At 44.5% G+C, this 140,321-nt stretch overlaps 12 protein-coding genes across 23 annotated transcripts in view; 5 read left to right on the top strand and 7 right to left on the bottom strand.

Moving 5' to 3' along the window:
* LOC121542930 (voltage-dependent calcium channel gamma-4 subunit-like) overlaps positions 1-2,631 on the top strand; it is a 37,982-nt gene extending 35,351 nt beyond the window's left edge. For both annotated transcript variants that reach the window (XM_045226679.1, XM_045226678.1), the window contains exons 5-6: positions 769-909; positions 1,619-2,631. In XM_045226679.1, the coding sequence (XP_045082614.1) occupies positions 769-909; positions 1,619-2,442 (965 nt within the window). In that variant the 3' untranslated portion in view covers positions 2,443-2,631. The remainder of the gene's footprint in view (positions 1-768; positions 910-1,618) is intronic.
* Positions 2,632-12,342: 9,711 nt separating this feature from the next.
* Positions 12,343-28,255, bottom strand: LOC121542932 (voltage-dependent calcium channel gamma-6 subunit-like). The gene is made up of 5 exons (XM_041852560.1): positions 28,171-28,255; positions 24,219-24,955; positions 14,638-14,712; positions 14,211-14,348; positions 12,343-13,976 (listed from the first exon to the last, which is right to left on the bottom strand). The coding sequence occupies exons 2-5, from the start codon at positions 24,583-24,585 to the stop codon at positions 13,753-13,755; spliced, it is 804 nt and encodes a 267-aa protein (XP_041708494.1). The 5' UTR covers positions 24,586-24,955; positions 28,171-28,255; the 3' UTR covers positions 12,343-13,752.
* Positions 28,256-34,023: 5,768 nt separating this feature from the next.
* On the bottom strand, positions 34,024-40,687 carry LOC121542933 (splicing factor U2AF 65 kDa subunit-like). 2 transcript variants are annotated; one of them, XM_041852561.2, is made up of 13 exons: positions 40,132-40,687; positions 39,672-39,725; positions 39,340-39,481; positions 38,617-38,655; positions 37,989-38,098; positions 37,651-37,802; positions 37,208-37,324; positions 36,898-37,036; positions 36,624-36,703; positions 36,126-36,266; positions 35,532-35,618; positions 34,547-34,798; positions 34,024-34,431 (listed from the first exon to the last, which is right to left on the bottom strand). In XM_041852561.2, the coding sequence occupies exons 1-13, from the start codon at positions 40,178-40,180 to the stop codon at positions 34,297-34,299; spliced, it is 1,497 nt and encodes a 498-aa protein (XP_041708495.1). In that variant the 5' UTR covers positions 40,181-40,687; the 3' UTR covers positions 34,024-34,296. The 2 variants fall into 2 exon arrangements, with proteins under 2 accessions (XP_041708495.1, XP_041708496.1); XM_041852562.2 differs by lacking the exon at positions 39,672-39,725.
* Positions 40,688-41,001: 314 nt separating this feature from the next.
* On the bottom strand, positions 41,002-47,901 carry LOC121542934 (coiled-coil domain-containing protein 106). Of its 4 annotated transcripts, none has more exons than XM_041852566.1 (9): positions 47,866-47,901; positions 46,770-46,849; positions 46,530-46,628; positions 46,115-46,345; positions 45,218-45,274; positions 44,812-45,054; positions 43,484-43,654; positions 43,055-43,358; positions 41,002-42,213 (listed from the first exon to the last, which is right to left on the bottom strand). In XM_041852566.1, exons 2-9 carry the CDS (start codon positions 46,837-46,839, stop codon positions 42,156-42,158), a joined length of 1,233 nt encoding a protein of 410 aa, XP_041708500.1. In that variant the 5' UTR covers positions 46,840-46,849; positions 47,866-47,901; the 3' UTR covers positions 41,002-42,155. The 4 variants fall into 4 exon arrangements, with proteins under 4 accessions (XP_041708500.1, XP_041708499.1, XP_041708498.1 ...); XM_041852565.1 differs by lacking the exon at positions 47,866-47,901 and adding an exon at positions 47,496-47,563; XM_041852564.2 differs by lacking the exon at positions 47,866-47,901 and adding an exon at positions 47,394-47,559.
* Positions 47,902-48,390: 489 nt separating this feature from the next.
* On the top strand, positions 48,391-50,430 carry LOC121542384 (transmembrane protein 238-like). Its single transcript, XM_041851789.1, has 2 exons — positions 48,391-48,500; positions 49,275-50,430. The coding sequence occupies exon 2, from the start codon at positions 49,285-49,287 to the stop codon at positions 49,609-49,611; it is 327 nt and encodes a 108-aa protein (XP_041707723.1). The 5' UTR covers positions 48,391-48,500; positions 49,275-49,284; the 3' UTR covers positions 49,612-50,430.
* A 787-nt stretch (positions 50,431-51,217) lies between these two features.
* On the bottom strand, positions 51,218-65,742 carry LOC121542935 (C-Jun-amino-terminal kinase-interacting protein 4-like). 2 transcript variants are annotated; one of them, XM_041852568.2, is made up of 28 exons: positions 65,647-65,742; positions 64,167-64,552; positions 63,812-64,006; positions 63,515-63,635; positions 62,983-63,053; positions 62,734-62,801; positions 62,491-62,560; positions 62,241-62,410; positions 61,704-61,981; positions 61,305-61,362; positions 60,891-61,043; positions 60,734-60,773; positions 60,485-60,612; positions 60,314-60,367; positions 59,731-59,943; positions 59,455-59,590; positions 57,800-57,886; positions 57,643-57,690; positions 56,946-57,087; positions 56,695-56,737; positions 56,512-56,592; positions 56,301-56,368; positions 55,406-55,554; positions 55,145-55,316; positions 53,229-53,342; positions 53,017-53,115; positions 51,914-52,018; positions 51,218-51,754 (listed from the first exon to the last, which is right to left on the bottom strand). In XM_041852568.2, the coding sequence occupies exons 2-28, from the start codon at positions 64,263-64,265 to the stop codon at positions 51,645-51,647; spliced, it is 3,072 nt and encodes a 1,023-aa protein (XP_041708502.1). In that variant the 5' UTR covers positions 64,266-64,552; positions 65,647-65,742; the 3' UTR covers positions 51,218-51,644. The 2 variants fall into 2 exon arrangements, with proteins under 2 accessions (XP_041708502.1, XP_041708503.1); XM_041852569.2 differs by having other exon boundaries at positions 59,803-59,943.
* Positions 65,743-84,480: 18,738 nt separating this feature from the next.
* On the top strand, positions 84,481-91,860 carry LOC121542936 (recoverin-like). Its single transcript, XM_041852570.1, has 4 exons — positions 84,481-84,542; positions 84,709-85,245; positions 89,648-89,759; positions 91,383-91,860. The coding sequence occupies exons 2-4, from the start codon at positions 84,865-84,867 to the stop codon at positions 91,469-91,471; spliced, it is 582 nt and encodes a 193-aa protein (XP_041708504.1). The 5' UTR covers positions 84,481-84,542; positions 84,709-84,864; the 3' UTR covers positions 91,472-91,860.
* Positions 91,861-97,441: 5,581 nt separating this feature from the next.
* LOC121542939 (germ cell-specific gene 1-like protein) lies at positions 97,442-101,950 on the bottom strand. Its single transcript, XM_041852580.2, has 6 exons — positions 101,436-101,950; positions 99,499-99,681; positions 99,367-99,414; positions 98,836-98,988; positions 98,496-98,607; positions 97,442-98,392 (listed from the first exon to the last, which is right to left on the bottom strand). Exons 1-6 carry the CDS (start codon positions 101,629-101,631, stop codon positions 98,014-98,016), a joined length of 1,071 nt encoding a protein of 356 aa, XP_041708514.1. The 5' UTR covers positions 101,632-101,950; the 3' UTR covers positions 97,442-98,013.
* A 2,624-nt stretch (positions 101,951-104,574) lies between these two features.
* On the bottom strand, positions 104,575-107,934 carry LOC121542941 (ubiquitin-like protein ATG12). The gene is made up of 4 exons (XM_041852582.2): positions 107,789-107,934; positions 107,046-107,182; positions 105,565-105,627; positions 104,575-104,795 (listed from the first exon to the last, which is right to left on the bottom strand). The coding sequence occupies exons 1-4, from the start codon at positions 107,889-107,891 to the stop codon at positions 104,736-104,738; spliced, it is 363 nt and encodes a 120-aa protein (XP_041708516.1). The 5' UTR covers positions 107,892-107,934; the 3' UTR covers positions 104,575-104,735.
* Positions 107,935-108,025: 91 nt separating this feature from the next.
* Positions 108,026-110,183, top strand: LOC121542940 (isochorismatase domain-containing protein 2). The gene is made up of 7 exons (XM_041852581.2): positions 108,026-108,110; positions 108,290-108,385; positions 108,819-108,943; positions 109,115-109,327; positions 109,507-109,577; positions 109,707-109,824; positions 110,022-110,183. Coding segments are annotated over exons 2-7 (594 nt in total). The 5' UTR covers positions 108,026-108,110; positions 108,290-108,384; the 3' UTR covers positions 110,088-110,183.
* A 2,846-nt stretch (positions 110,184-113,029) lies between these two features.
* Positions 113,030-115,366, top strand: LOC121556490 (forkhead box protein J3-like). Its single transcript, XM_045226485.1, has 5 exons — positions 113,030-113,240; positions 113,417-113,557; positions 113,725-113,826; positions 113,965-114,312; positions 114,848-115,366. The coding sequence occupies exons 2-5, from the start codon at positions 113,437-113,439 to the stop codon at positions 114,949-114,951; spliced, it is 675 nt and encodes a 224-aa protein (XP_045082420.1). The 5' UTR covers positions 113,030-113,240; positions 113,417-113,436; the 3' UTR covers positions 114,952-115,366.
* A 65-nt stretch (positions 115,367-115,431) lies between these two features.
* On the bottom strand, positions 115,432-130,031 carry LOC121556493 (epsin-1-like). Of its 6 annotated transcripts, none has more exons than XM_045226481.1 (13): positions 129,960-130,004; positions 127,657-127,778; positions 126,903-127,005; positions 125,953-126,111; positions 123,615-123,743; positions 123,111-123,231; positions 122,693-122,853; positions 120,837-120,908; positions 119,446-119,529; positions 118,609-118,903; positions 117,905-118,063; positions 117,481-117,714; positions 115,432-117,349 (listed from the first exon to the last, which is right to left on the bottom strand). In XM_045226481.1, the coding sequence occupies exons 3-13, from the start codon at positions 126,969-126,971 to the stop codon at positions 116,892-116,894; spliced, it is 1,941 nt and encodes a 646-aa protein (XP_045082416.1). In that variant the 5' UTR covers positions 126,972-127,005; positions 127,657-127,778; positions 129,960-130,004; the 3' UTR covers positions 115,432-116,891. The 6 variants fall into 6 exon arrangements, with proteins under 6 accessions (XP_045082416.1, XP_045082415.1, XP_045082417.1 ...); XM_045226480.1 differs by lacking the exon at positions 129,960-130,004 and adding an exon at positions 129,561-129,953; XM_045226482.1 differs by lacking the exon at positions 127,657-127,778 and having other exon boundaries at positions 129,960-130,031.
* Positions 130,032-140,321: the final 10,290 nt, after the last annotated feature.

Raw genomic sequence — 140,321 nt, 5'->3', positions numbered from 1 at the left:
TCAACTCTAATATACCTGATTCAGCTCTAATATACCTGATTCATGTAATTGGGGACTAAAATTAAAAGGTGTGTTGGGCAGGGCTGGAACAAAACCCAGCACACACTGTTGCCACCCCCAGGACGGGAGCTCCCCATAACTGATACACAGCCGTAACTCATCCACAACTGTAAACCACTTTTTACAGAAGCCTCAGACCACATAGAGTAGTTAGATCTCATTCCTGAAGACCGGAGCAAAATAAGCTGTGTTTGAATTAAACATGTTAGTGTTTGTATGAAGTCAAGGGATAATGTGCTGCCCTAGTTCACGGGTGTTCCCCCGGGCCACGCCTGTGTGGGTGTTCCGTGCCACACTACGTGTGCCTGCCCCACAAGTCAGCAGGAGAAGACTGTGTACTGTTTACCATATAGCCTCGGCATTTGGCTGGCATTTACTTTGGCATTTCTGTCTTCTGGCCTATGTCCTAGATGGGTGCGTGTGCGTGTGTGTCTGTCCTGGGGGGTATCAGAGTTGATGCCTCTTGGGAAAGAGCTGATACAATTATACACTCACTAGCTTGGCCACATGGTAATTCATTTGCTCACACCAGAATACAGCTGTTTATTTCTTATCCTCTCCCTCTCTGATTCTATCTGCGACTTTTACCTTTTCTCTTTCTCCTCCCTCTCCCTTTATCTCTCTCTTCTTCTCTCTCACGTGTTCTCTCTCACTTCCCCTCGCTTTCCCCGTCACTGTCCTGTCACTCTCCCCTGTCCCTCACTGTAGGTATGGTCAGGGCTTCCAACATCTTCCCTATCCTCAGTGCTATCCTGCTGTTGATGGGAGGGGTGTGTATCGGTCTCAGTCGTTTCTATAAGCACAAGAGGAACATCGTCCTGGGAGCAGGCATTCTCTTTGTGGCTGCAGGTACACTAACTAACTCCTGTCAGACCTGTCTGTGTGTCTGTCTGTGTGTCTGTCTGTGTGTCTCTGTGTCTGTCTGTGTGTCTGTGTGTCTGTCTGTGTGTCTTGTGTGTGTGTCTGTGTGTGTCTGTATGTATGTCTGTCTGTCTGTCTATGTGTCTGTCTGTGTGTCTCTCTGTGTGCCTGTGTGTCTGTGTGCCTGTGTGTCTCTCTGTGTGTCTGTGTGCCTGTGTGTCTCTGTGTGTCTGTGTGTCTCTCTGTCTGTCTGTGTGTCTCTCTGTGTGTCTGTGTGTCTATGTGTCTCTCTGTGTGTCTGTGTGTCTATGTGTCTCTCTGTGTGCCTGTGTGTCTCTCTGTCTCTCTGTGTGTCTGTGTGTCTATGTGTCTCTCTGTGTGTCTGTGTGTCTCTCTGTGTGTCTCTCTGTGTGTCTGTATGTCTGTATGTATGTCTGTCTGTCTATGTGTCTGTCTGTGATTATTTATGTGTGTCTGTGTGTCTCTCTGTGTGTCTATGTTAGTCTCTTAGTATCTATACATATGTTTATGTTCTGTTGATGTAAAGTGATGTCTTTCCTCCTGCTCTCCTGCTCTGGGTAACATGACAGAGAGAGAGTGTGTGTGTGTATCCTCACCTGTGTGTGTGTGCGTGTATATATCCTCATCTGTGTGAGTGCATGTTTGTGTATCCTCATCTATCCCCTGTCTCCCCCAGGTCTGAGCAACATCATCGGTGTGATCGTGTACATCTCTGCAGCGCTGGGAGACATCTCCCCTAAGAAGGACGAGGACAAGAAGTGGCAGTACAGTTACGGCTGGTCCTTCTACTTCGGAGGCCTGTCCTTCATCATGGCTGAGATGGTGGGTGTTCTGGCCGTCAACATCTACATAGAAAAGAACAAGGAGCTTCGCTGCCGCTCGCGCACTGACATCTTCAAGGGGACCACGCACGCCATGCTCCGCCTACCCAGCTACCGCTTCCGCCGTCGCTCCCGCTCTTCATCCCGCTCCACCGACCCCTCACGCTCCCGAGACCCCTCGCCGGTGGGGGGAGGTGGGGGGAAGAACTTTGGTCTGCCCCCCTCGGCCATGCTCTCCCAGGGGCCCATGTCTGTGTCCACGCTGCCCAACCCTCACTCTCGCTCCCACACCACCCTGGCGGGGGGCGACATCTCCCTCTACACGCTGTCCCGCGACCCCAAGCTGGCTGGCCTGCCCCCCATGTACGGCACCGTGGACCGCGCCACCCTCTACCAGCTCCACAACTGCTTCCCCAAGGACGGGGGAGGAGGGGGAGGAGGGGGTGGAGGGGGAGTGATGATGAGCGGTACGCTACCCTCTCTGAAATCCCACAACCCCTCACTGTCCCAGAATTCCTCCAACTCCAACGCGCCCATGGGCAACTCGGTGGGCTCGGGGCCCCCACCCTTCTCCTCGTCCACGGTGGAGAGAGAACGAGGGATGGGAACGCTGGACAGGCTGAAGGGAGATAGAGAGAGCAACTCCAATACACTCAACAGGAAGACAACACCCGTGTAGAGAGGAGGGAGAGAGGGAGAGAGGGAGGGTACACAGGGAAGGAAGAGAGGGAGAGATATATAGAGAGGGGGATTGGGATAAAGGAATGGAGAGAGGAGAGAGAGAAAATGAGGGAGTGCTAGATCTCTCCCATCATTTTCACTGTTAGAAGTAGTCTACAGAATCTCACTGAGAAACAAAAGAAAACAAGTAATAACAGAACGTGATAATTACAACAATAATGAACTTTCACAACAAAGCTATTTTACTATTTTAACGCACTAGAAATGATTTATTTTGTTAATGATCCAACGCGATTAACCTTGGGCTACTATTTAAAACAATCCACTTTCTTTAGTGCAATACTAACGCTAATTTAACGAGATAATATTTGACATCACTTGTTGTTGTGATTATTATTAGCGTTATTACGAGCTAGCTCTGTTTGCAATGCTATCGTTTTAGAATGATGATATGATTTGTATGATTTTCACTCTGATTTTGGATCCTGACGACGTTTACTGTGAATTTCTAAACACAGACACGCTGGTATGATCAGTGGGCTGTGTAACTGTGTCATTGGTGTCAAGCATGAGAAGATGAGAGTGTGTATTATGATTTACAGTACCAGTCAAAAGTTTGGACACTCCTACTCATCAAGAGTTTTTCTTTATTTTTAATATTTTCTACATTGTATAATAATAGTGAAGACATCAAAACTATGAAATAACACATATGGAATCATGTAGTAACCAAAAAAGTGTTAAACAAATCAAAATATATTTTATATTTGAGATTCTTCAAAGTAGCCACCCTTTGCCTTGATGACAGCTTTGCACACTCTTGGCATTCTTTCAACCAGCTTCATGAGGAATGCTTTTCCAACAGTCTTGAAGGAGTTCCCACATATGCTGAGCACTTGTTGGCTGCTTTTCCATCACTCTGCGGTCCAACTCATCCCAAACCATCTCAATTGGGTTGAGGTTGGCTGACTGTGGAAGCCAGGTCATCTGATGCAGCACTCCATAATTTTCCTTATTGGTCAAATAGCCCTTACACAACCTGGAGGTGTGTTTTGGGTCATTGTCCTGTTGAAAAACAAATGATAGTCCCACTAAGCACAAACCAGATGAGATGGCTTATCGCTGCAGAATGCTGTGCCTTGAATTCTAAATCACAGACAGTGTCACCAGCAAAGCACCCCCACACCATCACACCACCTCCTGCATGCTTCATGGTGGGAACCACACATGCGGAGATCATCCGTTCACCTACTCTGCGTCTCACAAAGACACAGCATTTGGAACCAAAAATCTCACATTTGGACTCATCAGACCAAAGGACAGATTTCCACTGGTCTAATGTCCATTGCTTGTGTTTCTTGGCCCAAGCAAGTCTCTTCTTATTATTGGTGTCCTTTAGTAGTGGTTTCTTTGAAGCAACCATGAAGTCCTGATTCACACAGTCTCCTCTGAACAGTTGATGTTGAGATGTGTCTGTTACTTGAACTATGTGAAGCATTTATTTGGGCTGTAATCTGAGGTGCAGTTAACTCTAATGAATTTATCCTCTGCAGCAGAGGTAACTCTGGGTCTTCCTTTCCTGTGGCGGTCCTCATGAGAACCAGTTTCATCATAGCGCTTGATGGTTTTTGCGACTGCGCTTGAAGAAACGTTCAAAGCTCTTGAAATGTTCCGTATTGACTGACCTTCATGTCTTAAAGTAATGATGGACTGTTGTTTCTCTTTGCTTATTTGAGCTGTTCTTGCCATAATATGGGCTTGGTCTTTTACCAAATAGGGCTATCTTCTGTATACCACCCCTACCTTGTCACAACACAACTGATTGGCTCAAATGCATTAAGAAGGAAATAAATTCCACAAATTAACTTTTAAGAAGGCACACCTGTTAATTGAAATGCATTCCAGGTGACTACCTCATGAAGCTGGTTGAGAGAATGCCAAGAGTGTGCAAAGCTGTCATCAAGGCAAAGGGTGGTTATTTGAAGAATCTCAAATCTCAAATATATTTTGATTTGTTTAACACTTTTTTGGTTACTACATGATTCCATTTGTGCTATTTCATAGTTTTGATGTCTTCACTATTATTCTACAATGTAGAAAATAATAAAAATAAAGAAAAACCCTTGAATGAGTAGGTGTGTCCAAACTTTTGACTGGTACTGTATATTATTTAATTATTATTATTATATAATAATAATAATAATAATAATAATAATAATAATAATAATATATAATGTCTTATTATTATTATTATTATTATTATTATTATTATTTTTATTATTATTACAACTTGTTTTTTGGTGGAGATCAGTTAATTTATTTTTAAAGTCTATTTAGATTTTCTACCCCTAGGTATTAACACACAGTTAAAAAAGTTGTGTGAATACTGTACATTGTCTTCCAATATTGTAACTGAAGGATACAATAAGTGAGTGACTGAGGCGACTGAGCAACTTCAGTGTTATTATGAGTCTGTTTTCTATGGGCCTATGTTAGTCGGAGTTCCATTCTAATCAATGTTAGCAGTAGTCGTAGCTGTAGTCGTGTTGAAGATGTTTGTTTTCTGGGCATTAACAGAAACCTCTGTCTTGAGGAGAGAAGAAGAGAAATTGATATATTTGTACAGAGAAACAGGTGAGGCTTGTTGCCTGGAGAGAAGAAGAAAAACAGTTATTCATTATTTTCTAGAGCGAGAGACCCAAAATGATTCTCGAGAACAGACACAACAGACATGCTATCCAGCCATCATTAAAATGACATTGACAATGAAAAACTTCAATTAAATAAATGTGTGTGGGGACGGAGGTGGGGGGGGGGTTAAAATACACTATAGAGAAAACTTTTGAAATGAAACATGTACATTGTAATTAACGCATACCTATATTTGCAAACTCTATAGATACTTTCTTTAGGAACTCTGGTATGAAAACAGGGTGTGTATTTTGGGAAGGGGAGGGGAGGGTGATGTGTTTTTCATCCTCTGTATGGGTACAGGCTACCCCCCAGTTCTCATGGGGTGCGCTGGCTCTCCCCACCCCACCCTGCCCTGCCCCACCCTAGCTTGGCCCCGCCCTGCCCTGCCCTTTTTTGGGCATGTCTTCAGTGTTTACCCTCCTCTGTCACATGACCCATGACAGAATCACCATGAAGACGAACATCCAAACCCCACCCCCAAAGAAAAAACTCTCACTGTGCTTCCCAAGTGACCCCTGAACTTTGACCTTTTGACCCCTTCTGTTTATGTTGATGAGAATGTATACACGTGTAAACACTCTCCTGCACCTCATTTATTGTCTGGAGTGATGGCAGCACTGGGATGGACAATATTGGACACCCCGCAACATTACAGACTGGGGAAAGGAAATGAAACCACCTGACGCTTCCACATTCTTTTTCATTTTAGTTTCTTCTTTTTTATTTCATTTGAGAAAAAAAAGAATAATGTGACAAAACTGCACACAGATAGCATTTATGTGGGCAATATGAATAGTATGTAGTTGAGAATAGATAATAGACACAATGATTATGGTTTATCTAAATGTGTGATAAACTCAAACACTGTATTGCACGAAGTTTATAAAAAAAACAATAACAGACTGATTTATAGACTGATTAATTTTTTTCTTTAAAGGAATGACAGTATGAGATGATCAAGGGATGGAGAGAGAGAGAGATGGAGGGAATGACAGAGAGCGAGAGAGAGAGAGAGAGAGAGATGGAGGGAATGACAGAGAGAGAGAGGGAGAGAGAGAGAGAGAAAGAGAGAGAGAAAGAGCAAGAGAGAGACTTGACACAACTTTAGACCACTTACAGTATGTTGAAGGTATGAAAACATCTGACTAAATATAATTTGCACTATAGAGTGCACTATCCTGTTAATGAATGTGACCACGATGGGACAGTCCACTATGGGGAGGCACTGCTGTGAGAATTGGGCTCTATACTGCCCCCTACCAGCTGGGCCACAGAGGCATTTCTACAGTATACAGTGCCTTCGGAAAGTATTCAGACCCCTTGACTTTTTCCACATTTTGTTACATTACAGCCTTATTCTAAAATGAATTAAATAACACATTTTCCTCAGCAATCTACACACAATACCCCATAATGACACCATAAAGCGAAAACAGGTTTTTAGACATTTTTGCAAATTTCTAAAAAATAAAAACTGAAATACCTTATTTAAATACCTTAAGTACTCAGACCCTTCGCTATGAGACTCAAAATTGAGCTCAGGTGCATCCTGTTTCCATTGATCATCCTTGAGATGTTTCTACAACTTGATTGGAGTCTACCTGTGGTAAATTCAATTGATTGGACATGATTTGGAAAGGCTGTCTATATAAGTCTATATTTAGAAAACCTGTCTATATAAGGTCCCACTGTTGACAGTGCATGTCAGAGCAGAAACCAAGCCATGAGGTCGAAGGAATTGTCCGTAGAGCTCCGAGACAGGATTGTGTCAAGGCACAGAGATCCTCTGTGGAGATGGGAGAACCTTCCAGAAGGACAACCATCTCTGCAGCACTCCACATTTACATTTACGTCATTTAGCAGACGCTCTTATCCAGAGCGACTTACAGTTAGTGAGTGCATACATTCTTTTATTTTTCATACTGGCCCCCCGTGGGAATCGAACCCACAACCCTGGCGTTGCAAACGCCATGCTCTACCAACTGAGCTACATCCCTGCCGGCCATTCCCCTCCCGTACCCTGGACGACGCTGGGCCAATTGTGCGCCGCCCCATGGGTCTCCCGGTCGCGGCCGGCTACGACAGAGCCTCCACCAGTCAGGCCTTTATGGTGGAGTGGCCAGACGGAAGCCACTCCTCAGCAAAAGGCACATGACAGCCCGCTTGGAGTTTGTCAAAAGAAACAAGATTCTCTAGTCTGATGAAACCAAGATTGAACTCTTTGGCCTGAATGCCAAGCTTCTCGTCTGGAGGAAACCTGGCGCCATCCATACGGTGAAGCATGGTGGTGGCAGCATCATGCTGTGGGGATGTTTTTCAGCGGCAGGGACTGGGAGACTAGTCAGGATCGAGGCAAAGATGAATGGAGCAAAGTACAGAGAGATCCTTGATGAAACCCTGCTCCAGAGCGCTCAGGACCTCAGACTGGGGCTAAGGTTCACCTTCCAACAGGACAGCGACCCTAAGCACACAGCCAAGGCAATGCAGGAGTGGCTTCGGGACAAGTCTCTGAATGTCCTTGAATGGCACAGCCAGAGCCCGGACATGAACCGATCTAACATCTCTGGAGAGACCTGAAAATCGCTGTGCAGCAATGCTCCCCATCCAACCTGACAGAGCTTGAGAGGATCTGCAGAGAGGAATGAGAGAAACTCCTTAAATACAGGTGTGCCAAGCTTTTAGCGTCATACCCAAGAAGACTCAAGGCTGTAATTGCTGCCAAAGGTGTTTCAACAAAGTACTGAGTAAAGGTTCTGAATGCTTCTGTAAATGTGATATTTCCGTTGTATATTTTTTATACATTTGCAAAAATTTCTACAAACCTGTTTTTGCTTTGTCATTATGGGGTATTTTGTGTAGATTGATACGGGGGGAAAACAATTTAATCAATTTTAGAATAAGGTTGTAAAGTAACAAAATGTGGAAAAAGTCAAGGACTCTGAATACTTTCCCGAATGCACTGTATGTCCAACCAATGCATGATAACACACACACACACATGCATACAAACAAAAACATGGAAATGCATTGAAGTTTGTAATAATACTTGATACTTTATTTATTTAACTTTATTTAACCAGGAAAAGAGGTGGTGATACTACAAGTCTCCTATTTCCCAGTCTGCAGTCTGAGGTTCACTTACACCTGGTACAAGCCAGCAGTGCTTCTATTGCTCTCGTCAAAGAGGCTGTGCAGAACCATTAAACAGCTATATATACTTTCTGAACACAGTGTCATGTGTCAGCACTGGTTTCAGTTTCTGCTCACTGGGAGCAGTGGAGGGCTAGAGTGTATGTGTGTTAGTGGTATCTGTACCCCCCTTGGACAATTAGGGCATAGGGGGTCTAGAAGGAAGGGAACAGACATGGAAGGAGGTTCTAGGACCCTTCTGACCTAGTACACCACCTCTGGGCCAATGGGGTGAGGGCAACAGGGGTGGGGGCTTGGGAAGAGGTGCTCCCCTAGAGACAGGAGAGAAAGTAGGGTTGGGAGAGGTGGGGGTGCAGGTGCACGTGGGGGTAAGGGTGAGGGTAGGGTGGGGGGTGAGGTACATAGTTTACATTCATGGATAAGGTTTCTCAACCTCTGCAGTGCAACTGGGATGAGCAATTTACTAATTTTAGAGAGAGGGAGAGAGAGAGAGAGAGAGAGAGAGAGAGATGGGGGTGGCAGAGTTGGGGGTTGGGGGGTAGGTCTGTTGGTAAGGGGTTGATATATGGGTTGCGTTTAACCTCTTGAGGATCAGACCCTTTTTTTCCAATTTTCGCCTAAAATGACATACCCAAATCTAACTGCCTGTAGCTCAGGACCTGAAGCAAGGATATGCATATTCTTGATGTGAAATTAATGTAGGCGAATATAACACATTAGATCTGGTAAAAGAGAATACAAACAAAAAAACATATTTGAAATGCAAGAGAAAGGCCACAATATAATATTGCAGTTTAGGCGTGTGTGTGATCCTGTGAAGCATTGCAATACTGCACTATTTTGTATCAAGTCTGCCCAAATGAGCAGAATTGGTCAATTGATACATTTTCAAGTACATAACTATAGAGAACATACAAAACTGATATGGTAATACAAAATGTAAGTTTACACACTCCCAGGAATGTCATACATGATGGATCATTAGCTTATACACTAACTTTCATACATCTAGATGGCCGGGCAGGGTGGGTGTGGAGCCAGAGACAACAAGGGTTCAAACTGTAGAACCCAGTTCCTACATTTGAATATAAAAATGGATTTTATCAAACAAAACTATGCTACATTTTATCTCTGGGACCCTCAAGATGACATATCAGAGCAATATTACTGAATGTAAATACATTATTTACCTTCAGAGGTGAATGTATCAAACCAGTTGCTGTAATACGTTTTTTGTTGTTGTGCACTCTCCTCAAACAATAGCAGGGTATTTTTTTCACTGTAATAGCTACTGTAAATTGGACAGTGCGGTTAGATTAACAAAAATTTAAGCTTTCTACCCATATAAGACATGTCTATGTCCTGGAAAGTTTGCTGTTACTAACAACAGTCATGCTAATCACATTAGCGCACGTTTGTCACGCCCTGACACAGAGGACGCTTATATGTTGAGTCAGGGTGTGTATATTCTATGTTGTATTTTCTATGTTTAGATCTAGTAGGTCTAGATCTATGTTGGCCGGTGTGGTTCCCAATCAGAGGCAGCTGTCGCTCGTTGTCTCTGATTGGGGACAATACTTAGGCAGCCTATTGGCACTAGTGGGTTGTGGTATGTTGTTTGTGTCTACCTTGGACTTCACATTTCGTTTCGTTTATTGTTTTGTCGTTGTGTTTATTAAGTTTAAATAAACATGTATGCATATCACGCTGCGCCTTGGTCTGACCCGTCGATGAACGAACGTGACAGAAGATCCCACCAAATAAGGACCAAGCAGCGTGCCCAGGAAGAGCGAATTGCCATGTCACAGGTGGGCAAATTGTGGTCATGGGAAGAGATATTCGCGGGGAAAGGGCCATGGGCGAAGGTAGATGCCCAGGCAGGAGAGGAGCAACGGCAACACGGAAGCCGGCGGAGGAGGAGGCCCGAGAAGCAGCCCCAATAAAAAAAATTTGGGGGGCTAAAGGGGTGGTCGGGGAGCGTGAGAGAAGAGCCCCGACCACTGCACCCGGTTGGTTTTCAGTTTGGGTCCCTACGACCTTGGGAAGAGGAGTGGGAACAGTATTATACTGAGGAGTCGGAGGATGACGACGACGACGAGTTTCTGTTCCCTAACTCGTGGGGGCTCCCGGAGGAGTAGGAGTGCCGACAACGGAGACCCGAGAGGCAACCCCAATAAAAAAAATTTGGGGGGCACACGGTGTGGACGACGAGGCAGCAGGAGGCCGCGACAGGGCGGATCTGCAGGTTAGGAGAGGAGGCCACCATGTTACGGGGGCTATTGGTTCAGAGGGAGCAGGAGTTAGTCGGTCAGAGGGAGGCGCTACAGGAGGCTATAAGGGAGAAGGAAAGTGTAGAGGCACGGCGAGAAGAGCTGGTTAGGCAGCAGAAGGAGCGGGGGTTAATAAAGGAACCCAGTCCCGCTCCTCGCACCAAGGAAGTGGTGCGTGTCGCCAGTCCGGTCCGGCCCGTTCCTGCTTCCCGCACTAAGCCAGTGGCGCGTGTTCCCAGTACGGCCCGACCCGTTCCTGCCCCTCGCACCAAGCCAGTGGTGCGCGTCGCCAGCCCGGTCCGGCCTGTTCCTGTCCCTCGCACCAAGCCAGTGGTGCGCGTCGCCAGCCCGGTCCGGCCTGTTCCTGTCCCTCGCACCAAGCCAGTGGTGCGCGTCGCCAGCCCGGCCCGGCCTGTTCCTGCCCCTCGCACCAAGCCAGTGGTGCGCGTCGCCAGCCCGGTCCGGCCGGTTCCTGTCCCTCGCACCAAGCCAGTGGTGCGCGTCACCAGCCCGGTCCGGCCTGTTCCTGCCCTTCGCACCAAGCCAGTGGTGCGCGTCGCCAGCCCGGTCCGGCCTGTTCATGCCCCTCGCACCAAGCCAGTGGTGCGCGTCGCCAGCCCGGTCCGGCCTTTTCCTGTCCCTCGCACCAAGCCAGTGGTGCGCGTCGCCAGCCCGGCCCGGCCTGTTCCTGCCCCTCGCACCAAGCCAGTGGTGCGCGTCGCCAGCCCGGTCCGGCCTGTTCCTGCTCCTCGCACCAAGCCAGTGGTGCGTGTGTCCAGTCCGGCACGGCCCGTGCCTGTTCCACCGGTGCCTGCTCCACTCCGGAGCCAGAGCAGTCCGCTCCACCGGTGCCCAGTTCAGCTCCGGTCAGCTGCTCCACTCCGGAGCCAGAGCAATCCGCTTCACCGGGGTCCAGTCCAGCTCCGGTCAGCGGCTCCACTCCGGAGCCAGAGCAGTCTGCTCCACCGGTGCCTGATCCAGCTCCGGTCAGCTGCTCCACTCCGGAGCCTGAGCAGTCCGCTCCACCGGTGCCTGGTCCAGCTCCGGTCAGCGGCTCCAGTCCAGACCCAGACGTCAGCCCCTCTCCAGGTTCGGGGTCTCCCACACCAGGGTCCAGACAGGGCTTGGAGTATAGTGGGAGGAAGGAGAGGGGAAGCAACGCGCCGAGGTCTAGACCAGACCAGGGGCGCAACAGGGAGGCGGAGAGTGAGAGGTCGTCACGCCCTGAGCCGGATCCGCCTCCGAGGCGGAATGCCCACCCGGTCCCTACCCTGTTATGTGTATGTTGTGCGGTCGGAGTCCGCACCTTTGGGGGGGGGTACTGTCACGCCCTGACGCAGAGGACGCTTATATGTTGAGTCAGGGTGTGTATATTCTATGTTGTATTTTCTATGTTTAGATTAAGTAGGTCTAGATCTATGTTGGCCGGTGTGGTTCCCAATCAGAGGCAGCTGTCGCTTGTTGTCTCTGATTGGGGGCCATACTTAGGCAGCCTATTGGCACTAGTGGGTTGTGGGCTCTTGTTCCGTGAAAGGTATGTTGTTTGTGTCTACCTTGGACTTCACGTTTCGTTTCGTTTCGTTTATTGTTTTGTCGTTGTGTTTATTAAGTTTAAATAAACATGTATGCATATCACGCTGCGCCTTGGTCTGACCCGTCGATGAACGAACGTGACAACGTTAGCTCAACAGTCCCGTATACAGGACACCGATCCCATAGAGGTTAAGTTAGAAGGGAGAAAAGGACTCGTAGACGAGACAAAGAGAAAGACAGAGACAAAGTAGGAGAGTGTTTCTTATGTCAAATCTATTTATTTCAGAAGCAAACCCAGTGAGACATATTTATGATTATATGACCATTAAGGCACAATGTGCATTTCCCTAAACTAAAATGTAGGTAGAGAAAGACAAGGTGGGCTTTATTATGACAAATAAAACACATGATGAAAAAAGGGTTTGGATAGGCTAAAAACTAAATACACCCTCCTAAGTTTGAACAAAAGGTTACAGTGTGCAGGTATAAATAAAATATAAACACATATTTTATATACAGAGCTGTGCTTGTAAAGTGAGTCTATACAATACACTGTCAAATATACATCTGTATCTTCCGTACATACATTAATTCATTCACATATGCAATCATTCTTACATAAAAACAGCATTCATTCATGTGGACAATGTGAAGATAATAAATATTTAGTAAATTGCTTAGATAATATATTATTTCTAGGTATTCAATGTAAGGCCTCATAATCATTCATAATAGATTAATAATGACATCTTGCAAGGCGTTTCATGTAGCAGGGATGGCTATGCCACTTCCTGGAAACAATAAAGTAGCTCCTCCCTTAGCAACGGTAGTGACCTACATGTTACCATGGTACCATGGTGCCCTGTGAACTTTACCCAACCCATAGCCCCCCAGATAGATGCCACCACACTCCCGGTGTGATTTAATTGACTAGGTGACACCATCAATAAGTAATGGTTAGTACATAGTACATAGTACAGACATGATGCTGCACCCCACTGCTGGGTCTTTATCTACAACTACAGTGTGGTTGACAATGGTTGTGTTTAAAGGGCTAGTTCAGTAACAAAATGACATTGGTTTCCTTACCCTCTTAGCAGTCAATGGACAAGTTAAGACAGCAATCCATGCTTTGGTTTTGTTTAACCCAGCATTACCCCCCTGGTAAAGACTGGGTTCTGCTTAGAAACATTGCTTGTTCTTTGGTAGGTCACCAGAAACTTCTAAAAGCTTTAGGTTGGTCACGATGTCAAAAAGTGGGAAGGTTCTGGTCTACGTAGTGTTTTCTCGTAAGGTCACAGGCTTTTGGGCAGGCTTGTAGAGTTATAGGCACAGTTAGTGAGTATAATTGTTATTGCATTAAGTAAACACCGTGTAGCCCTACAAGTTAGTCAGTCTTTCAGTCAGTCTGTCAGTCTGTCAGTCAGTCAGTCAGTCCATCTAGTTTGTCATCAACAACTGGCTAAATAAAAAGGGGTCTACAACTCAACTCCTAGATGGCATCAGTGTCTACTGGTTGTAGTTGTTCAAATCAGTGTCTGATTTATACCTGACAATTAAAACCAGCAGACAGTGCATCCTTCGAGGACTGGAGTTTGATTGTGATCCTGATATAAAACTTTTTTTTTATCCCAGTAATGCGCTTTTGGGCCTCCCATGTGCTAGGTGGCGCTGTTGTTGCGTTGAGGCAGACATTTCTCCCAGGGGCTGTAGGGGAGGGAAAGGATCAGGAAAAGGATCCCCCCCACGATGAGGATGGCCCCAGCGAAGCCCACACAGGCCACAGACCAGGAGAGCTCGTGGTGGAGCGGTATGGAGTGGTCAGATGACAACAGGGCCAGCACTGACTGGTGAAACACAAGTATAGACAGCAGGACCAGTAGACCTGTGGGAGGGTGGGAGGAGAAGGGGGGAGAGGGAGTAGGAAGGTGGGAGGGGTGAGAGAGAGAGAGAGAGAGAGAGAGAGAGAGAGAGAGAGAGAGAGAGAGAGAGAGAGAGAGAGAGAGAGAGAGAGAGAGGAGAGAGAGGAGGGGGGAGAAAGAGAGGAACTGTTGAGGGTCTAAGTCTAAGTCTACTCCCAGAATAGTGTCTGCTCTCTTTGTAGTCTATTTCCCCTTACCTGATAGGATGAAGCAGAAGGAGGCGGGCTTGAGGAAGAAGGGCACTCCTTTACTGAGGGACATGGTGATACAGATAGCACCCATCACCATCATAGACAGCGCTATCATTGCTAGGATAGCAGCCGCTATGTTCAGGTCTGGGAGAGAGAGGGGGATGGAGAATAAGTAAATAGAGGGAGAAGTGGTTAGAGAAAGAGTGAAGAGGTGTTGGAGAGGTAGACAGGGGAGAATGAGGGAGGGAGGGAGGGAGGGAGGGCAGAGTTACACCTCAGTGAGTATTGTGCATCTGAGAGTGAGAAAACGTCACAGGGGATAAATACAGCACCGTGAGAAAGAGAGAGAGGGGGAGAGGGAGAGGAAGAGAGAGAGGAAGAGGGAGAGGAGGAGGAGGAGGAAGAGGAGGCGAGACTTAAGATGCTGACTTACTCTTGTGGGTCGTCTTCTTAAATATGACTGCGTTGTCTCCATTGGTGAAGAATCTGAAGTAAGTGCAGTTGGATTCTGAGGAGAGAAACAGAGAGGGAACATCACGCACACGCACACGCACACACACGCACACGCACACGCACACGCACACACAGTATATTACTGGTCCTCAGCAATGTGTTTCCCTATGCATCCATCCCCTCTGTCCTCCTAGGCATAAAGTCCTATTTTTATCTGCTGTGTACCGGGAGCTTGAGCACCATGAGAAACACTGCTCACTGCTCCACACAGTCCCACATCCACAGCACATACACACACATATGGTGCCACGAGAGAGAAGGAGAGAAGGGGGGGAGGGGTGGAAGAGAGGGAGAAGGAGAGATAGAAAGAGGGGGCAGGTGGAGGGGGAGGAGAGAAAGCAAGGCAATGTGTAGGGAGGCAGAGACAGAGAAGGAGAGAGCGAGAGAACACAGAGAGCATGAGAAAGAGGGGGAAGGAGAGATAGGGAGTGATAGAGGGGGGTGAGAACGAATAGAAAGAGGGAGACAGATGGAGGGGGAGGTGAAAGAGATGAAGGGAGGAAAAGAGAGAGAGGATCACAAGGGCTTGGTTAATACTGTATTAGACAGACACTCTTCCTCTCTGTCCTTCTCTCTCTCTCTCTGTTTTTATATATATACACACTACCAGTCAAAGGTTTGGACACACCTATTCATTCAAGGGTTTTATTGAATTGTTTACAATTTTCTACCTTGTAGAATAATAGTGATAACATCAAAACTATGAAATAACACATATGGAATCATCTAGTAACCAAAAAAGTGTTACAAAAATCAAAATATATTTTATATTTGAGATTCTTCAAAGTAGCCACCCTTTGCCTTGATGACAGCTTTGCACACTCTTGGCATTCTCTCAACCAGCTTCACCTGGAATGCTTTTCTAACAGTCTTGAAGGAGTTCCCACATATGCTGAGCACTTGTTGGCTGCTTTTCCTTCACTCTGAGGTCCAACTCATCCCAAACCATCTCAATTGGTTAGGAGGTTGGGTGATTGTGGAGGCCAGGTCATCTGATGCAGCACTCCATCACTCGCCTTCTTGGTAAAATAGCCCTTACACAGCCTGGAGGTGTGTTGGGTCATTGTCCTGTTGAAAAACAAATGATAGTCCCACTAAGCCCAAACCAGATGGGATGGCATATCGCTGCAGAATGCTGTGGTAGCCATGCTGGTTAAGTGTGCCTTGAATTCTAAATAAATCCCAGACAGTGTCACCAGCAAAGTACCCCCACACCATAACACCTCCGTGCTTTACGGTGGGAAATACACATGTGGAGATCATCCGCTCACCCACACCGCGTCTCACAAACCCACAGCGGTTGGAACCAAAAATCTCAAATTTGGACCCCAGACCAAAGGACAAATTTCCTCCAGTCTAATATCCATTGCTCGTGTTTCTTGGCCCAACCAAGTCTCTTCTTCTTATTGGTGTCCTTTAGTAGTGGTTTCTTTGCAGCAATTCAACCATGAAGGCCTGATTCACACAGTCTCCTCTGAACAGTTGATGTTGAGATGTGTCTGTTACTTGAACTCTGTGAAGCATTTATTTGGGCAGCAATTTCTGAGGCTGGTAACTCTAATGAACTTATCCTCTGCAGCAGGGGTAACTCTTGGTTTTCCATCCCTGTGGGAGTCCTCATGAGAGCCAGTTTCATCATAGCGCTTGATGGTTTTTGCGACTGCACTTTGAATAAACTTTCATGGTTCTTGACCTTCATGTCTTAAAGTAATGATGAACTGTTGTTTCTCTTTGCTTATTATAGCTGTTCTTGCCATAATATGGACTTGGTCTTTTACCAAATAGGGCTATCTTCTGTAAGAAGGCACACCTGTTAATTGAAATGCATTCCAGGTGACTACCTCATGAAGCTGGTTGAGAGAATGCCAAGAGTGTGCAAAGCTGTCATCAAGGCAAAGGGTGTCTATTTGAAGAATCTCAAATCTCAAATATTTGATTTGTTTAACACTTTTTTGGTTACTACATGATTCCATTTGTGCTATTTCATAGTTTTGATGTCTTCACTATTATTCTACAATGTAGAAAATAGCAAAAATAAAGAAAAACCCTTGAATGAGTAGGTGTGTCCAAACTTTTGACTGGTACTGTATACGGTTGCTTGTGAAAGTATTCAACCCCATTGGCATTTTTCCTATTTTGTTGCCTTACAACCTGGAATTAAAATGGATTTTTGGGGGGTTTGTATCATTTGATTTACAAAACATGCCTACCACTTTGAAGATGCAAAATAATTTTTGGGGTGAAACAAACAACAAATAAGAATATAAGCCACCTTTTGCAGCAATTACAGCTGCAAGTCTCTTGGGGTATGTCTCTATAAACTTGGCACATCTAGCCACTGGGATTTTGGCCCATTCTTCAAGGCAAAACTGCTCCAGCTCCTTCAAGTTGGATGGGTTCCGCTGGTGTACAGCAATCTTTAAGTCATACCACATATTCTCAATTGGATTGAGGTCTGGGCTTTGACTAGGCCATTCCAAGACATTTAAATGTTTCCCCTTAAACCACTCAAGTGTTGCTTTAGCAGTATGCTTAGGGTCATTGTCCTGCTGGAAGGTGAACCTCCGTCCCAGTCTCAAATCTCTGGAAGACTGAAACAGGTTTCCCTCAAGAATGTCCCTGTATTTAGCGTCATCCATCATTCCTTCAATTCTGACCAGTTTCCCAGTCCCTGCCGATGAAAAACATCCCCACAGCATGATGCTGCCACCACCATGCTTCACTGTGGGGATGGTGTTCTCAGGGTGATGAGAGGTGTTGGGTTTGCGCCAGACATAGCGTTTTCCTTCATGGACAGAAAGCTCAATTTTAGTCTCATCTGACCAGAGTACCTACTTCCATATGTTTGGGGAGTCTCCCACATGCCTTTTGGCGAACACCAAACGTGTTTGCTTATTTTTTTCTTTAAGCAATGGCTTTTTTCTGGCCACTCTTCCGTAAAGCCCAGCTCTGTGGAGTGTACGGCTTAAAGTGGTCCTATGGACAGATACTCCAATCTCCGCTGTGGAGCTTTGCAGCTCCTTCAGGGTTATCTTTTGTCTCTTTGTTGCCTCTGATTAATGCACTCCTTGCCTGGTCCTTGAGTTTTGGTGGGCGGCCCTCTCTTGGCAGGTTTGTTGTGGTGCCATATTCTTTCCATTTGTTAATAATGGATTTAAATGGTGCTCAGTGGGATGTTCAAAGTTTCTGATAGTTTTTTATAACCCCAACCCTGATCTGTACTTCTCCACAACTTTGTCCCTGACCTGTTTGGAGAGCGCCTTGGTCTTCATGGTGCCGCTTGCTTGGTGGTGCCCCTTGCTTAGTGGTGTTGCAGACTCTGGGGCCTTTCAGAACAGGTGTATATATACTGAGATCATGGGACAGATCATGTGACACTTAGATTGCATACAGGTGGACTTTATTTAACTAATTATGTGACTTCTGAAGGTAATTGGTTGCACCAGATCTTATTTAGGGGCTTCATAGCAAAGAGGGTGAATACATATGCACGCACCACTTTTCCGTTATTTATTTTTTAGAATTTTTTGAAACAAGTTATTTGTTTCATTTCACTTCACCAATTTGGACTATTTTGTGTATGTCCATTACATAATAACATAAATATCAGAAGTCTACTTCCTAAGTTTGAGTTATTCACTGCGTTAGCACACTCTGCCAACCCTGATGTTCTAGCAGTGTCTGAATCCTGGCTCAGGAAGGCCACCAAAAATTCTGAAATTTCCATCCCCAACTATAACATTTTCCGTCTAGATAGAACTGCCAAAGGGGGTGGAGTTGCAATCTACTGTAGAGATAGCCTGCAGAGCTCTATCATACTATCCAGGTCTGTGCCCAAACAGTTTGAGCTTCTACTTCTAAAAATCCACCTTTCCAGAAATAAGTCTCTCACTGTTGCCGCTTGCTACAGACCCCCCTCAGCCCCCAGCTGTGCCCTGGACACCATATGTGAATTGATTGCCCCCCATTTATCCTCTGAGTTTGTACTGCTTGGTGACCTAAATTGGGATATGCTTAATACCCCAGCCATCCTACAATCCAAGCTAGATGCCCTCAACCTCACGCAAATTATCAACGAACCTACCAGGTACAACCCTAAATCCTTAAACATGGGTACCCTCATAGATATCATCCTGACTAACATACCCTCTAAATACACCTCAGCTGTCTTCAACCAGGATCTCAGCGATCACTGCCTTATTGCCTGCGTCCGTAACGGGTCCGCGGTCAAACAACCACCCCTCATCACTGTCAAACGCTCCCTAAAACACTTTAGCGAGGAGGCCTTCCTAATTGACCTGGCCCAGGTATCCTGGATGGATATAGATCTCATTCCGTCAGTAGAGGATGCCTGGTTGTTCCTTAAAAGTAATTTCCTCTCAATCTTAAATAAACATGCCCCATTCAAAAATACAGAACTAAGAACCGATATAGCCCCTGGTTCTCCTCAGACTTGACTGCCCTTGACCAGCACAAAAACATCCTGTGGCGTACAGCATTAGCATCAAATAGCCCCCCGCGATATGCAACTTTTCAGGGAAGTTAGGAACCAATATACACAAGCAGTCAGGAAAGCAAAGGCTAACTTTTTCAAACAGAAATTTGCATCCTGTAGCACTAACTCCAAAAAGTTTTGGGACACTGTAAAGTCCATGGAGAATAAGAGCACTTCCTCCCAGCTGCCCACTGCACTGAGGCTAGGAAACACTATCACCACCGATAAATCTACAATAATCGAGAATTTCAACAAGCATTTTGCTACAGCTGGCCATGCTTTCCATCTGGCTACCACTAACCCGGCCACCAACTCTGCACCCTCTGCTGCAACTTGCCCATGCCCCCCCCACTTCTCCTTCACACAAATTCAGACAGCTGATGTTTTGAAAGCGCTGCAAAATCTGGACCCCTACAAATCAGCTGGGCTAGACAATCTGGACCCTTTCTTCCTAAAACTAGCCGCCGAAATTGTCGCAACCCCTATTACTAGTCTGTTCAACCTCTCTTTCATAACGTCTGAGATCCCCAGAGATTGGAAAGCTGCCGCGGTCATCCCCCTCTTCAAAGGGGGTGACACTCTAGATCCAAACTGCTACAGACCCATATCCATCCTGCCCTGCCTTTCGAAAGTATTCGAAAGCCAAGTTAATAAACAGATCATCGACCATTTCGAATACCACCGTACCTTCTCCGCTATGCAATCCGGTTTCGAGCTGGTCACGGGTGCACTTCAGCCACGCTCAAGGTCCTAAACGATATTATAACCGCGATTGATAATAGACAGTACTGTGCAGCCGTCTTCATCGACCTGGCCAAGGCTTTCGACTCTGTCAACCACCGCATTCTTATTGGCAGACTAAATAGCCTTGGTTTCTCAAATGACTGCCTCGCCTGGTTCACCAACTACTTCGCAGATAGAGTTCAGTGTGTCAAATCGGAGGGCCTGTTGTCTGGACCTATGGCAGTCTCTATGGGGGTGCCACAGGGTTCAATTCTTGGGCCGACACTTTTCTCCGTGTATATCAATGATGTCGCTCTTGCTGCTGGTGACTCTCAGATCCACCTCTACGCAGACGACACCATTTTGTATACATCTGGCCCTTCATTGGACACTGTGTTAACAAACCTCCAAACGAGCTTCAATGCCATACAACAATCCTTCAGTAGCCTTCAACTGCTCTTAAACACTAGTAAAACTAAATGCATGCTTTTCAATCGAACGCTGCTAGCACCCGCCCACCCGACTAGAATCACCACTCTCGACGGGTCTGACCTAGAGTATGTGGACAACTACAAATATCTAGGTGTCTGGTTAGACTGTAAACTCAACTTCCAGACTCACATAAAGAATCTCCAATCCAAAGTTAAATCTAGAATCGGCTTCCTATTTCGCAACAAAGCCTCCTTCACTCATGCTGCCAAACATGCCCTCGTAAAACTGACTATCCTACCGATCCTTGACTTCGGCGATGTCATTTATAAAATAGCCTCCAACACTCTACTCAGCAAATTGGATGTAGTCTATCACAGTGCCATCCGTTTTGTCTCCAAAGCCCCATACACTACCCACCACTGTGACCTGTACGCTCTTGTTGGCTGGTCCTCACTACATGTTCGTCGTCAAACCCACTGGCTCCAGGCCATCTATAAATCACTGCTAGGCAAATCCCCGCCTTATCTTAGCTCATTGGTCACCATAGCAGCACCCACCCGTAGTCTGCGCTCCAGCAGGTATATCTCACTGGTCATTCCCAAAGCCAACACCTCCTTTGGCCGCCATTCCTTCCAGTTCTCTGCTGCCAATGACTGGAACGAATTGCAAAAATCTCTGAAGCTGGAGACTCTTATCTCCCTCAATAACTTTAAGCATCAGTTGTCAGAGCACCTTACCGATCACTGCACCTGTACACAGCCCATCTGAAATTAGCCCACCCAACTACCTCATCCCTATATTGTTATTTAATTTGCTCTTTTGCACCCCAGTATCTCTATTTGCACATAATCTCTTGCACATCTAGCATTCCAGTGTTAATACTATTGTAATTATTCTGCACTATAGCCTATTTATTGCCTTACCTCCATAACTTGCTACATTTGCACACACTGTATATATATTTTCTGTTGTATTTCTGACTTTATGTTTTTTTTACCCCATATGTAACTCTGTGTTGTTTTTGTTGCACTACTTTGCTTTGTCTTGGCCAGGTCGCAGTTGTAAATGAGAACCTGTTCTCAACTGGCTTACCTGGTTAAATAAAGGTGAAATAAAAATAAAAATAAAATAAATACATGAAATCCAAATAAAAATCCATTTAAATTACAGGTTGTAATGCAACAAAATTGGAAAAACGGCAAGAGGGATGAATACTTTTGCAAGGCACTGTATCTTGTCCAGTTGGGGTATATCTCTCATCCTCTGCTGCTCTTCCTCGATCCCCCTCTCTAGTAGTCACCCCTGCATACTCTGTTCGGTTATAGACGCAGAGGGACCCACAAACACACAGCCACACACACAGCCACAGCCACACACACACACAAATATGTTTGTTTTACTATCCTTGTGGGGACCAAATAATTTATTCCCATTCAAAATCCTATTTTCCCTAAACCCTAACCCTATACCTAACCCTAACCCTAACCCTAACCTTAACCTTAACCTTAACCTTAACCTTAACCCCAAACCCTAACCCTAAGCCTAAAATATTATTTTTCCTTGTGGGGACCGGCGAAATGTCCCCACTTGTTCGACTTCTCGTCACCACAAGGATAGTAAAACCAAACACACACACACACACACAAGTACAAACACATACAGCAGAGTCTCCTATCAACCTCAATGCTATTCTGTCTGCAACACTGGTGCATTATAGGCAACCTGTAAATTATGACCACAGATTTATAGTGAGATCTACCTCTCCACCTGTCCACCTTTCCACCTCTCCACCTCTCCACCTGTCCACCTCTCCACCTGTCCACCTGTCCACCTCTCCACCTCTCCACCTCTCCACCTCTCCACCTCTGAGCGGCTCAGTCAGTTAGTCAGAGGTTATGGTAATGTACAGTAGCAGTGAGTGATGTATGATGTATTAGTTGGTCTGGCGCTGACAGACAGTGACAGAGAATGACTGTGAGGTTGTTTCCCAGGGACAGGCGCCAGGGGCATGGAAACATGAATGTGAAATAGAGATGCACAGACGGAGAAACTGTTGTTTTTCTCCAAACATGAGGAGTCCACACACACACACACACAGCAGAGCCTGTCTGTCAGGCGCTGTGGGCCAACAGTGTTTAGACGCGAGGAGACGAGGAAGTGTCAGAATAGATACTGAATCTACTCCAACACACACAGACCGTCATCGTAAACACAGATGTTTATCTGCTAGACAAGACACACACGGTGAGTCAGACATAGATGTTTATCGACTAGACATCCAAGGTGAATCAGCCCTCTAAAATACCTGAGGCTGATAAACAACGCACCAAATGGATATAGCGTGTCATCTACATTGTAATAGATATGAACATTCATAGGACTCATCCATCCTAATAAAACAAGCAAACTCAAGACTGCAAAATGAAATATTGCAATTTTATATTTATACAATGTAAAATATATATACATCCTATTCAAAACAATACATACATAATTGCTAGTGTATCACAGCCAACCACTCCCAGCCTGGCTGAATATCAGACTGTTCTGGCAGATAAAGCATGAATACAGGAGATGGCTCCCTCATCCTACCGTAGGCCCTGTCTGGCCCCCTCTGTGGGACTAGTGCTTTAATACCTGCATTCATCCACCACTGAACGATCCCTACAGACAGAAACGGGTCATTCCACAGATAAGAGACTTACATGGGGGAACGTAACAGTACAGCATGGAGTAAGTGGCTGAAAATCTTAATTTATTAGCTTTCTTTTGTTGAAATTTAAAACATATCATTTTTGTTTTTTATAGAGAAGATTTCATGAAAAACACTGATATAATGAGGAATTCCTGCAATCAATATCAGAAATATATTTATTCTAAAACTGAAAGGAATTGAAATTAAATAATAATAACAATAATAATAATAATAATAATGATCCATTGAAATATTCCAAAAGGAAAAGCTCCATTATGCAGTAAAAGGGAAGCATCTGTCTTATATAAACTCACTGAAAGGTTGGATTTTACAAGGACACTGTAAACATCCTTTTCTGACTCACCAGTGATCATAGAAATCTGATACCTATAGCTAGATAACTAACTGACAGACCACAGTAGCCACATTCAGATTTGTCAAATTCAGACTGGCTCCATTTCAAAGCAGTATTCCTTTAAGGACTCAATTTGCACATTATCTGTAGGATGACCCAGATACACACACAGCAAGGCTGGCATACACGCCTCCTATTCACACACGTTTGCATAAGCACGCGCGCACACACACATACATAAGCGCACACACACGCATACATACAATACACACATGCATACACAGACCCACATATTGCTGCTGCACTGATGCAAATTCCTGGGAGACATCCACCACACTGCTTCCACCTATCCTATGCTTACAGATCAGTGCAGAGGAAGGGGAGGAAGCCCTAACTAACACACACAGCACTGCAGTGCGATCAGGGGTTGGTCATGAAATCAGTGCCCCAGTTACCTCCATCGTTACCTCCATCTCTGCGGTTGTGATTTGAGGGAGTACAGCTACGACCGGAAGTTACTATTCGTAGCAGGTTAGGAGAGCATTTTAGCTAACCCTAACCCTTCTCCTAACCTTAACCTAAGTCTCCTAACCTGCCACGATAATTATCCTAACCTGCTACGTAAATTATCCTAACCTGCTACGAAAAAGTCACTTCCGGTCGTAGCTTTACTCCCTCTAGTTAGAACCCATTTTTACAGTGTTGTCATCAAAATGAGACACTAAGGATGCTACCTAGCCTGTCCCCAAAATCAACTCATGGCCTGCCCTAATGCAACAGACAGACAGACAGGTTCCTCACCTCCGGGCAGGTCGGTGGGCCCGCAGCTCTCTCTCTCGGGGTCGATGTCGTCCACCCACAGGGTGCGGGTACACCCCTTCCACAGGCCGTAGTGGGCCGTCTGACATGTCTGGTTGTTGCTCCAGGTCTTGGGCATGGCCAGCTCCACCCAGAACTCTGTCCCCACCCCCAGCACTGTCAGGGTCACACCCACAATGGCCACGAAGAACGCCAGCTTGATCTTCCCCTCCTGGCTGTCACTCATCCTAGGGGTCCGCCTTGGAGCACGCCCCCCTCCCTTCACCCCTGCTAGGCCCCCATGGGCCCCAGCTCCTACCACCCCCATACGGCCATCCTCCTCCGGCTGGACAATATAGTTGGACCACATGGTGACCTCTACCAGAGGCCGAGAGAGGCCGGATGGAGAGAGGAAGGGAGGGAAAGAGGGAAGAGGACGGGAAAGAGGGTGAAGAGAGAGAAGCAGGGAAATAATTGAAGGGAGGTGAACTCAAACCCAAAAAATAAGAAAGGAAGGTTGAAGACAGGAGGAAGGTAGAGAGAGACAGATAACAGCAGTTCAGAGGTTGCTGTGGGGATGAAGAATGGAGAACGGAGAGAACAGGAGGAGGAAAGGGGAGAGAGAGATGGACGGTTCAGTATGGGAGTAGAAAAGATGGGAGAATGGAGTGATGGAGAGAATGGAGGAGGAGGGGACTGGGTGACGAGGAAGGATGGCGTCTAATTGTTCTGGAACACTCCTGAATAAAAACAAGGAAAGAAGAAAAAGAAAAAAAGAAGAAAACGGTTAACAACGACAAAACACTCTGTCCCCATCCATAACAAGAGAGATGATGATTCCCTAAAAAGGGGGATCAAATTCAGGTGGGAAAGAAACTCTTGACTGGGCCAACACTGACCTCTCTGTGGATAAAACTGCCAGTCTGCCTGGAGTACAGATCCTTTGTTGCTGCCTAGTGGTTAGAGCGTTGGGACAGTAACTGAAAGGTCGCTAGTTTGAATCCCTGCACTGACAAAACAATCTGTAAATGTGCCTTTGAGCAAGGCACTTAACATTAAATGCTCCAGGGTTGCTGTTGACAATGGCTGGCTGTGACCCCACTCTCTGAAGGTGTCTCAGGGGGAGTTGGGATATGCAAAAAAACACATTTTCAATTCATGTGTGAAATGGTACAAATATAAGCACCCACCAAATCGTTTCTGATTATCAATAAACTGCCAGGATTGGAAATTATTTGTTGCTGTCCTATGCACCAGATAGAGTATGAGCCAGATACAAGCTATTTGAGCAGACTGCTGTCAGGGTCAAGGTGAGAATCAAATCCTCTATTAGGAACTATGTTTGCTCTGGACCAGCCAGCCATAATGGAAAGGCTACTGTTTTCTCCCAGACGCCTGCCAATATCCCAGCCAGGTATCCCTGGGTCAGCCCCTACAGATCCTCGCTGAGCCTGGTGGATAACAGGTTGCTACTAATACCCCTCTGAAAGTAATACTCTGCATTACACTGAGTGTACAAAACATTAGGAACACCTTGCTAATATTGAGTTGCACCCACTTTTGCCCTCTGAACAGCCTCAATTCGTCAGGGCATGGACTCTACCAGGTGTCAAAATGCGTTCCACAGGGATGGTGGGCCATGTTGACTCCAATGCTTCCCGCAGTTGTGTCAAGTTGGCTGGATGTCCTTTGGGTGGTGGACCATTCTTGATACACACGGGAAACTGTGGAGCGTGAAAAACCCAGCAAAGGTGTAGTTCTTGACTCAAACCGGTGCGCCAGGCACCTACTACCATACCCCGCTCAAATGCACACATACACAATCCATGTCTCAATTGTCTCAAGGCTTAAACCTGTCTCATCCCCTTCATCTACACTGATTGAAGTGGATTTAACAAGTGACATCAATAAGGGATCATAGCTTTCACCTGGATTCACCTGGTCAGTCTATTTCAATGAAAGAACAGGTGTTCTTAATGTTTTGTACACTCGGTGTACATGTATCATGTATACCCGCAGATACCATGAATCTTTTGCCCATGTGTGTGTGTGTGCGTGCGTGTGTGTGCGTGCGTGTGTGTGTGTCCTAGCTCTCTGTATAGTTTCTGTTGTTCCAAACACATCTAGGAGGAGATGAGGGAGAGGAGCTTAGTGGTGAAGATTAAACAGAGTGAGTGACAGGACACCAAGGGGTGTGTGTGTGAGTGTGTGTGTGTGTGTGTGTGTGTGTGTGTGTGTGTGTCTGACAGACCACAGACTGTGGAAATTAATGCCAAGCGCTGACAGTGGTGGTGGACAGGTTGAGTGTGCCAGGAATAGGTCCCACATCAGGGGACAGGGCAGTGGAGTGAGTGATTGTCCCAGGCATAGGTCCCACATCAGGGGACAGGGCAGGGCAGTGGAGTGAGTGAGTGTCCCAGGCATAGGTCCCAGGTTGTGGCACAGCCAGTCAGACAGCAGGTGAAAATAAAAGAGAAATACTTGATCCATTGAGTAGGTTCTCTACTATCAAACTGCGATCCTAAATCAACCCATTGCCCCTACCCTTTACGCACGTAAGTAAAACTGATGAAAAGTCCTCCTAGCCTATAAGAGGGTAAGTTGGTATATTGCTAATACAGACAATCCTCTAACATCTACACAAGTGCCTGAGGGGTTAGGGGCAAGGGTTGAGTTGGGGCAGTGGGCATTCAAGGATGGGAGACAGCAGTTCAGTTTAAGCGTGTGAGTTTGTAAGTTGCTTTGGATGAAAGTGTCCATTGAGTGACCATCTAGATGTGATAGCACTGTGGGGCAGGAGTGTGGATACTCTGTGTAGCAGTGGAGGCTGGTGAGAGGAGCTATAGGAGGACGGGCTCATTGTAATGGCTGGAATGGAATTAAAGGAGCGGAGTCAAACGTTGTTTCCATATATTTGATACCGTTTCATTTATTCCATTCCAGCCATTACAATGAGCCTGTCCTCCTATAGCTCCTCCCACCAGCCTCCATTGCTGTGTATTAATCCAGTAGGTGTGTACTCTGCTATCAATCTATAGCTCCAAGCCAAACTCAAAAGGCTGAATACTCTCTGCCCTTTTTAAAATGGTGGACTGAGACGTCCTTCTGACAGACCTGGCAACCACAGTGGAAGGGATCACTTACTGTCTGTCAAATAGCATCATGGTACGGCCCACAGAACCAAAATAAAGAGAAATTTATATCAGATATTTCCAATGGCTAGACCAAAACTTCTCTTGCACATTGAGTAACCTATAGCTTATATCTATAACATAAGACATATCACTGAATCTAATGGAAACTAACAAGAGTAGCTGCTGATAGTTGAATTAGGAGCTGTAGAATTACACACACCTCACATGGATGGATATTCCATTACATCATGCACTGCTAAGCTAAATTATCTAACGTCATTGGCAGATCATTTTGCTTATTTTAATAAAACAATTAAATATCTCGAAAATATATCTTCAAATAAGATACATTACTTATATTTAGCCTTTTTTAGGTTAAAAGAAGCCAAATATCTGCCAATGACGTAATATATTTTAGCTTGGTAAGACAAGAAACACTAATTTTAAGTGAATCATCACTCAAGATAAGATATTTAGGCTTGCTTAGATGTCACTTTTTGCTGTGCAATGTCCATGTCCATGACACAGCAAACTGTTCCACAAATCAGATCAAACCTAATCGTTTGTAGACAACCATCAAAACTAAGTTCGACTGCAGAAATGTTTCCTTTCAAAAGAATCTGTCCATTACTTGTTGAGCAGTAGAACTAAAACGGCAGACTCTAACTGGTCACACATGTTAGGAGAAAACATATATGTTTGTGAAAATCAGCAACATTCTCTCCTACTTAACCACCATTACTGCAACCAGCACAACATGCAGCTATAAGCACGATCTAAAGCACAGCACCAATAACAACCATGAGAAAAGTAAGTCTGACCTGTTTGGGCTATGTTGTTCACTTCAGATGGAAAGAAGCTTGAAACTTAATAGAGAGGGGAAAGTTGGGAGTGTTGGCGAGGGAGTGTGTGAGAGGGAGGGAGAGAGAGGGGGGTAGAGAGAGGGAGAGAGAGAGAGAGAGACAGAGAGAGAGAGAGAGAGAGAGAGAGAGAGAGAGAGACACGTTTACACCTGGTGCTAACATGGGTCCTTTGTCCTGATTGTCTACTTTCTGATTGCGCCCACATTTCCAGATTTCCTGGTCACTCCCTGTATGCAAATTAACTGAGAGATATTCTTTCAAAATCATATTTATTTATTTATTTTAGACATATATTGATGCCATAATTCAATGGTGGCACCTGTCAATGATTTTAGAAGGTGGGGTAATTATGATTTAAATGGTTTCTCTGTCCAGATCTGTCTACAATTGTAAGATATCCAGACACAATGCATGCTTGACTACCTCCGGGGGGTGGTCAGAAAGATCTGATCACAATCAGATTGCAATGCGTCTTTTAATTGTCTACACCTGTCTAAAAATGTGGGCACAATCAGAATGTGGACAATATCAGGACAAAGGATGCATGTTGTTAAAACCAGGTATAAATGGGGCTAAAGAGAGAGAGAGAGAGATAGTCAGTGTGTGTTAAGGGGTTGGGGTAAGTAAAGGATATGGAAAGAGTAAGAGGAGGGACTGCTGGGTAGGTTGGTTCTGTAGTTGATTAACTCTGTCTACTGGCCTCTGCCCCTCAGAATGTGTGTTTGTGTGTATCCGGGTGCATGTTCAAACTCAACACTACATTTGTTTGAAATCTTTATGGTTTTGTCACAAAACCATAAAGATATCAAACTAATGTAGCGTTGAGTGTGAACATGCACCCGGATAAAAACCTTTGTGCAAAGGCATTGTTATGAGTGGTCTTCCGCAATGACGACAGGCGACGTTTGTGTGGGTAAAAACAGTAGTGTGTATCTGTGTCAGTCTAGCCGTGTGTCCATGCATGTGTCCGTTCGTGTCTGTGCGTGTGTGTGTGTATGTGTGCGTGTGTGTGTGTGTGTGTGTGTGTGAGTGTGTGTGCGAGTGCGTGTGTGTCTATTTTAGAAAGCCACCTGTTAATGACATTAAGTGGTGGCAAAGGAGGGGCCTCTGTTTATATGAGTGGAGGCCAGGACAACACTTCACAGCAATCCATAACACACTGTTAATCAGAGAGAGAGAAGAGAGGGAGAGAGAGCGAGAGAGAGAGAGCGAGAGAGAGAGGGCGAGAGAGAGAGGGCGAGAGAGAGAGAGAGAGGGAGCGAGAGAGAGAGAGAGAGAAAGAGAGACAGAGAGAGAGAAAGAGAGAGAGAGAGTCAGAGCAGACAGAGAGGGATTAGGGAAAATGACAGAAGGAAAGAAAGGGAGCGTGACACAAACTGCAACTAACAGAATGACAGACAGAAACACACTGGAAAGAGAGCGCTACAGAGGAAAATAAGTGGTGGAAAGGTGTGGGAAAATAAGTTGGTTGTAGAAAAAGAGAGTGTGTTGGAGAAAGAGACAACAAGAGCAGGAAAGGTACAACTACCTTTCATACACTTTGATTTCCCGTAGAGCAGAAGAACCATAGTCGTTGTTCTAAAGCAGAGTGGAACCCCATTCAACATTCTAAAGAATATTATAACCATAATCACTATTCTAATGCACAGTCAGAACCCCAGTCAGTGTTCTATAGTACAGAACATCCCGTTAGAGAAGCAGAGTGTAGATAGAGGTCCAGCCTGGTCTCATGGAAGCTTTCCTCATGACCCAGCTCCTGCTCTGCTGTATTGCTCACAGTTTGGGTTACACATGACACGTGAGAGAGAGAGAGAGAGAGAGAGAGAGAGAGAGAGATGAAGGTAGGGAGAGAGAGAGAAAGAGAGAGTAGCGACACCGAGAGGGAAAGCTAATTGAGGTAGAGAGAGGGAGCGAGAGATCGAGTGGCAGAGAGTCACGGGGAATTCAGCGAATGAGGTATGGGGCTGACAGGAATACCCCCCCCCATCTCAGTTCCCAACCACTTCCTGGGATTGCAGCATATCAACACGCTTGTTCTGTAGGTGCTGATTATTTTCAGAAATGGGACAATACGGTGGACGTATCGGCTTGATGAATAGCCAGGGAACGTCCATTCAACTGGATTAATTTTCCTAGCACCTGGGGTGGGTGGGCAAGGGTCCAGAAACACGCAGGGCATGGGGGATGGCGGGGGTGTCAGATTTGCCATTGAAATGCATTGAATTAATGTGGTATCAATCATAAAAAGGTGGCCTACAGTATTTAATATTGCCTCTGCAAATTAGCTGCCCTGTCAAAATATAATTATACTTGTGTGCTTTATTTCTTAACTTTTTTCTGGTTGCTCTAGAGTGGACTCTGGTACCGTGCCTCACTGTCCCCGCTGTATGGCTTTACCTCACCTCCTCCCTCATATGGTCTGATAGGAAGACAGTGTTTATCCACAGATAATCTCTGGTCTTTAATAATACACTGTATGCTGATGTGAACAGCCTCATACTCTCATTAACACATCACTCAAAGTCCTCCTGTAACCACCGGAGTGATGCTCACACTCACGCTCACACACACAAACACACTCACGCACACGCATACACACTCATGCAAGCACGCACACCAAAACGCACACGCGCACACACACCGTAACGCACACACACTGCATGATGTCATCTAGAAGATATGCTATAGGTGAACTAAGGACTGCATAGAAGAGAAAGAAAAGACTACGTGTTTATTTGATCTACTGCTCTGTAATGTCATGACAAGAGAAATCTAAACCTTAAACCTATGCATTTACAAATTGTGCTCTGCTTTCACACACAGCCTCCATCCCCTGGTGTAGTGTTTAGTGTTGCTCTCTCCCTGTGCTAGCGCAGCGTTCCATCTTTCTGAATGAAGATCAGTGGGGAGGCGTGGTGTGGAATGACAATGACAAGCGCCAGTGGATTAGACTTCCCACTAGAGGGCAGCAGTGCATGGATCTACTACTGCAGCACCAGACCTGTCTACGGCTGGGCTACTGGGGAAAGATCTCAATTGCATACTCCTCGCGTCCTCTCTCATCTCCTTCTCAAAACCTATTGGAGGAGGTCAGAGGGGCGGGACCTCTGGCTTTCTCATCCAATGGGTTTTGAGGAGGAGAAGAGGAGAGGATGCGAGGAGCATGCAATTGAGATCTTCCCTGGGTCTCTATCCTGATTTCCATTGGAGTAGGATGAAGTTGATCCTATACACCGATCTAAGGCCAGTCTTGTTTTCCCTCTTGGGATTGGATTAGGGGTGGGTAAACTGATTTTAGATTATGTGCTTTCTGGCAACATCTACCTGCCTGGTCTGGAGGGATTGCACCATATTGCTGGCCTTCCTCAGTGGAGTGCAACATTGCAGAGATGGGATATATAGACACGGTTCATTATTCCCATGACAGTGTCATGTCTGTGCTGCACTATACATTTCTGTAGCTGTTCCCTCCTGAATAAGCCCCAGGTGAGTATAGAGGGAGTACTGAAGGCTGCAGTGTCAACCTGTTTTCATGCCACTTAGGCAAGCCACTAACCATGAATACTGCTGACCAGTCAGCTGAGGTTTATGTGTACTGTGGTTCTGAACCTGTCACCTTGACATTTCAATGAAAAAAAACTGTCCCGTGTGGCTCAGTTGGTAGAGCAAGGCGTTACAATGCCAGGGTTGTGGGTTTCATTCCCATTGGGGACCAGTATGAAAATGTATGCACTCACTACTGTAAGTTGTGGCTAAGAGCATTTGCTAAATGACTTAAATGTAAATATACAAGCCCAGTCTATTTGCACTGTTAGTCAACTCCTGCTTTTCAGTGTGTATAACCAGAAACCCCAAGAGCAACAGAAATCCAGTTTAAAACTTTTGAAAATGAGAAACTAATGAAAGATCCACACTTGTTATAAACTACATGTGGTTTTAGCCATTTTTAATTCCATTAATTCACTTAAGAAATCACATTTTCCCAAAAAAATTAAGTTGAAATTAAATGACATGGTAACATTTAAAAAGCAAATTTCAGGAAGGGCGGAAGTCACATTTCACTGGTACTGCCCAACTCTAGGTCTGAACCGAAAGCATCATGGGAAACTCCCTCTCAAACCCATAGTGTAACCGGTGGTCCTTGGAGTAGTAATGACAAAGGTTGCAGGAGAGATGAGGAAGAAGTGAGACCATATATACACTTGAGGGGACAACCTTTTGAAGACTATGAACATCTTTGTTGAACATTCCAATTGAATAGAACCCTTGAGAACCTGTCCAAAAGACTGCACTCCCCTTCAGTTAAAAAAGAATTCGTTTCACATCTCCATCTCATCCTTTGTGACAACAGACCCATTCCTTAACTAAACAGACAAGGTGTACAATCACACAATAGTACCAGACTTTATGTTCCTAAAAGCCTGATAACTTGGCCACAGTAAATACTGCATTCTATTTGTGGGCAGTAGAACAGGAGCCATTGGTATTAGTCTTTATACCTTTATTTTGTCTGCTGAGGTGAGACGTTACACAAACGCTACCCGGGCCAAAGAGAGATTTCTGTATGAGCGGTCCAATATTCTATAGGTAGGTTTGAAACAGGAAGCAAAAAAGAATAACAAAAACAAACTCATATTCCAGACAAAGCAATACAATAGTAACTTGAATATAGACTACAATCTCAAATCAGTGTTACCTGAAAATACCAAAGCCATGAAATGACTCCATGTATAGACAAACTTGCTAAGCACAGACATGGAGTACTCCATATATTCTATTCTCTAATGTGACATGAAAAATAACATTAAAGCTTTTAATCAGAATCAGATTAAGCCCTACTCAACACCAATCCTATATTTACCACTCACAATTCAGAAATAACAATTCAGAACTTCAAAAGCCTATCTTTTCTCACTCACTGCCTTTCCCCTCTCCCAGTCCCTCTCTTATGGGTAAGGGTGTAGGGACAGAATTATTTTGCCTGCTAAAAATGGTGATGGATAAATTTACACTAGATGAAAGGTTTCAATCCCAAAAATAAAAAATACAACAAAGAGACAGGCAGTTTTCTAAATGTACGGTACTCAAACTCAAACTCTGGCCCTGGTGACTAAATACAAGGTGTGTGACAGTGTAAATATACAGTATTGGAACCACAACAGCTGATATTCCGATAAATTAGTCCAATATGACATTGGAGTTGGTTTGGTTATGTATGGTTACAGCTTCTCCCCCTCTCTCTCTACACACACAGGGTGAGGGAGAGAGGGATGGGTTTAGGCTGATGTACATGAAAGAAAATAAACATGAGGAAATGTAAAGGTTCAAATCTGAGAAGAAAGAAAAATCCCAAAACGAGGCCATTCCTGTCAATAGCTTTCCATCCTATCCTGTCAATAGCTTTCCATTATATCCTGTCAATAGCTTTCCATCCTATCCTGTCAATAGCTTTCCCATCTTCTCTAACACATCCTCCTTTCCTTCCCCCTTTTCTCAACAAGAATCTGATCATGTTATCTACATTGGTGGGTCAAATCAAAAATGTCACCACCCCCTGCTCCTCCTCCCCCAATGAAATGATGAATACTCCTCTATCCATCCACCACTCTTATAAAGTAGACCAGTCCACTTCCCCCTCTCCTCTGCTCACCTTCCTAAAGTACTTAAAACGGGCTCCCACCATTTCAATACAAACCATAAGGTGTGGCAAGTTCCACCCCCCCGCCAGAATGACCCCATCCCTTCCTCACAAAGTATAAAAATCATTTACCCCTGACCTGTTACGACACACAATTCGCAAAAATATTTTAACCCCCCCCCCCTCCCTCCCATGACCCTCTTGGTTTTCGTCAGAATACAAATCTTTCTCCATCTCTCCCTTCTTTTGCCCAATACCAAATGGATCCCTAGCCCCTACCCCCGGGTATTTCTCTTAGCTCCACCTGGCCTTCTGATGGACTAGGTGAAACATTATGTCGCTCACACCTTTTCAGGTCAAAACAAGTGCCTAGGTGGTGGGGGGTTAAGGGTCGATTTGAAATAGGGCAATCCACCCCCCTCGCTCTCTTCATCTGTCGTCATCCTCTACCAGAAGTCTCGGCGGTGGTAGGCGTCAGGGTCGCAGTATTTAGTCACCACCACCCGGTTGGCAAACTTCCTGCCCGTCAGACCCTGCATGGCCTTCTGGGAGTCAAACACCGACATGAACTCCACAAAGATCTATAGGACAGAGAGATGGAGAGAGGGATAGAGATGAAATGTAAGGAGTGTCAACAGAGATTATTCAAAAAGGCATAGTCATAAAGCTGAAGACAGACAGTAGCCTCTCTCTCACCTTGCCAGTGCCGGGGACCTCCAGCCCATCCACAGGTCTGGGGATCTCGATGCTCTTCACCTGGCCGTACTTGCTGCACTCGTCCCTCACATCCTCCACGATCTCCTCGTACTCCTCTTCATCCACCAGCTCCTCCACAGCCACCATGTTCATCAGACACAGCACCTCTGTGGGCAGGCCGGCCATCTGGGTCATTGAGCTGTTCATCAGGCCCGGCACCTGCAGCGTCACCGGGGTCTGGTTTATACTCGTCTGGAGGGGGAGAGAGGAGGGTTGGAGTAGTGTTGATGTATCAAATCAAATTGTATTTGTCACATGCGCCGAATACAACAGGTGTAGACCTTACCGTGAAATTCTTACTTACAAGACCTTAACCAACAATACAGTTCAAGAAATAGAGTTAAGAAAATATTTACTAAATAAACTAAAGTAAAAAATATATATAAAAAGTAACACAATAAAATAACGAGGCTATATACAGGGGTTACCGAGTCAATGTGCGGGGGTACAGGTTAGTCGAGGTAATTTGTACATGTAGGTAGGGGTAAAGTGACTATGCATAGATAAAAAACAGTGAGTAGCAGCAGTGTAAATAGTCTGGGTGGCCATTTGATTAATTGTTCAGCAGTCTTATGGCTTGGGGGTAGAAGCTGTTAAGGAGCCGTTTGGATCTAGACTTGGCACTCTGGTACTGCTTGCCGTGCGGTAGCAGAGAGAACAGTATGACTTGGGTGACTGGAGTCTTTGACAATTTTTGGGCCTTCCTCTGATACAGAACATGCCTTGAGGGATTGGAAAAGTAGAACAGACACAGCACTGGTCGCCCCAAGGGCACAACATATGCTCCCCCTCGTCTCTCTCTGCTCTATACAAGATCCTCTACCCCCTCTGCACAAGATCCTCTACCCCCTCTGCACAAGATCCTCTACCCCCTCTGCACAAGATCCTCTACCCCCTCTGCACAATATCCTCTACCCCGTCTTACCAGAGTGGCGTTCTTGGATCCCACGCTGGCCCTCTGCACCAGGAGTTTTTTATCTCCCAGCTGCATGCCGTTGAGTCCTGCTATGGCCTGTGGGGACAGGGCATCTCCAAGTGGTTAATACAGCTGTCAATCATCAGCAGGGACAACCCCCAGGGTCTATGCACTTCTACACATTTCAAACTGAAATTCCCCTTTCAAGAACACAATCAAAAGCTGAATTTACTTTCTACAGATGGTCATTTTCAAAGGTTTTATTAATGTTTTACTGCAATTCAGTTCAATCATAACAGATTACCCTGAAATATTGGGAGTGTAACCATATGACATCATTTTGGCAAGAGTTATGTGTCTTGCTGTGGGGGCTAAAGTATTACATGTGAAACACATAATACATTTTATTAATAATACCTCAAGCTGAGGAGCAATATAGTTCCCCTTTAATAACATTAAGAATCTTGAGTTATGCTCCTTCATTTACATTTATATTGATACGCGAGTAATCAAAAATGTGAAGAGATATTGTAAAAATTTGAACAAATCCAAAACCATTACATGGTGTGTGAAGAAGTAAAAATGAATGGGTTGCTTAGCTACCTGATTCTCCATGGTGACCTGGTCGTTCAGGTTGACGTCCACATATTCACAGAACGCATAACCCTTAGACAAACCTGTGGCGCTATCCTTGACCAAATTAAAAGCCTTGAGAGGCCCAAACGATGTCAGGAGCTCCTTGACCTGGAGAACACAGGGAGAGAAGGGGTGAGATTACCATAGAGACCAGAGGGGAAAAGATGAAGGGACAGGGGAAAGGGGACAACAGTCAGACGAGGGAGGAGACATTGTTGGACACTTAACATCTCAGACTATTAGATGTCTTTCAAGCTGTCTGGCTTCCATCAACAGTGTTACTCCAGTACACTGCTAACCGCGTCCAGCATTGACTAGGCATGTGAAGAAACAGGAGGTTTCCACTGGGCCAGACTGGGACGTCAAGGGAGGTGAGCAGCCAGCCAGCACGCCCCAATATGGCCCAGTAGGTGGCTCCAGGTGGCCTGGTTAGAAGGCTAAGCTGGTTACGGTTAGCTCACTGACCTGGTCGTCATTCAGGTAGTTGGGCAGGCCCCCGATGAACAGCTTGTGGGCTGAGTCAGGCACCACTGTGGACACCACACCTACACAGAGAGAAGTTATTTAAAGTCAGCCAAACTTTGATATAAACAGCCTTCATCCAGACAGGATATAAATGTCTGATCCTATAGAGGGGTGAAGAGGTCAAATAGGCCAGACTAAGAAGGGTTTAAAGATGGACTAAATAGAGTGAAGTAGCCAGCCAGAGATGTTTGGAGAGACAGACAGGCGGACAGACCAGGCACGTAGACGCTGGGGTTCTCGCTCATGCCGGGCAGGGGCTGGTAGTCATGGGGACGACGGATCTTCAGACTCTGTCCCTGGAAGATGATACCGTCGAACGCCATGGCCTGGGTTGTCTCATCCACTGAGCGGAACTATGGGACGACAAACACACACCAGGTTTTAGAAAGGTAGAGGGTTATCTTTCACCTGTCAGATTATTTCATACAGCTCAGATAAAAGGAAAATAGGTCATTTTGGACTATTGAGGAAGGCCATATTTATTCTCCAGTATTGAGTATTGTCAAGTGGGTGTTGAGACCCACCTCGAGGAAGGCAAAGTTCTTGTCCTGGTTGATCTGCACAGCAAGAACAGGGTTTCCTGGAGCCTGAGTGAGACCGCCCAGACGCATCTGAGCGTTGAAGAAATCCATCATGGACTCCTACACAGGGAGAGACATTAAGGCAATACTCTGGAAAAGACTCACTCCAACAACTACTCACTCTCTGATCCCCCTGAGCTTGAAATACTAGTTGATAGAATCAGATGGCCCAGCCCCTATCCTTAAGCTAGAATCCTTAATTTTTCTAGGCACACTGGTCCTCCTAAATTAAAATTCCAGTTCGCACAGCTACATATTTAGGCGCATATGTGAGTAAAATGGTGGCACTGTAGAGCCCTGTTAACCTGTATCTGTGGTTTGGGACAACATCTACCTACTCCATCTCTCTGATCTCCGGCCCTACATCCATCCAGGAGCTAACTGACCTCTGTGATGCCGAAGGGGATGTTCCCCACGTAGAGCCGACGGGCTTGTCTGGTCATCTGGCTTCCCACCACAGGGACAGGAGTGGGGGTCACGGCCAGGCCGTCTGGGGTCATGGTGGGCAGCAGGGCCGTGGCTGGGATCTGACCCGCAGCTTGAGGAGAAGTCACACGTTTAAAACACAACATTCATACAGCCTCCACAACAAGACAGTATTAGTAAGAACTCAGTTAAATATGAGGGCAAACGAGGGTCAAAGAGTTTAATAGAGTAGATGAAAATAGAGAGAGGAGAGCGAACAAGGGAGAGAGGAAGAGGATGATGAAGTGAGGCCTCTTACCCTGCATGGCTTTGTACTGCATCACACTGATGTGTTCAAAGCCAGGAGGAGGGACGTCCCAGTACTTCTTCACTTTGTTCTTCTTCTTGATTTCACGGTGCGGGGAACGACTGATGGAGAGAACACAGGACAGGAGGAGTGAGGACAGAAAGACCAACAAAGGAGTGCAGGGGGAAACAGAGATAGAAGTCATTACTTCTGATGTCCTGTGAGTCAAGCCCTAAAAAGACGTTTAGGCCTTTAGAGAAACCTACAGCTTCTCTTGAACCCGTCTATGACAAACCCCAGGTTTACACTTCTGAATCGATGTCTTAAATTAACTATAACTTTTACAAATACAAGTGATTTAAAATTACATACTACTTTCAAATGACATTAATAGTGGATGATGTCACAGAGCCATACAAATCTATCCCATTATTACAGAGTTGACCCTACAGTTTTGTTTTTCTCTCTCAATAGAAACCCCTTACCAAAACCTTCCCACACAATGGTATACACAGAATATAATACGCTGCCGTAAACATGAGTGGATAGTACACAATCAGAGGAAGGATCATTAGCTAGAGTGACTGGAGTGATATTGTAATAATGCAGAAACAATCTCTGTGTTAGTTTGCTGTATTACCTTACAGCAATCTCTTGGGGTTGTTGTTGGGATGGTGAGCTGAAATGACATTGGAAGGAGTTCACATTTCATTTCACTCCAACCCTGGTCACAGGTAGTTCCACTGCAGGAAGTGGAACTAGAGTGCAATTCGAAATTAGCCCCAAGCCACTGTTTGTATGAACTTCACATAGATCCTAAAGGATTGAATAGGTATAAGCAATATGGCCTTCTGCTGGAGCTATCACCACATCCACTCCTTTCAGATCTACTAGTAGGGCCTAGGGATAGGGGCTAGGGGCCGATTTGGAATTAGGCACCTATACTTCTACAGAACACTGAGGTCTAGTAAGTGCACGCTATGGCTCTTTCCACTAAAACAAATGCATCCTAAAACAACTTCAGGGTCCAGGTGTAGAATGTTCAACATGTGTGAACACTGTTAGATGTGGGTCTTCCTCCACAATGTTGCATCTCACTGTCAGGACAATAGGAAGGCTACCTCAGACAGAGGAATAATGCTGTGCTTGTGAGAGCTTTCTATTTTACATTTAAACTTTTTGCGAGGTACAGTGATTTTGCGAGGTAGAGTCAGTGTTGCATGGGTTGCTTATTTTCCAAGTGTGCTGATACTGTTCACTCATCAGGTGTGCAGATAGTCCTACTTTAACCAGTATGTAGTACCTGCACATACTAGGTCTCTTACACGCCTGAGAGCGTGCAGTAAGACAATGCTGTAGTTACCTGCGTCTTGGTCTGCGCTCCTTGCTGTCTCCACGGCGATCCCTGCTGCGTCTGTCCTTGTCTCTGCTCCTCCTCTTCCTCTCTCTGCTGCGGCTGCGAGAGGGGGAGCGACGGTGGTGGCGGTTCTCCTTGTCCTTCTCCGCTGGAGGAAGGGAATGAAAAGGGAAGGACCGGTGAAACAGGAAGAGGGAGGAGAGAAAAACAGAGGAGGGAGGAGAGAAAGGGGAAGAAAAAACAGAGGGTGGGTTGAGTTAAAATAATATAGCTATGCCATTAAGCAGACGCTTTTATCCAAAGCGACTTACAGTCATGCGTGCATACATTTTACGTACGGGTGTTCCCGGGAATCGAGCGCACTATCCTGGCGCCATGCTCTACCAACTGAGCTACAGATGATCATAGAGATGGGGAGGAGAGAAGATAGCACAGGGGGCAAGAGGATGGATAACGTGTTTACTTTCATAGGATATAGCTACTGTATGGCCAAGAGATTTTAACTTTTCAATGATTCATATTGTAACTGGCAACTTCAACATATACAGAGCTGTAAAACGTTAGCTGGCTCACAACAGGGCCTGTTAGTGACAGAAATAACGTTACTTATAAACAATGGGTTAGCTAGTTATAGCCACATCTGCCATACGAATGTGCCTGGGACGACAGCTGCGACAGTGTGGGCTCTAGCAGCTACTACTAGCAAATTAGCCAGCTTGTGTTGTGATGATATGCGATTGCTAACTAGCTAGTTTAGAACCTGGTTATAAAACATAAGTGATTAACTAGCTAGCTTACCTTGTTTGTTTTCAGACAATTGTCTCTCGAATTCGTCGAAATCCGACATTGCGGTTTCTTATTTGACTGTAAAATGGACGGGAATGCGGCGCGGTCGCTAGCGAAAAAGTGCACAGCACACTTAGTTAAGTGCTAACTAACTACACACCACCAATGCAACGGTTTAGAAATATCAAAATAAACCACACTTAAACATAAACAACTCCAGGTGAGTTATAAATATGTGGTTCTAGTTTACACTAAGAACTGACAATAACATTGACGAAGAAAACGTGCTATATTGTGCTAGCTAGTTAGATAAAGCAAAGTCCAGGCTGGGGCCTGTTCTTGAAGGAGTCGTGGTAGCGAGCTAATGCTAGCAAGTCGAGTGAATAAGGATATGCTAGTACAATTGCACATCCAATGTTATGCCGTTCGTCCTGTTGATGTTGTAAGAGTGTTTTGAGTCGTCCCAATATATTTTTTGCAATTAAATGTATACAAGGAGAAAATACGGGATATGTTCGTTATGCCCGCTTTTTGCGTTCCGTCTCCCAGGCACCCCGTGACACCGGAAGTTGATATACACCTTTAACTTTTAGCGCCCCCTTTGGCCTGTTATTCAACCTGCAAAACATGTAGACAGTATATTCTCTTTGCCCTAGCACCAAACAATAAGTTCTTACAAAATGCATGCTATTTTCTAACATTTGACATTATATTATGTATTGGATACGTGAAAGCTACATTCCCTTTTATTGATTTCAGAAACAACCTCGCAGATCTGTGATTACAACAGAAATTAGTTTGACCCAGGGGAGCTGCATGTTTTTCCTCTAGCAACTCCCTTTCTACTCACTCACTCTTCAGAGAGAAACATAAGTCAAATCATTATTTTTTTAAAGAAATCAAATGCTTTAATGGCATTTCTATTTTTACAGTCCATACAATTTGTATAATCAACCAAACATTTTCAGTTTTTGAATATAGGATACAATATTAAACATTTTTTAACGCTGCACACACAGAGACCGGTATCTTAAAAGATACAGGTTGTACTGCATCTTTCACTAAATTATTGGTTCCTTATTAAAGTAAAAATGACATCTCTGACCCGTATAAAAGGTGTTGGAACATAACATGATTTCAGCAGTTGTACACACTGATACCTGTCCATGGGTGAGTTTGTGTTGTGAATAACTAAGACATGAAGTTTAAAGTGAGAGGTACCCTGGGGTCTCAGCAATTCCTTGTACCAGTATACTGTATAAAAAACACACAATATACCACTATATTACACCATTGCCAATACTACTGCTATTGTTTTTTAACATCATTATTAAGTTCAACAACAGCTCTGTCAAAACAACTGACCAACAAGAGTTAATTTCACATGCAATTGTAATGGGGAACTGGTGATTGATATTGATGTACATAGACATATGTTCAAATAAAAATCAACATTTTGCATTTTGTCCCTTTTGTGAAAATCACTGAGCTTATTGGAACACAAAAAAGATAAACCTAATAGTATGCAATCTTTTTGTAATAAATTATTCCCAAGCAAACAAAGTATTGCAGTAGAGGACTGGAAAAATAAAGCACAAATCTCAACTGATAGTGAAACAGCACAGTAAATCATACTACAATTATAGTAAAAAACTAATCTTCGTAAAACAGTACAAAGGGTATGTGATGTTACACTGCACCACACTTCAGTCAAATTACACATCTCACAACTGTATGCTACAGTGGCACTTTAAAGTGACAGAATATATTCTGGTGCAAAAAAAACTAGGTGATGTATTTGTGGTACAACAGCTTAGCCTCTCAGTAGCACTGTTCCCAAAACTGGCCCCATCCTTCTTCCAAAGCAAAGAGTATCTGCTTATTCTGTTGTTCTGATGCAGACACAACACCAGTGGTCAGTCAGCTAGCTAACTTCCTTTGTTTCAGAACCTGGAAGCTTTCTGACGGAACACTGGAATTATTCTACTAGAGGTTTGAATCGGAGCAATAGAGTGTGCAGCTATTCTTTGCTTTGTTCAGTTTGTGGTCGTGTCAGTTTCCTTCTCTTTAAGAGAATCCTCTCCTCCTTTCAACCTGGAGAAATGAGAGACAGATCCAAAATCACTAGGTATGGGCTGTTTGTTATATCTAAATAAGGTCATAATTTAAGTGCACAAATAATACACTTGTTTTTGAAGTGCTAGGAAAAAGACAATGAGGGAATGTTATTCAAACAACAAACATTTATCTGTAAATAAAGATGTATTTATAGTATTGGCATTGCTTTTGTGAGTGTGCAGAATATGACACCACTTTTACATGAAGACACTAAAAGGTGAAATTCTGACAGCGCAAAATAGATGATCGTCAAAAAAGACCGTATTACCTCAAATATAGTCAGCGGGGCACTTATTTCAAGTACGATGAAAATAAAGAGCCAGTTTGGAATGCAACAAATTTACGATGTGATCACTGTACCTTCATGCTGCTACTGTAAGTATTTGGGAGTAGCACGGCCTCTTCAGACAATAGCACCACTTTTTGGCGTTGCAAAATGGGGCCCTGTGTGTCAAAATTGCACAGAAATAAAGTACTACAAAGTTCAATAGTACTCTGGTCAGAAATAAGGAATGCTATAGTTCATGACCTCTGCTTCAAAAGGATTCTTAACAAATAGTTAAGAATAGAAAACAGATTCTGTGTATGAGATGGGCAACAACCTCCCCTAAATATCCAGCACACCCATACACAAATCGTAACTTTCCATAAATGTCTGAATCTTAGGGAGACGGTTGAGTGACGACCTTCTCCAAAAGTCATACCCTGCTCTTCTCCATGACAAAATGAAGCCCTTCTCCCCACAGAGCACCCCCCATCCCCTTGACTCCCTGATTCCCCTCATCCCCAGTGTCCCTCCCCCCATCAGTGTCTGAACCTGTAGGAGATGGGTAGTAGCAGGTTGTTCTTCTTCAGGGCCTGCACCCTGCTGAGTGTCTCTTCGTCCAGGGCGATGTAGCAGCGGCGTGCGTAGTCCAGCAGCTTCTCCTTGGACGAGTCAAACTCGCCCACCTCCGCCACCTTCTCCGGGGCCACCAGCAGCATCTCAGCGATGGGCGTGGTGGAGGCCACCGTGTTGCGGTCCACCCCGTGAATCTGGAAGGCCTTGGACATGTTCTTCAGCCGCTGGTAGGTCAGCAGGATCTTCTTATAGCGGAACAGCACCCCTGCAGCGTCTTTGACTAGAGGGGGAGGAGATGGGGATTGATTAGGCCTACTTCAAGGAAGGAAGGAACAAAGCATTTCCAAAGCATTCGAACCTGGCCTGAGTAAGACGTGTATTAACATGGCTGCCATTGTCCCTCACCTCTCTGCCTCTCCCTGGTGATTCGGAAGACCCGCCTCCTCTTCATCCCTGGGTGCCCACCGCTGCTCATGCCCTCTGCCATCACTTCCTCTCCTGAAATCATTTCCTCCTCGTTCATGTAGCCATCCTGCTCCAGGAACTCCTCGGCCTCCCCCAGGAGGGACAGGGAATCTGAAACGGACGAACAAGAACATGACAAACAAGACCGTGATAAAAAACAACTTTAGACTAGATGTGATAGACTAGATGTGCTCATAGTCTGGATTAGAAGTTGTCACGGAAGTGAAAATTCATTCCTGTCCCGTCAGTATGAAAATGTATGCACTCACTAACTGTAAGTCGCTCTGGATAAGAGCGTCTGCTAAATGACGTAAATGTAAATGTCTGGTCCTGTACTGTCTTGAAGCCGCAACAGTTCTATAACCCCAGAACTTTCCTTTCCCATCCAGATAAAAATCCCAAATTTTTACGCACAGAAATCAGAAATAACTTCCTCCATTAGCTGCTCATCTCTGTCCCCCACTCTGCGTGTGAGTAGTCTTCATCAATGACTGTATATATGGTAACCATAGCAACTGGTTTGTTTGGCTGCTGCGCAGCGCTCACGAGACAGTTGCCTGCAGTTCACACACAGCTGATAGCAACCACATTACCAGATGTTGGCCCTCAACAAGATGAAATGCCGGAGGCCGTATCTGCCACCCTATCGGCCATCCTACTCTTTACCTCAGATGGCACAGGTTTAGTTAAATACGCAAACAATTGGGCTTGACCGCTAACATTGTTGGTAGAGCAGCTATGCCGCTTCATGCCGCTTGTCTTGCTCTCCGGTTGGTGCCGTGTACTTAGTTGCTTGACAACTCTATCACATTTAGCTAAAACATCACTCTTTCCTTTTAATGGCTCTAATGTTAGTGATGGGTCCTTGGCTGCAACGAGATACTGCAATTCCTCTCTTGAAGGCTTCATCATTCACTGACATACGTTGGCATCTGAGGTAAAGTAGTGACTGGCTACAACTGGAGCGAGGCGCGAGCCGACAGAAGGGGGAGGGCGGAAATTACAAATCATTTTAAATATTTTTATTAAGTAAACTATATTAGGCCTACACAGTTCGTTTTTTTAATGAAATGCTCCACACATTAAATATTTAGAACCCCCCCAAAAAACCTCCCCTCACTTTATAACTATTCCTGTACTGCCCGTCCCTGTGGACTCCCATCCTGTCCTGAACTTGACCCTAGAACTTCCCTCCCATTCCTGCCGGAATCCCATTGGACCTGCAAGAGTCCTGTTCCCATGTCAACCTCTAGTCTGGATCCCCTTACCTGGCCCTACACTCCCGTGTGCATTCATGTCACTCATGGTGGTTCTGTTAGTGCTGCTACTGCCACTGCTGTGCCCCTGCAAGAGGGTCTGGGAGGCCCCGGAGCTGAACATGGAGCTCATCGCGGCCATCTGATTGGCTATCGTGCTGGAAGTGTGGTTTTTGGGTGGGGCCATGGCAGTGGGGGAGAGTCTTCGCTGGAATATCTGACGAGAGGTGAAACGCTGTGGCTCGGACTTCTGCTCTGAAAGGGTTAACGATCGGAAAAGGAGAAGATCAATGAGGGTGATCAGTGAACTGAGGCCAGTAGTGGTGAGAGGTGATGAGAATGTATTGAATATGCTCCAGATCTAGATACAGGCATCATGAACAACAAGGGACTAGTGAGGTAATAAAGCAGTTCTTACCAGCTGGCCGTTCTCCCTCTCTCCTCGCCTTCCATTCAAAACGTCTAGAGTCATAGCCTGCAGGAGGAAAAACAATGGTTCCTGAGAATAAATCTATGCCTGTAAAAATCTATGCCTGTAAAAAGTTCTCTTACATGCTTACCAAACTGGCTCCGCACATCCGTCTGCATGCTGGTTTTGTCTATCCCCACCAGACGCGTTCATTACACGCAGGTTAAAATACCAAAACCAACAGTGGACCAACTATATTAATTTGGGAACAGGTCGAAACACAAATGAAACGTTCATGGACATTTAGCTAGCTTGCTGTTGCTAGCTATTTTGTCCTGGAAAATAAACATTTGGTTGTTATTTTACCTGAAATGAATATGGTCCTTTTTCTAGCTGGATCTTTTTAGAATTTTTACCCATGTTGAGTCATACAAAATCCACAGATAAAAAGGGGAAACCTAGTTAGTTTTTCTCCTTGTTCATTCTTCTTCTTCTTCTGTGGATTTTATATGGCGGTTCGCAACCATATTTAAGGTGCATTACCACCACCAAATGGACTGGAGTGTGGACCTCCATCTTCCAATAATCCACGTGGGTATATGCTCCTAAAAACCAATGAGGAGATGGGAGAGGCGGGACTTGCAGCACATCAAGCGTCTAAAATAGAACCAAGTTCTATTTTAGCGCCTGGCTACGCAGATGCTGATTGACGCGTGCAAGCAGTTTGGATGAAATGATTGAATAACATGTATGTGTACATTTATTTTGCAACGCTCGTGCACGCAACGCGGGTGGTGTGGTCAGCATGTTAGAACTTCTCTAATCACAATACATCTATCTCCATCCTGGTTGTATCCCCCCAGTGTCCATCCTCCTTCCCAAACCCTCTCCATGCCCCTCTCTCACCGTTGCTGTACTGGCTCTCGCTGGGGCCCTGGTTCTGATGGCCCTGGGTCTTGGTAGAGAAGATGAAGCGGTCCAGCTGGCAACGCAGGAAGTCCCTCTCCTCCTCCAGGTCCTCGATGCGTTTGTGCAGCCACGAGTTCTTCTCTAGGGAGATCTGCAGCTGCGTCCGCAGGTTGGTGATCAGCAGGTACGAGCTGCCTGGTGGGGGGGCGCCCGAGGGAGGGGGCGACTCTGAGAAACCCACACAGGAAGTTAAGGGTCAGGGAGTGAATATCAGGATTAATCTTAATCACTAACTGATTCACACCGGAGAAACCAGGTGAGTGGACTCACTGGACTGTCCTTCCAGATGGTCATTCAACTACATTAATCTATGGGCTCTGATCTAGTAGGAAGTAAAAGCTTTGATATGAACCGTCAAAACTCTGTTCATTCTGGTTGAAGAAGCCTTGCTGCTCAAAGTTGTTCTCCTCAAAGGGAATGGAGATTTCATAGGCGTCCTCATTCTTCGGAGCTACAGAGAGGGAGAAATATACTGTAGTCCATGCATACATGCACCATTATGGCTAAATAACTGTTATCACTTTGTCATGATGAGGTAAATACACAGCTATATCAATGATGCATATTTTAGAAGGAGGTTTCATAATCTTACTCTGCATGGGGTGGGAGCCTGTGTGGTTCTTGGAGGTAGGCACAGCATCATTCATATTTCCCTCCTGCATCTCGTGCACCCTTCATTGTACAGAAACAATACAGGTTTATTAATTTATTGCATTAGGCACACAACATCCAACGATGGAAAACAACTCCCATTGACGATGTTTCGTTGCAAATGTATGCATTCAGTTTTGTAATAACTTTGAAGTGTTGCCTTCAGCTTGCTAAGCATTCGTGCATGCAATTATGCCACTAGATATGTAATTACTAGTAGTTACTGTATGGCAATTCTCAGCTGAGATGCATAAGTTACCTACTTACGTCGCACAGATCGCTTTATTCCCCTTTGTCTAACGTTACACTTGCGAGCATACTAGCAAGTTATATTAGCACATTATTCACGATGTTCAACATACGGTTGCTTATAAGATGTATAATTAAAAATGGACACGTTAGCTAGCTAACGTTACATATCAAATTGCTATAAGGAGTCTTCTAATCTTACACAGGCTAGCTAGCTAATCAGCAGCTAGCTATTTTACTAGTAGCAAGCTAGCTGCTTCTTTTACGCACAAACTATTTTCTGGTGGAGTTCTCCACAAATCAATGATATACGAACCGTTATTCAGTCGTTATAACACCGTATTTCATACGTAAATCCCATTCATTCTGTGCACTTTCGTACCTAGCTAGAACAATAACAATTTAGCGTTTATTTTACAAGCCTTGTTTACGTCCTTCGCCCTCATTTCCGGTTACCTAAGGGAGAGTCTACCGTGTACCAATATTTGTTTGTAACGAAAAGGCGCTGCTGTACAGTCAGTGTTCCCTTACCAGCTGTGTCAACCCAGGCTTCGCACTGTAAATACACATCTTTATCAATGGAAAGCTCTTGTGTATTGTATTAATTGTTAATTATTAAATAAGAACCCATTATATTATATACTGAACAAAAATCTAAACGCAACATGTAAAGTGTTGGTCCCATGTTTCATGAGCTGAAATAAAAGATCCCAGAAATGTTCCATAAGCATCTTAGAGAATTTATAGAATTTGGCAGTAGGTCCAACTGGCCTCACAACCCAGACCACCTGTAACCACGCCAGCCCAGGACCTCCACATCAGGCTTCTTCACCTGCCGGGATCGTCTGAGACCAGCCACCCAGACAGCTGATGAAACAGAGGAGTATTTCTGTCCCTTTTGTGGAGAAAAACTCATTCTGATTGGCTGCGCCTGGCCCCCCGGTGGGTGGGCCTGGCGCCCAAGTGTGTACGCCCCTGCCCAGTCATGTGAAATCCATAGATTAGGGCCTAATTAAATTATTTCAATTGACTGATTTCCTTATATGAACTGTAACTCAGTAAAATCGTAAGACATTTTTGCATGTTGCATTTATATTTTTGTTCAGTATATACATTATATTTCATATTCCAAAAGAAATGTCAGTGTGAAAAGAAAAGTAAAATATTGTTTGACAGGTTTTTCTTGCTTTCGTTTAGTGCTGCTCTGACCAAAGGACACCGGACCAATAATATTCGTCAGTGCAGAAAAGCTCAGGTGAGGGGGGAGTGGAGAGGTGTCAGGTAACATTATTCACTCATGAGTCACTGTTTTTACCTGCCAGTGAAGAACCGGAAGGATACAGTTTGAGTGGATTCTACTTACATTTTTAAGAGATAAACATCGAAAAGATACTAATCAAAACGCATATGCACCTGTGATGAGGTGAGTGTTAATCTGCTATGTTTTTCTGTGTTTAAATCCGCTTTTTTACCGGCATCGAAACACAAAAGTGTCTCGGTTGTGCTGGGAGTATCATAGCCTCAGGTGTGGCACCTGTTTGTCCTATGAATAAAGATACATTTATTCATTGATTTATTAATTGATACATTGAAGAATATTGTAGGAACCTACCATGTTAGATGAAAAGGTAAAAAAGTGTAGGCCTAAATACACAGACACAGTAAATATTTGAATAACATACTGTAGTTATTTGACCATGGTTACATTATTTCAAACATACCTGTACTTTAATAGCTACAGAACATACATGCCATGGTGTCATGTTTATGTTCATACAACATCCCCCTACTCGACCAGTAGGCCTAGAGTGAGCCCCCTATCATTGCCAGAGGTGACTCCATTGTGATTTTACATTTACATTTTACATTTTAGTCATTTAGCAGACACTCTTATCCAGAGCGACTTACAGTTAGTGAGTGCATACATATTTTGTTTTTTTTGTTTTTGTTTTTGTTTATACTGGCCCCCCGTGGGAATCGAACCCACAACCCTGGCGTTGCAAACGCCATGCTCTACCAACTGAGCTACATCCCTGCCGGCCATTCCCTCCCCTACCCTGGACGACGCTGGGCCAATTGTGCGCCGCCTCATGGGTCTCCCGGTCACGGCCGGCTACGACAGAGCAATGTCAATGCACAAGATTTATGTCTGTCAATGTGCCACACACCTCACCTCTCCCACCTCTCTGTCCCCCAGGTGAGTGACCATGGCGCAGCACTATGATGGTCTGTCCCACTGTAAGCTGGCCCTTGTGTTTGCCATATTGATGGACCTGCTAGGTGTGTCTGCTCTGCTGGTGGGGGTCTTCGCCCCATTAGAGATTAAGGGACAGGACTTTGGGGACCTGCTGGTGTACTCTGGGGCTCTACTGATGCTCATGTCCCTGGGAGGCTGGGTCATGTGGTACAGCGGGAACATCGAGGGCCTGACCTCCAGGAAGGAGCTAGGGGGAACCATGGGTGCCATGGACCGGCTGGCCCGCTCCCTCAGCCGCAGGATACGACTCCCCAGGAGCCACAGCAGCCCCTCATGATGCTTCATGGCCAGGCGGAGGAGAAGGGCATGGTTGTAGGGGAGGGTCCTCAGTGTCTCCATTAGACTATTGGCCCCTGACAGTCAAACTGCCTGGGGGTCCGAGAGCGGTATTGTTAGCATTGAGGGAGTGCTATTAAATGCGGGCAGGAGGGAGGAGCACCCTTCTCAAATCGAACAGTAATCTCGCCACTCGGTCATGTTGTCATCATGTTGTTCACATTTTCAAACTAGTTTCATTAGGAAGGCAGATAAAGCCTTTTTATCAAAAGCAATCATTTTTGTATGTGAAAACACAGAATCCTACTCATTACTCCACTACTTCGTCATTTTTTTTTTGAGCTGACTTCGACGTCGGCCAAAACGGGGCACCGGGCTCACGACCAGGAGGAAGCCCGGTTCCGAAACGAATGTAATCAACGCTAACCCGCTTCACCCGGGGCATTAATAAGATTCCGTTTTTAAGATACATTTTTTATAGAACTCCCTCATTCATTAACCCAAGTTCTACCGCCTCCATGGTGGAAGAGACTTACATACTGCTTGTTCACTAGTGTCAAGTACAAGATGGAAAAACTGTTGGTCATTGCTTTTTATTGTGACTTGACCTTTGCTAAAACACCTCTGGTAGATAATAGAATTGTACAGGATTTTAAACGATCAAGCATGATGGAGGCTATTCATAGTTCATACTTGGTTGGTTTGTTTAGGCTTGAATCTGTACAGCATTGGTATTTATATTAATAGTAATCCATGTGATGTGGTTTTCCTTTAATCGTAATAGGGTTTTTGTATTAAATGATACAATTTTATTAAACTATAAAATAACCTACCATAGGGCATTTGTGAAGATTTGGGGTGAAAAGTATTGCATTTGAAAACAGATATTTTATGAAAGTATTTACAAAAGTTTATTTTTCATAGATTTAAGTAGATACATAGATTGTCTTGCATAGAGTCCAGTTATGATTAACATTTTCAGACATGATTCACACACAAACACTTTCAAATACTGCATAAAATACTTTAAGTATCTTTTAAGACTTCCACTCTCTTATCGCTCTGCAAATGAAAAGAACTTCAAACAAAAATTTAACAAACCATATGTGTTTTACAAATGCATAACATAAGATAATTTCTCTGGGAGAAATACTAGCAGTTTTTTTCTAGAATCTTTAAGAGGATTAGCCAATCATTTCAAAAGATAAGACACACACACACACACAGATAATAATAAAGTGCAATTACGCTGCAGATTTACCCAGCATGCAATGGGAACTGAAGGCCAGGGTCTTATGCAACAATAGTTATTAGGAACCCAGCAGCTTCAACACTACATCTCAGTATCAATGTAAACAAGTTTGATCAAGGGTATAATGACCTTGTGCAAACGTCATGGAATGATGATATTAATCTGTGTGCATGTTTTGTGGTAAAAACAAACCCAACAAACCATTCTTAACTGACCAACCAAAAGTCAGAGATGATGACTCTTACTGTAAAATACTTTGCTACAGTGATGATATTTACATTTTAATCATTTAGCAGACACTCTTATCCAGAGCGACTTACAGGAGCAATTAGGGCACAGATTTTTTACCTAGTCGGCTCGGGTTTTCGAACCAGCGACCTTTCGGTTACTGGCCCAACGCTCTTAACCGCTAGGCTACCTGCCACCCATATATGATTACCATGATGAGGAAACATGTTCCACAAAAAATACAAAACGTTGTACAATGACCAATCTCACAGCAACGATTGTCAAATCACATTAAGGCACACATAGAAACTGGGTTAAATACGTGATAGGTTTAGTCAAAGGGATGACGGTAGCAACTGAATAACAGAGTGAGACAAGAAGGATTAGTCTGTGATGTCTTAATTTAATCCCAAGATTCTAGGACAAAAATCCAAATGGATCTCCTAGTGAATGAAGCCAATTAAAACATGGCTCCCATGTATACTTCCTGGTCTCTTGTATGACATCTCTGTCTAATCCTTCCTTGTCTCATTCTAGACTGGATGTGGGTGTGGTCAAAGGGCAGAGCTGGGCAGGGAGGGGGTGGGGCTCTGCCAGATGATCATGTGACTGCGGTCTGATCGCAGCGGGGCAGCTTCGGGCGCGCCTTCATTGGCGTCGTCCCCTGGGGAGGGTAGGAGGGAGACAGTCAGTCAGACAACCACATACGTAAACATTTATGCACACATGACTGTAAGACGCTTTGGATAAAAGCGTCTGCTAAATGGCATATTATTATTATTATTATTACTCTAATGACAACCACGTGAGGTCCTCAACTCACCAATGCGGAAGTTGATGTAGCCCTCTCCTCCACTGAGGATGAGCTGAGAGGTAGAGACTAGAGTCAGAGCAGCGCCTCCTGTTGTATAGGAGCTGGTCACACAGCCTGGGGAACACAGATATAGAATACTAATAACCATGTAATAACTGCATAGTATCACAACATAATACTGCCAAATAACTATGTAATAACTGCATAGTATATAATACTATAGAACAGGGCTATTCAACTATATTCCTACTGGGCCAGATGTGTAAAAAAAAAAAAGTTAATTGCAGGGGGCCCGGACATTTTCCACATGCGATTATTCTTCGGAAGAACTGTATAAAAAAAAGCAACGCACACCACCAATAAAGCACTTGTCTTAAAATGAAATGTTGCTAAAAGTAATTAGGGAAGAAGTGGAGGGCGCTCAACCAACATGAGTCGAGGAGCAACCCAAAAATTTGCTCATCATTGAAAAGGAAAAGTCGCAACGCTCGCGCACCATTTTAACTATTAAAAGCTTCTTAAACATAATTTGGTCATTTTAAAATCTGAAAACTAAGCATCTTGATAAATAACACAAAGATGTGGCAAATCAGGTAATGCTAAATTCCAGTCTGAAGGAAGGATACTTTGAATTCATTTCCCACAGTCATTAGGTGCATGTATTTGTCACACTTCCTTTTAACGCGTCCTTGCAAGCATCAGAGAGGGACACAGAAGGCACGTAGTGTTCCTGAGAGTCGTAGCTTTCTGGAATGGGGTCATAATATTTTGTAGCTTAAACCGTTCAAACACTAGAGCAAAATTCATATGAAGAAAACATTAATCAACATGCCACATAGGCGCTAGAAACCGTAAAAAAACGCTAGAAACTACACTATAGACAACCACCATAGTGCTTGTCATTTTGACACTGAATGTTGGATTTTGGAGGGGATTTCTTTTGCAGATCTTTGATTAAGGTTCAGAATTAATCAAAGGGCCAGGCTAAATTAATAAATGGGTCTGATATGGGCTGCGGGCCGCCAGTTGAATAGCCCTGCTGTAGAATAATTGCATAATAACTTTATCGTTACACAACAGTGAAGGAATGAACAACGATAGGAGATTCTCACCAGGTGCAGCAATGATGAACTTGACAGCCTGGCGGTGTCCATGGTAACACAGTTGTGCTGCCGCCAAAGAGCAGTATGGTATAGAGGCAGACTCTGAACCTATGGAACGCAGAGAAGAAGACAATTGACATGTGACCAGTGTAATGCCATAATGGCATTATGTCTCAGGTCATTCTGTTGTTGACCTCTGGGGACCAGAGGTTAGTACTCACTGAGAGACACGGGTATGGAGAAGATGGCGCCACTTCCTGTTCCCACCCACAGCCGGCCAGAGATGACGGTGAGGGAGGAGATCTGCAGCGGGGAGAGAGACAGGAAGGCAGGGCCTGGAGAAGAGAGAGATCCAAACAGTCAGGAACTTATCAATTCAAGCAGAGTGGGTTCAGTTTAGGGGTTGAGGAGGTAAGGCTTGAAGCAGAATTGAAGAAAATTAATTCAAAGTTGTACATTAACTTCTACAGTGGGGAAAAAAAGTATTTAGTCAGCCACTAATTGTGCAAGTTCTCCCACTTAAAAAGATGAGAGAGGCCTGTAATTTTCATCATAGGTACACGTCAACAATGACAGACAAAATGAGATTTTTTTTCTCCAGAAATCACATTGTAGGATTTTTTAATGAATTTATTTGCAAATTATGGTGGAAAATAAGTATTTGGTCAATAACAAAAGTTTCTCAATACTTTGTTATATACCCTTTGTTGGCAATGACACAGGTCAAACGTTTTCTGTAAGTCTTCACAAGGTTTTCACACACTGTTGCTGGTATTTTGGCCCATTCCTCCATGCAGATCTCCTCTAGAGCAGTGATGTTTTGGGGCTGTCGCTGGGCAACACGGACTTTCAACTCCCTCCAAAGATTTTCTATGGGGTTGAGATCTGGAGACTGGCTAGGCCACTCCAGGACCTTGAAATGCTTCTTACGAAGCCACTCCTTCGTTGCCCGGGCGGTGTGTTTGGGATCATTGTCATGCTGAAAGACCCAGCCACGTTTCATCTTCAATGCCCTTGCTGATGGAAGGAGGTTTTCACTCAAAATCTCACGATACATGGCCCCATTCATTCTTTCCTTTACACGGATCAGTCGTCCTGGTCCCTTTGCAGAAAAACAGCCCCAAAGCATGATGTTTCCACCCCCATGCTTCACAGTAGGTATGGTGTTCTTTGGATGCAACTCAGCATTCTTTGTCCTACAAACACGACGAGTTGAGTTTTTACCAAAAAGTTATATTTTGGTTTCATCTGACCATATGACATTCTCCCAATCCTCTGGATCATCCAAATGCACTCTAGCAAACTTCTGACGGGCCTGGACATGTACTGGCTTAAGCAGGGGGACACGTCTGGCACTGCAGGATTTGAGTCCCTGGCGGCGTAGTGTGTTACTGATGGTAGGCTTTGTTACTTTGATCCCAGCTCTCTGCAGGTCATTCACTAGGTCCCCCCGTGTGGTTCTGGGATTTCTGCTCACCGTTCTTGTGATCATTTTGACCCCACGGGGTGAGATCTTGCGTGGAGCCCCAGATCGAGGGAGATTATCAATGGTCTTGTATGTCTTCCATTTCCTAATAATTGCTCCCACAGTTGATTTCTTCAAACCAAGCTGCTTACCTATTGCAGATTCAGTCTTCCCAGCCTGGTGCAGGTCTACAATTTTGTTTCTGGTGTCCTTTGACAGCTCTTTGGTCTTAGCCATAGTGGAGTTTGGAGTGTGACTGTTTGAGGTTGTGGACAGGTGTCTTTTATACTGATAACAAGTTCAAACAGGTGCCATTAATACAGGTAACGAATGGAGGACAGATGAGGTGTTACAGGTCTGTGAGAGCCAGAAATCTTGCTTGTTTGTACGTGACCAAATACTTATTTTCCACCATAATCTGCAAATAAATTCATTAAAAATCCTACAATGTGATTTTCTGGATTTTTTTTCCATCAATTTGTCTGTCATAGTTGACGTGTACCTATGATGAAAATTACAGGCCTCTCTCATCTTTTTAAGTGGGAGAACATGCACAATTGGTGGCTGACTAAATACTTTTTTCCCCCCACTGTATGTGGGCCATTACATGCTCACATCAGCAATATAAACATTAACAGATTAATGAACTGAGAATCCTGTTCCTGTTCCTACCCAGTGTTTTGGTGACCAGAGGGGTCAGATCCACATCCTGCAGGAGCCGGCCAGTGGACCAATCAAAAAGCCTGAGTGTAGGGTCGAGCCGGCAGGACGCCCACACACCACTTCCTGCCGCACACAGGAAACGCACCTGCTGCTCACTGCGCTCCGAGACGGTTAAAGTTTGCTGAAAGAGAGGTGGGAAATATACACAAAAGAATACAAACCATTCTGAATTCACACACACAATATCTTCAGCTTCGTCAAACTCTTTACCTCCACTTTTCGATTCTCGACATCGACTACATGAACCCGATTCCAGTATCCTACCCATAAGCCCGCCCCCTTCGCTAGGCAACAGCGAATGGGCTGCAGTGGAGTTGATCCCAGAGGCAAAACCTCATGTGACTGGAGATCCCAGCCACCTGTCAAATATAGTGGTGATTAGTCATCATCAGTCTCTTACAATAACAGGTTGTATTTGGTCATGGATAGATAGGATACAGTTTATGTCAAACTGACGTCAAAACATGTTTGTCTTTTTGCATTTTAGCTAACCCTAAAAAATGTCTTAACCTTAAACTAATTATCCGAACCGGCTACGCTAATTATCCAAACCTGTTACGAAAAGTCCATTCTGATATAAGCTGTATCCCTTCTAGCCAAAACTGTTGTCTCTCAATAAACTTAAATGGTACCACTTCTTCCTCCTTTCCTTCATATGCACTGATCTGATCCTGACAGTAGCCTGATCTGATCCTGACAGTAGGCTGACCTGATCCTGACAGTAGGCTGACCTGATCCTGACAGTAGGCTGACCTGATCCTGACAGTAGCCTGACCTGATCCTGACAGTACCCTGACCTGATCCTGACAATAGCCTGACCTGATCCTGACAGTAGCCTGACCTGATCCTGACAGTAGCCTGACCTGATCCTGACAGTAGCCTGACCTGATCCTGACAGTAGCCTGACCTGATCCTGACAGTAGCCTGACCTGATCCTGACAGTAACCTGACCTGATCCTGACAGTAACCTGACCTGATCCTGACAGTAACCTGACCTGATCCTGACAGTAACCTGATCTGATCCTGACAGTAACCGACAGTAACCTGACCTGATCTTGACAGTAACCTGATCTGATCTTGACAGTAACCTAAGAGGGGGAATTACCTGGGTTGTGTGAGAAGAATGCAAGCGTCCCATTGGCTAATCCAGCAATGACTTGACCCTGTGAATACCTGAAAGGTTTAGAGTTTAAAGTAAACATAAATAAAGAAAAAACATGTAATATTCAAACTGGTTATCCTTTCAGATCTAGTCATCCAAGTGTCCAACTGTAGGGGCTAGCGGTCTATAGCGGACTGGGTACAGGAGTACTCACGTGAGAGAGTGCACACCCTCAGACAGAGAGATAGACTGCAGACAGCGCCTCCTAGCTGTGGACGCAGAGTGGACCAACACACTGGGAATGAAGGGAGGAGGAAAGCGAAAAAGAGAGGAGAGGGAGAATGAGGAACTGTTTAACATATCAGTGAACAGAATGGTTTTGATCTCAATGCCTCACCTTCCTTCCTGAGTTCCAATCCACACAGTTCCTGAGGTCTCACCTGATGACACAGAAACAGAACAGAGAAGGTAAGCTGGATAGCTTTGCCAGTGTTTAAAGCATTGTTAATGGAAATAACTAGTTGAGTGATGATTTGGAAATTATGGTGGCTGTGGTTAACAAGTCTACAGAAATCTAAAATTGGTAAGCTGATCCTAGATCTGTGCCTAACGGTAACTTTTACCCGGAGAGTAATAGATAGCACTGACCAGTAGGGGGCACAGCACAGATGCATAGGGCGGGCGAGGTGGGCGGGAGGCTGAACAGATCCAGCACTGTATTGGACCGTGCAGGGTCAATCACTGTGACATCACTACTGGAGGCGGGACCAGAGACCGCCCACACAGCACACTGACAGAGTGGATGGAAAAGAGGGAGGAGTGATGACTACTACTGAAACATTACAGATCAACTCCTAGCCCAGTGTGTCTCAAACTCGGTCCTGGAGACTCCAAGGTGTGCACGTTTTGGGTTTTTCCCTAGCACTACACAGCGGATTCATATAATCAAAGCTTAATGATGAGTTGATTATTTGAATCAGCTGTGTGGTGCTAGGGCAAAAACCAAAACCCCTTGGGGTCCCCAGGACCGAGTTTGGGAAACACTGCCCTTGCCCCTACCCACTAGGCATTTGTGTGTAGACCTAAAAGGCTTGGATGGGTGTAAACAGTATGCTAAACAACATGGTTCCATCTGGCCTGTCAGTGGGCATGATGGAGCTACTACCATATTGCTTCTACCCATCAAACCTTCCAGATCTATAAGAAGTGCCAGTAAGGGCTAGGGGTCGATTTGGCATTGAGAATACCATTGGCATGACATGGTCTGAAAATGGTGGTTAGATGGTAGTGCAAGTGGTAGTTACTGTGACTAGAACTAGTAATTAGACGGTAATGACCACCTTACCGTTGTCTCGCCTGAGATCTCACGTGGGACAGCAACAGCACAGTTCAGCTACAGAGAGAAGACACAAGTTAGGGACTGTGTCGCCTGGGTAAAGACTGTCTGGGTTAAAAACCGTAGCACTGATTGTATAGACATGTTTCTGAGTAGTATGTCCTACCTTGGCTGTAGCATCTCTCTGGTCCAGCAGTCTGAGCTGCACTAGGACAGGCACATCTTTGGGCTCAGGGGTCTGCTCTGAGGAGTCCTGCAATAATCACACACAATATACTGTATATACCAGATTAAGGTTTGTGTCTACTTCCACAGTCTGTGTGTGAGTATTTTCACCTCTGAAGTAAAAAATATGTGTTTACCTACAGTGCCTCAGAAAGTATTCACACCCCTTGACTTTTTCCACATTTTGTTGCCTGAATTTAAAATAGATTCAATTGAGAATTTGTGTCACTGATCTACACACAATGTCACAGTGGAATTTTACAAATTAATAAAAAATGTAAAGCTGAAATGTCTTGAGTCAATAAGTATTCAACCCCTTTGGTATGGCAATCCTAAATAAGTTCAAGAGTACAATTTTTGCTTAACAAGTCACATAAGTTGCATTGATTCACTCTGTGTGCAATAATAGTGTTTAACATGATTTTTGAATGACTCTTCATCTCTGTACCCCACACATACAATTATCTGTAAGGTCCCTCAGTAGAGTAGTGAATTTCAAGCCCAGATTCAACAACAAAGACCAGGGAGGTTTTCCAATGCCTCGCAAAGAAGGGCACCTATTGGTAGACGGGTAAAACAAAAAGCAGACACTGAATATCCCTTTGAGCATGGTGTTGTTATTAATTACACTTTGGATGGTGGATCAATACACCCGCTCAGGGATTTCACCATGAGGCCAATGGTGTTTTTAAACAGTTACAGACTTTAATGGCTGTGATAGGAGAAAACTGAGGATGGATCAACAACATTGTAGTTACTCCACAATACTAACCTGCATGACAGAGAGAAATAAGGAAGCCTGTACAGAATAAAAATAGTTTGCTATAAGGCACTAAAGTAATACTGTAAATATGTGGCAAAGAAATTGATTTTTTGTTCTGAATACGAAGCGTTATGTTTTGGAGCCAATCCAACACAACACATAACGGAATACCACTCTTCATATTTTCAAGCATTGTGTAGGCTGCATCATGTTATGGGTATGCTTGTAATCGGCAAGGACTATGGAGTTTATTTAGGATAAAAAATAAACGTAATAGGTTGAGTCTGCTTTCCAACAGACACTAGGAGATTAATTCACCTTTCAGCAGGACAATCATCTAAAACACGAGGCCAAATATACACTGGAGTTGCTTACCAAGACGACATTGAATGTTTCTGAGTAGCCTAGTTACAGTTTTGACTTAAATGAGCTTGAAGATTTATGCCAAGACTTGAAAATGGCTGTCTAGCAATAATCAACAATGATCAACAACCAACTTGACAGAGCTTCAAGAATTTAAAAAAGAATAAAAATGGGCAAATATTGTACAATCTAGGTGTGCAAAGCTCTTAGAGACTTACCCAAAAATACTCACATCTGTAATTGCTGCCCAAGGTGATTCTAACAGGGGTTGAATACTTATGTAATCAAGATAAATTAATGCTTTATTTTCCATAAATGTTCTAGAAATATAATACTTTTTCTTCCACTTTGACATTACAGATTATTGTGTGTAGATCTTTGACACACAAAAAAAGACAGTTGAATCCATTTTTAAAGTCAAGGGGTGTGAATACTTTCTGAAGTATGTGTGTGTTTGTGTGCATGTTCACCTGTGTGTGTGACAGAGGTATGCTCCAGCCATGAACCTGGCGTTTTCCCAGGGTTCCCCAGACATGGGAGCGGATGTCTCTGTACAGCTCCCTCCTCCTGACCCGCGGAGACAGGGCTGCAGCAGGGGAGGCACCACTGGGAGGAAGGAAGAAGAAGAACAGAGGGGAAGAGGGGGCAGGGGTGAGAGAGTGGTTTATAAAAAATATGTACTGTATTATAATAGTTACTAATGTAACCTATGGTAGTAGATGAGGTGAGTTCACTTCAAACCTTACAATGTAAAGCACTTTGAGCAGTTGGAAAGAGCTCCATAGACATGTAATCCCATTATCATCATATCAACGTACTCTGTCTGAGTCGTACTGACAGCCTGTTGCCGTGGAGAGCCCAATGGTGAGTGAGTGAGGGACGGTGACGTCGGCAGGGCCAGCGCTAGAGCAGCGGACGGAACCAAGGGGTTCTTGTTCAGGCCAAACAAACGGTTGAACCTTGAATGGACAGAGAGACGGTTAATGGTTAATTTGACTGCAATGGACCAGAAACCATGACCCCCTCACAGGAATACAATAACTCTTACACATAACTTTCCCATAGGCACTCTGGTCATGTGCTTAGGCTATAGACCGTGTTGCCACTGTACATTTATGGTAAATAGGAACAGCTATTGAGCTAAATGTTGTGAAGTCAGGGGCCAGAGCCAGGCCCAAGACAAATATGTGTTGTTGTGTGCCTGTTAGCAGTTCAAGGTCTAAAGTGGAAAAAGTGGTTAACAGCATCTGTGGACTTCTTCACTGCAATAATTGCCAAATTAAAAACAGTTGTCTTTTCCTTCCTGATTCTTCACTCCCTCACGCTCACCTTCTCCACACACTAGTCCTCTCTCTCTCCGTGATCCTCTCTTCTTGGGTGGCCCTGAAAAGAAGGGATGACTGATGTTAGAAATGTGTTATTCCCTTCTCCCTTTTCTACAGGACTATGAAACCTCCGGTCAGTCTACTTCTATGGGGGAAGACAGGCAGGTATGGTTACCTAATAGTCTGACTGCGTCTCACAGCCTCCTGCAGCTCAAACAAACGCTCCTTATACTGATTCTTCTCCATGACAACACGGGACATCTCCGACCGAGTGAACCGACGCAGTGATATGGGCAGAGAGGACTATGGGTAACAGATGAACATTCTAGTTAAGAGTACATCAAGTCCAGTTTAGAAACAGAAAAAGGTTACAACACATCTCTTAGCAGAATATAAAGCGACAACACAAAGAAAGCCCTCTTACATCATCATCTGACTGGTTTGCTTCCAGTTCTTTCCGAAGTCTACATGAGAGCAGAAACACACGCAATCAATGAATCACACCACATGAACAAATATTGTTCGTATACTTTTTTGTTGGTTCTGCCAACCATCAACCACCTGACACTAGAGTTGTGTACCTCTTGGTTTCCTCCTCCATCTCCTTCATCCTTCCCTCCAATCGGGTGACAGTCTCCTGGCAGGATGTCACCTCCAGTTTAAGAGCTGACCTCTCATTGGTCAGCTCCTCCACACGAGAGATCAGCGCTTTCCGGGCCGCATCCACTAACTCACTGGGAGGGGGAGAGGTAGAGGGATAGAATGTTAGAGTGAGTGAGAGAGAAAATGAATGAGAGAGAGAATGCATAAGTGAGTAAATACAGTAAACAAAGGACCCATCGTGCTCCGTTTGACTTCAGGCCCAATGTGCACTCTGTCAACGTATCTAAATTAAACAGAGGCATAGTGAATGGTAAGTCCCCTACACACAGAGTTAGTCACACAGGACTAGTCATAGTAGAGTAATAATAAGTGTGATAAACGCAGGGACTTACTGGGTGTGTTTCAGTTCCTCATACTGAGAAACAATCTCCTCAAACTGGTCGGTGCTGCCTGCCCAGACAAGAAGAAACAAACAGTTCTCACCACAAATACCATTTACCCATACCTTAACCCTAAGTCAACCCTTTTCAGAACAACTAGCTTGTAATTGCTCATCAGTTCTCATGACATTGACACTTCAGTCAAGTCTAACTACTGCCTACTGCCCAGCACTGCCTAAGCTACCCCCTCCATCTGCCTCAGCTACCCCCCCCAGCCTCCCCTTGCTGTAAAATAGAGGTTGTATGTGTTTTAAGAGAGCAAAGGGCATATGTTTCATCTTATTTCAACATCCAGCGCAGTGTTTTACTGCAAACAGGGGGTGTAGGTGTGCCCTTGCCTAATGGCCGTACCTCTGACACTGGCCCCCTGGTCCACACTCTCTACGTATTCCCGACTCAGCTCTGACAGCTCTGAGAACACAGACTCAGTGTTCCTCAGCTCCCATTCCAGACTATCCATATCCTCCTCCTCCTCCTCCTCATCCTCCTTCTCCTGCTTCACTCCTCCTCCTTTTTTGTCCTCCACCCCCTCTTCTCCCTCCTTCTCCTCCACCTCCTTCATTTCTTCATCCATGCTGGTCTTGGTCTCGTCTCTGATTGGCTCTTTGGCGTCTGCTCGGACCGGGGTGCTAGGGAACATGGGTAACAGAGAAAAGGTTGGGAGGGGGCAGTGAGTGTCAGTTTGTCCAACAGTAAAGTGTGTGTTGGGGAGATGTCCCATCAAAAGTATTTCTGAACCATGACAGACCTGGGAAGGGAAGTAGTCTGATTTACAGTTAACTAGTTGTGGCTGAGTTGGTTTATGGTTATGAATATGTAAAAGAGAAGCTTTCATGGTAATGCAATAAAGTCAGTCCAGTTCCGTTCACACACACATACAGGACATACCTGGCCTTCATAAGGCCATGAAACTTTGCCAGCTCAGGGGTGGAGCTTATGATGTCATTGATGAAGGACATATCTCTGTCTGCCTTAATGTCAATCACTCTATCGTCCTTGGTTACCGGTTCTTCCAACAGGGCAGAATCAGGAGGTGTTTCTGGCCTTAGATCAGTTAGCTGGAAAAAGGGAGGAGTCAGTAAGGACAAAATACTACTACTACATGACAGAACAGAGGTTATCATTCTAGAGAACGTACCTCCTGCCCGCTAACACAGGATTCTGACTGGCCCTGGGTAGATTGTGAATTCTTGGAGCGCACATGGTTACTAAAGACAGACAGACAGGGCCCATTGTGACATCATAATGCAGTGAAAGAGATCATAAACCATAAAATGAATGTACCACAGTGAAAGAGATCTCTACATCTCTTTGGAATGTAAAGACTGCATACAGTTCCATGTTGTTGTAGTCATACTAACTGAATTGAGTGGTGGCTAACCTTAGTGGAGATCCCTCCCTCTCTAGATCCCTTTTCCTCTCCAGTAGATCCTTATAACTGAGCACCAACTGAGAGAGAGCGAGAGAGCGAGAGAATGTGAAAATGGAGAGAGAAAAAGAAGGAGAACAGGAGATACAGGGGGATAATAAGATACATTTCCAATGATGGACAGAAGCTGTTACTCATAGAAGAGTACACAAACATGGAGTCCCAAACAGCCTTGTCAGTCTAAACATGCTGTTGTCTGACCTTGTTGTGAGTGTGCTTCAGTGTGTTCAGCTCTCTGCCCAGTCCAGCCCTCTGCTCCTCCAAGGCCACCACTGTCACAGAAACAACACACAGTAGCATTTAGCATTAGCATCACATACAGTACAGCACGTCTCAATGACCAGGGTGCCAGTCTGATTCTGTTGTAGCCTACTTGCCATGGTCTTACCAAACTTCCTCAGTTTGTAACACAAAGGATATGAATGAAGGAAGTGAATCAAATAATATCAAATAATCTACACGGACATGAAGAGGTTAAGGCATAAAAAGAGAGCGGGAGAGAAAAATAGATAGAACACTGTACATAGTCATAATAGAATGTTTACTGTTCATTTCTGATAGTTTATTTCACTTTTGTTTATTATCTATTTCACTTGCTTTGGCACTGTAAACATATGTTTCCCATGCCAATACAGCCCTTTGAATTGAAATTGAGAGATATAGGGGGGGGAGAAGAGAGAGCGAGAGAGAGAGAGAGGAAGCGATGGACACCCAGCCCCAGTCAGACACTCACATTGGTCAGCCTGCTCTCTGGCCTTTTTCTCCAGTTCTTTTTCCCTCCTCTCTCTCTCCTTCTCTCTTCCCCTCATCGTCCTCCGCTCCTGCTCAATCTGGTCATCCAACTCCAGATACCGCTAAAGGCAACAACAACAAAAAACATGTATTAAAATGAATTAAAGTTTTTATTCATTAATTTTAAATCAACATCCTGAATTGACTGAGTTGAAAAGGAATTGACCCCAAACCCTGACCCCATATCATAAATAAAACAAAACAACCATAAACCATAAACACTTCCATCCCCTCTCACCTCCTGGCTCTCTCTCCTCAGTAGTTTCTCACTCTGGTATCTCTCCAACAGCACATCTCTCTCTCCTTTCTCTTTCTCGGCCTCCTCCTCCCTCTCTCTGAGCTGGGCTCTGCAGCTGGCCAGGCCCTCCAGGACCCACACCAGGATGGGCACCAGGGACTCCACAACCCCCACGCCATGGGTCTCTATCACTGTCTGTAGCAGGGAAGGAGGGATGGGGGGTAGCATCAGATAAGTGTGGGTGGTGATGGGAGAAGAGACAGAAGAATGAGAAGCCAGCTAGGAGAAAGAGAGGCAGGAAAGGGGCGATCGAACAGAAAGCAGTTGAGAGGTGGATATGATGTGATGTGTTTACCTGTAGTTCTGAGTACAGTTTCCCAGCCTCTTCACTCACAATGTCAGGGTCCAGATCAAGCTCCCCAGACCCACACAGGATACTCTCTCCACACTCCATCCCTCTCTATCTCGCTCTGTCTATCTCTATAAGCGAATGGGTCTCAGCTGATATGAGTATATGAACTGTGTGTCTGTCAATACACCTCTTCCTCTTATATATAAATACCTACCCAACTAGTTTATCTAGCCCTCTCACACTCATGTCTACTCCCATTTCATCCATCTCTCTATTGTACATGGTCCTTCCTCCATTTATACAGTAAATGACCCTTCTATTCTCCTTAAGGCCTCTTCCTCTGTTCTAGCTGTAGATGTAGCTGATGTCAGGGGGGTTTGGTGCCCATTCTGAAAGAGAGAGAAAAAAACAGAATCATAATCATTTCTACAATGTCAGTGGAAATGTTTTTTTTTTTTCAATTTGAGGAGATATAGGCTTGCATATACATACTACATGACACTTTTTTTTTTTTTAATCCCTTTACAAGAATCAAACCACCATCACCTGTTTCTCTTTCTGTTCTGTTTCCTGTGTCTCACTTTGAGGGCTAGAATGTGAACTCTAGACATAGAAGTGATACAGTGTGTATCGAGTTAGTTGCTTTATTCACACTATGAGTCTTGTCTACTTTTAGATATGTCTGTTGCTCTCTACAATAACAGGTTGTGCCATCAGGCAAGTGACTTGGCAGTATGCAGAATCAGAATGACTTAACATTTAGCATTACTAAGCAAAATTACTCCATGCACGGTTAGTAGGCCTACTCCTTCTAATTCCCACAAACCGATGTAGGGTGTTTCCCACCCTGTCTTGCCCTAGCCAGCACACCTGTCCTCCTCACAAATTCCTTCTCCTGCCACCACCAGGCTCCTAACTGGGGATCAAAACACATGACAGTACCCACTACCCTGGTCTAGGCCTCACACTGTCACACCTACAGGCAGTGGACCCCATGTACACTAGACCAATGTCTGGCAAGCCTTGTCCCTGGATATGTATATCATTGATGACGTCTCTTTCTTGTTGATTGTTATTCTAAAGTAACTGTCAGATTATTATGCAATCTGTCCTCCAAGACGACTCAGACTGTACAAACACTTACCACCTGTTGCTGAATAGGTAGTCTGTATTGCTGGGTACTGTATGTACTACAAATATGCGCGCACACACACACTGTATGTACTACAAATATGCGCGCGCGCGCACACACACACGAGATATTGAATGACAGCAACACACGGACGTCCAAAGAATAATCGACGATGCAGCCTAAGCCGGCCTAAAGTGCAATAACATGATGACGTTTGCGGTATAAATAAACCATTGACTGACAACAGTCACATTATAGATCTTACGAGATCACTTGGCCAACTGTTTAACATACTGTGGTTCGGGGAACTGAACCAAGACGTTCACTCTGTCTGTTTATATGTTAACTCACCTTTGAGTCTCTTTAGTTCCCAAAACTTGTATATCATTTCTTGAAACGGGTAATAGTCCAGTCGTTTACTTTGGAGAAGATATCAATTACTCCTAAAGCGAGTTTAAAGAAGGGGGTGTGGTTTAATTGCGACTCGGTTGATCGAAGCCCTATTCTGGCCTATCGGAGTGATAAGACTGTCGGCAGTGTCCAATGGCAGTGTACAAGAGGCAGAACATGGGCTGGTCTTGTTTTCCAAGGGAGGGGGGAAAAGTTCCTAACTTGAACAATGACACGTGACGAGAGGAAGGCTGAATGGTTGTCAGGTGACCTTCTCTAATACCTTTCTGAATTCTTCACATAATATGACCTTTCACCCCTTTTTCCTTATTTCACTGACTGTAATTTCCCAGCGGTTAATCAAGTACAGTATAACTATGTGAACAACTGAACACTGCAGAAGACCAGCAGATGTTTGCAAAGACGTGGGCAGGTATTCAATTTCATCTACAGCAGTCATTCAACAGGCTATTGTAGATTAACCAGATCCAGTAGTGTTTTTTACAGAAAATCCTGCTGACTATGCGCTGAAATTGCAGGAAAAGTTTCCTTTCTACATAACATGAGTGACTACTGTAATAACAAATAGTTTGGGGAAGTGAAGGAAATATGTAAGTGAAACTCAGTACTCCTAGGCAATTCATAGGCCTTTGCATGAACTATAGAAAATGAAACTAGTTTTGAGGATTGCTAGCAAGGGCATGAAGAATGAACAGTACATTCGCCAGCAGATGGAGGCAAACACACACCTCTCTTTGGCTCTTGTCTGTCTATCTGTATGTACACTGACTGTACAAAACATTAGGAACACCTTCCTACTATTGAGTTGCACCCCCTTTTGCCCTCAGAACAGCCTCAATTCATCGGGACATGGATTCTAAAGTGTTGATAACATTCCACAGGGATTCTGGCCCATGTTGACTCCAATGCTTCCCACAGTTGTGTCAAGTTGGCTGGATAGCCTTTGGGTGGTGGACCATTCTTGATACACACAGGAAACTGTTGGGCACTGCAGTTCTTGACACACTCAAACCGGTGCGCGTGGCACCTACTACCATACCCCGTTCAAAGGCACTTAAATATTTTGTCTTGCCCATTCACCCTCTGAATGGCACACATGCAAAATCCAATCAGTGTAGATGAAGGGGAGGAGACGGGTTAAAGAAGGATTTTTAAGCCTTGAGACATGAAGTGGATTTAACAGGTGACATCAATAAGGGATCATAGTGTTCACCTGGATTGACCTGGTCAGTCCAATTCATGAAAGAGCTCTCTCTCTCTCTCTCTCTCTCTCTCTCTCTCTCTCTCTCTCTCTCTCTCTCTCTCTCTCTCTCTCTCTCTCTCTCTCTCTACACCATAGGATGAAATATAAAGTTTTTTGAGAGGCTAGTTAAGGACCATATCACCTCCACCTTACCCGACACACCCAAGACCCACTACAATTCGCATATCGCCCCAACAAATCCACGGACGACGCAATCACCATTGCACTGCACACTGCCCTATCCCACCTGGACAAGAGAAATACCTATGTAAGAATGCTGTTCATCGACTACAGTTCAGCCTTCAACACCATAGTGCCCTCCAAGCTCATCAGTAAGCTCAGGGCCCTGGGTCTGAACCACTCCCTGTGCAACTGGGTCCTGGACTTCCTGATGGGCCGACCCCAATTAGTGAAGGTAGGGAACAACACCTCTGACACGCTGATCCTCAACACGGGGGGGCCCACAGGAGTGCATGCTCAGCCCGCTCCTGTACTCCCTGTTCACCCATGACTGCATGGCCACGCACGTCTCCAACTCAATCATCAAGTTTGCTGATGACACAACAGTGGTAGGCCTGACTACCAACAACGGTGAGACAGCCTACAGGGAGGAGGTGACAGCCCTGGTGGAGTGGTGCCAGGAAGATAACCTCAACGTCAACAAAACGAAGGAGCTGATCGGGACTACAGGGAACAGCAGAGAGAGCACGCCCCAATCCACATCGACGAGGCCGCAGTGGAGAGGGTCAAAAGTTCCTCTGCGTGCACATCACAGACAACCTGAAATGGTCCCTTCACACAGACAACCTGAAATGGTCCTGTTAAGAGCACCAAGGACAAGCCCACACATCTAGACCTGTCTCGAGGTCGTCGGGTAAGCTTGGCGTCGGGTAAGCTTGGCTTTATACATAGCTTGGGCTTTGTCGAGTAAGGCTTAAACTATGTATTTAGATTGTAGTTAGGTATTGTAGGTAGTTATCGTGGGTTGTTGTATGTAATTATTGTAGGTTAGTATTGTATTCGGCTATGCCCGGTGTAGCACGAAGCTAGCTAGCTAACCCACCACCTGGACTAGCTGGCGAGTAGCTATTAGCAACGGTATAGTTGTTTCACGCCTGAGAGTGCCTGTAATTACGCCAGCTGGCTGCCTACAATAATTACATACAATAATTGCCTACCATTCAGCTGTTTTCTAACCTCATTGTCTGAACCATTAACGTTAGGTAGCAAGTGGCTACTGTGCTTGAAATGTAGCTAGCTTGTTGCTACCTGGATAGCTACTAGTAAACAATAGCTGGAACGACCGAGCGAACAGATGCGAACTGGCTGAGTCAATTCAGTGGCTAGCTTTGCACTTGGCTAGCTAACAGTAGCTGCTAGGGGTAAGTCATAACCTACATTTGTGTTTTGTTTTTTACATATTGATAGCCCGAGTCGTTCAAGGAATTCGGGACATGGGTGACTAGTTAACGTTAGTTTGGCACTCTCTGTGTGTTCGTGCCGTGAAAGGAGGGGTTCTTCTTTGTCTGAAAGCAATGGCTAGCTAGTTTGCTAACTATTCTAGCTAACTAACTGGCTGAATAAGTTGACGACGGACTCGCTCAAGCTGTCGGGACTAACCCACAACGTTAGACACGGACACGAACGATCTGCTTGCGTGTTGATACACTGGTGGTTTGTTGTGGCCGAGTAACGTTAGACACGGACACGAACGATCTGCTTGCGTGTTGATACACTGGTGGTTTGTTGTGGCCGAGTATTGGCGCTAAACCGTGTTGTTGGAGTCCGGCATGCTAGCTGGCTGTGGCGTCTTATGACTAAGTGCCTGGACGATTTTCACGGAATAATACTGCACCTAGTTAGCTAGCTGAATAAACTAAGTTAGTCTATTCCTAGAAAACATTGAACCGCTGTAGTTTACAACAATTATAGTTTCTGAGGTGGAAGTTGGGAGAGTTATATTTGGGAGTTGTGGTGAGGGAGGCCCCGCTCTCTCCTTTCCCAGATGTTTAGTTCGTTTCATTCCGATCTCCTCTGCATTATTGTAGCCATCTGCTGCAGCCTGTCAACTATGCCTCTGCCTATCCCTGTTCTCTCCTCTCCGCACAGGCTACACAAACGCCTCACACCGCGTGGCTGCTGCCTCTCTAACCTGGTGGTCCCTGCACGCACCACCCACGTGGAGTTCCAGGTCTCAGGCAGCCTCTGGAACTGCCGTTCTGCTGCCAACAAGGCAGAGTTCATCTCAGCCTATGCTACCCTCCAGTCCCTCGACTTCTTGGCGCTGACGGAAACATGGATTACCAATGAAAACACTGCTACTCCTACTGCTCTCTCCTCGTCTGACCATGTGTTCTCGCATACCCCGAGAGCATCTGGTCAGCGGGGTGGTGGCACAGGAATCCTCATCTCTCCCAAGTGGACATTCTCAATTTTTCCCCTGACCCATCTGTCTATCTCCTCATTTGAATTCCATGCTGTCACAGTCACTAGCCCATTTAAGCTTAATATCCTTGTTATCTATCGCCCTCCAGGTTCCCTTGGAGAGTTCATCAATGAGCTTGACGCCTTGATAAGTTCCTTTCCTGAGGATGGCTCACCCCTCACAGTTCTGGGGGATTTCAACCTCCCTACGTCTACATTTGACTCATTTCTCTCTGCCTCCTTCTTTCCACTCCTCTCCTCTTTTGACCTCACCCTCTCACCGTCCCCCCCTACTCACAAGGCAGGCAATACGCTTGACCTCATCTTTACTAGATGCTGTTCTTCTACTAATCTCACTGCAACTCCCCCTCCATGTCTCCGACCACTACTTTGTATCCTTTTCTCTCTCGCTCTCCTCCAACACTACTCACTCTGCCCCTACACAGATGGTAATGCGCCGTCGCAACCTTCGCTCTCTCTCTCCCGCTACTCTCTCCTCTTCCATTCTATCATCTCTTCCCTCTGCTCAATCATTCTCCCTCCAATCTCCTGATTCTGCCTCCTCAACCCTCCTCTCCTCCCTTTCTGCATCCTTTGACTCTCTATGTCCCCTATCCTCCCGGCCGGCTCGGTCCTCCCCTCCAGCTCCGTGGCTTGATGACTCATTGCTAGCTCACAGAACAGAGCTCCGGGCAGCTGAGCGGAAATGGAAGAAAACTAGACTCCCTGCGGACCTGGCATCTTTTCACTCCCTCCTCTCTACATTTTCTTCATCTGTTTCTGCTGCTAAGGCCACTTTCTACCACTCTAAATTCCAAGCATCTGCCTCTAACCCTAGGAAGCTCTTTGCCACATTCTCCTCCCTGCTGAATCCTCCCCCCCCCTCCTCCCTCTCTGTGGATGACTTCGTCAACCATTTTGAAAAGAAGGTTGACGACATCCGATCCTCGTTTGTTAAGTCAAATGACACTGCTGGTCCTGCTCACACTGCCCTACCATATGCTTTGACTTCTTTCTCCCCTCTCTCTCCAGATAAAATCTTGCGACTTGTGACGGCAGGCTGCCCAACAACCTGCCCGCTTGACCCTATCCCCTCCTCTCTTCTCCAGACCATCTCCGGTGACCTTCTCCCTTACCTCACCTCGCTGATCAACTCATCCTTGACCGCTGGCTATGTCCCTTCCGTCTTCAAGAGTGCGAGAGTTGCACCCCTTCTCAAAATACCAACACTCGATCCCTCTGATGTCAACAACTATAGACCAGTATCCCTTCTTTCTTTTCTCTCCAAAACTATTGAGCGTGCCGTCTTTAGCCAACTCTCTTGCTATCTCTCTCAGAATGACCTTCTTGATCCAAACCAGTCAGGTTTCAAGACTGGTCATTCAACTGAGACTGCTCTTCTCTGTGTCACGGAGGCTCTCCGCACTGCTAAAGCTAACTCTCTCTCCTCTGCTCTTGTCCTTCTAGACCTGTCTGCTGCCTTTGATACTGTGAACCATCAGATCCTCCTCTCCACCCTCTCCGAGCTGGGCATCTCCGGCGCGGCTCACTCTTGGATTGCGTCCTACCTGACCGGTCGCTCCTACCAAGTGGCGTGGCGAGAAGCTGTCTCCGCACCACGTGCTCTCACCACTGGTGTCCCCCAGGGCTCAGTTCTAGGCCCTCTCCTATTCTCCCTATACACCAAGTCACTTGGCTCTGTCATATCCTCACATGGCCTCTCCTATCATTGCTACGCTGACGACACACGACTAATCTTCTCCTTTCCCCCTTCTGATAACCAGGTGGCGAATCGCATCTCTGCATGTCTGGCAGACATATCAGTATGGATGACGGATCACCACCTCAAGCTGAACCTTGGCAAGACGGAGCTGCTCTTCCTCCCGGGGAAGGACTGCCTGTTCCATGATCTCGCCATCACGGTTGACAACTCCGTTGTGTCCTCCTCCCAGAGTGCGAAGAGCCTTGGCGTGACCCTGGACAACACCCTGTCGTTCTCCGCTAACATCAAGGCGGTGACCCGATCCTGTAGGTTCATGCTCTACAACATTCGGAGAGTACGACCCTGCCTTACACAGGAAGCATCACAGGTCCTAATCCAGGCACTTGTCATCTCCCGTCTGGATTACAGCAACTCGCTGTTGGCTGGGCTCCCTGCCTGTGCCATTAAACCCCTACAACTCATCCAGAATGCCGCAGCCCGTCTGGTGTTCAACCTTCCCAAGTTCTCTCACGTCACCCCGCTCCTCCGCACACTCCACTGGCTTCCAGTTGAAGCTCGCATCTGCTACAAGACCATGGTGCTTGCCTACGGAGCTGTGAGGGGAACGGCACCTCCGTACCTTCAGGCTCTGATCAGTCCCTACACCCAAACGAGGGCATTGCGTTCATCCACCTCTGGCCTGCTGGCTCCCCTACCTCTGCGGAAGCATAGTTCCCGCTCAGCCCAGTCAAAACTGTTCGCTGCTCTGGCACCCCAATGGTGGAACAAGCTCCCTCACGATGCCAGGACAGCGGAGTCACTCACCACCTTCCGGAGACATTTGAAACCCCACCTCTTTAAGGAATACCTGGGATAGGATAAAGTAATCCTTCTACCCCCCCCTTACCCCAACCCAAACCCCAACCCAAAAACTAAAAACTAAAAAAAACATTGTAAAGTGGTGATCCCACTGGCTATAAGGTGAATGCACCTATTTGTAAGTCGCCCTGGATAAGAGCGTCTGCTAAATGACGTAAATGTAAATGTAATGTAAATGTGAAGAAGGCGCAACAACGTCTCTTCAACCTCAGGAGGCTGAAGAAATGTGTCTTGGCCTCTAAGACCCTCACAAACTTCTACAGATGCACCACTGAGAGCATCCTGTCAGGCTGTATCACCGCCTGGTAAGGCAAGTGCACCGTCCGCAAAGCTGGGACCGAGAGACTGAGAAACTGCTATGTTCAGGCCATCAGACTGTTAAATAATCAACACTAGCCGGCCTCCGCACAGTACCCTGCCCTGAACATTAGTCACTGTTCTAGCCGGCTACCACCCGGTACTCTACTCTGCACCTTAGAGACTGCTACGCTATGTACAGAGAGTAATTGAACACTAGTCACATTAATAATGTTTACATACTGTTCTACCCACATTATATATATATATATATATATATATATATATATATACAGCTGCGGAAAAAATTAAGAGACCACTGCAAAATTATCAGTTTCTCTGGTTTTACTATTTATAGGTATGTGTTTGGGTAAAAATAACATTTTTGTTTTATTTTATAAACTACTGACAACATTTCTCCCAAATTCCAAATAAAAATATTGTCATTTAGAACATTTATTTGCAGAAAATGACAACTGTAGTGTTGTCAGACCTCAAATAATGCAAAGAAAATAAGTTCATGTTCATTTTTAAACAACACAATACTAATGTTTTAACTTAGGAAGAGTTCAGAAATCAATATTTGGTGGAATAACCCTGATTTTCAATCACAGCTTTCATGCGTCTTGGCATGCTCTCCACCAGTCTTTCACATTGATGTTGGGTGACTTTATGCCACTCCTGGCGCAAAAATGCAAGCAGCTCGGCTTTGTTTGATGGCTTGTGACCATCCATCTTCCTCTTGATCACATTCCAGAAGTTTTCAATGGGGTTCAGGTCTGGAGATTGGGCTGGCCATGACAGGGTCTTGATCTGGTGGTCCTCCATCCACGCCCTGATTGAACTGGCTGTGTGGCATGGCGCATTGTCCTGCTGGAAAAACCAATCCTCAGAGTTGGGGAACAATGTCAGAGCAAAAGGAAGCTAGTTTTCTTCCAGGACAACCTTGTACGTGGCTTGATTCATGCGTCCTTCACAAAGACAAATCTGCCCGATTCCAGCCTTGCTGAAGCACCCCCAGATCATCACCGATCCTCCACCAAATTTCACAGTGGGTGCGAGACACTGTGGCTTGTAGGCCTCTCCAGGTCTCCGTCTAACCATTAGACGACCAGGTGTTGGGCAAAGCTGAAAATTGGACTCATCAGAGAAGATGACCTTACTCCAGTCCTCTACGGTCCAATCCTTATGGTCGTTTGCAAACCTCAGCCTGGCTCTTCTTTGCTTCTCATTGATGAAGGGCTTTTTTCTAGCTTTGCACGACTTCAGCCCTGCCCCTAGGAGCCTGTTTCGAACCGTCCTCGCCGTGCACTTCACCCCAGCTGTCGTTTGCCATTCTTTTTGTAGGTCACTTTATGTCATCCTACGGTTGTTGAGTGACATTCGAATGAGTTGGCGGTCATCCCGGTCAGTAGAGAGTCGTTTTCGCCCTCTGCCGGTCTGTAGCTTTGTTTTCCCCAATGTCTGCTGCTTGACCTTGTTCTTATGAAACGCTGTCTTTGAAATTTTGATGGAAGCAACCGGATGCTCACTGTATCCCTCTGCCAGTAAAGACAGAATTGAACCCTTCTTTTCCTCACTCAAAACTTTTCTTTTAAACTCTTTTGGCATGGTCAATAGTTATTTTTTGATTAATATTACTTTTGAGGTACTATTAGCACTGTTTTTGCCATCCAGCTGGTCCTATTGCAAGAGGATAGTGATGACCACAGCAGTGGTTTTTATACTTTTCCTAGTTAAATAAGATTTGATTCATGTGATCACCTAATCAGTACCTAATTCAGTAGAATGAGGTGTGCCTGTGTTGGAATTCAACAAACACTGGAATGGAATGGCTGTCATACATGTAGAGATGCTGATTTAAGAAAAATGTGCAGTGGTCTCTTAATTTTTTCCACAGCTGTGTATATATATATTATGGTGGAAAATAAGTATTTGGTCACCTACAAACAAGCAAGATTTCTGGCTCTCACAGACCTGTAACTTCTTCTTTAAGAGGCTCCTCTGTCCTCCACTCATTACCTGTATTAATGGCACCTGTTTGAACTTGTTATCAGTATAAAAGACACCTGTCCACAACCTCAAACAGTCACACTCCAAACTCCACTATGGCCAAGACCAAAGAGCTGTCAAAGGACACCAGAAACAAAAGTGTAGACCTGCACCAGGCTGGGAAGACTGAATCTGCAATAGGTAAGCAGCTTGGTTTGAAGAAATCAACTGTGGGAGCAATTATTAGGAAATGGAAGACATACAAGACCACTGATAATATCCCTCGATCTGGGGCTCCACACAAGATCTCACCCCGTGGGGTCAAAATGATCACAAGAACGGTGAGCAAAAATCCCAGAACCACACGGGGGGACCTAGTGAATGACCTGCAGAGAGCTGGGACCAAAGTAACAAAGCCTACCATCAGTAACACACTACGCCGCCAGGGACTCAAATCCTGCAGTGCCAGACGTGTCCCCCTGCTTAAGCCAGTACATGTCCAGGCCCGTCTGAAGTTTGCTAGAGTGCATTTGGATGATCCAGAAGAGGATTGGGAGAATGTCATATGGTCAGATGAAACCAAAATATAACTTTTTGGTAAAAACTCAACTCGTCGTGTTTGGAGGACAAAGAATGCTGAGTTGCATCCAAAGAACACCATACCTACTGTGAAGCATGCATCATGCTTTGGGGCTGTTTTTCTGCAAAGGGACCAGGACGACTGATCCGTGTAAAGGAAAGAATGTATCGTGAGATTTTGAGTGAAAACCTCCCTCCATCAGCAAGGGCATTGAAGATGAAACGTGGCTGGGTCTTTCAGCATGACAATGATCCCAAACACACCGCCCGGGCAACGAAGGAGTGGCTTCGTAAGAAGCATTTCAAGGTCCTGGAGTGGCCTAGCCAGTCTCCAGATCTCAACCCCATAGAAAATCTTTGGAGGGAGTTGAAAGTCTGTGTTGCCCAGCGACAGCCCCAAAACATCACTGCTCTAGAGGAGATCTGCATGGAGGAATGGGCCAAAATACCAGCAATAGTGTGTGAAAACCTTGTGAAGACTTACAGAAAACGTTTGACCTGTGTCATTGCCAACAAAGGGTATATAACAAAGTATTGAGAAACTTTTGTTAATAACCAAATACTTATTTTCCACCAAAATTTGCAAATAAATATGATGAAAATTACAGGCCTCTCTCATCTTTTAAGTGGGAGAACTTGCACAATTGGTGGCTGACTAAATACTTTTTTCCCCCACTGTATATATATATATATATACACTGTATTCTAGTCATGGCTCATCCTATATAGTATTAAAAAAAATACATCTGGTTTATTATTGCTAGGTATTACTGTACTGTTGGAGTTAGAAACACAAGCATTTCGCTGCACCTGCGATAACATCTGCAAATCTGTGTACGCGAACAAAATAAACTTTGATTTGATCATGGAAATGTTATGCAATGTTTTACAAACGGTAGGCCTGTCTGACTAAAGAAAGAGTGAAGAGTGACATGCAATGACCATGTGAAAAGGAATCTACTAAACTACTTGCATCACATAGAAAATGGTGTTTTGTTTTCCACAGGAAACCTCTCATCGTCACCCTTTTCTGTTGCATTCCACCCAGATTGAAGAGGGAGATTGAGGAAGATGAAGAGGAGGGAGAGGAGGGAGAAGAGAAAGAGAGATAGAACAGGTCTGTTTATGTGACACCAGAACAAGGGGGAGAGAAGGGGCATTAACACATGGAGACGACCCCTCCTGGTAGGGTCACCATCTCATAGGTCACAGCGGAGGTGGCCCCTAGGAGGGCGGAGGGATCCAGGGTGTCCATCTTTGTTGTTATCTTTTAGATGTCTCTTTCATACTCCGTTAGTAGCTTCTGTAAATGTCTTCGTTACTCCTTTTGCACGTTTCTCTTTGCTTTGTTGCTCTCTTGGCTTTGTGTCCTGTGTCCAGTCTTGTGTCCAGTCTTGTGTCCAGTCCTATGCCACAAAGTAGTCAGTTAAAGCACATGGATGGAGATGTGTTCACCTCATCTGCAGTATATTTTTTACAAAGAATATTTGTTCCTATTGAATGATGATCAAAATGCAATATAATGAAATATATCTGTGACAACAACCAGTAACAAACCAAGATATTACATAGATCACCTTTGTCTATGTAATGTGATAATTGTTTTCTTTATTGCTTCAGGATATCTTCATATAGATATATTTGTCTTTACAGTCTTTAAATCAGGCTTTAGAAGTCCCTAATCAATATCACATGACTTTAGAGCTTTAGCTCAAGCATTCAATAAAGAGGGGGAAAAAACACTGCTTTTAAAGAGAAAGAAAACTATTTAATTTCAGAGAAAATAAATACTCACCTTGATGGCTTCCTATCAATATTGAACCAAAGAGCACATTGGTTGATGTGTAAATTGTTGGTCTATGGACATCCTTTACATTCATGAAAATCATTTGATTACTCAAGAGTCCAAATGTATGGGTTTTCTTGTCTTCAGTAAAGGCCAAACTGTGTTGACTTTCTCTGTGGGGAGATTCTCAAGAAATGGGAGCCGACGACATATCGCTTGTCACCTTTATCAAGTGCGTCACAACCTGAGGCCAACAAAGATGGAGGCGGACGCAGTTGTTATGATTGTTGTTATCATTTGTTTATTTCTACTGGTTCTCTGTATTCAGTAGGAAGGTCTCGTCTGCCATTAAGCCTCATTATGACCCATTAACTGGTATTTATCTAGGCCCCCCTCCCTTCCTCTTTCTCTCCCTTTTTCCCTCCCTCTCTCTCTCCAAAAGGTTTGGGTTGTGTCCCACCAAGGCATTGTTTGGGTAGACCTAGAGTTTGTTTTTTCTACTTCTTAAAAGGTTTCCCTCTCCTTGTTTCCAATATCACGTCCTCTCTTTAAGTGCTCTTTCTGCGCTATTCTACTGCAAAGAAATCACATTAGCAATGTTAATTTGAGTATGTTCCTAAAAAGCTTTAGAACTCCTTTTTCTACCCCTGTGCTCATATTCAGGGTTTATAGCTGCTTATTTTGACCCTGAGGCAATGAGACTTTATAAGTACAGTAGTACTGTTTTTAACTGTATGGAATATGCTTTTCAGTGTACTGCTTCTTGCGGTTTGCTATGGTCAGGAAAAATATATCAACGGCCTGAATGTTGTTATCCATAAGGTACTGGGAGGTAATTGGCCAATGCAGACCTATGGATGACAGAGATGGAGAGGTCACGGAGGTTCAGCCGTATTACCTATGTGTGTCAGTAAGAACCCAGGATGATCCTCCTCCCAGGCCACAGAATGAGGCTCCCGTCTGTCTGAAGACCAGAAGACATCCCTACCACAGACAGACAGACAGACAGACAGACAGACACGTTGACTCAATTAACTACTTGTGTAACGGAGGGGTTTCCTGGCATGTAGCTAATACGACTGTTTACGAACAAACGTGCCAATGTTGATCTGAAGCCATGAAGCACATATAATATTGCCATGTTTCCACCTGAGATTTACCCCAGTGTTTTACCCAAAGGGCTCAGACTTCACGGACCGGCACCTGTGTCTCACTGGGCCATGGCCTCGACGATCCTGCTCTAACTTGGGGCCAAGATCTGGCCACTGATACTTTTCAGCCTTCATTTGCATGACAATGGTTAACTGGGAAATATGGGTAAACACCTTTCTATGGTTAACACATTTACAATTAAGTCATTTAGCAGACGCTCTTATCCAGAGCGACTTACAAATTGGACACCTTCTTACAAAGCAACTGTATTGATGACACAGAGGTTGTTGATTCTGCTCTTTACAAGTCGTTGATAGTCTACTCCCTTTTCGCCCCAAGTCTTTAGTGTCACATTCCTGATGGAAACAAAATAACACTAGAGCTTACATTAACATAAACACTGACAACACACTGGTGCTGGGTAAGTCTGAGGTGGAAATTCAGCATTAGAGCTGTTACTGTAACCGTTAGTTACAGCAGATGCCTTTACTATCACAAAAAGTGGGTATATCCAGGTCAGGAATCTAACACTGGGCCTGTGGGTATCTCCAGGTCAGGAATCGAACACTGGGCCTGTGGGCAACTTCTATCTGGAGAAGCTCAGAGAATAAAGGTCAGAGGCCAGGGATTGTTTTTGTGAGGAGGGTGGTGTAGTAATTCTCTGAGTGATGGGGGTGATGGTAATTGGCTCAGACTGGAGCAGGGCGGGGTATTGGTAATGCAATAAACAAGCTCACTGGGTATATTTATAGAGAAGAGAAAATCCTCCTTTGACAGAGTTAGATAGGAACAGGTAAGAATCAGAAGTAAGGGTTCATTGGGAGAGGAGAAAGAGGGATGGTTATAGATGGCCTACAGTATAGGCATAGGAGGAACACATTGTCAACTCACACATCCACCTCAAAATAACAAAAGTTATCTCTGGCATACTGTTATTTTACCAACCTTTGTGATTATTGAAGCAATTTGGGTTCGTCCCAACCCAAATATGTAAAAGGTTGTTCTACAAAGAGTGCAGTTTATGTCCTTGTGACATCATGTGTACATTTTGATAAAAACACTCAATTTAACAATTGGGTTACATACTGCTGTAACTAAACTAAACCATGGTCAAAATTTCAATAGTAATGTGTTTTCATTCAAATAAATTAGTTGTTTTCTCTGAAAATCCCAATTTTGGCATGTCCCACGTCATGTTTTTCCGACTTCTAGGAAGATTTTAACCCAATTAACCCCAACATTTCCCCAAGTTTTCACCATCATTGTAAAGTCCTGGTTATTTTGATGCTTTGACAAAGTCATTTCAGAAGATTATTATTTATTTAATGTGATTAGTGAATAATTTACATTTATCCTCCATTTTAAGGTCAACCCTGTTACGTGAACTGAACTCTTGTTTTAATATGGTGAAACTATTCATTTTTTTATTCAAAGAAACATTGAACATTATATAGTCAAATCATAGTGTAAAAGCAGATGAGCTGGTTCTACTCTGTTTGGCCATTTTCTGGTGTTTTGTGGTGGAAAACTGAGCGAGTTGAGCATAACACATCAACCCTCTTACCCATAGATAAGCTATATTTTTTTTGTGAAGCTTGCATTCAATTGCCCCTCACTATTGCACAAAACAAGCTTCCATTCCCCATGTCACAAGCGGAGTTATGGCTGATTTAAGAAAAAAATCGTTAGGGTAGGACATGTAAACCTCTATATGGTGTTCCAATAGCGAAGTTGCATGGGATATGGTTAGAAGGAGCATGGTGTCTGCAACGCTAGAGTTGGACTTGTGGAGTTGTTACCCATTCGTCACATAGTGGATGTGTGGGTTAATTGTAAGTCCATTTGGACAATTGCTTACCTTATTACTTATAGCACAGGCACAAATAAATGTGTGAGGAGGAAAGGGGGTAGGAGAAGGACACAAACTATACTACCACAAGAAAAATAGAGACTCTGGCGGACCTGCTCTAACTTGGAGGCAAGGCCCTGGCTACTTTTCAGCTGGCTTTTACAGTGCATTCGGAAAGTATTCAGACCTCTTGACTTTTTCCACATTTTGTTATGTTACAGCCTTATTCTGAAATTGATTAAATTGTTTTTTTCCCTCATCAATCTACACATAATACCCCATAATGACAAAGCAAAAATAGTTTTTTATACATTTTGGCAAATTACAGCCTTGAGTCTTCTTGGGTATGACGCTACGAGCTTGGCACACCTGTATTTGGGGAGTTTCTCCCATTCTTCTCTGCAGATCCTCTCAGGGCTCTGGAGCAGGTTTTCATCAAGGATCTCTCTGTAATTTGCTCCGTTCATCTTTCCCTCGATCCTGCCTCTGAAAGACATCCCCACAGCATGATGTTGCCACCACCATGCTTCACCGTCGGGATGGTGCCAGGTTTCCTCCAGATGTGACATTTGGCATTCAGGCCAAAGAGTTCAATCTTGTTTTCATCAGACCAGAGAATCTTGTTTGTTATGGTCTGAGAGCCCTTTAGGTGCCTTTTGGCAAACTCCAAGCGGGCTGTCATGTGCCTTTTACTGAGGAGTGGCTTCCGTCTGGCCACTCTACCATAAAGGCCTGATCGTTGGAGTGCTGCAGAGTTGGTTGTCCTTCTGGAAGATTCTCCCATCTCTACAGAGGAACTCTGGAGCTCTGTCAGAGTGACCATTGGGTTCTTGGTCACCTCCCTGACCAAGGCCCTTCTCCCCCGATTGTTCAGCCACCTCTAGGAAGAGTCTTGGTGGTTCCAAACTTCTTCCATTTAAGAATGATGGAGGCCACTGTGTTCTTGGGGACCTTCAATGCTGCAGAATTTTTTTGGTACCCTTCCCCAGATCTGTGCCTTGACGCAATTTGCTCTGACATGCACTGGCAACTGTGGAACCTTATATAGACATGTGTGTGCCTTTCCAAATCATGTCCAATGAATTGAATTTACCACAGGTGGACTCCAATCAAGTTGTAGAAACATCTCAAGGATGATCAATGGATGCAGGATGCACCTGACCTCAATTTTGATTCTAATAGCAAAGGGTCTGAATACTTATGTAAATAAGGTATCTGTTTTTTTGTTTTAATACATTTGAAAAAATTCTAAAAACCTGCTTTCGCTTTGTCATTATGAGGTATTGTGTGTAGATTGATGAGGATTTGTATTTATTTAATCAATTTTAGAATATGGCTGTAACGTAATAAAATGTGGAAAAAGTCAAGGGGTCTGAATACTTTACCAATGCACGGTACATAACAATGGCTAACTGTGAACTTTAACACCTTCTCACAAAGCAACAGTCTTGAATGATGCAGAGGTTGTTGATTCTAGTCTTAAGTGTCACACTCCTGAGTGGTATACTATGAAGCAAGCTAGATCTAGGGTTTTCTAAAGCTAGCCAGCTTCAGTTAGCTTCACATTCCAGCTCAGGCTTTATCTGTACTGCGACGGTGAATATGTCTCGTCCGCCTGCTGCTAACTCTAGCAGGCTTGTAACTGCGTTTGCATGTCACACATGACTAGTCGAACGCCAAACCCTTTATTGAGACAATGCTGACATCAATGCATGGGCGAAGTGCCATATTTTCATTTGTGCCGAAATCTAAATTCATCAGGCTGTGGTGTGAAATAGGCTTGTTGAAGTGCCGTCTTTATTTTATTACCTATCATTAATGCAGTCTTTGGTGTGCTTATCAATGCACGAGAACCTTTTTTCCCACTGCTATCGATTAAATAATTTTAATGTCATACAAAAGTTTTACTGTGCATGAAATTTCAAATGCACTCTGTCAGTACTAAATGTGTAATTTGATAGGTATTTTAACATTAAAAAATTGTAACAAAAAACTTTTGATTAAATATTTTGTTAAAATCAGTCATCTTCCTCAAATGAAGGGGATGATGACGCAATCATTGCGAGAGGGAGGGAATCTGATTTAATTGGTACTCAACTCGCAGCTCAGACGCATCATTCAGGAGAAATAGAGTTAGCCTGCACCGGAGCAGGTTAGTTTTGAAGGATTTGTTGCCATAGAAATGTACCTGGCTAAAAGTTGAGCCACTTTCGTGGTACCGGTTATCCCGAGTTGAACTCAGAGTTGACCAAAGTTACCTAGATAACGCCTCAAACCTGATTCGTAGTATAGGGCTCTGATGGAAACACAATAACACTAGACCCCACATTAACATAAAACACTGACGGCCCACTGGTGAGAGGGTAAGTCTCAATGCAAAAGCACCATAAGGGACTTACAGTGCGTTACAGCAATACTTCTGTCAAAACAAACACTAAGAGACTTAGGTTTACACTGTAGAGACAAAACAAAGGCATGATGAGAGACAAGCTAGAGAGAGGAGGAGTTTGAGATACACATCTAGGAGCCGAGCTTCCTGGAAAATGATGTGCAGGATGGAGAGAAAGGGACAAGGTGGAGGAGACAGAGGGGACAGAAGGGAAGGGGACAAGGTGGAAGAGACAGAGGGGACAGAAGGGAAGGAGACAAGGTGGAGGACAGGAAGCAGAGAAGGTGTACAGAGGGGAAGGATGAGGGGACAGAATAAAACAAGTGAAGGGGACAGGAGCAGGGAGGAGATGGATAGGATGGAGTAGCAGAGAACGAAAGGGGAAGAGGTGAAGGAAGGAAGGGGACAGAGACGTGAAGGAGGGAAGGGGACAGAGACAGAGAGGTGAAGGAGGGAAGGGGACAGAGACAGAGAGGTGAAGGAGGAAAGAGACAGAGACAGAGAGGTGAAGGAGGAAAGGGACAGAGACAGAGAGGTGAAGGAGGAAAGGGACAGAAACAGAGAGGTGAAGGAGGAAAGGGACAGAAACAGAGAGGTTAAGGAGAAAAGGGACAGAAACAGAGAGGTGAAGGAGGGAAAGGGGGCAGAGACGAGGTGAAGGAGGGAAGTTGGGCAGAGACGGGGTGAAGGAGACAGAGACGGAGAGGTGAAGGAGGGAAGGGGACAGAGACAGAGAGGTGAAGGAGGGAAGGGGACAGAGACGGGGTGAAGGAGGGAAGGGGACAGAGACAGAGAGGTGAAGGAGGGAAGGGGACAGAGACGGGGTGAAGGAGGAAGGGGACAGAGATGGGGTGAAGGAGGGAAGGGGACAGAGACGGGGTGAAGGAGGGAAGTTGGGCAGAGACGGGGTGAAGGAGACAGAGACGGAGAGGTGAAGGAGGGAAGGGGACAGAGACAGAGAGGTGAAGGAGGGAAGGGGACAGAGACAGAGAGGTGAAGGAGGGAAGGGGACAGAGACGGGGTGAAGGAGGGAAGGGGACAGAGATGGGGTGAAGGAGGGAAGGGGACAGAGACGGGGTGAAGGAGGGAAGGGGACAGAGACGGGGTGAAGGAGGGAAGGGGACAGAGACGGGGTGAAGGAGGGAAGGGGACAGAGACGGGGTGAAGGAGGGAAGGGGACAGAGACGGAGAGGTGAAGGAGGGAAGGGGACAGAGACAGGGTGAAGGAGGGAAGGGGACAGAGACGGGGTGAAGGAGGGAAGGGGACAGAGACGGGGTGAAGGAGACAGAGACGTGAAGGAGGGAAGGGGACAGAGACGGAGAGGTGAAGGAGGGAAGGGGACAGAGACAGGGTGAAGGAGGGAAGGGGACAGAGACGGGGTGAAGGAGGGAAGGGGACAGAGACGGGGTGAAGGAGACAGAGACGTGAAGGAGGGAAGGGGACAGAGACGGAGAGGTGAAGGAGGGAAGGGGACAGAGACAGGGTGAAGGAGGGAAGGGGACAGAGACGGGGTGAAGGAGGGAAGGGGACAGAGACGGGGTGAAGGAGACAGAGACGTGAAGGAGGGAAGGGGACAGAGACGGAGAGGTGAAGGAGGGAAGGGGACAGAGACGGGGTGAAGGAGGGAAGGGGACAGACGGGGTGAAGGAGGGAAGGGGACAGAGACAGGGTGAAGGAGACAGAGACAGAGAGGTGAAGGAGGGAAGGGGACAGAGACGGGGTGAAGGAGGGAAGGGGACAGAGACGGGGTGAAGGAGGGAAGGGGAGAGAGAGGTGAAGGAGGGAAGGAGACAGAGACGGAGAGGTGAAGGAAGGAAGTGGCCAGGGGCAGAGCTGAACTTCCTATAAAAGGCCTGGACAGACCTGTACAGATGGCTGGTTTAGAATTAGAAGGACCTGCTCAGCTAAACCCATTTAAGTGCCTTTACTAGAACATAGAGACCCAAAACCTTAATCAACTACCGCTTACTTTAATAGTCTTAAAATAGAGAATAGTCATTTACTAGTGTGACAAATCAGACTTTTGTCCTCCACCATGATGTTTGAAACCGGTGTGAGACTTATTTTTTGCTTTACATCAGACTATAAACTGGTTCAGACAACTTCAGCTTTTGCTCAACACATGAATACAGCACTCGTTGTTACAACTAACAATCTTATACGGTGTCTGTATTGGGTCTAGGGTCCAGTGTTTCACCTGGCTAGGTCATGTGGTAACCAAGCAAAGACAAATCCTTTCAAATAAATCCTGCATTGATTTCAATTGGGCAAGATTAGGATTTGGCTATTATTGAGAATGATAACAGGGCCTTGGCAAGAGAGATGGTTTGGCAAAAGATAAAATGGAAACTACGAAGTTAATTTGAGTGAAAAGCTCAGCCACCTTAAATCCTGCATTAACTTAATTAACTCAGTCGCCAAAGGTAGCAGTCTAATTCCACCCCCCTCATCCCTCCCTCTATCTATCTATCTACGTCACCCATCAGAATGACATCAGTCCATCCCTAACACATCACTTCATACTCTCTCTACTGCTGACACGGGTAGGTCATGTCTCTTTGCTCTGCCTCCCTCTCTGTTCTTTCTCCCTGATAGTGAAGGGTTTTGTTGATGTATGGTTCCTAGTGGTACACTGGGTAACACTCCAGTCATTGTAGAGATCTGATTGTGCTGTGCTTGTTGGACAATATCTATTTGTAACTATTTCAGGAATCATTTGGACTGGACAGCTGAGTCAACGGAAGGAAAGGAAGAGCCACAGTACCAGAGGATTTTACCCAAACAAAAGACGGATCAGTGACTCAAAAAGGCCCTACTTCAGAGAGCCTTCGACAATAACAGAGAGACACAGTACAGTCTACTACGATGGGGAACGCCAAGAGTAGTGCTATTTCAAAGGAGATCCTGGAGGACCTGAAGCTCAACACCAAGTTCACGGAGAACGAGCTGTGCCAGTGGTACGAGAACTTCCAGAAGCAGTGTCCCACTGGACGCATATCGCCAGAGGAGTTCGAGAGGATCTACGAGCGCTTCTTCCCCGATAGCGAAGCCAAGACCTACGCTCAGCATGTGTTCCGTTCGTTCGACACCAACGAGGACGGCACTCTGGACTTCAAGGAATACATCATTGCACTGCACATGACCTCCAGCGGGAAGACGACGAGGAAGCTGGAGTGGGCCTTCTCACTATTCGACGTGGACAAGAACGGATACATCACCAAGACAGAAGTGGAAGTCATCTGCCAGGTAAGTGATCAAGAAAAGATTCTAACCCTTAACTATTAAGGGGCAAGAGAAGATATCCAACCACAAACCACTGGGTACGGGAACCTTCTTACAACAATCAATGATGGTGAGGATAATTTTGAAGATGGGACAAGGAGGAATTGTGGATATAGGCATACAAAGGAGCAGATTTTTCTAGCATTTACAGTATGTAGCATGGGAAAAGTGGGTCACCTACAAATTGACAACAAAAAAAACAAGCCATAACATTTTGTGATGCTTTTTTAGGAGAACAAATGGTGGTCTTCTGGGAATATGACTTTTCTCAAATGTAGGTCCTGTCTATATATTATATATCATCAGAAATCAGTCTGTGGTCAAAAGTGATCGTCTTTTCCTCGGTATGTAGGTCCCAGTCCTAATCATCAATTAGCTAATGTTGAGCTCTTGCCCATTTCAGCCACCCAATCCTTCCTGATAATCCACGAGATTAATGATTTAGCATCCAGAAAATGTAGGCAACTGTACTTACTGTGGTCCCCATGCTTCTGTACTTATTCAGTATGTAGTCTGTAGATAATCAACTAAGTAACACATCCCCAGTTATGGCTGCGTTTAGACAGGCAGCCCAATTCTGATATTTTTTTCACTAATTGGTCTTGACCAATCAGATCAGCTCTGAAAAAGAGCTGACGTGAAAAGATCTAATGTGATTTGGTCAAAAGAACAATTAGTGTAAAAAAGGTTATAATTGGGCTGCCTGTGTGAACACAGCCCATGTTGCCTAGAACAGGGTTTCTCAATTTAACCCACTGTATGCAGTTTATTTTTTTGCTTACCAATTACTCCCATTAACAAGGCTTAGTTGAATTGGCAGACCACCATTTGTCTCAAAATAGTATTTCTAAAATAGTTTACTCTCAACGTCATTTAGCTCATTGGTTCTAAGCTGAGTTATTAATTAGTATCTTAGGCAGCGTTTACACAGGCAGTCCAATTCTGATCTTTTTCCCACTAATTTGTCTTTTGACCAAACGCATCAGATCTTTTCACAGCAGATCTTTTTCAGAGCTGATTTGATTGGTTGAAAGACCAATTAGTGGAAAAAATATCAGAATTGGGCTGCTTGTGTAAACGCAGCCGAAGTGATGCCGAGCTGGAGTGAAATCCAGCATACCCAGTGGGTGCCCTGGCCCTGGCCCAGAATCAATGTTGAACAACACTGGCCAAGACCAACAGTCATTTCCATTAGCCTTCTTCTATCCCAGCTGATAGATAAGTAGAAGTGTAGCAGTGGCTGTGGGAACGGTGCAGTTGGAGGGAGGGATGGAGGCGGGAGGGAGGGATGGAGAGGTAAATAGTGTCCAGTACCTTTGCCCTGAGGTGAGCCTGTGTCTGTCTGTCTGTCCCTGGCAGATTGCCAATGAGCATGTATTGCACCACCCCTCCCCCAGTGTTAGTGTACCGTACTGGCACCAAAATGTGTTTATTCTCTGTCAAGATTATAATTGTCAGGGCAACGGGGAACTGGCTGTACTATATAGGCTGTACTGAATAGCCTGCCAAGCCAACCCTCCTCTGGTAAAAGTTGGCTTTAGGCACAGATCTAGGATCATTTCACCCAATTCCAATCTTGGATTAGGCCTAGGGGGTAAAACACTAAATTAACCTTAGGAAATACTCAGCCTAAACCAAACAGGGCAGAGGGAGGGAGGGAGGGAGGGAGGGGAAGAAAAAGGAGGAGGACATCTTGGCGATAATCCACGTTAATCTGGGTGTTTTAAGTGTGAGAGATGAGTGGTTCCTGTCTCTATGTGGGACAAAGCTTTAAGGCCTGACTCTAAAGTGCACAGTCACTCCCATTCCCATTCTGTTACACTCAGATGGCCCCCGATTGACTATTGACTTTATTGTGGATAATTTACACCATAGGTCTATAATCTGTTATTACAGTGGCTTTATTAGATTTTGATTGTCATTGCAAAATCACATAATTTTGAAATAGCACTTGATTGGCCAAATAGCCCATGATATGTGTGCAATACAAACTGCAGGTCATTCCTTTATGCAGGTGCCTTCACCTGCCTTACAAACCAAAAGAGCAGTAACTGCCTGCTTTATCACGTGGACAAATATCCTGCCTCCACTGTGTTGTGTTTGCAGTAACTGGAAAAAGTTACAGTGAAACCAAGGGAAAAAAGCAGTAACTGCAATCACTCAAGTCAGTTACTGTGTTTTACCTTGGCTTCACTGAGCTTTGGGCTGCAGTTACTGCTACAGTACATGACACTGTATGACATACAAATACACTAAATAGCCAAAGGTATGTGGACACGTGCTCGTCAAACATCTCATTCCAAAATCATGGGCATTAATATGGAGTTGGACCCCCCTTTTGCTGCTATAACCGCCTCCACGCTTCTGGGAAGGCTTTCAACTAGATGTTGGAACATTGCTGCGGGGAATTGCTTTCATTCAGCCACAAGAGCATTAGTGAGGTCGGGCACTGATGTTGGTGCTCAATGGGGTTGAAGTCAGGGCTCTGTGCAAGCCAGTCGATTTCTTCCACACTGATCTTGACAAACCATTTCTGTATGGACCTCGCTATGTGCACAGGGGCATTGTCATGCTGAAACAGGAAAGGGCCTTCCCCAAACTGTTGCCACAAAGTTGGAAGCACAGAATCGTCTAGAATGTCATTGTATGCTGTAGCGTAATGATTTCCCTTCACTGGAACTAAGGGGCCACGCCCGAACCATGAAAAATAGCCCCAGGCCATTATTCCTCCATCACTCCAGAGTCCAATGGCGGCGAGCTTTACACCACTCCAGCCGATGCTTGGCATTGCGCATGGTGATCTTAGGCTTGTGTGCGGCTGCTCGGCCATGGAAACCCATTTCATGAAGCTTCCGACAAGCAGTTATTGTGCTGACGTTGCTTCCAGAGGCAGTTTTGAACTCGGTAGTGAGTGTTGCAAAATTTTTACATGCTACATGCTTCAGCACTCAGCAGTCCCGTTCTGTGAGCTTGCGTGGCCTACCACTTCGCGGCTGAGCCCTTGTTGCTCCTAGACGTTTCCACTTCACAATAACAGCACTTACAGTTGACCGGGGCAGCTCTACAGGGCAGACATTTTACGAACTGACTTGTTGGAAAAGTGGCATCCTATGACGGTGCCACGTTGAAAGTCACTGAGCTCTTCAGTACGGGCCATTCTACTGCCAATGTTTGTCTATAGAGATTGCATGGCTCTGTGCTCGATTTTATACACCTGTCAGCAACGGGTGTGGCTGAAATAGCCGAATCCACTAATTTGAAGGGGTGTCCACATTCTTTTGGCCATGTAGTGTGTCTATGAACAAGTTTGTGTAAAAAATGAATTGTCATGGAAACATATTCCAGTGGGCGTACCAAGCAAGAAGTAAATCTATGAACACAAGTTTGTGTAAAAAATGAATTGTCATGGAAACGTATTCCAGGCAAGAAGGCTGAACCCTGTCTAGGGCCAAAGGTCATGTCAGAGGTCAGGGTCAATATGAATACAAAATAACCTCATAGTAAGACAACATATAACCACAACTCCAATTATCTGCCTACAATTAATTTTGGCAATTTAAAGTCATATTTCTCAGTTTCACTCTATAAGCAGTTACTGCTCTTTTGCTTGGTAGGGCAGAACACATCTCTGACTATCTCAGAGAGCTGAATATGATGGGTCCCAGGAAGTTTTCTAAACCTCCATTCAATAAAGTAGGTCAAACGTTTATCTTTAAATAGTTTATCTTTAAATAATGTGGGCAATTGATGTAGTTCCATATATAATGTAAGTGAAAGTGAATCTTAGAAAAGACAAGCTAACTTGTAAATAATGACGCACAGGAGTGGTCAAATGGGTTTCTCTAGTGGTCAAATTGGTTCCCTTCAGACGTGTTGTAAAAAACATGTATTGGGATGCCCAACACACACACAGACCCATGTTAAGGCTATGATGAGAGGCTGCAGGCACCAACTAAGTGATACATGTAAACTGTAGCAGATCATATGCCATATACAGTATTCTGAACTTGTAGATATGTAAAAGAAGTCTTTGCAATCTTCCTTTATCTGTTCCCCTACTCTCTCTCTCTCTCTCTCTCTCTCTCTCTCTCTCTCTCTCTCTCTCTCTCCTCTCTCTCTCCTGTCGATCTCGCTCTCTCTCGCTCTCTCTCTCTCTCTCTCTCTCTCTCCTCTCTCTCTCCTGTCGATCTCTCTCTCTCTCTCTCTCTCTCTCTCTCTCTCTCTCTCTATCTCCTCTCTCTCTCTCTCTCTCTCTCTCTCTCTCTCTCTCTCTCTCTCTCTCTCTCTCTCTCTCTCTCTCTCTCTCTCTCTCTCTCTCTCTCTCTCTCTCTCTCTCTCTCTCTCTCTCTCTCTCTCTCTCTCTCAGGCCATCTTTAACCTAATCCCCAAGGAAGATCTGCCCAAGTTACCAGCCGACGAGAATACACCAGAGAAGAGAGCCAACAAACTGTGGGGATTCTTTGAGAAACCAGACAACGGTAAGAGACAAACAAACACGCACGCGCACGCGCACACACACACACACACACACACACACACACACAGGTTCACAGCAGGTTGTTGTGACTTGTGTTGTTGTGGTAATGAGAGGAAAGGTTTTATGTCATTATGTTCTTTGCTCAGCAGCTGTTTCTCCTGTAGGACGTCCGTCCAGCGTACACAGATTACGTTCTTCATCATGTGATCTCTTACAGGAGAGTTGCCCTTTGGTTTAAGGACATACACCCACCACCCACCTGGGGATTCATTCCCTACCAAAACATTGCTTTTTCCACAGAAAATGTTTCATCTTATTGAGCCAAATGCAAAGACATACAGTATGTACTGTTGAAGAACTACTGACAAATGGTATGTACAGTACACATACAGTACAGTGTGGTACACAACAATCCCCCTGAGGAAGATTACAGGGTCAAACACTAATCAGCTGTGAAGTAGTAGGCTACATTTTACAACTTCTCTCTCTCTCTGTCTCCCTTTATTTCTCTCTCTCTCTCTCTCTCTCTCTCTCTCTCTCTCTCTCTCTCCCTTTTTTTATTTATTTCTCTCTCTCTCTCTCTCTCTCTCTCTCTCTCTCTCTCTCTCTCTCTCTCTCTCTCTCTCTCTCTCTCTCTCTCCCTTTATTTATTTATTTCTCTCTCTCTCTCTCTCTCTCTCTCTCTCTCTCTCTCTCTCTCTCTCTCTCTCTCTTTATTTATTTATTTATCTCTCTCTCTCTCTCTCTCTCTCTCTCTCTCTCTCTCTCTCTCTCTCTCTCCTTTATTTATTTATTTATTTATTTCTCTCTCTCTCTCTCTCTCTCTCTCTCTCTCTCTCTCTCTCTCTCTCTCTCTCTCTCTCAATTCAACTCAATTTAAGGGTTTTATTGGCATGGGAAACATATGTTTACATTGCCATAGCAAGTGAAATGGATAAACAAAAGTGAAATAAACAATAAAAAGTGAACAGTAAATATTACACTCACACAAGTTCCAAAAGAATAAAGACATTTCAAATGTCATATTATGTCTGTATACGGTGTTGTAATGATGTGCAAATAGTTAAAGTACAAAAGGGAAAATAAATAAATATGGGTTGTATTTACAATGGTGTTTGTTCTTCACTGGTTGCCCTTTTCTTGTGGCAACAGGTCACAAATCTTGCTGCTGTGATTGCACACTGTGGTATTTCACCCAATAGATATGGGAGTTGATCAAAATTGGGTTTGTTTTCAAATTCTTTGTGGATCTGTGTAATCTGAGGGAAATATGTGTCTCTAATATGGTCATACATTTGGCAGGAGGTTAGGAAGTGCAGCTCAGTTTCAACCTCATTTTGTGGGCAGTGTGCACATAACCTGTCTTCTCTTGAGAGCCAGGTCTGCCTACGGTGACCTTTCTCAATAGCAAGGCTATGCTCACTGAGTCTGTACATAGTCAAAGCTTTCCTTAATTTTGGGTCAGTCACGGTGCCAATGTGCACTCTCTGTTTAGGGCCAAATAGCATTCTAGTTTGCTCTGTTTTTTTGTTAATTATTTCCAATGTCTCTCTCTCTCTCTCTCTGTCTCTCTTTTGCTCTCTGTCTCTGTCTCTCACTCGCTGTCTCTCTCGCGCTCTCTCAGACCGGTTGGCGGAGGGAGAGTTCATCAAGGGGGTGACTGAGAACGAAAACGCCATGCGTCTCATCCACTACGAACCCATCACTGACTAGTCATCCCTTCTTCTTTACCTCTTCCTCCCTCACACACTCTTTCTTCTCCTCATCCTCTATCATTTTCATTGTATTCTAATGTTCTGTCTTTCCCTTCTGTGTAAATACTCTTGTATGGTGGTGTCTTAATTGTCTTCACTGTACCTTCTGATAAAGTAGGGGTTTATGTTGGTTAAAGTATACATGTCTGTCTGTGCATGTATTTCTATTGGATTGAGGCTGTTTTATGACCCAAGGGGATAAATATGAAGGTAGACGGCCGCTATTGTAATTAGTATGTGATGCAATATAAACACTACAGAATAATTGAGGCACAAATATACAGTGGGGAGAACAAGTATTTGATACACTGCCGATTTTGCAGGTTTTCCTACTTACAAAGCATGTAGAGGTTTGTAATTTTTATCATAGGTACACTTCAACTGTGAGAGACGGAATCTAAAACAAAAATCCAGAAAATCACATTGTATGATTTGTAAATAATTAATTTGCATTTTATTGCATGACATAAGTATTTGATCACCTACCAACCAGTAAGAATTCCGGCTCTCACAGACCTGTTAATTTTTCTTTAAGAAGCCCTCCTGTTCTCCACTCATTACCTGTATTAACTGCACCTGTTTGAACTCGTTACCTGTATAAAAGACACCTGTCCACACACTCAATCAAACAGACTCCAACCTCTCCACAATGGCCAAGACCAGAGAGCTGTGTAAGGACATCAGGGATAAAATTGTAGACCTGCACAAGGCTGGGATGGGCTACAGGACAATAGGCAAGCAGCTTGGTGAGAAGGCAATAACTGTTGGCGCAATTATTAGAAAATTGAAGAAGTTCAAGATGACGGTCAATCACCTTCAGTCTGGGGCTCCATGCAAGATGTCACCTCGTGGGGCATCAATGATCATGAGGAAGGTGAGGGATCAGCCCAGAACTACACGGCAGGACCTGGTCAATGACCTGAAGAGAGCTGGGACCACAGTCTCAAAGAAAACCATTAGTAACACACTACGCCGTCATGGATTAAAATCCTGCAGCGCACGCAAGGTCCCCCTGCTCAAGCCAGCGCATGTCCAGGCCCGTCTGAAGTTTGCCAATGACCATCTGGATGATCCAGTGGAGGAATGGGAGAAGGTCATGTGGTCTGATGAGACAAAAATATAGCTTTTTGGTCTAAACTCCACTCGCCGTGTTTGGAGGAAGAAGAAGGATGAGTACAACCCCAAGAACACCATCCCAACCGTGAAGCATGGAGGTGGAAACATCATTCTTTGGGGATGCTTTTCTGCAAAGGGGACAGGACGACTGCACCGTATTGAGGGGAGGATGGATGGGGCCATGTATCGCGAGATCTTGGCCAACAACCTCCTTCCCTCAGTAAGAGCATTGAAGATGGGTCGTGGCTGGGTCTTCCAGCATGACAACGACCCGAAACACACAGCCAGGGCAACTAAGGAGTGGCTCCGTAAGAAGCATCTCAAGGTCCTGGAGTGGCCTAGCCAGTCTCCAGACCTGAACCCAATAGAAAATATTTGGAGGGAGCTGAAAGGATCTGGAGAAGGTCTGTATGGAGGAGTGGGCCAAAATCCCTGCTGCAGTGTGTGCAAACCTGGTCAAGACCTACAGGAAACGTATGATCTCTGTAATTGCAAACAAAGGTTTCTGTACCAAATATTAAGTTCTGCTTTTCTGATGTATCAAATACTTATGTCATGCAATAAAATGCAAATTAATTACTTAAAAATCATACAATGTGATTTTCTGGATTTCTGTTTTAGATTCCGTCTCTCACAGTTGAAGTGTACCTATGATAAAAAATTACAGACCTCTACATGCATTGTAAGTAGGAAAACCTGCAAAATCGGCAGTGTATCAAATACTTGTTCTCCCCACTGTATTTATTTATTTCTTTGTATATTGATACAACATTCCTGCTAAATACTGTTTTCCTATCGGATTGAAGTTAAAATGGCTTTTTGGTACTCTAAGCTGATTGTGAAAAAGTAATGGTTGTCTAGTGTTTTGCACTGTCCTGAATACACATGTACTTGATCATTTGTTCATTGTTCATTCTATAAATTGAATTATTCTAAGAAGCTCTAAATGGTGTCGCTGTTGAAGGAACACTTGAAGTGTGCAAATGTGATAAACGATAACAGTTTGGACACAGGTATTTAGGAAAAAGAACTGAAAATCTGTAGAATATCAAACCTTTTTCTACATTAGGAATTTGCATGGTTGTGATGCTGGCTTTTAGATTTTTATCCTACAATTGTCTTATTGTTTTTAGTCAAAGAGCTGTACACTGCATATGGTGGATTAAAGTTTTTGTCATAAATTCTGTGTATAGCAAATAATTGTGTGTGTGTGTCCTTTATCTCCCACAAATTAGTGTGTGACCTAAAAATAGTCTGTTTTCAGTAAGAATAGTAGGGTTTCTATATGGTTCCTATTGTCCAAACAGTGACTTTGTGTATTCAAATATGTGATTCACAAACAAAGGACAAGGGTCTTATGTTTTTGATCATATTTACACATGGTCAGTTAATCCCGGATTTTCTGACACCATGAACATACATGCTGTGTGTGTATTATAATGTATTATACATGCCTGTGCGTGCAAAAGTGTGTCCGTGTTCCTATATTTCTTTCCAAGGCCGTTTCTTGACCCCCACATCCTCCTCCCCCTCCCTCCTTACTCCTCCCTTCCCTCCTCAGTTGTTCCCTCCTTCTCTCCATCCAACTCGGGATTACTGTCATAATCTTCTGTTCAACATCGGAAAGCAGACAGAAACAAATTCTCTGTAATCTTTCCATCTCTATCGCTCTTTCAATCTCTCTCTTATTTGTCTCTGTCTATCTGCAGGGGAATTCTCTGACTTGTGTCCTCATGTCCAATGCTTGCGTATTGATTAACTAATAGCTCATTTACAGTGTCTTACACACATAGTGGTGGTCAGCCCCTAATATTGAGTCCCCCCCCCCCCCTTTTGTCTTCAGAACAGTCTCAATTCATCAGGGCATGGACTCCACAAGGTGTCAAAAGCGCTCCACATTGATGCTGACCCATGTTGACTCCAATGCTTCCCACAGTTGTGTCAAGTTGGCTGGATGTCCTTTGGGTGGTGGACCATTCTTGATACACACGGGAAACTATTGGGGGGGAGGGGGGGTGTAACAACAGAGAGATCTACAGTAGAGCTACCACAGAGAGATAGAGAAATACAGAGATATCTACAGTAGAGCTACCACAGAGAGATAGAGAAATACAGAGAGATCTACAGTAGCTACCACAGAGAGATAGAGAAATATAATTAATTTTGTAATTGATTATGGTGACTTGTTGTATGTGCATGCAGCCTCCTCTGTCTTACAGAGACTGGACTCTGTTTATCATGCATAATTGCGCTTTATTACAAATACCAAGTCACTCACCCACCATTGCACCTTGTACCAAATGGTGGGTTGGACATCACTTCAAATGCACACAAAGCTAAATGTGTATGTGTTCATCTACAAAGCCCTTTTGGGTAAACTCCCTCTTTACCTCTGTAGTCTGGTCTCCTTCAACACAAGCAGTCACCATACCCAGTCTGCTAGGTGGTTGCTACTTAAAGTCCCCAGGACATTTACAGCATTACGCAAGACTGCCTTCTCGTCTTGTGCACCAGAAGCATGGAATAGTCTACAATCCACGCTTCATCTACAGTACCAGTCAAACGTTTGGTCACACCCACTCATTCAAGGGTTTTTCTACATTGTAGAATAATAGTGAAGACATCAAAACTATGAAATAACACATATGGAATCATGTAGTAACCAAAAAATTGTTAAACAAATGAAAATATATTTTATATTTAGATTGAGTAGCCACCCTTTTCCTTGATGACAGCTTTGCACACTCTTGGCATTCTCTCAACCAGCTTCATGAGGTAGTCACCTGGAATGCATTTCAATTAACATGTGTGCCTTGGTAAAAGTTAATTTGTGAAATGTCTTTCCTTCTTAATGCATTTGAGCCAATCTGTTGTGTTGTGACAAGGTAGGGGTGGTATACAGAAGATAGCCCTATTTGGAAAAATACCAAGTCCATATTATGGCAAGAACAGCTCAAATAAGCAAAGAGAAATCACAGTCCATCATTACTTTAAGACATGAAGATCAGTCAATCCGGAGAATTTCAAGAACTTTGAAAGTTTCTTCAAGTGCAGTCGCAAAAACCATAAAGCGCTATGATGAAACTGGTTCTCATGAGGACCGCCACAGGAATGGAAGACTCAGAGTATGCAGAGGATAAGTTCATTAGAGTTACCAGCCTCACAAATTGCAACCCAAATAAATGCTTCACAGAGTTCAAGTAACAGACACATCTCAACATCAACTGTTCAGAGGAGACTACGTGAATCAGGCTTTTATGGTCAAATTGCTGCAAAGAAACCACTACTAAAGGACACTGATAAGAAGAAGAGACTTGCATTGGCCAAGAAACACAAGCAATGGACATTAGACCTGTGGAAATCTGTCCTTTGGTCTGATGAGTCCAAATTTGAGATTTTTGGTTCCAACCGCCATGGCTTTGTGAGATGCAGAGTAGGTGAACAGATGATCTCCGCATGTGTGGTTCCCACCGTGAAGCATGGAGGAAGAGGTGTGATGGTGCTTTGCTCGTGACACTGTCAGTGATTTATTTAGAATTCAAGGCACACTTATCCAGCACGGATACCACAGCATTCTGCAGCGATACGCCATCCCATCTGGTTTGCGCTTAGTTGGACTATCATTTGTTTTTCAACAGGACAATGACCCAACACACCTCCAGGCTGTGTAAGGGCTATTTGACCAAAAAGGAGAGTGATGGAGTGCTGCATCAGATGACCTGGCCTCCACAATCATCCGACCTTAACCCAACTGAGATGGTTTGGGATGAGTTGGGCCGCAGAGTGAAGGAAAAGCAGCCAACAAGTGCTCAGCTGTCATCAAGGCAAAGGGTGGCTACTTTGAAGAATCTGAAATCTATTTTGATTAGATTTGTTTAACACCTTTTTGGTTACAACATGATTCCATATGTGTTATTTCATAGTTTTGATGTCTTCACTATTATTCTACAATGTAGAAAATAGTAAAAATAAAGAAAAACCCTTGAACAAATAGGTGTGTCCAAACTTTTGACTGGTACTGTAGATATGTTAGTGCCAGTGAATGAATTTAAAATGTTGATGGGAGACTATGTTACAGAGGAGTGTAAGTGCTTGTTTTAGGCTGGATCATGTTGTTGAATTGTATTGTATTGTTGTATGTTTTAATTCTGTAATGTATTGATTGTTACTGCCTTCTTGGCCAGGTATCCCTTGAAAAAGAGACTCTGGGTCTCAATTGACTTTTCCTGGTTAAATAAAGGTTAAATAAATACAATAAAATAAAATACAGAGCGATCTACAGTAGCTACCACAGACAGAGAAATACAGAGAGATCTACAGTAGCTACCACAGAGAGATAGAGAAATACAGAGAGATCTACAGTAGAGCTACCACAGAGAGATAGAGCAATACAGAGAGATCTACAGTAGAGCTACCACAGAGAGATAGAGAAATACAGAGAGATCTACAGTAGAGCTACCACAGAGAGATAGAGAAATACAGAGAGATCTACAGTAGAGCTATCACAGAGAGATAGAGAAATACAGAGAGATAGAGAAATACAGAGAGATCTACAGTAGCTACCACAGAGAGATAGAGAAATACAGAGAGATCTACAGTAGAGCTACCACAGAGAGATATAAATACAGAGAGATCTACAGTAGAGCTACCACAGAGAGATAGAGAAATACAGAGAGATCTACAGTAGAGCTAGCACAGAGAGATAGAGAAATGCAGATATGGTCTATGTCTCCTATAGGAGAGGAGGGGGAAGGAGGGCTGGGAGTGCATGAATAACATCAGTTCCACTTCAGATGGACACAGAGATTATTGTTTATTTTACAGGTTCAGAACGGGACCCATTCAGACAAAGTGAAAAGCATGTTTTACAAAGGTCAGAAAGTATTGGATACTTATGGTAAAACTATTTCCAACATGGATACATTTACATACATGTATACTGTATAACAATCCCTTACCATTAGGCACTATTGTATTAATTAATGACAAGGAGTGTTAGGAGTGTTAGCACAAACCATGTATGTCAAGGTGATCTCTGTTAAATGTCAATGTGGGGATACTGTAGCTCTTACAGCCAACACAGTTCCTGTGTCCAATGTCCATCAAGTTCTGCTTCTTCCCCACAAGCAGTGCAAGATAATTATATCAGAATTCCCTCTCTCTCATATCTTATGTCAGAACTATTCCCCTCCCACTTTCTCAGTCTCACTCTTTCTCTGTCTCACTCTTTCTCTGTCTCACTCTTTCTCTGTCTCTGTCTCACTCTGTCACTGTCTCTGTCTCACTCTTTCCATTTTGAGAGCTCAAGGTGCATATACAGTACCTGTAATGTGACTACATTACCCACAGTCCTCCTCTGGTCTCTTTAGCCCCACCCATCTCTTATTAACAGGGCGAATCAGCTCTTTCCCTCTCCATGGCCTCCTCCATCTTATCCATCTCTCTCTCACAGTCCTCACAGCCCTCCGGCCCACACCCCCCTACCAACACCAGAGTTGGTACATCCCCGTTCCCCACCCCCATCACGGTCCCGTCAGGCGCCCACGCCACGTCAATCATCCCTTCCGGGCACTGCAATAGGCCACGGACAGAGTAGAGCCCGCCCCCGGGCACCACCTCGTCATAGGGAGGGGCGTGGCTGGCGGCGCGGACCTCCTCCAATCGGAGCCTCTGTTTGTGGCGCAGCTCGATGATGGTCTTGGTGTAAGAGTTGAGGGTGAAGACTGCAGCTCCCATACAACAGCTGAAGGAGATCCACGCCAAGCTGAGGAGAGACCACAGAGAGAGAGCGAGGGGTCATTAGAGAGAGAGTCATATGAAAGAAGGGTCTCTACTATTCACTACTAACAGTGTGAATGTATACCCACGCGAATGACCAGCCGTAGTCCCAGGTCTGAGGCCTCCAGTCTTTAGGGCCAACAATGACGGTCATCTGGAACACTGTGGTGTACATCATGTGGGCCACCATCCCCATCAGACCTGGAGGGGGGAGAGAGAAAAGCATTGATTTACTGTTTCATTGATGAATTAATTCAACATCTTGGCTAGAGGATGGGAGAGGCAGACAGAGATAAAGAGGTGAAGTCTGGAGGTGTAGAAAAGGATATGAACAAGAGAAGTGCTCAAGAGAAGTGCTCCAGAGGAAGATGCAGTAAAGACAACGGAGGGAGGGAGGTTAAGGAGAAATTGAAGGAGTGGAGGCGTTACCTGACAGTACGGTGCAGATGGCAGCATAGGCGTTGATTTTGAGAGCGTGTATCTCCTTATGGGAACACAACAGCTCCAGCCACATCAACAGAAAGCCCATTCCCAATAGACCAATGTAAGTGAACTCAGATATCACCGATAGCCATAACACACCTGCAGACACACACACATTTGTTTTACTATCCTTGTGGGGACCAAACAATTGATTCCCATTCAAAATCCTATTTTCCCTAACTCCTAACCCTAAACCTTTGACCTAATCCTAACCTTAACCTCAAAACCCTAACTGTAACCCTAGACCTAACCCCTAAGCCTAAAATAGCCCTTTTCCTTGTCCCCACTTGTCTGAACGTCCCCACTTGTCCAAATGTTCCTTGTTTTACTATCGTTGTGAAGACTTCTGGTCCCCACAAGGATAGTAAAACCATACCACACATGTATCAATGGGACGCCCATCCTCAACATGTAAAACTAGACACCACAGGCAGCGAGAGAGAGAGAGAGAGAGAGAGAGAGAGAGAGTGGACAAACCTTGTGTTTCACCAGGAGTCAGCTCAATAAAGCTGCGACACTTCTCACCTAGAGGAAAGAATTGGAACAATATTAGCGGTTTACAACTTTTTGTGAGAGAGAAAAGTAAAGAGCACTTGTAGCCTTTCTCACCATCAATGTGTTTCTCACAGCTCTCCCAGAAGCCAGTGTGGAAGTATCTGAAGGTGTACTTGTCCTCTCCTGTCTCCCAGATGTAGTGAACAGCATTGTCTAGCTGTCTCTTGCGGATCTTAGCCAGTTCATCTCTCCTCTGCGGGGACAGGGTTCTATTGTACGGGTTCTGAGTTGGGCTCTCTGAGGAGAGTAGAATATTATATTTCCTCTGTGGGGACAGGGTTCTGTTGTATGGGCTCTGATTTGGGCTCTCTGAGAGTAGAATATTATCTTGGTATCCATCTGATGACAGTGGAAATGTATATTTTTGTTCACCTCTATAACGTCCATATTTGTTCTACACAACACATACCTGAACATTCTGAGTAAAACCCAGATGTCTTCCTCTTATCCTTTCTAAGAAGTGACCCACTGGGCACACACTGGTTGAATCAACGTTGATGTGAAATAGACGTTGAATTAACGTCTATGCCCAGTAGGGATTGATTGAAATCTCATCTCATTTCTTGTGAATGACACTGGGTCAGCATATCACTCCTATCTTTGTAGTAAGACTCACATTACATGTAATCCCTCTAAATGGATTTACTCCCAAATCTATACCCCATTGTCTACAACACTAAGGTTTTTATAACATAACTCAGACAGGATCAGCGACATGTGTTACTAAGTGTGTGTGTGTATTTGTGTATTCACATGCATGTGTGTGAGCGTAGGTGTGTATTCACGTGCATGTGTGTGAGCGTGGGTGTGTATTCACGTGCATGTGTGTGAGCATGGATGTGTATTCACGTGCATGTGTGTGAGCGTGGGTGTGTATTCACGTGCATGTTTGTGAGCGTGGATGTGTATTCACGTGCATGTGTGCGAGTGTAGGTGTGTATTCACATGCATGTGTGTGAGCGTTAATGTGTATTCACATGCATGTGTGTGAGTGTGGGTGTGGATTCACGTGCATGTTTGTGAGCGTGGGTGTGTATTCACGTGCATGTGTGTGAGCATTGGTGTGTATTCACGTTCATGTGTGTGAGCGTGGGTGTGGATTCACGTACATGTGTGTGAGCGTGGTGTGTGGATTCACGTGCATGTGTGTGAGCGTGGGTGTGTATTCACGTGCATGTGTGTGAGCGTGTGCGTCAGGTGAGCCTCTTGCTGTGGTTAGAGGTGCTGGGCTCTGGCCAGAGTACATACTGTACACGACAGCTACAGCTCTCTAACTGGATTAATGTATGGTTATAGAGCTGTTAATCTCAATCTCACTGGATTATGCACAATACAGACCAGGGAGCAGAGAGGACAGAACAAAACACCAGGATTAATTTGCATTCCTCACACCCAGCAGATTACAGCTCAGAGCAAAGTTGTTTTCAATGAGGGATGAGGAGGCAGGTTTTGGGGGGTAGATTACATATGTACAGTATCATAAACCTTGGGACAATAGGGGAAGAGGCCACATAAGTGTGCCAGAATGTACTGCTGGGATGACAAAAATGACAACTTCTTTGAAAACAGTTGGTTTGGCGTAAAAAATTCTAAATGGTGTCTTTTGGGTGTTTGGCCATGTGGGAACACTTGGATGAGGGTTGTGATTGGGTTTCAACTGTCAGAAGACAGTATGTCATAATTGGCTGGCAGATGTCACCATGTTGTTGAAGTTGTGTAATGCTTATGTTAAACACTGTCCTGCTACTCATCTAACACTCAGATGGGTACTTCAACCAAATTCATGCAGTTCAGACTCCCTTGTACATCCAAACTTTTAGATAATAGCTTAGGATCCGTAGGGCTGACTAGTGATGACAGTAACAGGATATACATATGATCACAGCGAGGGGTGGGTCAATAAGTTAGGATGACACTCTGGAACTGGGTGTATTGAGAGTGCCACAGGAAATGACATCACAATTACATAGGTGACAGTTACGTAGGCATACCTGTGGTGTAGGGTTCACTGTTGTTCTGACCACAGTTCCTCATCTTGACTGGAGACAGGCAGAGAGGCTTGACCACCTTGTGAGTCCCTTCACACCAGTAGGAGGTGCAGAGAGCCAGGATGGACAGGGCCAGAGCCAGAGTGGTCAGGGACAGGGACAGCAGGGAGCGGGACCGACGAGACATGTTCTCCAACATGGCCACACAGGGAGGAGGGGAGAGGGGGAGAGAAGGTCAAGAAGGAGGGATAGGGCGGGAGGAGAGGAAGTGTGTAGAGACACAGGGCAGGGGAAGAAGAGGATGGTGAAAGACAGATGGACAAAGGGAGGAAGATGGGATATAATTATCAACAGCAGTATGTGAGGATGAGGTTGTTGTTGGTGATGTAGAGGATGATGAAGAATATGATGACAGTTCTGGTGATTGATTGAAATCAGTGAAAGAGAGTTTCAACAAGAAAGAACAGAGTAAAAAAAAAACAAGAGAAGATAAAAACAATGTAGAGAAAATATTAGAAAAAGTATACAAAGGGAAACAAAATTAGAGAGAGAAGGGGAAAGAGAGAGAGTTGGATAAGATTGTTTCAAGTTAAAAGAGGGATGGGAAATAACAGATGGACAAATTTAGCGGAGGAGAGGGGTCATACCAGGAGAAAAGAAAGGGATGGGAGGAGGACACGTCTGTCCGAGCCAGGACTAAACGTTTATGCTGTTATAGATCCCTATGGCTCTTCTCTCTAACCATTCAACAGTAATGGGAGTCAATAGATCACTAGCCCCTAGCCGCATCTCATCATAAACCTTAGATAGCTATCGGATATGCTATCTAGATCTCTGTCGCCTAACTTTTCACTCTAGTCCTACAGTGGGAGGATAGTGAGTTTTGATCATACAGACTTGATACAGATACTATTAGATCCAGCCCTATGATGTATCATCAGATGGAGAGATATCATTGGAATACATTTTGCTTTGGCATACAAGTGTTTTCCGTATGATCACATCTTAGGGCAGATACAGTATATCTTACTCATTGTAATGCTCAGGGTGACGGGTCATACAGGTCCAAGAGTTCCATGTGTGTTTGCAGATGGTTATGGAGGTATTAGTAATCCATACCGTTCTGTGACCCGCACCACGTTAACTTTCTACTTCCTGATTAAGAGGTTCTGGCCTGCCTCAACCTCTCATGGCATCCTCCTCACGACTTAAAGTAGAGGAGGAAATTATTAGTTAAGCCTCTGATCTAAATCATTTTTCTGGTAATCCATGTTAATCTGCTCTAATCTGTTTGTGTTAGGTGTGTTGGAGTGTGAAACCCACTCTGGCTCTCTCTCACACTGCTCGCGATCCCTGCACTGTTAACACAGGATAGATTAACCAGTTAGTATGACTGCCGATCACTGTAATATCACTAGAATCTTTATGTCAGTCCCAGTGGCATAGCCACAGGAAGTAGGGGTGCTGAGGGTGCTACAGCACCCCTAGAAAAATCACAATAAAAAAGTAGTGCACTGGGCCTTTACTAGTTCTGTATTAGCGGACCGATATAGCTGTAAGTCGCTTTGGATAAAAGCGTCTGCTAAATGGCATATTATTATTATTATTATTATAGCCGTCTGTAGCGCGGGCAAAAAAAAATCACAGCACCCCCACCCCCAAACTACTTCCCGCGGCTACAGATTTGCAGGTATTGTTTACATAGGAAAACCCAGTTCAAGTGTAATATCCAACACATTCTGTAACAGTCAATAAACTGAAATCCATTGGCATAACAAATGGCCAATGAATCAACAATTCAAAATGCAAAACACTAAATGACCTACTGTACGTTAAAAACCCAGTGCCATTTCGCTACACCTGTATTTCGCTACACCCGCAATAACATCTGCTAAATATGTGTATGCGACCAATAAAATGTGATTTTCACTATAATCCTCTTCTCCTCTGTTACCTACAGCATTATCATCATTCTCTTTCTGTAATTTCAGTTGTCTTTTTTTTTTTTACAGAAAGACTGGACAGTACAAGATATATAAACAACCATACAGAGCACATCAGGAAGTACATAATTATTTTTCTCCATTTCAAACTCTTAACAGCTTATTCAGTTCTAGGAACTACTAATTCTTAGCCTGAAATTTGGCAACAAATCAAAACTGCATCGTTGCCTCACTACAGAAGAAACATAAGTCAATTTTTTTCTAAATAATCTCAAGATAACATCCATCACTACAATGCAATATTTCTACTGCTATCTTTTGCTGACATTTATTTTCCTCTATCACAATCTTTCTTTCCTATCCTCTTTCCAATGTCCCTATTTTTCCCTCAGTCCTCTCTGATATGCTGAGAGACATTTACGTTAACCAAGCAATTACTTTGCACAAATTTTCCAGCATTTTTGTCATCCCTGGATTAACCCAAGTAGTCTCTGCTCTACTCCTCTCTCTGACTAATACCTCTGTCAGAATGAGCAGTTGTGACCCTTACCTCTCCAGCAGTATGCTCCTCTCTCTTTATCCTCCTTTCCCACTCTCTCTCATGCTCCAGGATGAGTGCGAGTCCCCCGCCACACTCCTCCTTTTTCTGTCTTTCTTGGGAATTTGTGTCACAGACCTATCCCGAATCCATGTAATCCCTCTAAATCCATCTGTTACTGTACTTTCTCCCATATCAGTCTCCCTCCATCCTATGTGGTACCCCCTCTGCCATTCTTGACTAACCCCAGCTCAACTTTCACCTTCTCTTGGCACCATCCCATGTCATTATAGTGTGTGTGTTTAAATTGATGCAAAGTGTTAATCATCTCAATCTGTGTGGGGTTATATTTAGTGTAAGTATCCTAGCCCGACGGGCTATGCCCCTGCTCAAATCAAAACTGCATCGTTGCCTCACTACAGAAGAAACAGAAGTCATTTTTTCTAAATACTCTCAAGATAACATCCATCACTACAATGCAATATTTCTACTGCCATCTTTTGCTGACATTTATTTTCCTCTATTTTCTTCCATCACAATCTTTCTTTCCTATCCTCAGTGCCATAACACTACAAAGCCAAATCCTGAGTCCACAGAGTGAGTTTTCATTTTCCTATTCATGTCTAGAACTGTCTGGAGACAACCCAGGGGACAGAGTGAGTTTACTTTATATAGTCACAATTTATTTACATTGGGTTATGTACAGCAAAACACAAACAAGAAATTAGCAATGACAACATTAGTTTTGACAAGGAAGGAGTAAAAACAATATTGTGTGTATGCGTGTGCGTGAGTTTGAAGTGAAAAAGGCAAAAAAAACTGTTAACCCCAGGCTTGAGATTTACAGTAATGTAGAACCAGCTTCCCATCGCTGCCAAAACACTGAAAAACAGAGAGGGTAAGAGTTACTATTTTAGAAAAATAGGAAAAGGGAGCTGGAGTTTTTAGCAGGTCTTTAATAGGAACGGTCAAGGCCATGGGTCAAGATGGGGTCAAGTGGACACCAATACCCTGACCGTTTGACTCGGAGAACTGTGCCTTTACCATTTACCCCAGTGTTAACAGGTCTGAGTAGAATTAGACAGTAAGTCATATGTGATGCTGGCTCCATCATGCAGGCTTGCAATGAGCTTAGTGGAGCTTCTGCCAAACATCTATACAGTTCCTTCTGATCTGCAAACACTGAAGGGGTAGCCTAGGGCTAGAAGTTATTTTGTAACCAAATTCTCAGAATCACCTCACACCTTTTCTCATGCAGTCACGTTTTTGCCACGTGTATTCTGTTACAGACACCTTAATGCATGCTTTGAAATTATATTATGAGCTAAACATAAAAAGTAAAAAAATATATAAAAACATTAGATTACTAATGTTACTAGCCTCTCAATGGCTAATACATAGCATCAGCAATCCAGGGTTTATATACATCATTGGTGAGTACTCAAGACCTGTATTGACATAACACATACAGTAGTGTACTGGCCCCAGGGAACAGTAGTCACTGTGAGGATAAGAACAGTTCCGTCTCACAGGGAACTGCTCACTTAGACCTCCCTCTGGTGGGCAACTAACTCACCACAGGACAAATAAATAACAGAAAAACTGCATTTCCCAAGGCCTCCAGAAATGATTTCAAATGAAAAGTACTCACTTCAAACAGGACTCCTACTTCCTGATCAGGCGAGGGAGAGAATGACTGGTTGACGTAAATGAACTGTGTGGAGAGAGAGAGAGAGAGAGAGAGAGAGAGAGAGAGAGAGAGAGAGAGAGAGAGAGAGAGAGAGAGAGAGAGAGAGAGAAATGGGTGTTAAGAATCATAGAACAAGCTGACGCACTATAGTCACAGGTGAAAGGGTAAAGTGGGTGCATATCAAGGGGCCAGGGTTTCGGTCAGAAATAACACTTTCCACTGTGCTCAGAGGGCAGTAAATTACGTTGAAAACAACGGTCGGCCATCTTGGATGCTTTCTCCAGTTCATACCTCAGTCACAGACAGAAGGGGTAACCCAGACATGTCACAGGGGCTATAAAGCTGAAGCATCTGTTTAGATCGTTTTCTCACCACCAAATATGGTAGTGAGAGGAAGTCCAGTCGCGGGTAGTGGGAGAGGATGGAACTAGGTGAAACTGGGCCGACATTCTGCTAATTTTCTCATCAATTAAATATCTGATCTCAATAAAAAATGTATGTTCCCAAAACTAGAATATGTTACGAACACAGTGCACTAGGTTTTATAGACTTGACGCTTTGCCAAAGTAAAGTATATCCATAAAACCTAGAGGTCAAACAGGGAAATGGTTCCAATCATTTTTTCCATTCATTTTTCCCATAGGGGATTTTAGAAACACTTAAATGAAGGTCTGTGTTTCGTGTGGCTTACTCTGGCGTGACGTTTTGATAACCATGTCAATCTCTCTCAGACAAGGTGACTTTTATCAATATATTAGCCTCTATTTATTCTCAGATTTGAATATGCAAATGTACATCAAAGTACACATCATGCAAGACTACAAATCCCTGCAAGCTCCTGCACTTCATCTCTAGCTGGCACCTTTGCTAACAGGTACATTTTAAGAAATGTTGCCAATTTATTAATTACTACATTTAGCTAACATTAAATAGTTAATCCAGAGATTCTTACCTTTGCCTCGATTCGTCAGCCTTGTCAAGATCAACATGGCATTTGTCGTTCTTTATGATAGCCACATTAGCAGTCAATTAGCATTTCATTTGTTGGGGGTAAATACTGGCGAATATATTGATAAAAGTCACCTTGTCCGAGGGAAGTTTACACGGTTATCAAAACTTCACGCCAGGGTAAGCCTACACGAAACACAGCCCTTATTTTAAGTGTTTCTAAAATTCCCTATGGGAAAAATTAATGGTGGAAAAACTATTGGAACCATTTCCCTGTTTGACCGCTAGGTTTTATGGGTATAATGACTCATACTTTGGTACTTTATAGGATCTTGCTAGCTCATCCTTGGCTTTATTTGCTCCCACTGTAAAACGACACAGATTAACTATCTTGGGTTAGTTATACATTTATTTGCCTCATTGGTGCATATACCGGAGGTCGAAGGGAAGGAGACAAGAGACAACTATTGAGAAGCACACACAGAATAACTCACCAGCTGTTCATTGGCCTCCATCTTGAGGAATCGAGAGATGAACTGAGAGAGCGATTGCACTGTCCTCCCTTTCTCTACCGACCATTTCTTCGTCTTCATGATGGGGGTGTCTCCTACTGCCTTCAACAACACATCAACTAGGGAGAGAAGAAGGAAGAGAGAGAATACATATATTTTTTGCATTGCATAACGATAGACTACTAGACTAAAGTGAATGCCCTGATCAGTGTTATCAGCCACATAACCTAATTTTGCAACCTAAACTATCATAGGTTTCCAGCTATGTTATAGTTAGATGGAAAAGGTAGGTAGATCTTGGACTGTGGGATTATTTTCACCATGACACAGGCTGTAACGTCTGAAAATTGATTTAGGCATGTTCTATGTTTGATGCAGTAAGAAAGAAAAAAAAATGATGTATCAGCCTTAAAAAATGTTTTGATAATGTGTTAAAGTAAGCGGTAAACTTCATTTGACTGCATCTTTTACAGCATGCTAGAATGAAATGCTAGCTAAACGTTAGCCATTCAGCCAGTACCTGCCCTCTTTAAAATGTATGGACATTCCTGATCAACCATTCGCTGTTTACAAAATTGTTTCAATTCTATTGACTGAGACAACTGTCAATCAACCTCTTCCAGGTCACATTTGCGGAAGTGTAAACAGTACATTTGCTTGTAAACAGAAAGCATGATATCTTACTGTACATTTAACTGTGAGTCAAACACTCGCTCATAACTAACTTTTTTTCTTCTCGTCTGCCGTCCCCGAGTCTTCCGTAGGCTGTTGTGGGGTTGAAGGCTCATCTTTTTGCGTTTCTGTAGGCGACTCAGCATTGTCAGACATCCTCAGCTGTCCTTATCATGAGTGTGTGCACTAGATTCTGAAGCACACTCGTTATGGGGAAAAGGCTGCATGCTATTGGCCGAAACAAATGTCAATGCTCAATGCATCTCATTCGATTGGTTTATTGGATGTGAGGGGCGTTTTAGGGTAATTTGTGTACAGCGGTCGAAGTTGAAAGTTGATCTCATGTTTATTTTCACCTAGACGTGAATTTATGAGGTGTGTTGTGAATGCAATTATTTCTGTCTCTCTGTTTAGACAATATATTTTACAGCTTGATCTAGCAATCATTGTCTAATTCTATGACAGTCTCGGTCTTTTATTTCGCATGCTGAATGTTGGTTGTGTACTGTATGTGTAACCTAATTTGCTCTGTCAAAAATCAAAAAATGTCCTAGATTTTGCTAATAAGGAGGTGGCGTCATCTGTCCGGCAGCTGTAGAAAGTTGGACCTTCAAGTTCAACCATTCCACACGTCGAACCCCCACTCAACAGTACGTTTGATCCTTTTGCCTTTTCTTTACTAATTTAATGCTTATTTACTTTATTTTGAAAGGCATTCCTGGACATGCATTCCTTTACAGTTGACATACATTGAAAACATTACAGTGAAATATCAAAATCTGCATTGACAAATATGCACAAGCTGCAATATCTATGTGTACAAGGTTGACATACAAATTCCCTGTGAGCATGCCTACAGTACACATACAAATACAGCTTGACATTGAAATAATGACATGCATTGAATCCTCTTGTTGTCTCGTCTGTGTCTATAGAGTTGAATAAACAAATGTTGAGAGTTGAGAACATGATTTTGCTGTCATGAATGTTTGCTGTCACAGTCCTCTGAATCTGATCCATTGAGCACCCTTTTGATATAGTACTTTTAGTCTATTCTAGTCTCACTACATATTGCTCTCTCAGTGGCAGGGATTGGCAGACTGTCAACAAAGGGCTCAGTGCTCTTACTGTGTGACATGCAGGAGAAGTTCAGACCCAACATCTTCCAGTTCACCAACATCGTCAGCAACGCAGCCAGACTGCTACAGGTAGACACACACACACACACACACACACACACACACACACACACACACACACACACACACACACACACATATTCATACAGCTCATTACAAGTTAAAGTTTGTTGCCACCCACATAGCATTCAATACAAATTCAATGTGTCTCTCCCTCTCCTTCCCTCTCCCCCAACCCAGGCAGCCCGTGTTCTGGGCATCCCCTCCATAGTGACAGAGCAGTACCCTAAAGGCCTGGGTCCCACGGTGCCTGAGCTGGGGGCTGGCGACCTGGCAGCCCACGCCAAGACCAAGTTCACCATGATGATAGAGCCAGTGGAGAATGAGCTCAAAGCCCTGGGAGACCCCAAGATAGCCATCCTCTGTGGGATAGAGACACAGGCCTGCATCGCGGTGAGACCACAGGGTCAGATATGACTGGAATTGGTCCCTAAGCCCAGATCTGTGATCAGTTTTTCCCTACCCTACCTGAATCTGGAGCCTTGTTCAGACTGACCCTTGGGAACAAGTTCATAATTAATTGAATGTACTGTAAATAGGGCTCATCTATCTGTTCTTCTCCCACTAATTAGTGCACAACCTTTGACCTGCTGGAGAAGGGTATGGAGGTCCATATCGTGGCTGATGCCGTCTCATCCAGAAGGTACTACTGTGTTCCCTACTATTTCTCTTCAATATGACAATACTATTTTTCTTCAATTACTCACATTTTCACTGGTTAAACATTTCTGGTGCTGAGATATTATTTTCCCTTCTCTATTTCCGTCTCCAGTCAGACAGACCGGTTGTTTGCCCTGTCCCGGTTGAGGCAGAGTGGAGCCTTCCTGACCACAACAGAGGCCGTCCTTCTACAGCTAGTACAAGATGCCAAACACCCCAACTTTAGAGAGGTACTGTACCATGTCGCCTCCACCTTTCAGAATACACACACCACCTATTGTCTTATCAGTTAGTGTTGTGATTACACAATGTCACTCAGCCTGTTACATGTTAATTACATAGGTTATTACACAAGTCGTTACTCTTGTATAAGCCTATGTAATGTAAATAGTGTCCAGCAGTGGATTAATCATGTTTCCTTCCACAGATCCAGAAGCTGTTGGTCCAGCCATCCCCTGACACAGCCCTGCTAGCCTTCTTCAGCTCTCTGTAGAGAAGACAAGCTTCTTCCTGTTATCTGTGAATGCATCTGAAACACTGTGTGAACACAAGTACGGAAATAAAACCATGCTGCTGTTTTCCATGCTGACTGCTGAATGTTGATCATTTTTGAAATGGTGTTAGAAGGGGGAATGGAGAAGGGAGCGTATACAGGAGCCCTTATATGACATCATATTACTTTTGTGAGTTTTGCTTTGCTCAGTGTATGCTGGGAGGCTTACATCTTTCCTACTCCAAATCACATTTTATTTGTCACATGCTTCGTAAACAATAGGTGTAGACTAACAGTGAAATGCTTACTTACAGGCCCTTCCTAACAATGCAGAGACACAAAATAATGAAATAGTAGAAAAATAATAACACAAGGAATAAATACACAATGAGTAATGATAACTTCACTATATACACAGGGTATCAGTACCGAATCGATCTGCAGGAGTACGAGGTAATTGAGGTAAATATGTAAATAAAGGTAGGGATAAAGTGACTAGGCAACAGGATAGATAATAAATAGTAACAGCAGTGTATGTGATGAGTCAAGAGTTAGTGCAAAAAGGGTCAATGCATATATTCCAGGTAGCTATTGGTTAAGTATTTAACTATTTAGCAGTCTCATAGCTTGAGGTAGAAGCTGTTCAGGTTCCAGACTTGGTGCATCGGTACTGCTTGCCATGCGGTAGCAGAGAGAACAGTCTATGACTTGGGAGGCTGGAGTCTGTCGTAGTACTACGACAAGTCTTTGACCATTTTTAGGGCTTTCCTCTGACACTTCCACTCCACCTTCTACAGTCCACAGGGGAGAGATGAGACAGAGGACTAGGTAAAAATTCATAAATTACCCTATAGACACTGAAATAAGGTCAGTTTTGTATTTTCACTCTAACAGCCCACGGAATGAAGGTATGGTAATCTAATCCTAGAACTGTGGCAACTTCCTCAAGCAGACAAGGGGTGTAGACAACCCTTGAGAGGCGGAGGAACATAATCTGATGTCACAGAGAGGGAGGAGTGAATGACCTCATTCAAGGGCAGACTGAAAGGGAGGGGAAGAAGAGAGAGGGAGAGAAAAAGGAAGCAGAGTCTGCTATACGTTTTTTTTCTTCTCCACACTGAAACAAACTTTCAAAAAGAGAAAAGACGATAAGAGTGCTGGTGAGGATCAATCGATTGGGAATGAGAGAGCGAGATAAAGAAAGAGGGAGGAATAACACTAACCTGACACTCAGAGTCGTGCACAACTGATGAGAACATCAAATATTACGTGTTTGAGGCCTTGGGGCCTTCAGTGACCAAGGAGGGAGAGGTAAGTCAGTCACTCTTACTGCTAACTAAATAGAAAACTCTAAACAAACACTTGAAGTGCTATGACACATAGCAAAGTCAGTCTCTATTGTGAGTGTTATATTTCCATTGAAACGCAACATGTGACATGTAAACAACACCATCTAAAACTGCAGTGCTGATGACAGTATTGCATTACTGTGGTGAATCTTACTATAATGTTGTTCTATAGAACTGTTCTTATACATCTTATATTCTACAGCAGGTGGGCACTTCTGGTCCTGGAGGGCTTCACTGTGTGCAGGCTTTTGTTCCAACTCTCAGTGCCCTGAGAGAGAGAGAGAGAGAGAGAGAGAGAGAGAGCATGTCTTCTAACTTGGACTCCAGTCTAACCAGCATAGACTGGCTCCCCCAGCTGGGAATCAGCTCACTGCGATCAGGAAGAGAGAGAGGAGAAGCGGGGGAGAGAAAGAAAGAGAGAGGGAGGGAGAGAAGTGATCTTCCTCCCCCCATCCCTGCCCCCTTTCTTTCCTCTGGATCCAAAGCCAAGCCCCCTCACAGCTACGCAACCCTCATCGCCATGGCGATAGGGGCCGCCCCCGGCAGGAAGTTGAGTTTGAATGACATCTACATGTGGATCAGTGACATGTTCCCCTACTACAGCAGATCTGGCAGGGGATGGAAGGTGCAGTAATCAGAAATACTCCAAACACTCCATGTCCAAACTGTCCAAAGTCGAGTGTCCAAAAATTGTGTTAATGCAATACATGTTCATGCTTATTTTGCCTCCCAGAACTCCATCCGCCATAACCTGTCCCTCAATAAATGCTTCCGGAAGGTTCCTCGACCCCAAAGTGACCCTGGGAAGGTGAGTCATTCTAAAAACATTCAAACAGGGCCACATTGATGCCACATGTGAAGACGTTAGTGGCCAGTACACTCAGTGATCCACTGTTCTCTGTGAAATACAATACCTAGGCTAGAAATAGATAAAAGTATGATATTTCAAAATATACTGAATATATTACAGTTTCATACTTTTTTGTACTTTTGTAGTAATACCTCTAAATTGTGAGAACCCTCCACCTCTTGTGTTTCCAGGGTTCCTATTGGATGATGGACGGCCCCTCAGAGCCCAATCCGCTGAGAGGAACCAAGCGTCCGTTTCCAGCTGAAGAGGAGGAGGGGTCCATCCAGGTCCCCCATGTCTCAGTGATGCAGGCAGAGAAACAGCATTCACCCCAGACAGACCATTATACGCCTTTAGCATCGCCACAGGGACCTAGTCAACAACTATCACCCCACCAACATTCACTATCCCCCCCACCCTGCAAGGTAGAGTAAGTTCAGTCCCAACAAATGTATCCAGTAGATTGATAAAGATTACAACCAAATAACAAGCTGTTGTTGTCTATCACCTTGATTCCACAGCAACGGCCACCCTATATGCAGTCCCCTGTCTCCTCTCTCCCTGTCCCCCATGCGACTGTCTCCCCATCTACTGCACCTGCTACTCTCCCCTCTCTTTCTGTTCCTCACTCTCTCCCATCTCTTTCTATCCCTCACTCTCTCCCATCTCTTTCTTTCCCTCACTCTCTCCCCTCTCTTTCTACCTCTCACTCTATTGTCCCCTCTTCTGTCTCTCCTCAAACTCTCCCTTCTTCTTCTGTTCCCTCTCTCTCTGTTCCCGCTTTCTCTGTTCCCTCTCTTTCTGTCCCATCTCTTTCTGTTGCCCCTACCTACGCCTCGTCTCACTCCTGTGATCCCCATCTCCGTTTCTCCTTCTCTGATCTGAACCTGCCAGACCTCTACACCTCCTTCCAGTCCCTCTGCAGAAGCGTCAGGGAGAGAGTGGCCTCGCAATGTACGTTCTCTCTCACTTTCTAAATTAGTGTTTTTATAGGTATCTCTCTGTGCTGTCAGAGAATGTGTGTATGTGAGTGTTTAACTCTCTCTCTCTCTCTCTCTCTCTCTCTCTCTCTCTCTCTCTCTCTCTCTCTCTCTCTCTCTCTCTCTCTCTCTCTCTCTCTCTCTCTGTAGCGGACGTGGGTCCCTTATTTATGTTGACCAATGACAGTACCCCACTGCACACCCCAACCCTCCCCCCTCTCTCCCCTCGTCCTGTACCCTCTGTAGCGCCCGGGCCTCCTCCTGAGGCAGACAGACTGTCTCACAGCAGTGGTGATTATAACAACTCAATACTTGAACACTCAACACCTGAACACCTTAGCACTTCAAAAACCTATTCAACTGTGTCTGTAGGCTTGTCACTGCACTATGTGAATATGATACAGTAACTAAGTCTTTGACAAACTATGCCACCCCTCTCTCTCTGTTTATCTCTGTAGTGGTGCCAGCAGACTGGTTCAGTACTACAGACACTCTGAAGGAGAGCTTTAGGATCGCCAGCAGTCTGGACTGGGCCAACATTGACCTCACTAGCCACCCAGGTCACTTAACAAACAACATGATTATTATAGATTAATGCTACCCATTATTTCTACATTATGTCAATGTGATAACTATTTTTGTCAATCTTCCTCTTCCTCCCTGCTATTCTTTTCCCCCATCCTCCCTCTCTCCTCCAGACCTCCTGGAGAGCATGCGCCAGGCCGAGCTCTGTGATTGGGCGCTGGAGCCGACGCTCTTCACTTCGCTCTGTGATTCGCTGAACCGTTTCTTCACTCAGAAGGGCCTGATTGGCTCCTCCTCTGGTAACAACTCCCCATTGGCCCACGGTGCCCCTCAATCTCTGCTCCTCCCACCCCTTACTCACAACACCCCCACCCTGGCCAGCCTGACTCACCCCTCTCCCCTGGCCTACCCCCCTCTGGTCCCCCCTTCCAGCAGTGGGCAGCCCTCCAGGAGGCCCCTCCACCCCCAAACCCAGAGTCTACAGAGGCCCCACCTGACCCAGCCCGGAGCCCCTCAAAATGGTGAGACCTCAGCCATGGTCACAAGGCGCCTTTCTAAACTAGTTACACAGTACTTTAGCTCTACAACTTCCAGTACACAGTAGTGGTGTTTTGGCAAGTTTTTTTGTTGCAAAGCCTATTTTTGTTTGTTTTACAAAAAGTTATATTTTCTATCAGTGTAAAGCTTTGCTTCGCTCAATGGTACAGGTTGGGGTTATTTAGTCAAATATAGTAGGCATGCTACAGTGCATCACTCTGATGTAATCAAATGGCTTCCTGTTTCCTTGCCTTTGTTGGCCTCAATACCACTAATGTAACAGGGACAGGGCTGGGTTGGTAAGGTGGAAAGTCCACCCCAGTCACCTCGTGACGTCACATTGTGAAGGAGATGAGGAAACGGGAAGTGATAATAGGGAAGTGAACATTAAACTGCTTTGAAAGGGACTTGAGTTGTACTCCTTGTAATAGTTTGAGGTCTGTGCAGTACTTTCCTAGTCAACAAAGGAGGCTTATGATAGTGTCTTCCTCTCTTCTCTCCACTCTCTCTCTCACACAGCTGGGATCCAACTTCAACCTAAACCCCGTCCCCCTATGAAACATCTCCATAACAACAGCGAGGAGATCCAAGATGACTTTGACTGGGACTCTCTGATCGCCTGACACAGAGTGGATTCTGTTTGCCCCACGATTCCATTCAGGAAGCCTACTGGATCAGTGTTGCCCGCTGGCACAGATCTAGGATCAGCTTATTCTCCCCAAAAAACAAACCTGGACCACTGGGAGGAAACATGCAAAACTGAACTTAGATCAGTATCTAGGGGAAACTTCCTCCTACTCCGAGGGGGCTCACATACAAAACACTACACCCTATATTCAGCTGCCTCACCACACACACCGACACTACTCTTGACAGTGAGGATGGTCATTGGTACATTGATTATGACTGAATGCTGTATGCTTATTTGCTGCAATTGTATCCCCATCATCTGGAAGTCTTCACAGAAGCTTCTGGACATGCATATATCCTCCAACTGACAGAGGAGACATCACGTTAATAAAATATTATAAAAATGAATTATTGTCCCAGTTTTTCCCTGTCCAACAGCATTGGCACATCAAACACACAGTACACCAAACAGATAGATTTGTAACGTAAGGCGACATACCCTTTGTGGATTTGTTTTATTTCTTAAATTTCTTTATTTTTTTTCATTTTCATTTTCAAATGTGAATGTTCACAGTTAACACCACACAAAATGACCTTACCCGATAAAAGAGAGATCTTTTAGTTGATATAAAATAACAATCAATTCATCAAACTCAATTAAAAGAAACAGCATGGAGCATGTTATCAAGTCCCCTGTTGTTTAAGTTTTTTTTCTTTCATTCATTGAATTAATCGTATTTTTTTAAAAGAAGCATCTGTAGCGCTCCCCCCGTAGGAGTGAGGGATAAACCGAAAGGAGGCGCCAGTCATGCCGAGAGAAACACCTGCAGACTAGGCATCCTGTATGAAAGAGTGAGAAAGACTAATGCTTCTGATTAATACAACAAATGTGTGAAATAAAATTGGCAGAAAAATGTGACCCTTATAATACCTCATTTGAAATCCCAACATCACATAGCATCGATATAAGTGACAATTTTTAAAAACAAAAAAAATAGATTTTGTATCTTGCCTTCTGAATCACAAATAAGCGAGGATGCAGAATGAATGGAGACAGACACATTGACACACACTCATTCTCTTCCACACAACACATTTGCACAACACATTCCATCTCTCCTCAACCAATAAGATGCCTTCTTTTGATTTCAATGACAATCAGTAAGAAAAATAAGCATTTGGTTTAATGGCATAATTGCGTACATTTTTTCCCCTTGTTTATTCATTCCCAGGAGCAAAAAAAGAAAGAAAGAAATGACATTAAACATTAAATTAAAAATAGAACAGCTATTGAATGATTTGACTATATTGTGCCTGAACTGTTAACATAAGCTTTTTCAGTCCAAATCTTGTTCAGGAGTTCTTTATCCTCCTTCATGCACTCTTCATTTCAGTGTTCATCCTTTCTTTTCTTCTACAGATAGAGAGAGGAAGCGGCAGGTACAGGAGTTTGTTTCTGTTTCAGTTTGTTAGTGGCTATGTCCCCTCTCTCTCTCGGTCAGTGCAATAATACAATATTATATCAGAGTGACATTACTGATGAAGCCTAACTCTCAAACACCCACACATTTATTTCAGAAAGGACTGAAAGAAACTAACACACATTAAAACTAAATAAAAATAAATAAACGTCTATTTCCCTCCCGCTACATCCCACTGAAATGAAAGGAACCAAAATAAAGAAGATTTATTTGTTGTTGAAATTCATCTGAGCTAGGAGAAAAATACATGTAAATGCTTCTGAAAGAAAATAACAAAATTTGATTTTCTTTTTTTTCTTTAAATATATAGATGTACACATGTTTCTTTTTGGAAACATAAATTGTTTGTGTTGAAGGAGGATCGCTCTGGGGGGAGGGGCAGTAGATGAGCCAGGGGGCGGGGCAGGGCCTGGATTGGGTGTTGAAGAGGAAGGGGGAGTGCCGAAACATTCTCAAAGAAGAAAAGGATTGGTGCTGGCGCCCGTCACTCCTGCCCCGCCCACTGCTCCCCCAGCCCCCATCACTCCAGCCGCCCCCGTAGGCCCCCCAAAATTCAGCTGTGGGGGCGGTGCCACACCGGGCCCCATGAAGTGAGAGGACCCAGGAGGACCCATGGGCGAGAGGCCGCCGTAGGGGGACATTCCCATGGGGCTCTGCATCATGCCCATCCCCAAGCCTGGTGCTCCCATTCCCATAGGCCCCATGCCCATGCCAGGGTATGCCATGGCAATGGGCGGTACAGGGCTGGTGCGGAGGCCGCTGAGCCCCAGTGTGGAGGGCTGTGGGGAGATGGAGGACATGGGGGCGGCCGCGCCAAACGGGTTGGAGGTGGGGGGTGGCGTCGGGGAAACCCCCCTGCTGGAGATTGTGCTGCCCGGGGTTACAGCCATGCCAGGAGCTGAAGACGAGGCTGGAGAGGAGAGAATACTTCAATCAATCTACTTTCCTTTCATTTCTTACAAACACATTTGTCACAAAGTGCTTAAAAATATGTGTGTGTGTGTGTGTTCATGTGTTTATGTGTGTGTATTTTATCAGTACCTGTGGTCTGGAGGAAGGGATTGTGTGTTGAGGAGGAGATTGATGGAGGTGGTGGTTGTTTAGGTTTGGGTTTAGAAGACACCAGTGAGTCCAAGTCCACCAGCGATGCGTTGGGCCCCAGGAACGACTCGGGGGTCTTACGGACAGGAAGTGAAGAACACAGAGATGTGAGGTCAAAGGGCACCGGAGAACCCGCACTGTCGCCCGTTAACTGACCTCGCAGTTCTGGGTGTCCTACAGAGAGAGAGGGAGGGAAGGAGAGAGAGAGCGTGAAGGTGAACATTGATTAGACACCACAGCATTATACCATTATTACTGAGGGAGGATGGAATGCAAGGTGGGTGAATGGGGGGGTCAGTGAGCATCTCATCCACGTGTCCGTGCCATTATGTGCGTGTGTGTGTGTCAGTGTGTGTGGATGTACCTGTGCCGTTAGTGTGTTTGGCGGAGTCGCTCCATGGGTCAGAGGTGATGATGGGGTCAACCCCGTCCCCAGCCCAGGGGTCTATTGGCCCCCCAAAAGAGGAGGAGGTGGAGAGGGGCACAGAGGGGCCCCAGGGGTCGACACTGGGGGGGGTCACAGCTATGGGGGAGGGAGACACACAGGGGTTTGGGTCACATACAACACCAGGGTCAGGGTCAATACTATTTCAAGTCTGTCAATTCAAAAGATGAATTGGAATTCCCATTCAAGATTTCAAAAGTGCCATTATTTTCAATGAGGATTGTTAATCTCTTGAACTGAACAGGAATGGAACCCATCCCGGCACAACACCGTACAATATACAGGGAACAAGGAGCTGGGCTGGATCCCAATAGTCCAATATGGCTTCCTTTCTCTCATTTATATGTACTGATATGGAAGAGCTGGACAGCCAGTCTTTTCACTTGAAAGGAGGTAAGAACGGACAGAGATCTTTTATTGAAACCAGAGATATCCCTGACTGAGATATGGAGGGTCACATTCCAAATGATCTAAACATGCTGGTCATTTGAAGAGTATTGGAAAATAGACCAAATGTATTGATGTCCATCCAGACTGTGTAGGTAGGGGTGTGGGACGAGGAGATGGAATGAGAGTAACAGGTGTAGACGAGGCCAGGGGAGTAAAGGTCAGAGGTCACTAACCTGAGGGTCCCCAGGGGTCAACTGAGTTGACTCTTGAGGAGGCCGTCTCTCCCCAGGGGTCTGGCTTGGGGGCTATCGTTGGGGGAGCTGTCCCTCCACTAGCCCATGGGTCTACGTTGGGCGGTGAGGCGGGCGACGAGGTGCCCCAAGGGTCTGCGGGGGCCAGGCCCCAGGGGCCAGAGGCAGAGGGGGCTGGGAGGGGGACTGTGGGAGGGGGTGAGGGGCCGGCAGAGCCCCCAGAGGCAGCAGCAGGAGCCCCCCAGGGGTCCACAGCACTCAGCTCCATTAACGCACTCTGGGAGAGGATAGTACACAGGTTATAACACACACTGATGTTGTAGGACAGACACCAAGATAAGTCAATGAGTTCAAGGCTAGTGTAGTCTCTGTCTCTCATACACACAAAATGAAAACCACAGAGCATACGCTCAGTTAACATACACACACAGAAGGGATAGATCAACTAGTACCGGAACGGGAGAGAGCGAAGGGTGTTTCTTGTTTCTCAACCTGTGGTCTGGGGACCAGCACCGGTCCGTTGGGTATTGATGTTGCTGACCGGTCACTGAGATAATTGGCAAACTCATTCAGTGCTCAAGCACAACTTTTAATTTAAAAAGCTTACGAATACCTGATAGGGTTCAGAAACACTTCTGGTGTAGGCCTTCACTACCTTAGCTTTCAGTTTTCTCCACTCACTCAACACACACAGAACGCACAGGTGAGAGACACAACTACAGCAGGTAACACCAGGAGAGAGAATGAGGAACAGAGTGGTACTGTCTAAAGAGTGTGTAGCCCCCATCCATCCCTCCCCTATGGCTGGCGTACACACACCTCCTCTGGCTTGGCCTTCTGCATCCTGCTCTCCTCGATGGCCATCTGCAGTCTCAGGTCGTCCCCCCTGCGCAGCCTCTCCTCCTGCCAATCACATACAGCTGTGATGTCATCACCTGCGACAAGCGCTCGGGCAGGACAGCCCATAGGCACAGATCTAGGTTCAGCTTACTACCTCCAAATTGTAGCCAAAGCCATTTGGGGAGAAAATGCTAAACTGACATTAGATCAGTGTCTAGGGAGCAACTTAATTTCACTCCCACGGGAAGCATATCTGACCCTGATGCAAAGCTCCAGGAGAGATGCTGCCTTTAGTGACTGCTCTCAGATCAGCTCTCCTCAACCCACGTTAGGGAGTTGGAAAACATTCTCCCTTCCTTGAAGAAATCAAAAACTGATTCTAGACCAGCCGCTATGGGCAGCTTCCAACTTCACCATCTGAAGAAACTGTTCAGGGTCCCAGCCACAGTGGACATGGACTGTCTGCCAGGGCTCTCTATTCAACCACTACCTGTATCCAGCAGTGTTCATGGGCAGACAAACCAACAGTCCTCTTCTTGTGCTTCTACAAGGAAGTTGACATTCTACAATGACATCAGGATTCTAGAATGACATTGAGGTTGTATCTATAATTAAGAATTACATTTGCACACACTGTATATATATTTTCTGTTGTATTTTTGACTTTGTTTTGTTTACCCCATATGTAACTGTGTTGTTGTTTTTAAATCGCACTGCTTTGCTTTATCTTGGCCAGGTCGCAGTTGTAAATGAGAACTTGTTCTCAACTGGCTTACCTGGTTAAATAAAGGTTAAATAAAAATAAATAAATTGAGACAAAAGAAAGGAAACTGGGATAAAACAACCTGTCTTTATATTTAGGTAGAGTGTTGGTTTGCCTTACCCTCTAAACTTCTGAATACCGGCGTTGGTTGAATACTGCCCTCCAATTTGCAGAGTGCTGGCACTGGAAGATGCCTTTAACTGAGTGAGTTTAAGTATGTCATTGTGTGTGTAGTTTGAGGCATGCTTTGAGAACAGAGTAATTTGCAATGGAAGAATAAAATGGTAGTAATCACTCATTCAGAAACTGCTACGGGTTAAATTGAGTCATTCCAATTATGAAGTCTTCGCCATGCATAATCTTACACAGATTAAATCATAGGAGAGCTATTTTTAAAACTACTTATTTCCTTCTTACCCGCTTATATTATTAACCCATTGACATTTGTGTGTTTGGAATTAATGAAACAACAGATAATTCCTATGAATATCATTCATTTTGATTGGGATTAAGACTCGATGGAGTGACCGCCGGCTGGGTAGACAGATTGACAGATAGATAGGTAGATGATGATCGGTCGGTCAGGTGGTGACCTTTGCCCCCTGACCTGTTCTTGTACTTCCTTGCTGAGTGTGAGTGCATAGCGGAGCTCTGCGTCCTCCAGAGGGGCCACAGTAGTCTGGGGGTTAGGGGTCAGAGGGTAAAGGTGAGTGAATGGAAACACACATTGTCCTGGATTAACCTTGCTATGCCCGGATACTTCTGTTATGGACTGGTAGATAAGTGTCATCATATAAACTCAGCAAAAAAAGAAACATCCTCTCACTGTCAACTGCGTTTATTTTCAGCAAACTTAACATATATTTGTATGAACATAACAAGATTCAACAACTGAGACATAAACTGAACATGTTCCACAGACAGTCCCCTGTAGCTCAGTTGGTAGAGCATGGCGCTTGCAACGCCAGGGTTGTGGGTTCGTTTCCCACGGGGGGCCAGTATGAAAATGTATGCACTCACTAACTGTAAGTCGCTCTGGATAAGAGCATCTGCCTAAATGACAAAAAAAAAAATGTGACTAACAGAAAATTGGAATAATGCGTCCCTGAACAAAGGTGGGGTCAAAATCAAAACTGCGTAACAGCTCAGTAATTCTGGTGTGGCCACCAGCTGCATTAAGTACTGTAGTGCATCTCTCCTCATGGACTGCACTAGATTTGCCAGTTCTTGCTGTGAGATGTTACCCCTACTCTTACCAAGGCAGACTGCAAAAGTTCCCCGGACATTTCTGGGGGGAATGGCCCCAGCCCTCACCTCGCATCCAACAGTCACAGACGTGCCCAATGGGACTGAGATCTGGGCTCTTCTACCAGCTATGGCAGAATACTGACATTCCTGTCTTGCAGGAAATCATGCACAGAACGAGCAGTATGGCTGGTGGCATTGTCATGCTGGAGGGTCATGTCAGGATGAGCCTGCAAGAAGGGTACCACATGAGGGAGGAGGATGTCTTCCCTGTAACGCACAGCGTTGAGATTGCCTGCAATGACAACAAGCTCAGTCCGATGATGCTGCGACACACCGCCCCAGACCATGATGGACCCTCCACCTCCAAATCGATCCCGCTCCAGAGTACAGGCCTCGGTGTACCGCTCATTCCTGAGACAAAACCGCGACTCGTCAGTGAAGAGCACTTTCTGCCAGTCCTGTCTGGTCCAGCGACGGTGGGTTTGTGCCCATAGGCGACTTTGTTGCCGTGATGTCTGGTGAGGACCTGCCTTACAACAGGCCTACAAGCCCTCAGTCCAGCCTCTCTCCGCCTATTGCAGATAGTTTGAGCACTGATGGAGGGATTTTGCGTTCCTGGTGTAACTCAGGCAGTTGTTGTTGCCATCCTGTACCTGTCCCGCAGGTGTGATGTTCGGATGTACCGATCCTGTGCAGGTGTTGTTACACGTGGTCTGCCACTGCGAGGACGATCAGCTGTCCATCCTGTCTCCCTGTAGCGCTGTCTTAGGCGTCTCACAGCACGGACATTGCAATTTATTGCCCTGGCCACATCTGCAGTCCTCATGCCTCCTTGCAGCATGCCTAAGGCACGTTCACGCAGATGAGCAGGGACCCTGGACATCTTTCTTTTGACATGTTCATTAATTGTTTAATGTTCATTGAACAAGCATGGGAAACAGTGTTTAAACACTTTACAATGAAGATCTGTGAAGTTATTTGGATTTTTACGAATTATCTTTGAAAGACAGGGTCCTGAAAATGGGACGTTTCTTTTTTTGCTGAGTTTATATGAGTATATATTCTATGTATAGTGGTTGTAGGGTGTACAGTGCATATATCCTATACAAATCAACCCGTTTATCAAACCATTGGACCTCAGGTTAACAGTGTGGTTGGCCAGCGGGGCTCAGCCTACCCTCCACCAGCTCCAGGTTGGCTGGCTGTACTGTATACCTGTTCCGCCTCCTCCTTGCTCATGGCCAGGGCCAGCTGCAGCTGAAGGTCCTCCTCTCCGGAGCTCTGTGGCCACGCCTGCTCTGGGTCCGCCCCTCCAGAGTGAGAGCCCTGAGACAGAGCTCCACCCCCCAGACCTGGAGCTGAGGGGGCCGAAGAGGCTGAGGGACGGGATGAGGGGACCGGAGGACAGGGAAAGGTGGGGAAAGATAATATTATTGTTTGAATCATGGCATAGTTAGAGCTGGGCAGGAACAAAAGCCTGCAAACACCACATGCATCTCTCCAGGATCAGGGCAACTCTGCATCACAGCAGACAACTTAAAACTACATTTCTGTCTATGGTTTGCTTTCCTCCTTAATCCCTTTCAGAACCCCTGGTGGCTGGTGCAGGCTGGGTAACGTAGTTGTCTCTCACCACTGGTGGTCTGTGCCATCTTTTCTTTGGTCTTGAGTGCATGGATCCTCTCCTCTCGTAGTCTCTCCTCGTCCTTCAGCAGTGTTACCAGCTGTTTGGCCTTCTCCCGCACATTCACCCCCTGACACACACACACATGCAGGTAAAAGCACATGCGTACATACAACACTCAGTGCACAACCTTCATAACAACGCAGCTGTGTCCCTGAATTCTAACAGTTGATAAATGTCAGTTATTTACCTGCAAACTAAGTGCTACATCCTACATTCCTGTTTTCAGTTTTTCCATTTCCATGCAGTGTTTTCCCTGTGACCTGCTCTATTGTTCTCCAGCCATTACCAGCCCATAAACATGTTACTGTTGGCTTTTCACTCCGTGTTTGTATAAGAGGTCACAGTGAAAACATTGTAAAAAGTCCTTGAATGAGAGGCGAGTGGTGATTCTGTACCAGTATGTGATTGGGAACGTGTGTGTGTACGCGTGTGTGCATGCGCGCGTCGTACCTGGTCCTTGCCGTCTCTGTCGATGAACTGGAAGTCCTTGAGAGTCTGGACAGCGTAGATGTTCTCTCTGCACTGCTGAGCCACGCGCTCTGAACCCGTCTTTATGAGGTACTCCATGAGAGTCATAGCCTGGAGAACACACAGTACAGTAGAAACCATAGAGATCCTATTAAATTACTAGAGAAGCTATGTCATAAACCCTCAAAGTTCCAGAATGGGACGAGAATGGCAGCCGTAGATGCGGTAAAGAGGTCAATCAAACTCGACCAAAACAATGGAATTGCCATGGAAACTAGTGTGAGAAAGGGCAGTGAAGGAAGATCCTGAATCTCCTCATTGCCCCCCAGCAAAATTAGCCTTCATTTAGGCTACTGTTTATATGTGTATTTCACACTATGTTGAGGTACAAATCTGAGTATAATGCTTTTATGGATGTCAACCCCAATACAGGTTCATGTCATCGTACAAAGCAACTGCATTACAGTTCAAAACTACCTTCTGATTACCAATCGACCGATTTTGTATGCTACTACTATATCTTCTCATATCCATCTATATCTACATATCTATACATACATATACACACTAGCATGTGGACACCCATTCGCTTCTTACCACTTGGCAGTCCGATGGACAAAATCTGGGCTTGACGTGATACCAGGAGAAAACTACCACTGCCCCAATGCATAGTGCCAACTGTAACGCTTAGGTGAGAGGAGAATAATGGTTTGGGCCAGACCCCTTAGTTCCAGTTAAGGGAAATCTTAACGCCACAGCATACAATACATTCTAGCGCATCCTCTGTGCTCCAATTTGTGGCAACAGTTTGGGAAAGGTCCTTTCCATTTCCCCAGCATGACAAATGCCTCGTCACAAAAGAGAGGTCCAACAGAAATGGTTTGTTGAGACCGGTGTGGAAGAACTTGGACTGGCCTGGCACAGAGCCCCTGACCCCAACCCCATCTAACACCTTTGGACAATTGACCACCGATCGCGAGCGCCTAATTCCGCCTGACATCAGTGCCCGACCTACAATGCTTTTGGGCTGGAATGGAAGTATGCCCCTCGCCGCAATGTTCCATCATCTCCCAGTGAAAGCCTACCCAATGAAGAGTGGAGGCCGTGACATAGGGGGTACCAATAATCCCACACAGTACTTGGCCCGAGATGTTCCAAGGGGCAGATGTCAACATACTTTTGATTATGTTGTGTAGCTATGCTACCAGCTTATATGAACGGGAGTTCGCATTTAGCAGTCAACATCTTCTAAACCTGAAAAGGAACTACATCTAAATGTTATGCAGTCAAATCAGACTTTAGTAACCACATTGTGAGCCTGTTACAATACATCAACCATGACGGATTTGACGAATATCCACTTTGTTAGATCAGATATATTTTACATTTTAGTATTTGCATCCGCTCCAATCCGCATCCTTATTCTATTCGCCCACGGTTTCATGGTTTCAGGGATAGAACCAGTGACCTTTTTACCGGCCACCTAACCACTAAACTACCTGCCGCCCCGGCAGTTAATTTGAAAAATTCATGGAATCACTGATTCCACTAAAACTGACTGGCTAGATAACAAGCATAATGTACAGATAATCTTCAAATTCAATGTTTTACACAATATCTTATTACTGGCTGACCTACTCCCTGACCAAAATGGCTGATATTTTATACTGTCATAAGAAGCCAGATAGAACAATGAGACAGATATTTCACAGGATGTATAAATGTGAAGCATCCGTTTGGCGTTTCCACTCACATATGGTAGTGAGAGGAAGCCCAGTGTCCAGCAATGGCAGACATTCTGCTCATTTTCTCATCGATAAAACAACGGATCTCAATACAGTTCTGTTCCCAAAACTAAAATATGTTACGAACAGAGTGAACTATGTTTTGTAGACTTTACCCTTTGATAAAGTATTACAAATGTGCGTTGTTTAGAAACAGTGCAAAGGCGAATTGAGTTATTGCAAATATACAAATGCATGCTAGAACACGCCAATAGGATCTCGCTAGCTCGTGCTTGGCTCTGCCCACCTCCTTGCTTGTTCTGCCCACTATGACACATTTATTCCCATTTGAAACGACGGACTGTGTTTTATCTTGCTTTAGTTATAAAAATCTTTGGTTATGTCCATTCTAGTATTCTAATTCCTATTTCTATGTGCACACATACAACAGTGAGAGTAAGTGTGTGTGAGCAGACAAACGAGACAGACAGACTACATGTCACCCGTTCTTGTTATGGTCAATATTGAACAAACATTCGCACAACTTTCCTTTTCACTTCCTCTCTCACCACCCCATACCACCCACACAAGCAAACCTTGTAGACGTGTCTCCAGTTCTTGCCGTGGTCGTTGAGGCGTTTCCACACCATGCTCATTATCTCAGAGAAGGCCACCACGTTGTAGGTCAGGTCTGCGATCTCTGACATCAGAGAGCTGCTGGGGCCCCATGGGTCATTGGACGTCGCCTCCCGCACCTGGAGACAGGGACAGGGGGGGAAAGACCAGGGACAAGGGGACGGGGGAAAGACCGGGACAAGGGGGGGGGGAAAGACCAAGGACAAGGGGGGGAAAGACCAAGGACAAGGGGGGGAAAGACCAGGGACAAGGGGGGGAGGAGACCAGGGACGGGGGGGAACATGGAACATCAGAAAAACTTGAAAGCAGTCAACATTGAACAATCTAAGGTGTGATTTAGTGATCAATTAATTGATTAATCAACTGGTAGTTTATATCAAGACAACAGACTATTCATTCCCTTGGCAAGCTCAAGCAAACAAAACATATTACGATATGAACCTCACGACTAAACATGTAAAAACAGACAAAACAATTATGCAAAGTACTTTAATCAAATGAACCCCTGATAAGTCCACAGCCGTGATCGTAGGTCACCTTAACTGATCATCTCTCCTGCTCTCAGAGGTGTGGAGATGAGGTGTGAGAATACACAGGCTGGATAGAACCATCATGATGAATGGATAACATGATTACATTCACCCAGATAGAGAGAGGAGGTGATGCAGGGAGTACACAGTGGAATGTATTATTTGAAAAGTACCAATAGATAAGAGAGGAGAGGAAGAAAGAGCTGGAGAGGGAGGAAGCAGAGGAGGAGGATGAGGTGAGATAGCCTTGAAAGAAGTGATGAGGAAAGGAGGAAGAGGACAATGGGAAACGGAGAAGAATAAAATTTTTAAAAGATGTGTAGGTGGAAAAATGGTCGGAGAGGAAGAGAGAAAAGAAAGGGGGAAGAGGACGAGCGAACCTTGATCTCGGCCTCTGAGAAGTTGTGGACAATGTTCTTCATTTGTCGCCGTAGCGATGAGGTCGACATGGCAACCGTCTGGCTGTCGGGTTCCACTGAAAATCTGACCCACACAGAGAAAGAGAGAGAGACAGTGGTTGTAAAACAGTTAATACAACAAAACAAATAGCAGCCAGGGCAAAGTGTACAGTGAGTTAATACAGAGAGAGAGCGGCAGAGAGAGGAGGAGAGTAGCCTAACTCAGAGAGGAGGAGGAGAGTAGCCTAACTCAGAGAGGAGGAGGAGAGTAGCCTAACTCAGAGAGGAGGAGGAGAGTAGCCTAACTCAGAGAGGAGGAGGAGAGTAGCCTAACTCAGAGAAGAGGAGGAGAGTAGCCTAACTCAGAGAGGAGGAGGAGAGTAGCCTAACTCAGAGAGGAGGAGGAGAGTAGCCTAACTCAGAGAGGAGGAGGAGAGTAGCCTAACTCAGAGAGGAGGAGAGTAGCCTAACTCAGAGAGGAGGAGAGTAGCCTAACTCAGAGAGGAGGAGAGTAGCCTAACTCAGAGAGGAGGAGAGTAGCCTAACTCAGAGAAGAAGAAACGAGTAGAGAAGAAGAAACGAGTAGAGAAAAAGAAAAGCAGCAAGATAGAGAGAGTCATCAAGATGAACAGGCAGACATTGCGTGAATGAGAAAAGCTAAACCAGCAATCAAACTGAGTGGACATAGTGCTCCTTTATGTCAACAGAGAGAGAAAATCAGCACACACACACTCACTCTCTCAATCGGTCTCTCTCTTTCCGGCTCCACTCGTTTACAGAGCGCTCTGTCTCAGGCTGTCCATCTCTCCTCACAGAGACATTGAGTCCCAAAACCACAGATTTGGGGTGATAAAAAACCTGTGGAGCGAGAGATGACAACACTAATCTTACCGGTATGTGTTGAGGGCCCCAAAGTGAAAACCCTGAGCTTCTCCTCACCCCAAACACAACGTAGGCTAGGCTATGTATGGGCTAGGCAGGGTTTAATTGGAATTAGGCATAGTGTTTTGGGCAGGGGCGCAGCAGTCTTGACGTTCTTGTCCACACATACAGTACCAGGACAGGCATGGTTGACACATCTATGAAAAACTCAAGGGCCCCTACTTTAGTTTTGATTCACTTTCACTATCTGACCCACTTAATGCTGTCAGATGGGCATGGCCATCGCATGCAGGCTTGAACAGTGTCACTATTTGACGTCATTGAACTACATGTTAGTACTCTGTGGGCTGTTTAACAATGCTGTGGCATGAATAATCCCAGTGGGCTTCATTCACTTCTCTTTTTGACCTGCACTGTTGGAGCTCAGAGCTTACGAATTTCACTGTGCCCTGCATTTACATCTGTGACCCTGTGTATGTGACTAATAAACTAATCTAATAAGTAGGTACAACATATTCCTATATGACTTTACCATCTCCTCTGCCAAAATTGTTCCAGTGCTGCTGAATAACCCTAGCACAGTGTGGCCGACCAGACTAATAAGGAGTGGAAGACGACAGGTTGTACTAATAGGAGACTAGGTTGCATAACACAGCAGAGAGAGAACCATTCCAAAAGTCAGTTTAGAGATTACTGGAGCAACGTTCCAAAGTTCATGCATCTACCAAGACTGAATGTAGATAAGGGACAAGCTTAGCCCATATCTCTCACAATTCAACACATCAACAGGGTTCAGGCCAATTCTACATAAATTGAGGAAATTATCTGAAATTCCAATTCAAGAATTGAGAAATGCTCCTGTGCTTAATTTAAATGTCAACGACCTCAACCCTACACATCATAATGTGGAGCACTGCATTAGCTAAGCTCCTTATCAATAGTTGAACTTGACAGTACAATAACATAGCTACATGCAACAGGACAGGAGATGTCCAGGTGTTGCATGTAGCTATGTTATTGTACTGTCAAGTTGAACTATTAATAGGGAGCTTAGCTAATGCAGTGCTCCACATTATGATGTGTAGGGTTGAGGTCATTGACATTTAAATATTCAGGACAGCCTACAGTGGAATAAGTATCAGAACTTGCTTGGAGTTTCACTGACACTTTAGCTAGACATAAAATGTGGATTCAACGGCAGATGCATCATTGGCAAGCAAACCCCAACATGCAATACACATGCAACTAGCTAGCTGAAGCCAGACAAACTTAGCTAGTTGGCTGAGTCTAATATTAGCTAGCTAACAAACTATTGAACTAGCTAGCAAGCCAAAGCTATGGCGCTAGTACTAGCCCATATTTGTCTTAACGCCAGAAAAACAAGGGCGGTGTAACGATCAAGACAATGTCAGAACTGTGGCCTCTACGCTCGTTCCCACTTCCTAGTCGCTATCAGACAGTCACACACCCTCCTGAGCCAGAGACCCCCACCCAGTTAGCATGCTAACCAGTTATCATCTCTCACAACAGTCTACATAGCGATTCAACACCAATGCAAACATTACTACAGGAAATACTTGAACTACTACTGCCAAAGAACAAAATGGGAAGTGTAATGAACTTGATTGGCAAACTTAGAAGGCCATCCAAACCAGATAAAAGGGGTCACTAACAAATTAGTTGGCTAGCTAGGCTGGCTAACGTTAGCTATCTGGTACCACCCTCCCAGCTATCAGCTGGAAAACGTTAGCCACTTACCGTTAACTCCTCTTCTCCTTGGCTCTCTCAGTCGCAATCACTTTTAACGTTTTACAATTATGGTGGGGGTTAAGGGGAAAGCGTGAGAGAGAAAGCCGACTAACTAAATATTGGTATTCCTGTCACGACACTGAATGAAACATTGCCATTTACCTAGCTAGGTAGCTGATGTAGCCGATAGTACAAACATATGAGATAACGTTGAACCCTGTTGCTAGCTGGCTAGCTGCTCAAGTGGCAACAGAATACGAGTGGTATTTATGATCTGATCGAGTGACACCACCATCCTTAACATAAAACCGATGGTTATGGAACGTTCACTATGTCAATATTACTTATAATATGTAATAACTGTTGACAATATACCATAATGAACATCTAGATTAAGTCTATACTGACCCTGTTGTAGCTCGAATGGTACAAGGAGATGGCGGAACTTCCGGTTCCGTTCCCGACTACAGGAAAGACCGCACCCCTTTGCACGCTCCCATCATTTAATATTTATCAAATGGGCGAGGCTACACAGTCATTATGCATAAAATAGTCCGAATTTGATCTCAAATTCTAACCTATTGCATTGTCTGGATGGGAATTTAGGGCTATTTATCACATTTATAAATAAGCTTTATACTGTAACATAATGTCAAACTAACCATTGCTATTGATTGTTTTGTATACAGGAACATGTCAAGTGTAGCCTATAAAAGCACCCCTCAGTGTTGAGCAAAGTTGCCAATATTCAAAATTTGTATTTTGTTAAAGGGGAAATCTGCAGTTGCTACATAGATTTTTTGACATATGATATGTACCCATTCATTCTTGAAGAATATAACTTCAAAATGCCTCATGAACTTAGTTCAACTGTAGTATCCCATCAGAACCAAAAATATAAGCTTGTTTTACTCCAATATTTGTAAACAAAGTAAATGTAGACAAACACTGAATAGCCCCAAAACATGGTTAAAACTATAATGTTGATATCATGGATGCTTTAACCTCTACGGGATCAGTGTCCCATACACGGGACAGTTGAGCTAACGTGCTCTAATGTGAATAGTATGACTGTTGTAAGTAACAGTAAACTTTCCAGGACATAGACATGTCTTATATGGGCAGAAAGCTGTCCAATTTACAGTAGCTATTACAGTGAAAAAATACCATGCTATTGTTTGAGGAGAGTGCACAACAACAATACTTACATTCAGTAATCTTGCTCTGATTTGTCATCCTAAGGGTCCCAGAGATAAAATGTAGCAAAGTTTCGTTTGGTAAAATCCATTTATATATTCAAATGTAGGAACTGGTTTCTACAGTTTGAACCCCTGCTGTCTCTGGCTCCACACCCACCCTGCCCGGCCATCTAGATGTGTGAAAGTTAGTGTATAAGCTAATGATCCATCATGTATGACATTCCTTGGAGTGTGTAAACTTGCATCCATCCTATGAATTTGAGAGTGGTTACATTTCTCCAGACCCATCCTTCAGATTTTTACCGAAACAGTGGTGGGGATGCACTTTGTTATTGTTTCAACTGCGGATTTCCCCTTTAAGTTATGCCACTGCAGTAATGCCATTTTTTTCCTTTATTTTTTTCAGTTGATTCCAGTTGGTTTCATGTGCTTCCAGATGCTTTGGGGGTGAAAGCATTAGGCCTACTTGAAACTGCCCTCTAAGGTGAATGTCTGTTGATATTAATATTAGCTGTTTGTGTGAATGCTGTGGCTAACTGGGCTGTGGCTAACTGTTATTTTCTTTCATTCAGTAGTTTTGTTTGTCACTGTTTTGGTTTTCTGAGATTTTGGTCAGTTTTGTGTAGAGGCCGAATGATTTAGTTTTTTTGGGTCGGATAAGATTACATTTTTGTGGGGGACAAAACATACTGATATATCTGCCGATATATTGTTTTACAGCCTGGAAATCATCATAAACTGCCATCCCTTAAGAGCAATTGTCAAAGAAATATGCTTCAAAATGTTGATTTCTTGCATTGTGACAATAATGACACATCATGAGAATGGCCGCAAGTGTTCAGATAATCATGAGATTCCCTTTTTTCATCCTATTTATTGAATATCGGTTATCGGTGGAATTATCGGCCGATATCGATATATTGGTAAAGGTCCAATATCAGCCGACAATATCGGTGAACCGATATATCGGTGAACCGATATATCGGTCAGGCTCTACTTTTGTGTAACTTGGTCATCAATAATTCTAGTCCTGTGAAAGCAGCACTTACTTATGCACCAATGTCAGTTCTATTCAGTGGAAGTGTGATCTAAGAAGCCTTTTGTGTAATTGTGTTAATGTGCTTTGATTTTATCCTGTTTGTATATATGGTGTATATAAAACCTAAATCTCTTAATAAACTTAGCTTGTCTTTTATATCTGACTCCTGACTGTTTCCAAATGGGCCTAGAAACCATGATATGAAAATATGTTCAAATATGAATATACTTTAATAATATAAGCATATTTCAAAACTTATATTTCAAGGCATTTATCAAATATGACAGGATAAAATACCGGCCAACACAACACAAATTACCAAATTGATATATTACTAAGGGACAGTAAACAACAAATCATTGAGATTTGTCTGACATTGATTTCAAGAGGGTTAGGCTTGTGCTGTGTGTCGGTTGATGTTACTGCAGGCCTACCTCCTAAATTTAGCAGCAAAACCAGTAGAAGATATTCAGCTATAAATAAAATCACCTCCTATTGTTACGTTCCCCAGTTTCTGTGTTGTGGTTTGTGTATTTTCATGTATGTATTTCAGGAAATGGGTTCCTGAAATTCCCCAACAAGCAGCTGATTGGTCGATTAACATTGATGATTGGAGAGCTGACCCCGCTCCCTCGTCAGGACGCACCTGTCTCCAATTACCAACTCCTTCTGAAGCTATATAAGAGTTCTGTTGCGCAGAAGGGGGGAACCAGAATGGCTGAGAGTTATAGCATGTTGGTTGTTGCTAAGACATTTGGTATGTACTGTGTAGTTGTTGCTGTGAGAACCAATTGTAATGTTTTGTGTTAGTTTGTTGCTCAGAGAGTTTCTTTAATGTCCTGAGTTCGTTTTTTTTCTCAGGTTTTGTTGTGAACCAGTTTGTGCAATTTTGTTTCATTTGTTCCCAAGGGGGGGAAGGGGAAGGCACCTAGGGAGTGCTTAGGCAAGAGGCCCGCGGGCATACATTACCCGTAGAAGTTAACTGTCTATGCACACTAGGAAAGATCTGGGCGGACCATCCCTTGTATTTTGGTTAGTGCACCAGGTGGTGCTAGTTAAGTAAGTAGTGGGTTGGCAGGTAAGGTAGGAGAGGGGGCTTTGATATTTACTTTCTTTGCTTTGGTTCCGTCCAGCCCCTTTTCCCCAAACTTACCGTGCGAAGGAATACATTCCCTGTTAACGGTATTCTCTGCCTTTTGTCATCCTTACTCACACCTACAGTCCCATACCTCTTTCACAACACGGAGAGTTGAGTTGTAGCAGGGTGTTGCGTTCCCTCTTCCGAGAGGAGTGCATAACACCTATAAATCATCTCGTTATAAATGGAACTATTCCTCTCATCCACATTCTTCACATTCAGATTCACACAGAAGTGTGTTATGTAATTTTATTGTTGCTCTGGTTTCTGCTGGTATGAATAGTAATCATAAACACCTCTCCATTTTCCCCTGCGCTGACTGTCCATCAACACAAAGCATCTATCCTGTCCTCCTCAGGCATGAGTCCCTGTTCATGTGCATATCATTATGAATTCTATAAAACATTATCACAATAAAAGAGAATAATCTTCCAACAGGCACAATTCCGCAAACGCTGTGACGTCCACCGGCATCAATCACTAACATTTGTATTATACATTTGTAGAGCTCTTTTTATAAATACACTTGTCACAAGTGCCTTACAGCAACTGACAGGAGTACAGTCAGACAGTAATGTCCGGAGATCATGTTTCCCAGTTCCTAACTCCAGAACCTCAACCTACAACCCTAACCCAACAGGAAACCTCTGAGCCTGGGACATTGTGTGTCTGGGACATGGGCATGTCTGCCGTGGGCGGCTGTGTATATTGCCATCAATTACACTGCTGTAGCACATAGCGTCCACACAGAGGTAACCTCTAGCCTATTTTACAGAGATGTATAGTATAACGTCAGAACCCAGTTGAACTATATTAATGCATGGTGGCCAACAGATCAGACGACCATTATAAGAGCTGCTATACAGTGAGGGAAAAAAGTATTTGATCCCCTGCTGATTTTGTACGTTTGCCCACTGACAAAGAAATGATCAGTCTATAATTTTAATGGTAGGTTTATTTGAACAGTGAGAGACAGAATAACAAACAAAAAATCCAGAAAAACACATGTAAAAAATGTTATAAATTGGTTTGCATTTTAAAGAGGGAAATAAGTATTTGACCCCCTCTCAATCAGAAAGATTTCTGGCTCCCAGGTGTCTTTTATACAGGTAACGAGCTGAGATTAGGAGCACACTCTTAAAGGGAGTGCTCCTAATCTCAGCTTGTTACCTGTATAAAATACACCTGTCCACAGAAGCAATCAATCAATCAGATTCCAAACTCTCCACCATGGCCAAGACCAAAGAGCTCTCTGAGGATGTCAGGGACAAGATTGTAGACCTACACAAGGCTGGAATGGGCTACAAGACCATCGGCAAGCAGCTTGGTGAGAAGGTGACAACAGTTGGTGCGATTATTCGCAAATGGAAGAAACACAAAATAACTGTCAATCTCCTTCGGCCTGGGGCTCCATGCAAGATCTCACCTCGTGGAGTTGCAATGACAATGAGAACGGTGAGGAATCAGCCCAGAACTACACGGGAGAATCTTGTCAATGATCTTAATGCAGCTGGGACCATAGTCACCAAGAAAACAATTGGTAACACACTACGCCGTGAAGGACTGAAATCCTGCAGTGCCCGCAAGGTCCCCCTGCTCAAGAAAGCACATATACAGGCCCGTCTGAAGTTTGCCAATGAACATCTGAATGATTCAGAGGAGAACTGGGTGAAAGTGTTGTGGTCAGATGAGACCAAAATCGAGCTCTTTGGCATCAACTCAACTCGCCGTGTTTGGAGGAGGAGGAATGCTGCCTATGACCCCAAGAACACCATCCCCACCGTCAAACATGGAGTGGAAACATTATGCTTTGGGGGTGTTTTTCTGCTAAGGGGACAGGACAACTTCACCGCATCAAAGGGATGATGGACGGGCCATGTACCGTCAAATCTTGGGTGAGAACCTCCTTCCCTCAGCCAGGGCATTGAAAATGGGTCGTGGATGGGTATTCCAGCATGACAATGACCCAAAACACACGGCCAAGGCAACAAAGGAGTGGCTCAAGAAGGAGCACATTAAGGTCCTGGAGTGGTCTAGCCAGTCTCCAGACCTTAATCCCATAGAAAATCTGTGGAGGGAGCTGAAGGTTCGAGTTGCCAAACGTCAGGCTCGAAACCTTAATGACTTGGACAAGATCAGCAAAGAGGAATGGGACAAAATCCCTCCTGAGATGTGTGCAAACCTGGTGGCCAACTACAAGAAACATCTGACCTCTGTGATTGCCAACAAGGGTTTTGCCACCAAGTACTAAGTCATGTTTTGCAGAGGGGTCAAATACTTATTTCCCTCATTAAAATGCAAATCAATTTATAACATTTTTGACATGCGTTTTTTTGGATTTTGTTGTTGTTATTCTGTCTCTCACTGTTCAAATAAACCTACCATTAAAATGATTGACTGATCATGTCTTTGTCAGTGGGCAAACGAAATCAGCAGGGGATCAAATACTTTTTTCCCTCACTGTACATGTTGGTTACAACTCTTCCTTTTATCCACTATCTACACTGAACAAAAATATAAACACATCCTGTAAAGTGTTGGTCCCAAGTTTCATGAGCTGAAATCAAAGATCGCAGAAATTATTTATCACACATTTTCTGTTTCCATCCATTTACATTTTAGTCATTTAGCAGATGCTCTTATCCAGAGCGACTTACAATTAATGAGTGCATACATTTTCATACTGGCCCCCCGTGGGAAACGAACCCACAACCCTGGCACTGCAAGCGCCATGCTCTACCAACTGAGCTACAGGGGACTGTTAGTGAGCATTTCTCCTTTGCCAAGATAATCCATCCACCTGACAGGTGTGGCATATCAAGAAGCTCATTAAACAGCATGATCATTAAACAGGTGCTTCTTGTGCTGGGGACAATAAAAGGCCACTCTAAAATGTGCAGTTTTGTCACACAACACAATGCCACAGATGAGGGAGAGTGCAATTGGCATGCTGACTGCAGGAATGTCCACCAGAGCTGTTTCCAGAGAATTGAACGTTCTGAGACAAAGCTGAAAATGTCCCAGTTCTTCTATTGCCTGCATACTCACCAGACATGTGCCCCATTGAGCATGTTTGGGATGCTCTGGATCGACGTGTACATCAGCGTGTTCCAGTTCCAGCCAATATGCAGCAACTTCGCACAGCCATTGAAGAGGAGTGGGACTACCTTCCACACGCCACAATCAACAGCCTGATCAACTCTATGTGAAGGAGATGTGTCGCGCTGCATGAGGCAAATGGTGGTCACACCAGATACTGAATGGTTTTCTGATCCACACCCCTACCTTTTTTTTAAGGTATCTGTGACCAACAGATGCATATCTGTATTCCCAGTCATGTGAAATACAAAAATTAGGGCCTAATGAATTTATTTCAATTGACTGATTTCCTTATATGAACTGTAACTCAGTCAAATGTTTGAAATAGTTGCAAGTTGCGTTTATATTTTTGCATATTTATCGTTACATCTTATCTCTCACCGCCGTAACTCCTGACACTTTGTTTGATCCCCTACTTGTGTTGAAAAGAGGGTTTCCATAGGGACCATTAATAGCTTGTATGGGGGAAATCTAAGGTGCAGCAGGCTTCCATGAACTTGACCAATATAAACATTGCCACAAATACTACCGGAGTCACAGACAACAAAACTCCCCTGGCGCTCCCTCTCTCTCTCTCTCTCTCTCTCTCTCTCTCTCTCTCTCTCTCTCTCTCTCTCTCTCTCTCTCTCTCTCTCTCTCTCTCTCTATCTCTCTCTGTCTCTCCCTCCACCCTATGCTCTGTCAGGATTGCTGGGGACACTTGAGAGGGTGTGGGTCCCACACTGATCAGACAGGCACATATGAAAACACACAAATATGCTTTGGTGTTTCAAATTACTAGAGTTTATGCTAGAGTTGCATAGTATGTACTGTATTAGTATTTCTCAAAAGGGTGGTTGGTTACTCTTGGGTCATGCCCTAAGATTGGACTGTGTTAGGGAGATTTTATTTTACATTATTTGATGGATCTCATGATAGTTAAAACAAGTAGGCCACAATATATAACAAATGCTAACCATTACTTTTAATGCAAAATTGATTAAATGCAAACATAAAGTAGTTCTTATTCTGCCACTACCAAGAATTGCAGAATGACAGGGGACAGATGAACCTGTTACACAAGTGGCACAATGCTGTCATTACAATTATGCGGTGTGCGTGTTTGTGTGAAATCAAATCAAATGAAAGCAGAGTAGGCCGGGTGTCCATTCATAGGTAGTGATGAGACATGATCCTGGTGGAGTGGTGGCAGGTTGTCACAGCAGGTGCATGGGTAGTGCCCCCCCCCCCCCGCCCGTCAGGCCACTCAGCAGCTGTAGTAACCTGAGTGTGTATGGGTGCTTGTTATAACAGCCTGTGTTTTAGTAACACAACACACAGAGAGAGAGCCCTGGGCAATAATAGTACAGTAGTATGTAGTATCAGGGGAAATCTGAGTAGACAGAAAGAGAAGGAGGGTGTCGGGGGAGAGAGATGCAGAACAGGGCCCAGTTCGTTGGCACCAAGCGGGGAAAAGGAGTTGGCATGTAGACGGCACTGTGGTATTAAGCTGTTTGGTAAGGTAAAGTTTCAGCTGTTAGCTTTGTCACTCACAGATGAAAGGGGACAGCCAGACGTGGTTTTGAGGGCTTACCGAAAATATATGTTTTTTTATGATGAAAAATAGATGACTAATGCATTAGGCTTTTCTAAACTTTGTAGCTGAATAAGAGTTCAGAGAAAAAGAGAAAAAGAGGAAATTGTTTTTTTAAATAGATTTTGATGCACAACACTTGATTTCACTTCACTGCCTGAGAGAGCAGGAGGCAGAAAGACAGAGTGTATGTGTCTGAGAGAGAGAGAGAGAGAGAGAGAGAGAGAGAGAGAGAGAGAGAGAGAGAGAGAGAGAGAGAGAGGAAGAGAAAGATAGTGAGGGAGAGACGAGAGAACAGAGATATCTTGGGTAATAGGGGATTTACTACAACATGCAGATTAGCAGGAGATGTCATTGGAAGCTAAACTCCATCAGATGCAGTGATGGTGGAAACAGCTTGTTAGCTCATTCAGACCATCCTAATCCACCATGTCTGTTGATTAGATACGGAATCCAAACACTGTGGAAGGAATTCACGGAGTAAGGGCGAGAAAGCCAGAGGGGAGAACAGAGGATGGGGAGGGGTGGTTGTGTATGGGAGGAGAGAGACAGGGAGGGAGTAAGAGAGAGAGGGAGAAGAGTAAGAGAGAGCGAGAGAGAGCGAGAGAGAGAGAGAGAGAGAGAGAGAGAGAGAGAGGAACACAACGAATGGGTTACAGGGTTAATGTAGACAGACAGACTGACAGATTGGGCACATTTGGACATTAACACTGATGCTGAGAGGGCGGGGGGGCTAGGGACACGTGGAGAGAGTGAGAGGGTTGGAATACCTTACAACTATGGTACATGCATATTTGCTGGAAAAACAAGTGGGGGAACTTAGAGCGAGAGAGAGAGTGTGTGTTAGAGACAGAGAGAGAGGGAGAGAGGAGGGGGAGAGTGGGAGGAGGGGGATAGAGAGAGGGGAGGAGAGAGAGAGTGAGTGAAGTGGTGGTCTCCCAGGGAGAGAGACACGGTCAGTACCAAGGTCCCTGAGGGATAGGAAGGTAGATATACCTCAGTGTCTGCTATAAAAACTACCAGCGCATGGACCTGCCGAGACAAAGCAACAATAACAGCTCCGATATAGATCTCCTATAGAGCTAAAGAGTAGATCACCAGTGAAAGACAATAGTTAGGGACAGAACAGAACAGTAGCAGATCAACAGCAGACCCACACAGGGTCAGGAGGGTGTTGAAGTCAATTTAGATGCTGATGAGGACCCAGACAAGCTGAACACAGACAGACGTGCACATTTGAGAAAACTCTACAATGACAGTAAGTTAAACTTTCTTTAAAATTCAGCTATTGTTGTCCTTATGCAAATTGTATGGAAAGTGACATGTGTGTCATGTGTTTTAATTTCCACCATATCAACTGCAGAGAAATTCCATCGCAAAATAGTCATAAAGACACGAAGACAACTATGTGATTTTTTTATACAGCCAATGTCAAATGTCTTCCTCACCCCACCATATCGACAGGAGGCTGATATGACATTGCAATATAGTCATATAAACATATAATCTGTGTTTTTACCAGTAGATTCATGATTTCTTGTTTAAAATGTAAAAATGTTTAATTGTGTTCTTGTTTGACACGCATTTCGCTGCACCCGCTATAACATCTTCGGAACTGTGTACGCGACCAATAAACTTTGATTTGCTTTTGATTTTATGTAGTTATTCTGCTGTCAGATGTTGCATTGTACTTAGTTTGTTTTTGGGGTCACATTCTATGGACAATGGAATTATGTTTATGGGTCTGTAAATACAGTACATTGACCTGCTACATCAACTGACACGATCCGACTAGGTGGAAGATCTGTCGAAAGATTGCTCCAGGGTCGCCATCAATAATGGCTGATGCCTGGCCGTGACCCCACTCTGCAATATAGACATAAGTGTCTTCATATGGGGGCATTCAGTTGGGGCTGTCAGTGGTTGCCATGGGCACGGGTCCAGAAAGAAGCACATTGTAGAGAGGCTTTTCAGCTTCCAGTGTTTATGTCTTTACTGGTTTTACTTGTCTTTAAATCTGTTAATAGCGTTAGTATTCCGACAGCTCATAATACTGTCATAGAGGCCAGTATTTCAATTAAAGCTAGCTCTTATCGACAGGGGGATTCGTTGACCAATAAGGGATTAATTAATAATCACCTCAGGTTACAAGGACACAGTGAATGTCAGGTGGGTGAGACTGGGGCAAATGTCTTCCACCTGCTGCAGCAACAACGCAATTGGTGTTAATTGGGAAAAGTCATTGGACATTGTGATCAGTGCTAGCCGGGGGTCAATTTCATTTAAATTAAGAGTGAATTCAATCAATCAATTGAAAAGTCCTCATAGAAGATAATTTGGTCAATGTTCAATTCCTTCTCTGAATTGACATGGAAATGATCCAATTCCTGATTGTGATCCAAAGGAGTTAATATTTTCTGTGCTTTCAGATTAAATTGGGTTGAGGGAAATAATGACCTTTGACCCAATGTAGCCTATGTTAGAAATCTGTCTTTTATATTTTCTCCAGTGTGCCCAGCAGCAGCAGCAGCAGATTCAGACTGGTTGGACCCTGCTGGCGTATTCTTGGCTTCATATCAAATGTTTGGCGTTGTTTAGTGACAAGACACAGACAGTTCAGATAGTCCACTAAAATAAAACTCCACTTACTCAAAGCCAGCTCACGGATAGATTAACTGAGCATTTGATCAGATGGAAGATTTTGCAGCTGCTGTATAAACAG

This window comes from Coregonus clupeaformis, chromosome 17 (assembly GCF_020615455.1).
Source record: "Coregonus clupeaformis isolate EN_2021a chromosome 17, ASM2061545v1, whole genome shotgun sequence".
NCBI lineage: Eukaryota > Metazoa > Chordata > Actinopteri > Salmoniformes > Salmonidae > Coregonus > Coregonus clupeaformis.
Note: the sequence above shows the minus strand (reverse complement) of the source record. Positions and strands in the feature narration are given on the sequence as shown.

Coding starts and splice junctions, on each gene's coding strand:
- LOC121542932 (XM_041852560.1), bottom strand. CDS start 24,585: ATGTGGTCCAACTATATTGTCCAGCCGGAGGAGGATGGCCGTATGGGG. Junction 14,713..24,218: donor GCCCACCGACCTGCCCGGAG/GTGAGGAACCTG, acceptor TTCTCTCCTCAG/AATCCAACTGCACTTACTTC. Junction 14,349..14,637: donor TAAGAAGACGACCCACAAGA/GTAAGTCAGCAT, acceptor TCTCTCTCCCAG/ACCTGAACATAGCGGCTGCT.
- LOC121542933 (XM_041852561.2), bottom strand. CDS start 40,180: ATGTCGGATTTCGACGAATTCGAGAGACAATTGTCTGAAAACAAACAA. Junction 37,325..37,650: donor TCCCCTTCGGCATCACAGAG/GTCAGTTAGCTC, acceptor CTCCCTGTGTAG/GAGTCCATGATGGATTTCTT. Junction 34,799..35,531: donor GATCCAAGAACGCCACTCTG/GTAAGACGGGGT, acceptor CTCCCCCTCCAG/ACGAGTATAAACCAGACCCC.
- LOC121542934 (XM_041852566.1), bottom strand. CDS start 46,839: ATGCAGGAGGGAAATATGAATGATGCTGTGCCTACCTCCAAGAACCAC. Junction 43,655..44,811: donor ACACGGGAGTGTAGGGCCAG/GTAAGGGGATCC, acceptor CGTCCGTTTCAG/ATTCCCTGTCCCTCCTGGGG. Junction 42,214..43,054: donor CTACTACCCATCTCCTACAG/GTTCAGACACTG, acceptor TCATTTCTCCAG/GTTGAAAGGAGGAGAGGATT.
- LOC121542384 (XM_041851789.1), top strand. CDS start 49,285: ATGGCGCAGCACTATGATGGTCTGTCCCACTGTAAGCTGGCCCTTGTG.
- LOC121542935 (XM_041852568.2), bottom strand. CDS start 64,265: ATGGAGTGTGGAGAGAGTATCCTGTGTGGGTCTGGGGAGCTTGATCTG. Junction 60,613..60,733: donor CAAACCAGTCAGATGATGAT/GTAAGAGGGCTT, acceptor TGTTACCCATAG/TCCTCTCTGCCCATATCACT. Junction 55,555..56,300: donor ATTCTTCTCACACAACCCAG/GTAATTCCCCCT, acceptor TATATTTGACAG/GTGGCTGGGATCTCCAGTCA.
- LOC121542936 (XM_041852570.1), top strand. CDS start 84,865: ATGGGGAACGCCAAGAGTAGTGCTATTTCAAAGGAGATCCTGGAGGAC. Junction 85,246..89,647: donor AAGTGGAAGTCATCTGCCAG/GTAAGTGATCAA, acceptor TCTCTCTCTCAG/GCCATCTTTAACCTAATCCC. Junction 89,760..91,382: donor CTTTGAGAAACCAGACAACG/GTAAGAGACAAA, acceptor GCGCTCTCTCAG/ACCGGTTGGCGGAGGGAGAG.
- LOC121542939 (XM_041852580.2), bottom strand. CDS start 101,631: ATGTTGGAGAACATGTCTCGTCGGTCCCGCTCCCTGCTGTCCCTGTCC. Junction 99,682..101,435: donor CAGTGAACCCTACACCACAG/GTATGCCTACGT, acceptor TACTCTCCTCAG/AGAGCCCAACTCAGAACCCG. Junction 98,393..98,495: donor GACTACGGCTGGTCATTCGC/GTGGGTATACAT, acceptor GTCTCTCCTCAG/CTTGGCGTGGATCTCCTTCA.
- LOC121542941 (XM_041852582.2), bottom strand. CDS start 107,891: ATGTCTGACAATGCTGAGTCGCCTACAGAAACGCAAAAAGATGAGCCT. Junction 107,183..107,788: donor GGCAGACGAGAAGAAAAAAA/GTTAGTTATGAG, acceptor TTCTCTCCCTAG/TTGATGTGTTGTTGAAGGCA. Junction 104,796..105,564: donor AAGTAGGAGTCCTGTTTGAA/GTGAGTACTTTT, acceptor TCTGTTTTTCAG/TGTTTTGGCAGCGATGGGAA.
- LOC121542940 (XM_041852581.2), top strand. Junction 109,328..109,506: donor AGACACAGGCCTGCATCGCG/GTGAGACCACAG, acceptor CCCACTAATTAG/TGCACAACCTTTGACCTGCT. Junction 109,578..109,706: donor GATGCCGTCTCATCCAGAAG/GTACTACTGTGT, acceptor TTCCGTCTCCAG/TCAGACAGACCGGTTGTTTG.
- LOC121556490 (XM_045226485.1), top strand. CDS start 113,437: ATGTTGACCAATGACAGTACCCCACTGCACACCCCAACCCTCCCCCCT. Junction 113,558..113,724: donor CAGACTGTCTCACAGCAGTG/GTGATTATAACA, acceptor TTATCTCTGTAG/TGGTGCCAGCAGACTGGTTC. Junction 114,313..114,847: donor GCCCGGAGCCCCTCAAAATG/GTGAGACCTCAG, acceptor TCTCTCACACAG/CTGGGATCCAACTTCAACCT.
- LOC121556493 (XM_045226482.1), bottom strand. CDS start 126,971: ATGTCGACCTCATCGCTACGGCGACAAATGAAGAACATTGTCCACAAC. Junction 117,715..117,904: donor CAAACACACTAACGGCACAG/GTACATCCACAC, acceptor CTCTCTCTGTAG/GACACCCAGAACTGCGAGGT. Junction 117,350..117,480: donor TCCCTTCCTCCAGACCACAG/GTACTGATAAAA, acceptor TCTCCTCTCCAG/CCTCGTCTTCAGCTCCTGGC.